This window comes from Musca domestica, unplaced genomic scaffold (genome assembly GCF_030504385.1).
Source record: "Musca domestica strain aabys unplaced genomic scaffold, Musca_domestica.polishedcontigs.V.1.1 83, whole genome shotgun sequence".
NCBI classification, from domain to species: Eukaryota; Metazoa; Arthropoda; class Insecta; order Diptera; family Muscidae; genus Musca; species Musca domestica.
The window spans coordinates 157,579-284,334 of record NW_026712415.1 but is presented as its reverse complement, the minus strand read 5'-3'; the positions used below and the strand labels follow the sequence as shown (position 1 = coordinate 284,334).

Below are 126,756 nucleotides of genomic sequence, written 5' to 3'. Positions count from 1 at the left end.
AATACACGTATCTTTAGTCCTCTAAAAAAATATATTTTTTAAAAACCCACATTTGTTGTAGTCCTTCTAAAAATATTTTAAATCTCTCCTTAGTCATATGGTCCTTGCAAATTTGTCTTTTACGAAATTTACAATTATTCTGCTGCTTGGTCTTTAAAAAAATTGTCTCCATTTTAAAACTTTGTCACCCTCATATCACACAGCCTTCCATCACTCACTTAGTGTTGTTTAACAAATGTTCCTCTAAATGTTACATATCTTATGCGGTGCATGGATCCATGTACATGTCATATGTATGTACATGTGCATGTAAGTGCATACTATTATTATTATTATTTGTGACGATTTGTTTATTTTGTCATCGCCATCGACATGGGTGTTCGGTATTTCACACTAAGCTTCAATACCTGATATCTTTGTAATATATTTTTGCTTTTAAGATATTTCCCATTGTCTGTGGACGCCATCCTGGGTGTTGCTGCAGCAGCAACTCAAGCATTGACGTTTTGGCATATGAAGAAGGATTTAGTTGTGGCTCTGTTTCTTTCTTTTCGCTCATTCAATTTGTGCAAGACTTACCATGTTTGTCAGTTCGAATGGAGCATTAATCACATTTGAATACATACCTGTAAAGAAAAAAATAGAGGGAAAAGAGAAACCATTATTGAATAGTGTTTTGAATAAATGGACAAAAAATTATTAGAGGTTTTTAAAGAGTATAAATTATTATAAATTTAGTAATTTTTGAGAAGAGATATATTTTTGAGGGTAGGAAAAAAAAATATAGGAGGATCTCCAACTTTTGAGTACCAAGGAAGAAGATTCTTCAGACAATGTTCCATACTTTCTAGTAATGAATATCTTTACCTTGAATTCTCATCTATACCCTTCTCCATCCAGCTGCCCCTCATTTGTTGTACCCTTTTGTCCTTCAAAGAAATTATTTCGCATCCTTCCTTTAAATTCCCTTAAATTAATATTTTTTTGTTAAGTATTTCCCCAAACTAATTATCAATCACTGTCCAGGGGTCAGCTGCTTTCTTGTAATTCTCCAACCGGTCATTCTTATCCTTGAACATTTACACAATATTCTTACATGAATTTCGGTTGCAGTCTGTTCTGGATGTGTGTAAGGATGTGTCCAGTTAATGACCATATGTGGCTGACAGTGTAGGTGTGGCCCCTCAGACGATAACAACATCTGCAGTGTCACAATTTATATTGTGAATATGGTAAAATAATAGATGTATTTATGGATAAGGATACAAACATTAAAATGGGAAGGTTGCCCGGGAGACACAAAACGGAATTTTTACAAAAATTATGTTTTTTTTTTGGAAATTTCCCAAGGATGTGGTATGATAACAAATTATTCACAAAAAATACTTTTAAAAAATCAAAAAAAAAAAAATATTTTTGAAAAATCCATGTTAGTCCTTGTAAAAATATTTTTTAAAAATCCACGTCTATGGTAGTCCTCTATGGTAATTCTTATAGAAAATATTTTTTTTAACAAAATCCATGTTAGTCCTTGTAAAAATATTTTTTAAAAATCCACGTCTATGGTAGTCCTCTATGGTAATTCTTATAGAAAATATTTTTTTAACAAAATCCATGTCTATGGTAATTCTAATAGAAAATATTTTTTAAAAATCCACGTCTATGGTAGTCCTCTATGGTAATTCTTATAGAAAATATTTTTTTTAAAAAAATTCATGTCTATGGTAATTCTAATAGAAAATATTTTTTAAAAAATCCACGTCTGTGGTAACCCTTATAGAAAATATTTTTAAAAATCCACGCCTGTGGTAGTCCTTACAAAAAATATTTTTAAAAAAAATCTGATCTGTGGTAACCCTTATAGAAAATATTTTTAAAAAATCCATGTCTTTAGTAGTCATTACAAAAAATATTTCTAAAAAAATCCACATCTATGGCAGTCCTTGTAAAAAACATTTTTAAAAAATCCACGTTAATGGTTGTCCTTGTAAAAAATATTTAAGAAAATCCATGGTAGTCCCTGAAATTTTTTTTTTTAGAAAATCCACGTTTTTGTAGCCGTTGTGAAAAATATAAAAAAATCCACATCTATGGTAGTCCTTATAAAAAAAATCCACGTCTATGATAGTCCTTAACAAATATTTTTAAAAAGTCCATGCCTATAGCGGTTCTTATAAAGAATATTTTTGAAAAAATTCAAATCTTACAAAAAATATCCAGGTTTTACAAAAATATTTTTAAAAAAATCCACGTCTTTAAAATATATTTTTTAAAAAAATTTCGTCTATAGTAGTCTTTAAAAAGAATATTTTAAAAAATCCAAAATTATAGTAGTACTTATAAAAATATTTTTAATTAAATCCACGTTTGCTATAGCCTTCTCGAAAAGTATTTTTAAAACCCATATTTATTGTATTCGTTATAAAAAATATTTTTTCAAAAATCTACGTTTTCATATTCTTCTAAAAAAATATTTATAAGAAAAATGTTTTCAACAAATATTTTAAAAAAAATCTAGATCTTCAAAAAATATTTAAAATATTTTAGTTTCTTTAAAAAATATTTAAATAATTTTAGTTTCTTAAAAAATATTTAAATAATTTTAGTTTCTTAAAAATATTTAAAATATTTTAGTTTCTTAAAAAATATTTAAAATATATTAGTTTCGTAAAAAATATTTTTAAAAAATCCACGTTTGTTACAGACTTCTCACAAAATATTTTTAAAAAATCCATATTTGGTATAGCCTTCTGTAAAAATATTTGTTAAAGGCTTCTCGAAAACATATATTTTAAAAAATCCACGTTTGTTATAGCCCTCTCAAAAAATATTTTTAGAAAATCCACGTTTGTTATAGCCTTCTCAAAAAATATTCTTATAGACTTTTCAAAAAATATTTTTAAAAAATCCACGTTTGTTATAGCCTTTTCAAAAAATATTTTTAAACAATCCGCGTTTGTTTTAGCCTTCTCAAAAAATATTTTTAAAAAATCCACGTTTGTTATAGCCTTCAAAAAAAATATTTTTAAAAAAATCCACGTTTGCTATAGCCTTCAAAAAAAATATTTTTAAAAAATCCACGTTTGTTATAGACTTCTCAAAAAATATTTTTAAATAATCCACATTTGTTTTAGACTTCTTAAAAAATATTTTTAAAAATCCTCGTTTGTTATAGACTTTTTAAAAAATATTTTTAAAAATCCACGTTTGTTATAACCTTCTCAAAAAATATCTTTAATATCTTTGTTTTAGCCTTCTCAAAAAATATTTTTAAAAAATCCACGTTTGTTATAGCCTTCTCAAAAAATATTTTTAAAAAATCCACGTTTGTTATAGCCTTCTCAAAAATATTTTTAAAAATCCACGTTTGTTATAGCCTTCTCAAAAAATATTTTTAAAAAATCCACGTTTGTTATAGCCTTCTCAAAAATATTTTTAAAAAATCCACGTTTGTTATAGCCTTCTCAAAAAATATTTTTAAAAATCCACCTTTGTTATAGCCTTCTCAAAAAATATTTTTAAAAATCCACGTTTGTTATAGCCTTCTCAAAAATATTTTTAAAAAATCCACGTTTGTTATAGCCTTCTCAAAAAATATTTTTAAAAAATCCACGTTTGTTATAGCCTTCTCAAAAAATATTTTTAAAAAATCCACGTTTGTTATAGCCTTCTCAAAAAATATTTTTAAAAAATCCACGTTTACTATATCCTTCTCAAAAAATATTTTTAAAAATTCCACGTTTGTTATAGCCTTCTCAAAAAATATTTTTCAAATATACACGTTTGTTATAGTCTTCTCAAAAAATATTTTTAAAAAATTCATGTTTGTTATAGCCTTCTCAAAAAATATTTTTAAAAAATGCACGTTTGTTATAGCCTTCTCAAAAAATATTTTTAAAAAATGCACGTTTGTTATAGCCTTCTCAAAAAATATTTTTAAAAAATTCATGTTTGTTATAGCCTTCTCAAAAAATATTTTTAAAAAATTCATGTTTGTTATAGCCTTCTCAAAAAATATTTTAAAAAATTCATGTTTGTTATAGCCTTCTCAAAAATATTTTTAAAAATGCACGTTTGTTATAGCCTTCTCAAAAAATATTTTTAAAAAATCCACGTTTGTTATAGCCTTCTCAAAAAATATTTTTAAAAATCCACGTTTGTTATAGCCTTCTCAAAAATATTTTTAAAAAATCCACGTTTACTATATCCTTCTCAAAAAATATTTTTAAAAATTCCACGTTTGTTATAGCCTTCTCAAAAAATATTTTTCAAATATCCACGTTTGTTATAGTCTTCTCAAAAAATATTTTTAAAAAATTCATGTTTGTTATAGCCTTCTCAAAAAATATTTTTAAAAAATCCACGTTTGTTATAACCTTCTCAAAAAATATCTTTAATATCTTTGTTTTAGCCTTCTCAAAAAATAGTTTTAAAAAATCCACGTTAGTTATAGCCTTCTCAAAAAATAGTTTTAAAAAATCCACGTTAGTTATAGCCTTCTCAAAAAATAGTTTTAAAAAATCCACGTTAGTTATAGCCTTCTCAAAAAATATTTTTGAAAAATCCACGTTTTTTTTAAAAATCCACGTTTGTTATAGCCTTTTCAAAAAATATTTTTCAAATATCCACGTTTGTTATGGTCTTCTCAAAAAATATTTTTAAAATCAACATTTGTTGTAGTCTCCTCAAAAAATGTATTTTTAAAAAAATCCACGTTTGTTGTAGACTTCTCAAAAAATAGTTTTAAAATCAACATTTGTTATAGTCTTCTCAAAAAATATTTAAAAAAAAAAAATCCACGTTTGTTTTATTCTTCTCAAAAATTACTTTTAAAATATTCGCCTTTGTTAAAGTCTTAAATTATTTTTAAATATTCGCCTTTGTTATAATCCTCTCAAAAAATATTTTTTAAAAAATCCATGTTTTTTTCTAGTCTTTTCAAAAAATATTTTAAATAAATCCACATTTGTTGTAGACTTTTCTAAAAATTATATTTAAAAATCCTCATTTGTTATTGACTTCTAAAAAAATATTTAAAAAAATATCTACGTTTGTTATAGCCTTCTCAAAAAATATTTTTAAAAAATCCACGTTTGTTATAGTCTTTTCAAAAAATATATTTTTTAATCCACGTTTGTTATAGACGTCTTAAAAAATATTTTTGAATAATCCACATTTGTTTTAGACTTCCAAAAAAAATATTTTTAAAGAAATCCACATTTGTTGTAGACTTCTCAAAAAATATTAAAAAAATACATTTTTATAGAATTCTCAAAAAATATTTTTAAAGAAATCCACGTTTATTATAGTCTTCTCAAAAATTATCTTTCAAAATCCGTTTTGTTAAACAAACACTATTATAAAAAAACTAAAGTTTTTAATAGTTTTCTCAAAAATTATTTAAAAACCAGTAAAGAAAATCTTAAAGTCGGGCGGGGCCGACTTTATGATACCCTACACCACTTTGCTAATTAAGTAGAGCTCCACATAACAATTAAAAGTTTTTATGGGAGAATTCAATCATACACGCTATGATTATAATTATAATTTAAAGTTCAAAGATGAAATATGCAGAAGCAAGCACAAATAATTTGAAATCGGGTAAAGATATATATGGGAGCTATATCCAAATCTGAACCGATCTCGATAAAATTTGGTAAAGATATTTCTGAGCTGTATTTGATATATTTCCCTGAATATCGTTGTTACGGAGTGCATATTACGGTTTTGGGTAACAAATACAACAAATAGGATGAATAATATATATGGAAGCTATAGCTATATCTGAACCGATCTTCACCAAATTTAACATACTAGCTTCTAGACTCAATTCGGTCGTAAGTGCCAAATTTCATCCAATTTGGACAAATATTAGACGTTTGGTGCACAATAAAAGGTAAATCGGATGAAGTTATATATGGGAGCTATATCCAAATCTGAACCGATCTCGATAAAATTTTGCAAATGTATTTCTGAGCTGTATTTGATATATTTCCCCAAATATTGTTGTTGTATAGTGCATATTACGGCGGCGGTGGACAAAAATAACAAATCGGATGAACAATATATATGGGAGCTATAGCTATATCTGAACCGATTTCGATAAAATTTGGCATACATATTTTCGGGCCTAATTTGGGAGTATATGCAAAATTCCATACAATTCGGGCTGATATTACACGTTTGGTGCCCAATAAAAGGCCAATCGGACGAAGATATATATGGGAGCTATATCTAAATTTTGACCGATTATCTCCAATTTCAATAGGGTTCGTCCTTGGGCCAAACAAATGATATGTGCAAAATTTCATCTGGATCGGGCAATAAATGCGACCTGTACTTTGTTTACAAAAATACATGGACAGACGGACGGACGGACAGACGGACAGACGGACGGACGGACGGACAGACGGACGGACGGACATGCATAAATCGACTCAGAATGTGATTCTATGCAGATCATCAAAAGGAACTATGGGTCTATCTCGTTTCCTTCTGCCTGTTACAAACAAATGCACAAAGACATAATACCCTGACCACCTTGTGGTGTAGGGTATAAAAAACACGATTATTATAGTCTTCTCAAAACAATTATTTAAAAAAATTTCTTATAGTATTTATAAAAAATATTTTTAAAAAAGTAAAATTCATAAAGGTCCTTCAAAAAATATTTCCTAAAAAAATCCTTTCAAATGGAAGGGCTACCCAAAAATATTTTATTTATTTTTTTTGAAATAGACGTGTTGGAGTTCCTTCCCTTCCCCGAAACTTCCATGGTTTTATGGTTTATTGCCAAGACTAACATTTAAGCCTTGATAAAATTAGCCACAAAATATAATACGTGTATATCCCTGGCAAGGATAACGCCCAATACTGTTATATTTCTCCTTCGAACCATACTCAAAATTATATGTTCATGAATATACACCCACATCTGTTGTGAATTCCTTTTCTCCATAATTTCATAGGTTTGGGGTTTTTGGATAGTTTTAATTTTCGAAATATTTTTTTTTTTTTGGATTATTTTATAAAATTTTCTTCTTTTTGTTTATCTTTTTGTTATGCTGGTAATGCTGTTGTGTTTGTTCTTCATGTGAGCTAGTGTGTGTGTGTGTGTTTGCTTTGCTGTATAATAGGGAAACGATGAAACGATATCCTTAACTATTGTTGTTGGAGTTTTTGTTGTTGTTGTTGTTGTCGTTGTTGGCATTTGCTGACCACAATCATAATTTTCTTTGCTGTATGAATGTGTTATGCGGTTGTGGCCACTTGTAAAGTCCTTCTCGAATGTTAAGCAATGCGTAAGGAATAACTTAATTGGGTTCAAATACACTTAACTAACGAGATGAGAGAGAATGATTTGTCGTTAGGTGTGGTGGAGTTGGTTGGTGGCGGGTTGGTTGATGAAAGAGGAGAAAAGGACGAGCAGCAATTTGCTCGGGGAAAAAATTAACTTTTTTTCTTCTTGTCTGCGTCTGTGTGTCTGCGTTTTATGTACGACGTGTAGTGTTAGTTTATTAAATGCTTCAATGAATTTAATTTATAAACGAGCCAAACCACAAAACATTGCCAACAACAAAAACAACAAAAATAAAAAAAAAATCTTTTCAAGAGCAAGAATATAAGAATCATGTGGAAAATTTGCCAGGGATTTTGTGAAAATTCTTATTTAAACATTGGAAAATTTCTAAAACATGTGACGCATCCTGGTGTTGCGGAAGAGAAGAGGTAGGGGTTTTGTTGGAAAACTAAGCATAATTCCTTAATGAGCTGGTTGTTTTCTAATTACATTAGGTAATGTGAGTGGTGATATTTTGTGTGATGTGTAATCAGGATATTTTTTTAGGGCGTGGAAAAAAAGTGAAATGATTTCAAAGATACTCTTAAATATCCACTTTTAAGGATTTTTGAAGAAAATTGAATGATTTTGAAGAAAATTATCTAAATATGCTTGATTGTAATAGGTCTTACAAAATAAATCAACTTTATTAAGGTCCTTACAATATATATTTGATGATTGTAGTAAGATTATTCACCGGAATTGTTTCAAATTTCGTATTTGAAGTTCCTGTAGTACCCATTCACAGCCTGTGACAGAAAACTGCCTATGCAGGTCCACGTCTTGGTATAGACCCACCATTTAGTAATTTTCAAACTATTATAGTACACATTTCAAAAACCACTTCGACATCTCAATTTTAGATTCCAACGGAGACTTCAATTTTATTTAAAGAGCACATTTTCAAACCCACCTCCATATTTCAATTCCAGATACCAACGAAGACCTCAATATCAAATTTTAGGATTCCACCTCTATCACTTCACCCAACACCCAATTTAGTACCACTTAGAACATTTCGAACAATTATAGTACACATTTTCGAAACCACTTCCATATGTCTAGGCTACACATGAACAGTGGCCCTGGCAAGCATTATTCGTTTACCTAATACCAAATTGTACTAAATTTAGTACCATTTAGTAAATTTCGACAACATTTCCATAACCAATTCTAATTCTCAAACCTACCACTAACAGGGATCCCATAACTTCAATATTCCAGCTTCCTCCGTTTACTATAAACCAAACTGTTCCACATGTTGGACCATTTCCAAAACCACCCTCATATACTAAACTCACATTCCTAGATTCTCAAATCAAATTTGAAAATTTTTTATCGGCTCACATAATACCAAATCGTACCATTTTTGAAGTTTAGTACCATTTTAGAACGTTTCGCACAATAAAAGTACACATTTCCGAAAATACCCCCATTTGTTCAGGTTACACATGAACAGCGACCCTAATACAAAATTTCAGATTTCAGACACTATCTGTTCAGCCAATACCAAATATACAGGGTGAGATAAAAAACTGCAACAAAGTCAAACGCCACAATTTTTACAAAATTGTCGGAACCGTCACACGCTGCCGGAATGTTGCTCTGCGGTATTTCGATCCATTTCCGGTGAAGCGCTTGCATGAGGTGATCGACACTTAGGTATTTTTTAGTGTCAACCTTGCCTTCCAAAATACTCCAGACACAATAGTCCAACGGATTGGTATCCGGAGATTTTGGTAGCCGGCCATTGTGCGCTGGAAATGAAGCGAGGAACCTCATTTTGTAATCATTCTTGGGTGGCGCGTGCTGAGTGCGGTGGTGCTGCGTCCTGTTGGAATATCAAAGATCTGCAGTCAAAGTGTTTGCGTGCCCAAGGCTTTAATACATCCTCCAGAATATTTTCGCGATAATATTCGGCATTTATTCTGATGCCAAGGTCGATTAATACGAGTGGAAAGCGACCATCGGCTGTTATGGCGGCCCACACCATCACCATGGCCGGCGCTTGAGTTCAGCTGACCTCTTTGGCGAGTAAACACGATCATTTTGTTTTTTTACAAACTGCTACTGCTGGACAACGAATGTTTTCTCATCGGAGACCACCAAACCAAATTCGTCAGTTCACCACTTTCGGCCAAGCGAAGCAACTCTTCAGCTCTTTTGAGTCTATTTTCTTTCTGTTGCGGTGTAAGTTCTTGCACTTTTTAGAATTTCAATAGCTTTACCCCGAGCTCATTTTTTTGCCGAATGGAATATTGCGATATATTTATCTCCAGAGACATTTTTCGGCCACTGCGACGCGGGTTTCGATCAAGTCGCTTCTTTACTATTCGAACTATTTCTGCTGATGTTGCTGTTTTCTTCCGTCCACTTCCTTAACGTCGATGGTACGAGACATAAAAGATTTATTCACATTTAAATGCTGGAGTGCTCTAACGATAGCCCCTTCTGGTTTTCCAGCCAAATATAAAGAAATCTCACTATCACGCTTGAATTTCATCACGAATAACTTTTTTTCTGGAAAATTCTCACCAAAATGCTTTTGTACGCTTGTAAAGAATAAAATGAGCAGTCACTGTAATAATTTTAACAGCTCTCGGAAGAGTGGCTTAGAAATGACAGCAGTCTGAGGTTGGTTGCAGTTTTTTCATCCCACCCTGTAGTACTATTTAGTACTTTTCGTGCACTTGAAGTACTCATTCAGAAAATCACCTCTTTATCACAAACCCACCACCGATCGGAACCCCAGTACAAAATGTCAATAGTCCAGCTTTTATTACAATTTTGTACAGTTATCACACTTAGTACACATATCCAACACCAACTTCATACATCAAATTCACTTTACCTTGACTTTTATAACAAATTTTTGGGTCTGTCCGTCCACATAATACCAAATCGTAAAATTTTAGAAGTTTAGTACCATTTAAGAATTTTCCTAACCTTAAAGTTAAAATTTCCAAAAACCCTTCAGTACATCTATCCTGCAGTCCATCCGTGACTCTCATTCCAAATTTCTGGCCCATTTCGTTTGTATAATGAAAAGTATTAAAATGTTATTATACCCTACACCACAAGGTGGTCAGGGTATTATGTCTTTGTGCAGTTGTTTGTAACAGGCAAAAGGAAATGAGATAGACCCATAGTTCCTTTTGATGATCTGCATAGAATCACTTTCTGAGTTGATTTATGTCATGTCAGTCCGTCTGTCCATGTATTCTTGCGAACAAAATGCAGGTCGCATTTATTATCCGATTGAGATGAAATTTTGGAAACAACATTTGTTTGGCCCAAGGACGGACCCTATTGAAATTGGAGATAATCGGTAATATATATTGTTCATCCGATTTGTTATTTTTGTCCTCCGCAGCCGTAATATGCACTCTGTAACAACAATATTTGGGGAAATATATCAAATGAAACTCGGAAATACCTTTGCTAAATTTTATCGAGATCGGTTCAGATTTGGATATAGCTCCCATATATAACTTCGTCCGATTTACCATGTATTGTGCACTAAACGTCTAATATTTGTCCAAATGGGATGGAATTTGGCACATACGACGGAATTTAGTCTAGAAGGTAGTATGCCAAATTTGGTGAAGATCGGTTCAGATATAGTTATAGCTCCCATGTATATTGTTCATTCGATTTGTTGTATTTGTTACCTACAGCCGTAATATGCACTCCGTAACAACGATGTAAAGGGAAATATATCACATACAGCTCAGAAATATCTTTGCCAAATTTTATCGAGATCGGTTCAGATTTGGATATAGTTCCCATATATATTTTTATCCGATTTTAAATTAATTTCGCACCAAATGGGCAATACAAGTCAGAATTTAAAAGATACAAATGCTTCGGCATATTTAGTCCTTTGAACTTAAAATTATAATCATAGCGTGTATGATTGAATTCTCCCATAAGAACTTTTAATTATTAAGTGGAGCTCAACTAAATTAGCAAAGTAGAGTAGGGTATCATAAAATCGGCCCCGCCCGACTTTAGGACTTTCTTTACTGGTTATATTTAAGTACTTTTCGTGTCCTTTTAGTGCCAAATTCAATAAACCCATCCGTATCACACGCCTACTCACCAAAACTGACTCTCGTGGAAAAAATTAAAATTCTAACTCCAGCCGTTTCTTCTTGTCGTTGATTCTCAGTCAGCCAGTTATTTTAATTCATTATTAATTATAGATTTGCTGTTTGATTGTCCTTCAAGTAATATTTCGAGTAATATTTTCGATCTGACTATCCTACGTTTTTTTAATTATATCTCTAATTTTTAAATTTGATTAAAATTTTAATTATTTTTCAAAATTTCTACCCTTTGTTGTTAATTACTTCCGATATGTAGGGGATGTTAAAGTCTTCAAAAAATAATTGAAATTATTGGCCAACATGGCATTCGATAATTGCAAAGCTGACATTTTTATGTAAAAAAGAGAAATGCTGGACAAATGTCCTGTGACACTTGGCCAAATGAAATGTCATTATTTTTATAATGAACCAATGATAGATGAATGAGCGGGCAAGTGCATAAATAAATGCATGAATGAATTAATGATTAAATGAATTGCTGCTCCAGCTAAAGCATCACCACCATGGCCATCGTCATCATCATCATCAACATCATCATCGTCAGCCATCAACTTCCATAATCATAAGGGATTAATTCACATAATGGCAAAGGACCTGTGCTTCTCATTGCGCGGCATAACTTGTAAATTGAGTAGCCCGGGTGACCATGGCTTTTTGACATAAATAAAAATTATAAATTGCAATAAATTTGGTGAATTGTGAACACACACAAACAAAAACAACAACAACAGCCCACAGCTCATAAAAGCGCTTGACTTTGTCAAATTAAAGGTGAAATGTCCTCTCAGGATTTATTGCATTTGCCATGGACTTTAATGAAGAAAAATCCATCCAACCATCAAAAAGTAATCATAACTGTGTAAGTCATTTAAGCCTTTGTGTGAGTCCTTGGGGTTTCGCACACACACACATACACACACAGGCACAAGCACAAGCGAATTTGTGTCCTATTTGAAATTAAATGCAAATTAAAGGTTTTGCAGGAAAGTGGAAAGTGGAGCAGTTGATTAATTGGAATTGTTTGACAATTGAAGGTAAAGCGTTAATTTGTCCACAGAACTATTTGGCGCAAATGATTATTTGTTAACTATATAATGAAGAAATGAAAAAAAAAAAAAAAAAATATATATATATGTTAACACGGTGAGATAAAAAAACTGCAACAAAGTCACAAGCCACAATTTTTACTTTTTTTCTTTTGAATGAAAGCAAAAAAATGTCGGAATACTCTAGATTTATTCGAATTGGTCACCTTTGGCACGAATTATGGCCTTCAAACGCCCAATGAAACCGTCACACGTTGCCCTAATGTTGCTCTGCGGTATTTTGGCCCATTTCCGGCGAAGCGCTTGCTTGAGGTGATCGACACTCTGGTATTTTTAGTGCCAACCTTGCTTTCCAAAATACTCCAGACACAATAGTCCGAAAATTTCGGTGCCATTGTGCGCTTGAAATCATCCTCATTTTGTAATCATTCTTGGGTGGCGCGTGCTGAGTGCGATGGTGCTACGTCCTGTTGGAATATCAAAGATCTGCAGCTAAATTGTTTGCGTGCCCAAGGCTTAAATACATCCTCCAGAATATTTTCGCGATAGTATTTGGCATTTATTCTGATGCCATTATCGATTAATACGAGCGGTGAGCAACCATCAGCTGTAATGGCGGCCAACACCATCACCATGGCCGGCGCTTGAATTCTGGTGGCCAACCGAAGGTGCCCATTTGACCTCTGACCTCTTTGGCGAGTAAACACGATCATTTTGTTTGTTTACAAACTACTGGACAACGAATGTTTTCTCATCGGAGAAAACCCAATTCGGCAGTTCACCACTTTCGGCCAAGCGAAGCAACTCTTGAGATCTTTTGAGCCTATTTCCTTTCTGTTGCGGTTCAAGTTCTTACACTTTTTGGAATTTCAATGGCTTTACCCCGAGCTCATTTTTCAATATTTGGCGAATGGAATATTGCGATATGTTCAGCTCACGAGCCATTTTTCAGCCACGGGTTTCAAACAAGTCGCTTCTTTATTTTTTGAACCATTTCTGCTAATGATACTGTTTTCTTCCGCCCACTTCCTTGACGTCTGGCTACGCTACCCGTCGGGTTAGGCTATCACGGTAACGAGCGATGGTACGAGATACAAACATTTATTCACATTTAAATGCTGGAGTACTCTAGCGATAGCCACTTGTGGTTTACCAACCAAATATAAAGAAATCGCACTATCACGCTTGAATTCTATCCGGAATAAAATTTTTCTCAAAAATTCTCTCCAAAATGCTTTTGTACGCTTGTAAACAGTATAATGAGCTGACACTGGAATAATTTTAACAGCTGTTGATCGAGTGGCTTAGAAATGACAGCAATCTGAATTTGGTGGCAGTTTTTTCATCTCATCCTTTTTTTTTTTTTTTTTTTTTTTTGAGAGGTCTGTAACAAACTTGAATTTTATTTAATATTATTTGGGAAGACTATACCTACTAGAATTTTTAAAAATATTTTTTAGAAGACTATAACCTACTAGGATTTGTAAAAATATTTTTTAGAAGACTACAATAAACGTGGATTTTTTTAAAAATATTTTTGTGAAAAGACTATAACAAACGTTTATGTCATTAAAATATTTTTTGAAAAGACCATAACAAGTGTGAATTTTTTAAAAATATTTTTTGAGAAGACTATAACAAACGTGGACTTGTTAAAAATATTTTTTGAGAAGACTATAACAAACGTGGATTTCTTAAAAATATTTTTTGAGAAGACTATAACAAACGTGGATTTTTTAAAAATATTTTTTGAGAGGGATAAAACACACATGGATTTTTTAAAATATTTTTTGAGAGGGATAAAACACACATGGATTTTTTAAAATATTTTTTGAGAGGGATAAAACACACATGGATTTTTTAAAATATTTTTTGAGAGGGATAAAACACACATGGATTTTTTAAAATATTTTTTGAGAAGACCATAACAAGCGTGGATTCTTTAAAAATATTTTTTAAAAAGGCCATAACAAGCGTGGATTCTTTTAAAATATTTTTTGAGAGGGATAAAACAAACGTGGATTTTTTTAAAAATATTTTTTGAAAAGACCATAACAAGCGTGGATTCTTTTAAAATATTTTTTGCGAGGGATAAAACAAACGTGGATTTTTTTAAAAATATTTTTTGAAAAGACTGTAACACACATGGATTTTTTTTTAATCTTTTTGAAAAGACTAACAAGCGTGGATTCTTTAAAAATATTTTTTCAGAAGACCATAACAAGCGTAGAGTTTTTAAAAATATTTTTTGAGAGGACTACAATAAACGTGGATTTTTTAAAAATATTTTTTGAGAAGACTCTTGCAAACGTTGATTTTTTAAAAATATTTTTTGAGAGGACCATAACAAATGTGAATTTTTTAAAAATATTTTTTGCAAAGACTAAAAAACGTGGAGATTTTAAACAAATTTTTTGAGAAGACTATAACAAACGTGGATGTTTTAAAAATATTTTTTGAGAAGACTATAACAAACGTGGATGTTTTAAAAATATTTTTTGAGAAGACTGTAATAAAGGTAGATTTTTTAAAAATATTTTTTGAGAAGACAATAACAAATGTGGATTTTTTAAAAATATTTTTTTAAAAGACTATAATTAACGTGGATTTTTTAAAAATATTTTTTTAAAAGACTATAATTAACGTGTATTTTTTAAAAATATATTTTTAAAAGACTATAATTAACGTGGATTTTTTAAAAATATATTTTGAGAAGACTATAGCAAGCGTTAATTTTTTAAAAATATTTTTTTTAAAAGACTATAAGAAACGTTAGTTTTTTAAAAATATTTTTTGAGAGGACTATAACAAACGTGGATTTTTTTTAAAATATTTTTTGAGAGGACTATAACAAATGTGGATTTTTGTAAAATATTTTTTGAGAGGACTCAAACAAACAATAATCAGGTCGATTTTGTTTTAGGACATTGCTTTAGGATACTTAGTCCGCAGATTAAAAAAATTCTTAAGGACACCCATTGTCTTTTTTTTTTTTTCAAAATTCATCCCAATGCTGCTATGTATGCAAAATCCGACAAAAAATCCAATTTTTCTCGAAATAAATATCCCACCATCCAAATCGAATTAAATATCCTTTAATCCTTTATCGTTTTTTTCTCCATATAGAAAAAAACCTACATAATTATTATCGCATCCCTTTTTAACTGTTCAATTATGTTGAGCTCAACTGTATCTCGGTAGCTTTTCTACGAATTACTTGCCATATCCTTTAAGATGCAACAGCTCAGATTCAATGAGAACTGGATTTATCAACATTTACCGCTGTAGCGATTAAAATATATTTAACCGCGAAAAGAAACTTCATGACATCTTTCTGTGGAAATTGTCGGCAAGCAAAAAAAAAAATAAAAAGAAAAAGGATTGCAAGTCCTGCAAGCTCTTCGCGAAATTCAAGTGAAACAGCAATGAGGAGAAATACATTTAAAATAAATGTTCAAACGTTCCTTTTAATCCTTTAAATGATTTCTGGTTAAATTTCATTTTGCTGTTAAGGGAGTTTTGAGAAGAATTTCCTCGAGTCGTAAGGTAGATATAGAAGAGGAAAAAAAGTAATATTGGGACAAGTTGAAAATTTAAAAATTCGAGGTCTTTTTGTAAATATATAAAAATATATGTATTAAAGAGTAGTGTCTGACTGAGAATCAACCTCCAGACAAAAGGGTTGCAGCTGGAATTTTGAAATTTTACACGAATGTCAGTCTTTTTTCGTACTAAAAGAGTATGAAAAGTACAAAATATTAAATATGTTTGTATTGGACCAATGGAATGAGCTAGAATTGTGAAAGTTGGAAATTCGGTCTTAAAGTTAAAAAAGTTCTAAAATTGTACTAAACTTCCGAAATGGTACCATTTGGTATGGATAGAGCTAAAATCTTAAATTTAGTATGAGAATCAAGATTGGATAGTAAGTGCGATGTATGGGTGAGATGAACAAACTGCAACTAACTTCAGACTGCTATCATTTCGAAGCCACTCGTCCGACAGCTGTTAAAATTATTCCAGTGACAGCTCATTATATTGTTTACAAGAGTACAAAAGCATTTTGCTGAGAATTTTCCAAGAAAAAAGTTATTCCTGATGGAATCCAAGCGTGATAGTGTGATTTCTTTGTATTTGGCTGGAAAACAACAAGTGGCTATCGTTAGAGAACTCCAGCATTTAAATGTGAATAAATCTTTGGGGTCTCGTACCATAGCTCGTAACCGTCATACTGGAAGCGTAGCCCGACGTCAAGGAAGTGGACGAAAAAAACAGCAATATCAGCAGGAATGGTTCGAAAAATAAAGAAGCGACTTTATCGAAACCCGCGTCGCAGTGGCCGAAAAATGCTCGTGAGCTGAGCATATCGCAATATTCCAATAGGCTAATGTTAAAAAATGAGATCGGAGTAAAGCCATTGAAATTCCAAAAAGTGGAAGAACTTACACCGCAACGGAAGGAAAATAGACTCAAAAGAGCTAAAGAGTTGCTTCGCTTGGCCGAAAATGGTGAACTGTCCGAAGTGGTGAGAGAAATGATCGTGTTTACTTGCCAAAGAGGTCAGCTGAAAATGTGCATCTTCGGTTAGCCACAGAACTCAAGCGCCGGCAATGGTGATGGTGTAGGCCAACATAACTGCCGATGGTCGCTCTCCGCTCATATTAATCGAACATGGCTTCAGAATAAATGCCGAACATTATCGCGAAAATATTCTGGAGGGTGTATTAAAGCCTTGGGCACGCTAACCTTTTTGGCCGCAGATCTGGACATTCCAACAGGACTCTGATCCATCGGCCAAGTATGGTTACAAAATGAGGTTCCTCGCTTTATTTCCAGAGCACAATGGCCAGCCTCCAAAATCTCCGGATACCAATCCGTTGGACTATTGTTTCTGGAGTATTTTGAAAAACAAGGTTGGCACTAAAAAATATCAATGTGTCGGTCACCTCAAGCAAGCGCCTCGCAGGGAATGGGACAAAATACGGCAGAGCAACATTCGGGCAGCATGTGACGGTTTTATTGGCCGTTTGATGGCCATAATTCGTGCCAAAGGTGACCAATTCGAACAAATCTAAACTTATACTAAAAGTTGATGTTATTTCCGATAAATTTGTATTGGTATTGAAATTTGTTATTAGGCTCGGTGTGTACGAAAAGTACTAAATTGTTACAAATATGGTACAAACTGGTTTTTGGTGAACAGATAGTGGTTGAAATCTGAAATTTGGTATTAGGTGTACAATAATTGTACGAAAAGTACTGATTTGTATTATATTTGGTTTTGGGTGAAGGGATAGGTATGGAATCCTCAAATTTAATATAAAGATCTCTGTTGGTATATGGAATTGATATATTAAGGTGTTTTGGGAAATGAATACCATAATTGTTCGAAAAGTACTGAATGGTACTAAATTTGGTATTAGATGAAGTGATAGGGCTGGAATCCTCAAATTTTATATTGAGGTCTCTTTTGTATCTGGAATTGAGTGCACGAAAAGCACTTAATAGTACCAAATTTGGTACAAATTGGTTTTTGGTGACCTGTAGTGCTTGTTATCTGAAATTTGGCATTAGGGTTGCTATTAGTATATAGCCTTGACAAATGGTTCCGAACAAAATGAAGTAAGTTAATAAAATTTTACTCAAATGTATATTACGTCTGCAGGACCACGTTTGGTATAGCCCCCATATAACAATACCTCCCGATATTCGGTATTTTGATGATTTTAGCGACATTATTCACCGGAAATGTTTCAAATTTGGTACTTGAAGTTCACAATGAATACTACAGCCTATGACAGAAAATTTTCTATGCAGGTCCACGCCTTCGTATAGCCCTCATATAACGGTACCTCCCGTTATTCGGTATTTTGATGATTTAAGCGACACTATTCACCGGAATTGTTTTAAATTTGGTACTTGATGTTCGTAATGGATACTACAGCCTAAGAAAGAAAATTGTCTCTGCAGGTTCACGTCTTCATATAGCCCCCTTATAACGGTACCTCCCGATATTCGGTATTTTGATGATTTTAGCAACTTTATTCACCGGAAATGTTTCAAATTTTGTATTTGAAGTTCGTAATTGATACTACAGTCTATGACAGAAAATTATTCGTGCAGGTCCACGTTCTCGTATAGCCCCCATATAAGGGTACCTCCCGATATTCGGTATTTTGATGATTGTAGTAACATTATTTACCGGAATTGTTTCAAATTTGGTATTTGAAGTGCGTAATGGATACTACAGCCTATGACAGAAAATTGTCTGTGCAGGTCCCCGTCTTCGTATAGCCCTCATACAACGGTATCTCCCTATTTTCGGTATTTTGGTGATTTAAGAGACGCTATTCACCAGAATTGTTTTTAAATTTGGTACTTGATGTTTGTAATGGATACTACAGCCTAAGAAAGAAAATTGTCTCTGCAGGTTCACGTCTTCATATAGCCCCCTTATAACGGTACCTCCCGATATTCGGTATTTTGATGATTTTAGCGAAATTATTCACCGATTATTTTTTTCTCGAGTTTCGCATTTGAATATTTTAATGGCTTATGACAAAAGTTTCCTATGCAGATCCCCGTATTTTTAAGATTTTAACAGAATTTGTAATGGATTTTATTTTCTTTGAAAATTGCCAAATTCTTTCCAAATGGTGGAGGGTATCCTAAGTTCGGAACGGCCGAACTTACAGCTTTCTTTACTTGTTTTTATGAAAATCAAGATGTGCATAATACACTTTTGATACCTCATAATTTGCTTCTATGCCAATAATAGAGATAATTTTCCTTTGGTCGTTATATTACCTACCTTATTTGCAATCTTTAATATCTCATCTCTCAAGCTGCCGTAGTAGAAAATATAAGTTCACAATAAATATTTATCTGTTTATTTATATTTTTTCGCTATTGTTTTTCAAGTTTCTTTATTTATTTATTTGGCAACTGTGGTGATATTTGCTAATTTACATTCTTAAAAAATACAAAATATTTTTAATCATATTTACAATTATGCAATGTTAATTATTAGAATAAATAAAGGAAGAGTTTTAAAACTCATGGTGTTTACACTCTTAACAAATAGGCTTAAACTCAAGTGAAATGCGCGGAAGTTGGATGAATGAATGATGTCGGTATTGCTAAGTATTTTTTCTTTTTTTTTTTTTAATTTATTTCGAACGTGTAACAGAGTACAGAAAAGAGGAAAAACGAAACAAATATACAAAATAAATAAATTATGGAATTATTATTATATAATATATGGCTTATCTTATTTTTTTAAATATATACATTTTTATCCTATGATTTGTACATACATATTTATAAATATACATAATTATATGGCATAAATAAAGCATCTTTGAAAGGTGTCAGATGTTAAGTGCAATTGTTTTAAATTCTAAATTAAAGTTTATAAAAAAATCTTATGATGCATTTTATTTTTTATTGATTTTAAAAAAATTTTGAAATAGTTTATAAAACGATTTAAAAGGGTATCTGGAGGCCAAGGGGAATTGTGTGGTGCCCGAATGTTCTTTTGTTATCGAAAAAAATGCCCTTGGATTTTTTAAAAGAAAAACTTCTCTCTGCTGCCTACATTTTTGTCTGAAGAAAAAAACTTGCCTCTGGGAGGCCCATGAATTTTTTTCTATATAAAAATATTGCCTCTGTGATGCCCATTATTTTTTTCTATAGAAAAACATTGCCTCTGGGATGCCTGTGAATTTTATTTTATAGAAAAGCATTGTCTTTGGGAGGCCTGTGAATTTTTTCTATAGAAAAACATTGCCTCTGGGAGGCCTGTGAATTTTTTCTATACAAAAACATTGCCTCTGGGGGGCCTGTGATTTTTTTCTATAGAAAAAAATTGCCTCAGGCACGCCCGTGAATTTTTTCCATAGAAAAAATTGTTCCTGTGGGAGGCTCGTGATTTTTTTTTCTAAAAAAAAACATTGCCTCTGTGGGAGGCTCGTGAATTTTTCTCTATAGAAAAAATTGCCTCCGGGACGCCTGTGAATTTTTTCTATAGAAAAAAATGACCTGTGGGAAGCCCTTAAATTTCTTTCTTTAAAAAAAATGCCCCTGTGGGAGGCCTGTGAATTTTTTCTGGCACCCTAGATTTTTGGACAATTTTTATATCCTCCCCCATTCCGTTTATAACTCCTCGAAATATTCATAATAGACCCTACAAAAATATATATTCTGGATCAGGGTAAAATTCTAAGACAATCTAGCGATGTTCGTCTCTCGTTTTGTTCGTCCGTCTATTGTAATCTTTCGAACAAATTGAGATAGAAGACTAAAATATTCCATACATGCATAGTTTACAAGTAGGCAGATTAAGTTCGTAAATGGGCCGCCATGTCGGTCTAGGTTTTGTATAGCCCCCATATAACAGTACCTCCCGATATTCGGTATTTTGATGATTTCAGCAACATTATTCACCGGAATCGTTCAAAATTTCGTATTGGGAGTTCTTAATGGTTACTACAACCTATGGAATAGAATTTCGCAAGCAGGTCCACGTCTTCGTATAGCCGCTATATAACGGTACCGGTATTCGGTATTTTCATGATGTTAGCTACACTATTCACCGGCATTGCTTCAAATTTAGTATTAGAAGTTCGCAATGGATACTACAACCTATGATAAAAAATTGTCCTTGCAGGTCCACGTCTTCGTATAGCCCCCATATAACGGTACGACCCGATATTCGGTATTTTGATGAGATTATTTACCGGAATTACTTAAAATTTTGTATTTGAAGTTCATAATGAATACTACAGTCTGTGGCAGAAAATGGTCTATGCAGGTCACCCCCATCGTATAGCCCCCATATAAATGCACCTCTCGATATTCGGTATTTTGATGATTTTAGCGACAGTATTCAACGGAATCGTTTCAAATTTGGTATTTTAAGTTCGTAATGGATATTACAGAAACCTGTCTGTGCAAGGCCATTTGGTATTTTCATGATATTCGGTATTTTCATGATTTTAGCTACATTATTCACCGGCATTGTTTCAAATTTGGTATTTGAAGTTCATAATGGGTGCTACAGCTATATGACAGAAAATTGTCTGTGCAGGTCCACGTCTTCGTATAGCCCCTATATATAGATACCCTCCGATATTCGATATTTTCATGATTTTAGCGAAATTATTTACCGGAATTGTATCAAATTTGGTATTTGAAGTTCGTCGTCGTATGGTCCCTAAGATAACGGTATTTTTAAGATTTTAATAGAATTGGTTAACGGATTTATTATTATTATTATTATTATTATTATTATTATTATTATTATTATTATTATTATTATTATTAGTATTATTATTATTATTATTATTATTAGTATTATTATTATTATTATTATTATTATTATTATTATTATTATTATTATTATTATTATTATTATTATTATTATTATTATTATTATTATTATTATTATTATTATTATTATTATATTATTATTATTATTTTATTATTATTATATTATTATTATTATTATTATTATTATTATTATTATTATTATATTATTATTATTATTAGTATTATTATTATTATTATTATTAGATTATTATTAGTAGTATTCTTATTATTTTAATTATTATTATTATGATTTTATTATTATTTATTATTATTATTATTATTAGTATTATTATTATTATTATTATTATTATTATTATTATTATTATTATTATTATTATTATTATTATATATATTATTAGTATTATGATTAATTAGTATTTATATTATGATTATTATTAGTATTATTGGATATTATTATTATTATTATTATATTATTAGTATTATTATTATTATTATTATTATTATTATTATTATTATTATTATTAGTATTATTATTATTATTATTATTATTATTATTATATATATTATATTATTAGTATATTATTATAATTTTTTTTTTAAGAATTATAAATGTTCTTATTTTCTCTTCCCAATTTTCATTTAAAATAGCTACCGAAACTTATCCAAAGGCCCTTCTTTTCTTTTTAAAATCCAACAAAAAATACTGTCATCGCCACAAGTCATGCAATTCCAGACCTCTTTTCCGGTGGGCCGTTTACTTTTTCCAACATCCGCCTGAAACAAAAATAAAAAAAAAAAAAAAAACAAAAAAGCAGCCACTTAAACTATTCTCCTTATCATCATTAGAAACTTTTCAGCTACCAGCCAACCGCACATATTCGATTTCCAATCTTCATTTTAATATTATCATCTTACATTGTTGTAATACAATGCCATTCATAAATTTTCATGGGAATAGCAAATTTATGCGGCGATTATTCTGCAAGAGGCCAGACGGGCAGGCAGGCAGATGATCCTCTAACTAACCAGTAAAAAAAAAAAAAACTACAAATAAAAACAAAAAAACTTGGAAGTCCAGACCAAAAAAAAGTACATTGTTTCGAATTTATAACTTCATAAATGCAGACAGTCGTCGTCGATGTCGGTGTCGGCAAAAAAACACATATCGACTTAACAGTCATGCAATGCCATGCCATGGAGTGGCGGCAATGCCTGGCAAAATCTATATGAAATTATCATAAAAAATAATATGCATCATAAATTGGCATATAGCTAAAAACTAGAGACAACAGCAACAATAATAACAAATAAATAAACTAAAATAAAAAAAAAAACTATTTTTACATTGACATATTTACAGTGGAACCTGTCATAGGGGGACTGCTTTAAAAATGGCGCCCAAGGAGAGGAAGACGTCTAAAAAGACACTAAGGAAATTTGGATTGGTTTTCTCTATAGAAAATATAGCAACCTACCATATAACCATCCATGAAAGGTTCCACTGTAAGGTAGCCATACACATAATCTCCAGACTCCGAATGCACGATGGGTTGCCACAAATAGACCCCTCTAAACGCATCCCAGCTCATTTAAAGCTAAATATACATACAATAAAATAGAACTCTTACTAACTAGGCTATAGCTGCAGACTACATCTAAAGGCACACAATCTTACATACATACATACTTATAACTAAATTTATTCGTACTTTAGAAGACAAAAAATAAACTCAATAGCAGCATTGCAGATCCAATCGTAAACGACGACTTAAAACCATAAAAAATATTGTAAAATAAAAAAATTATCACATTTCAATACAAATCATCAGCATCATCATCGACATTATCATTGTAACAACAATAATCATAATTTCTCAATTACTATAATTGTACAACAACAAGAACAACATAAGGCTACAGTAATAATAAAAAAACAAGAACAACAACAATAACAATCCAACATGGAGATATAAATAACAGCATCAACATTGGCATCAGCCTCAACAATAAAAAGGAACCCATTCATTGAGGTTGGGACAAGCAAAAAAAAATGGCAGATCGATTTTTGACAATGACAATTGGAGCACAGGGCTACAGGATGGGGTTCCGGTCCGTATGCGGCTCCGCAAATTATAAATTTCTAATTTATTTTTCGGAAGAAATTTTAATGTGGAAGGCCTCACCCATATCTAAAATAAGGGATTAAAAGGGTCTTCCTATCCGACAAAGGGTCCAATACAACGAAAACCCTTAAAAAGTTTCCCACTTCAAATAGAAGGCTTTAAAAAGATTTCCAATTCAAAGGATGGACTCGGTGGGGCCTTCATTTCAATAGCAGGGCTTTAAAGAGTCTCAAATCGATAGAAGCCTTCTTTTAAAATAAAGGACATTTAAGGGGTTTTTCTAGAATTGGAAGTCCTTTAAGGGTCTGAATTAGATTGGTTTTATATAGTTTTATGTTTAAGAAATATGGAAGGCTTCTAAAGGTTTTTCAAAAAGGGGAGCTTTCTATCCGAAATAAATAAAGGCTTCACCCATATCTAAAAAAAGGGATTTAAAGGGTCTTCCTGTCCGACAAAGGTTTCAATGCAACAGAAACCCTTTAAAAGGATCCCAATTCAAATAGAAGGCTTTAAAAAGACTTCAAATTCAAAGGATGGACTCGATGGGGCCTTCGTTTCAATAGCATGTCTTTAGAGTGCCTCATATCAATATAAGTCTTCTGCTAATATAAAGGACATTTAAAGGTTTTTTTCTCTTTCAGAATAAATTTTAAGAAATATGAAGGGCTTCTAAAGGGTTTCCAAATCTTAAATAAGGAATTTAAAGGGTCTTCTTCTCCGACAAAGGGTCCAATATAACAGAAACCCTTTAAAAGGGTCCTAATTCAAATAGAAGGTCATAAAAAGATATCCAATTCAGAGGATAGACTCGATAGAGCCTTCATTTCAATAGCAGGTCTTTAAAGTGTCTCATATCGATATAAGCCTTTTGTTAAAATAAAGGACATTTAAAGTTGTTTTTTTTTCTTGGAATTCGAAGTCCTTAAAGGGTCTGACTTTGAATTGGACTCGTAGAAGGACATAAACTTATATTGAAAGCAAAATGCCCTCCAAAGGTCTTCTATTAAAAATGGATTTTTTTCTATTCTTTCTAGAGGCCCTTCAAAGGACTGCAATTGAAAACAGAAGTCATTCAGAGGTCTTCACCTCTGGCATTCTTCCACCCGGACAAAGCATTCTAATGAAAAAAATGAAAACCTTAAACAGTCTTCTATTAAAAATCTAAGCACTTCGGAGGACCTCTACTTTTAATCGTAGGTCTTTTAAGGACTCTTTTAAGGTCTGCAATTGAAAACAGATGTCGTTCAGAGGTCTTTACCTCTGTCATTCTTCCACCCGCCATAGCATTCTAATCAAAAAATTAAAACGTTCAAGAGTCTTCTATTAAAAATGCAAACACTTCTGGATGGCCTCACCTTTTAATCGTAGGCCGTTTGAGGACTCTTTTAAGGTCTGCAATTGAAAATAGAGGTCTTCACCTCTGGCATTCTTCCACCCGGCCAAAGCATTCTAACGAAAAAAATGAAGTCCTTAAAGAGTATTCTATTTAAAACGGAAGTACTTCTGGAGGACCTCTACTTTCAATCGTAGGCCTTTTAAGGGCTCTTTTAAGGACTGCAATTGAAAACAGATGTCGTTCAGAGGTCTTCACCTCTGGCATTAAAAATGGAAGGATTTCTGGAGGACATTTACTTTTAATCGTAGACCATTAAAGGACTCTTTTAAGGCCTGCAATTGAAAACAGAAGTCGTTCAGTGATCTTAACCTCTGACATTCTTCCAACCGGCCAAATCATTCTAATGAAAAAAATGAAGACTTTAAAAAGTCTTCTATTAAAAATGGAAGGATTTCTGGAGGAGGACGTTTAAAGGTGTCTAAATTCGATATAATAGGTTTCATTTTTAAGAGAAGGTCATTGCAGGTCATATATTTTTAAAATAAAAACCATATACAAATCTTATTTGAAAAGGCCCTGTAGAGGTCTTCTATAGAACAGAGAGCTCAAATTACGACATTAATCGTAAACTTTAAAAGGATTTTCAATCCAATTGAAGGAAGTGATAGGTCTTTTATTTCAATAGCAGGTCTTTAAAGTGTCTCATATTGATATAAGGCCTAAAAGAGAGGTTTCAACGCTTAAATTCATTAGAAGTAATTAAGGACGCTCCATTCCAATTTAAGATCTAAAAATGGATTCAGTTCAATTACAATCCTTGCAAGAGCTTCCGTAGAAGAATTTATAGGAATTATAATTTAATTGAAGCATTCTAAGGCAGTTAAAAGGGTTCGAATTCAATACAACGCTTTCAAGAGGCTTCTACTACTTTAAAAGTAATTTAATGGGCTCCATTTTAATTGAAGGTCTAAAAATTGCTCCGTTTCGTAGAAAACCTTTAAAGGACTTCCATTTTAAGAGCTTTCTATCGAACCGAAAGCCCTTAAAGGACCTCGTATCAAATAAAATTATTTTAAAAGTTCCAATATAATAGAAGTTCTTTAGGGGACCTATAGTTCGATAGAAGGCGTTTAAAAAACTCCTTATTAATAGAAGGCTTTTAAAGGACTTCCGTGTCAAAAAATGATCCACATCAAAATAGGGACAAAGGACTCTACCCGTCAAAAAAAGGACTCTAAATCAAAATAAATATTTAGAAGGTACAATAGAAAGCTTTAAAGGGCTTTTTCTGTCAAAAAAAAGCCCTTCGGAGGACTTCAATTCAGATTAAGACCTTTAAGAAGCTCTGATTCGATTTAAAGCTTTTGAAACAGGTTTTAGGGGTTTCAAATGTAAAAGAAGGCATTTAAAGTGCTTGCTATTCATAACTATCCTTCAGAAAGCATGGCCCTTAAAGAAGACCTTTGAATGGATTCCAAATTATTATGAGTTCTTTATAGATCATTCCATTCAGAAGACCTTTGTTCAAGCACCATAGAGGCAGCCTCTAAAGTGACTTCGATTCATTTGGCCATTTAAAGGCTCTACATCAATAAAAAGGCTTTTAAGAGCCTATATCTTTAAAACAAGACTACTGAGATCGTACATTTTCAGAAAAAGGCCTTTGAGAGGACCATGTGTCTTGGAAGATTTTCCTGCCATGAAAATTAAACAAGAAGCTATTGAAATGGGAGCCATTGAAAAAGCCCCTCATAGCCCCCATTATAAATAGAACCACTTAAAGGGTCTTCTATTGAAATTGGATCAGTTCAAAGTTCTGCTATTGAAAATAACTTCTATAAAAGCAGAGGCCTCTCCCTAGAAATTAAATTGAAATAAATAGAAGGCCTCAAAGGCATTCAAAAGGATACGACTTCAATACAAGGCCTTCAAAGAGATTTTATTTCTATAAAACTAGTTTTTTTTTCAATAAAAGGCCTCAAAATGCTTCCATTTCAATTATAAGCCTTTACAGGGTTTTCGATTTCGTAAAAGTCCTTTAAAGGACTTCCAATTTATTATGAATTTTTTTATACTTTGATGAACTTCAACAGAAAGGATCTCCTATGAAAGCAATGTCTTAAAAAGGACTCCAACACAAAACAAAACCAGAAAAAACCTTCACTTTAATAGAAGGTCCTGAAGGGAAGAACTTTAGGACCATTTAAAAAATTATACTTTGGGGGCGTTCATATGAATAGAAGAGCTTTGAAGATCATCCATGGTTGAAGGTCTTTAAAGTGCCCCTTCATCAACAAAAGAACTTTAAAGGGCTTCCATTCAAGACCCTTCAAGTATTCTAAGGGTCTGCAAATCAAAATATGATCTTTAAAGGGTCTCCATATAAATTAATGGCCGTTAGAGGGTTCCAACATAAAAGATATCCAATTAAGGACATTCATTTCAACGGAAAGTCTTTAAAAGGCCTCTATATCAGAAAAAAGTATCTTAAAGGACTTCAATTCATTTTAAGGTCCCTAGGGGGCTGTGATACTATAGAGGCCCTTCAAAGGTATATCAAGGACCTGCAAGGGTTTTCAATTTAAGCGATTACTTTTATATGCCTCCATACAGTCCCTTGGACAGCTCTAGTTCCATCAAATAAAAGCCTTTCGAACTAGACCTGAGCTTAGAACATAAGAAACATCTGAGAGGTCTTCTAATGGACTTCTATTGAAAAGGTTTTCCATAAAAACAAAATATACTCCCATATATAGAGGGCCTTCAAGGCCTATTGAAAACAGACATCCTTTGGAGTCCTAGTTATGCCAGCTATTGAAAACATTTTTTTTCGATAAGGACCTGAATGTATTCTGTGTAAATAAATGGAGATCTCTTAAGGGTAATTTGTAAAAGCTTTTAAAAGCCCTCTATTGCAAATATAAGCCTCTTAAGGGGCCTCTTTTTTACATAAAAGCTCTTTCAAAACATTTTATTTCAAAATAGAGCACATCAAAAGTTCATTTATTAAATATGAGCTTTTTAAAAGCGATCTCTTGAAAATAGAAGCCCGTCAACGATGTCTGGTTTCTGAGGGAGACCTACTTCTAGTAAAAAGCTCTTCAGACTGCTATTGAAAATTAACGCTTTTTATGTGTACACAAATGGGAGACTATTAAGGTTAATTTGTAAAAGCATTTTAAAAGCTCTTTATTTAGAATAGAAGGCCGTCGAAGCCACCTGGTTCCTGAGATCCCCTCTTTAGGTATTTTTGAAAGGAAGGAGTTCTTTTTATGACTGCTATCGAAAATTAAAGCTTTTCTCCTTTTTTCTGTGCACACAAGATGAAGACTCTTAAGGGTAATTTGTAAAAGCATTTTAAAAGCCCTCTATTGAAAATAGAAGCCCATCGGAGCCGCCTGGTGCCTGAGATTCCCTCCTGTAGCCCTGTGTAGCTAACTGTATGAATTATACCGATCACTTCACCATGCTGGTATCTAGTGCTGATGTTGTTATGATGTACCCGATTTCCAGATGGATTCATTCGATGCTATTAAATGCTCTCTGGCTGATGTTAACGTCACCAGCTCTTCTTCGGTCACTGTGGTGGCTAATGATGCGACTGCATCCAGGGCAGCGGCGGTGGATGTGGTCGAGAGACCTGGCAGTGTTGAGGCTGCTGAAATTTGATCACTGTAAAGTTGTTGTTTAAGCTGCTGTTGTTGTTGTTGTGGTGGTTTTGGTTCATGACTCAGCGTATGCTGCTGCTGCTGCTGCGACGGTTGAAAGCTCACCGTACTCGAGCCAACATGTTGGTGGTGTTTCAGCGAGGCTTTCAGCTTGTTCGATGTTTGATGCAAACATGACTGTTTGTTGATGTGATGCTGCTGCTGTTGCTGCTGATGATGATGGTGATGAGGACTTATGGCCGAGGATGCCGACGAGGAGGTATAGTAGCTGAGAAATCTACCCACATAGATGGCCGTAAGTGTGGCATAGATAATACCCATTACCGCACCGGCCATCACATCCGACCAGTGGTGCCAGTAGTCGGCCACACGACTCAACGATATAAACCAGGCCAGCGATAGAAACAGAAACTGCAACAAATGACGCAAGACACGATTCACACCACGACCACCCCGCCAGATGGCGTGCAGATAAAAGGCCAAAAACAGCATGGCATAGAAGGACAGCGACGAATGGGCACTGGGGAATGACACATACAGTTCGCGCAATTGACGAGCGGATAAATTGCGATTCGAACAATAGTATTGTTCGACAAATAGATTGCGATTCTTGGGATCGTCACACGTGGAGCCATCGTTCAGCTGGGGCCGGCAGGCCATATAGAAGTGGGGCCGCAAACGTCGCACCACATTTTTGGCCAACTCTGTGCTCAGGTAGGTGGCAATAAAACCAAAGCTAAAACAACCCAAACTAAGGCTGGTGTTTCGCAGATATTGCCTTAAACGGAAGTTATGACAGAGGCGCATTATCTCCACCACGCCGAGGAACAGCATGGGCAACAGTAGCATGCACACGAGCAGCATGGGCACGGTAATGGTGCACTCATGGTAGGGATACCTAATGCTGAGGTCACCACAAAAGAAACCGCGCTGATATGTCAGCATAGTTATGGCCAAGTTAGATGGATAGATAGCCTTCGTTGTAGATCTGTGTTGTGGGCCAAAATGGAATACATTCACTCGGGTTACAATGGATATGTTTTGGCTAGAGATTGGTTGCACACACACACACACACACGTCGTGGCTCTCTGGTCGGGCCACACACACACACAATACTTTCAAATACTTTGTAAATATTTGAATTCTTGTTCGTGTTGTTGTTGTTGTTTTTTGTTGCTGCCAATTGTTTGTGATTTTTTGCAGAATTTTCTTGAGTATGCTTTGTAGTTGCTTCGACTGGACACTTGACTGTCATTCACCTTTATTTGTTTTCCATGGAAAATTGCAAAAATTTGTTTTAGTTTTTTTATTTTTTTCTTTCTCCTTTTTTTAAATAGTTCTTTCCTCAATGCGTTTTGGTCTCCTTAGGCAGATGCCTTCTGCCGCTTAACAAAGCTGTAAACAGAAATAGATATTGATGATGAAAGATGTACGTTTTTTAACCTTTAAGACCTGGACATATACAGTGGCAAGCAAAAGTGTGAGATGGAAGCATAGTGGAAAATTTTGAAATTTTCGACATTAACATAAAACGTCGGAAAATGTTCAGTAGACAAAAATTAGTAAAAAAATGTTAAAAGTTTTTCGAAAAAAAAATGTATTTTTTCCTTAGACCCTCAAAAGCTGTGATTTTTTTCTATAGAAAACATAGAGGTTCTAAAAAAAAATTTAAGGCTTGAAAACATTTGATAGCAGATATTGCTGCTGAGAGCTGAAAGATTTTTTCAATTTTATTTCTAACAGAAAAAGTTGTATGAAAAGTTGATTTTTGAGCTTTTCTCAATTGAAGCAACTGAATGCTAAGAGGTTTCTTATACAGAAAAAATTGAAGATGAAAGCTTTTTTTAGTAAAAATCTAAGCTCGGTCATTTTATAGAAAAATTAAAACCCAATTTCTCACAGAAATGTGAGTAGAGATTTTTTCAAAAAAAAAGCTTTTTCGGTAGTTCAGAAATGAAGCGATTTTTTATAAAACAAACAGGCTCAGCATCTTTCCATGGAGAGCTTGAGAGCTTTATCTACCGAAGATACTCGAAGCTGGCTAGCCGAGAATACTTTGGTATTCAAATCAAAAAATCTACGCTCTGTAGCCGAAAGCCTTTTACAGGGTGAGATGAAAAAACTGCAATCAATTTCAGACTGCTGTCATTTCAAAGCCACAGGTGTTCAAAGTCCGACAGCTGTTAAAATTATTCCAGTGACAGTTCATTATATTGTTTACAAGCGTTCAAAAGCATTTTGGTGAGAATTTTTCAGAAAAAAAGTTATTCCAGATGGAATTCAAGCGTGATAGTCTGATTTCTTTATATTTGGCTGGAGAACCACAAGTGGCTATCGTTAGAGCACTCCAGCATTTAAATGTGAACAAATCTTTTGTGTCCCGTACCATCGCTCGTTACCGTGATACTGGTAGCGTAGCCCGACTTCAAGGAAGTGGACGGAAGAAAAAAAGCAACATCAGCAGAAATGGTTCGAAAAGTGAAGAAGCGACTTGATCGAAACCCGCGTCGCATTGGCCGAAAAAATGGCTCGTGAGCTGAACATATCGCATTATTCCATTCGGCAAATATTGACAAATGAGCTCGGGGTAAAGCCACTGGGATTCCAAAAGTACAAGAACTTACACCGCTACAGAAAGAAACCAGTAAAGAAAGTCTTAAAGTCGGGCGGGGCCGACTTTATGATACCCTACACCACTTTGCTAATTTAGTAGTGCTCCACATAACAATTAAAAGTTTTTATGGGAGAATTCAATCATACACGCTATGATTATAGTTATAATTTAAAGTTCAAAGGACTAAACATGCCGAAGCATTTGTATCTTTTAAATTCGGACTTGTATTGACCATTTGGTGCACAATTAATTTGAAATCGGATAAATATATATATATGGGAGCTATATCCAAATCTGAACCGATCTCGATAAAATTTGGCAAAGATATTTCTGAGCTGTATCTGATATATTTCCCTGAATATCGTTGTTACGGAGTGCATATTACGGTTGTGGGTAACAAATATAACAAATCGAATGAATAATATATATGGAGGCTATAGCTATATCTCAACCGATCTTCACCAAATTTGACATACTAGCTTCTAGACTCAATTCGGTCGTATGTGCCAAATTCCATTCCATTTGCACAAATATTAGACGTTTGGTGCACAATAAAAGGGAAATCGGCCGAAGTTATATATGGGAACTATATCCAAATCTGAACCGATCTCGATAAAATTTTGCAAATGTATTTCTAAGCTGTATTTGATATATTTCCCTAAATATTGTTGTTGCATAGTGCATATTACGGCGGCGGTGGACAAAAATAACAAATCGGTTGAACAATATATATGGGAGCTATAGCTATATCTGAACCGATTTCGATCAAATTTGGCATACATATTTTCAGGCCTAATTTGGTTGTATGTGCAAAATTCCATACAATTCGGGCTGATATTACACGTTTGGTGCACAATAAAAGGCAAATCGGACGAAGATATATATGGGAGCTATATCTAAATTTTGACCGATTATCTCCAATTTCAATAGGGTTCGTCCTTGGGCCAAACAAATGATCTGTGCAAAATTTCATCTGTATCGGGCAATAAATGCGACTTGTACTTTGTTTACAAAAATACATGGACAGACGGACGGACGGACATGCATAAATCGACTCAGAATGTGATTCTATGCAGATCATCAAAAGGAACTATGGGTCTATCTCGTTTCCTTTTGCCTGTTACAAACAAATGCACAAAGACATAATACCCTGACCACCTTGTGGTGTAGGGTATAAATAGACTCAAAAGAGCTAAAGAGTAGCTTCGCTTGGCCGAAAGTGAACAAACAAAATGATCGTGTTTACTTGCCAAAGAGGTCAGCTGAAAATGTGCACCTTCGGTTGGCCACCAGAACTCAAGCGCCGGCCATGGTGATGGTGTGGGCCGCCACAACAGCCGATAGCCGCTCTTCGCTCGTATAAATCGACCATGGCATCAGAATAAATGCCGAATATTATCGCGAGAACATTCTGGAGGGTGTATTAAAGCCTTGGGCACGCAACATTTTGGCCACAGACCTTGGACATTCCAAGAGGACTCAGCACTATCGCACTCAGCACGCGCCACCCAAGAATGGTTACAACATGAGGTTCCTCCCTTCATTTCGCACAATGGCCACCAAAATCTCTGGATACCAATCCGTTGGACTATTGTGTCTGGAGTATTTTGGAAAGCAAGGTTGACACTAAAAAATACCAAAGTGTCGATCACCTCAAGCAAGCGCTTCGCCGGAATGGGCCAAAATACCGCAGAGCAACATTCGGGCAGCGTGTGACAGTTTCATTGGCCGTTTGAAGGCCATAATTCGTGGCAAAGGTGACCAATTCGAACAAATCTCTACTAAAATCTATCTCTTCTATAATCTGATGCTATTTCCGACATTTTTTGCTTTCATTCAATAAAACTGAAAAAAAAAATTAAAAATTGTGGCGTTTGACTTTTTTGTAGTTTTTTATCTCACCATGTATGTTTTATCCGATTTCGGTTTTTTGTGCACCAAATGGCAAATATCAGCCCAAATTTTGGCATTTTCGATGGAATTCAGCCCCAAAAGCATGTACTTCAAATTTACTTCAAATCACATGCGAAATATGCACTCCACAACAAAAACATTTGATACCGGACATCAGATACTGCTCGAAAATAATTCTGGCAAATTTTATCGAGATCGGTTAAGAAATTCGTATAGCTTCGATATGCATCTTCATCCGATTTTACTGTTATTTCTCATCATATATGTAATAGCAGCCCAAATTGAATAGATTGATAAAATTTCGCTCAAATGTATGTTATGTCTGCAGGATTTTTGGTATTGAAAATGGGCCATGTAGGTCCACGTTTTGGTATAGCCCCTATATAACGGTACCTCCCAATATTCGGTATTTTGATGATTTTAGCGACATTATTCACCTGATTTTTTTCAAATTCCGTATTTGAAGTTCGTAATAGATACTGCAGCCTAAGACAGAAAATTGTCTGTACAGGTCCACGTATTCGTATAGCCCCCATTTAACGGTACCTCCCTATATTCGGTGTTTTAATGATTTTAGCAACACTATTCACCGTAACTGCTTCAAATTTGATAATTGAAGTTCGTAGTGAATGCTACAGCCTATGAAAGAAAATTGTCTGTGCAGATACACGTCTTCGTATAGCCCCAAAATAGCGGGACCTCCCGATATTCGGTATTTTGATGATTTTAGCGACATTATTTATCGGTATTGTTTTAAATTCAGTATTTGAAGTTCGTAATGGATGCTACAGCCAGAGACAGAAAATTGTCCGTGCAGGTCCACGACTTCGTAAGGCCCCAATATAACGGCACCTCCCGATATTCGGTATTTTGATGATTTTAGCGACATTATTCATCGGAATTGTTTTAAATTCAGTATTTGAAGTTCGTAATAGACACTACAGCCTGAGACAGAGAATTGTCTGTGCAGGTCCACGTCTTCGCAGAGCCCCCATATAACAGTACCTCCCGATATCCGGTATTTTCATGATTTTAGCGACACTATTCACCGGAATTGTTTCAAATTTGGCATTTGAAGTTCGCAAAGGACACTACATCCTATGACAGAAAATTGTCTGTGCAGGTCCACGTCTTCGTATAGCCCCCATATAACGGTAGCTCCCGATATTCGGTATTTTGATGATTTTAGCTACATTATTCCCCGGATTTTTTTTCCAAATTTCGCCTTTGAATATTGTAATGGCTTATGACAAAAGTTGCCTATGCAGGTCCACGTCGTCGTATAGACGCTAATATAACGGCTACATTCGGTATTTTTAAGATTTTAAAGATTTTTTTTTTTTGTTTGAAAATTACCAAATTCGTTCCTAATAATGGAGGGTATTCAAAGTTCGCCCCGGTCGAACTTACAACTTTTTTACTTCATTTTTAATTTTTATCGAAGTCATATTATGCACTATATAGTAATGTCATAGCCTCCATCAAATTTATTGCAAATCTACTCAGTGTTGGAAATAGTTCCCAAATTGTGACTACTCTTAAATCAGCATTCGAATAAGGTTCATAGTTGGTATGATCTACTTCACATAAATTCCCCATATAATTTTTTTTGTTACGGGAACTCTTAAAAATACACATATGGGTGTAATCTATCATATAGCCGGCCCGCCTGACTTCTGACATTTCCTACCGGATTTTTGAATTTTTTTTTTATTTTTATTTTTTTTTAATATTTTTTTTTTTTTTTGGGCCGTTGTTATGTTTGCTAGTCAAAAATCTAGGCCGATATGACCCATACGCACCCTTAAGCCAAAAAAAGCGCACATTGCTGAGACTACTCGAAATGTTCTGAAGCGAATTTTTTTAAAGAGATAAGTGGTCGAAAGCCTCTATAAAAATACTTTTTGTATATTTCCGCAATAACCTTGAATTTTGAAATCGCAAGTACGGTCAGTTTTATCATCTATATCGAAGTCTAAGATAAGGAAAAACCTCATATCTAAATTTTCGTTTAGGTGGCGCCCAACCAGTAGGTCGCTTCTCGGCAGAGAAGAAAAATGGCGGAGGCAGACTATGTGGTGAAATAAAACTCAAAACGCCATGTGGACTAAATTTTTATACGACATTTTTCAAGGGGTGAAATTCCTGGATATTATCTCTGGCAATTTCATTAAACTTACCGGGAGATTTAAGAGTGGCCTTGTTCCCGCGATATTATAAGCGAGTTAGAACTAAACAATACGTATGTCTCCTAACCGTTGTTTGCAACTGGCGAACCTATGCCAGCCTTCTCACATCTATAAGCCATATTTTCATTCAAAGATTTTTTTTCGTCAATTGGCGGGCAAATTAAAGCCATAAATCACATATATTTCCGTTGATAAATGTTTTTTTTTTTTTTTTTGGCGATACCCGGTCAAAAAATATTATTAAAATATTTTCTATGAAAACACAAAAACCAAAAAACGTTAATGCAATAACAACGCTTACGCTACGAATACTATTTGCTAAGACTTTTTCTTTTGAATAATTTAAAGAAATTCTTTTGATATCTGATTGGAAGTTTGCGTTTCAAAGTCGTCACCAAACGATAAGATAAGAATTCATATTATTTTTGCCTCAAACGAAACAGGGTAGAGCTACAGCAATTGCGTTTGATTTTTGTCGGTTATTTACCTTAATATTTTTAGGTTCAATAAGAAATTTAGTAAAAAAACAACAACATCTGGAGTATTGCAATAACAGGTAGTTCCATTCATACTTTTGGGCTATAATCGTCATACAATGGCATTTTAATCGCATCGAGTGACTAACTGGCGAATAATTTCATCAGTTACTGCAAACTGTTGAGTGGGTCTAATTAAACTAAAGCAATTTCCTTAAAATCAATTAATCGCAACACCTGTAATCAAAAATTCAATTAATCAATGATTCACAGCTCGCTAACCTTTGATTTAGATTTTTTCACGATTTCGAAACGGGGAGTGTCGAGATACAAACAAAATTCAAAGGAAGTTCTTCATTATTGAACTTTGTACAAAGATATTAGGGAAAGTTCTGAAAATAGTTAACAAATCTAAAAACCATCCTAAGAACATAATTCTGGGCAGAGGTGAATAATTGTTTTCCCATAAAAAAAACCTCGATAAGGAATTTTCCCAAAAAAAAAAAAAAAACAAAAAAAACACATCCTCGGGTCAGCTGAGAATGGATTTTTAACTAGAGGAAAAGCATCCTCAGGTCAGCTAAGAATGGATTTTTTCCTAGAGAAAAAAACATCTCTGCTGAGAATTTTTCTTATAGCTCCGCTGAGAATATATTTTTCCTATAAAGAAAACATCTACAGCAGCTCAGAGGATATCTTAGGAGAAATATCCTACGATTTTTCCCATTCAAGCCCTGAGTCCTTCATTCAGGCTGGATAAAGTCTGATACATTCCCACAGGTTTGGTGAAGCTGAGGACTTAATACAGGCTAGATAAAGTCTAAGTCCTTCATAGACATGAAGAAGTGTAAGGAATTCTTGCCAGCTGGATAATCTTGACTCTAGGTAGATAAAATTTTCATACAGGATAGATGAAGTCTAAGGCCTTCACAGAGGCTCGATAAAGCCTAACGCCTTCATACAGGCAAAATGTAGTTCGAGGCATTCATATAAGCTAGATGAAGCCTGAGTCCTTTACACAGGCTAGATCAAGGCTGAGGTTTTCATGCAGCCCAGATGAAGCCTAAGACCTTCGCACAGGCTAGATGATGCCTAGGACCTTCACACAGGCTAGATGAAGCCAGAGCCTTCATACATGTTATATGAAGCCTTTCAGGCTTTCATACAGGCTAAATGAAACCTAAGGCTTTCATGCAGGATATATGTAGCCTAAGGCCTTCATATACGGTGAAAGAAGCCTGAGGCCTTCATACAGGATATATGTAGCCTAAGTCCTTCACAGAGGCTCGATAAAGCCTAAGGCCTTCATACAGGCAAAATGTAGTTCGAGGCCTTCATATAAGCTAAACGAAGCCTGAGGTCGTCATACAGACTTAACAAAGCCTAAGGCAAGATGAAGTCTTAAGCCTTCATACAGCCTAGATAAAGCCTAAGGTCTTCATAGCGGCTAGATGAGGTCTTCATACAGGCTAGGTGAAGCCTGAGGTCTTCATACAGGCTAGTAAAGCCTAAGGCCTTCATAGAGACTAGATAAAGCCTGAGGTCCTCATACAGGCTAGGACTTCATGCAGGCTATTTGAAGTCTAAAACCTTCATACAGGCTATATGAAGTCTAAGTCTTCTTGCAAGTTATATGAAGCCTAAGGCCTTCACAGAGGCTAGGTGAAGTCTAGATGAAGCCCGAGGCCTTCATACAGGCTAGATGAAGCCTAAGGCCTTCAAACAGGTTAAATGAATGCAAAAATCCTTCAAACAGGCCACGTGAGACCTCAGAACTTCATACAGGCTAGATGAAGTCTGAGGCCTTCATAGAGGCTATATGAAACCTAAGGCCTTCATACAGGCTAGATGAAGTCTGAGGCCTACATAGAAGCTATATGGAGCCTAAGTCCTTTATACAGGTTAAATGTAGTTCGAGACCTTCGAACAAAATGGATGAAAGCCTAGAATTCTTCATATAAGCTAAATGAAGCTCGACGACTTCACGTGGACAATATGAAGACATGAGCTTTCATACATGAAAGCTTAAGCCTTCATATAGGCCAGTTGAAACCTGAGCTGTCATTTAGGTCAGTTGAAGCCTATGTTTGTCAAATAAGTTGAAGGCTTAACCTTCACTTGGGAAAGATAAAGGTCTGAATGTTCACATCGGTAAGTTGTAGGCCGGAGACTTCTCATGGGATAGTTAAAGGCATGAGTCTTCTCATGGGCCATTTGAAGGCCTAAACCTTCTCATAGGTCAGTTAAAGGCATGATCCTATTCATTTCCCGGTTAGAGCTTTAGCCTTCACATGGTCTGAATGAAGACCTAAGTCTTCAGTTTAACAAGGTAAAGCCGGAGTCTTCACATGGCCCAGATGAAGACCTGAATCTTCTCATGAGCTAGGTAAAGGCATGAGTCTTCACATTAGTCAGCTGAAAGCTTGGGTTAGATAAAGGCCTGAGACTTAACATGGTCTGGATGAAGACCTGAGTGTCCACATTGACCAGTTTAAAGACTGAAATTTCTTATGGGCCAGTTGAAGACCTTAGCCTTCTCATAAGCCAATTAAAGGCCTGAGCCTTCTCATGGGACAGTTGAAGGTCTGAGACTTCTCATGGGTTATTTGAAGGTCTGAGCCTTCTCAGATGGATAAAAACTTGAGCGTTCACATCGGTCAGATGAAGGTCTGAATCTTGTCATAGACTAGATAAAGGCATTAGTCTTCTCACGAACCAGATAAAGGTTCGAATCTTCTCATTGACTACATGAAGACATGAGTCTTCTCATGGGCCAGATGAAGGCCTGAGCCTTCTCCTGGGCCAGTTGAAGGCCTGAGAATTCTCATGAGGTCATTTGAAGACCTGAACCTTCTCATGGGCCAGATGAAAGCCTTAGCCTTTACATGGTCTGGATAAAAACATGAGCCTTCACATCGGAAGGTCTGAATCTTCTCAAGGACTAGATAAAGGCACGAGCCTTCACATGAGCCAGATAAAAGTTAAATCTTCTCATGGGCTACATGAAGACATTCGTCTTCACAAGAGTTAGGTGAAGGCCTGAGCCTACGCATGGGAAGGATAAAGGCCTGAGGTCTCACTTGTGCCAGATAAATGTCTGAGCCTTCTCATGGGTCAGATGAAAGCCTTAGTGTTCATATGGCCTGGATGAAGACCTGGGTCTTCACATCGGCTAAATTAAAGCTTTAGCCTTCACATGGACTAGATGAAGACCTGAGCCTTCACATAAGTCTTCAGGTGAATCAGGTAAAGCCAGAGCCTTCACAGCGACCAGATGAAAATCTGAATCTTCTCATGGACTAGAAACATGCATGAGTCTTCAATTGAGTCAGGTGAAGGCCTGAGCCCATGCATGGACCAGATAAAGTCCTGAGCTTTTACGTGTGCCAGATAAGGGCATGAGCCTTCACATGTGCCAAATAAAGGGCTGGACCTTCACTTGTGGCAGATTACGGCCCGAGCCTTCATAGGCTCCGACCCTCACCAGTGAAGGCATGCATGGGTCTGAGGCTTCATATGGTCCTACCGAATGCCTAAGTCTTCATATGAGCCTAATTAAGCCCTTAAGGTGGAAATACATATAGAGCTCCTCTGTGAAGAAGACAGCCAATGACTTCAGCCAGTCACAAATGCGTTTTATGTATTCTCACCTTTAGTCTTCATAAAGTCCTTATGGAATCATCGGCTTTTACATTGACTAGTGAAAGTCCTGAAGACTTTATCTAACCTGTATTAGTACCTGAGGATCTTCGCATGCGGCATTAAAAGGGTATCGGGTTTAATCGAGAACTGATGGATTCCTTTGTTCAAAATCCTATAAGAGCTAATTAATAAATTTTTTGGGATCTTCTTTTTATCCATTTTTTTACCACAATGTACACTTTTGTTCGCCACTGTATATATCTAGAATTAAAGGGAATTGTTTTTTTTATTTTATTTTTTATTTATTTATTTTATTTTATTTATTTATTTTATTTTATTTTATTTATTTATTTATTTATTTATTTTTTTTTTTTTTGATTATTTGTCTCTTTTTATGTTGTCGAGTCTCTCTTCGAACAATTTTGTCTGCCACTGTACATTGTTTGCATATGCATCGTTCTCGTGTGCATCGCTTCTCGTATTCAATTTTATGAGAACAAACACTTGAAAAATTAACAATTTTCTGCAATTCCACAATTTTTTTTTATTTTATTTTGTTTTTTTTTTTTTTTTTTTTAATTTTTCTATGCTACAGATTGAATGGACCGCTCTTTTTGACCTGATTTTTATTTTTTGTTTTTTGTCACTGAAGAAGTTTTTCATTTGAGTTGTTTATTACAGCGTTAGTTTTTTGTCTTAAATTTTTTCACATGAGCTCCACTGCAAAACATTAGCATTTTTTTTTTTGTCCCGCTTAATGAAAACCGACCGACCACTTTGTATGAATTATTAAATTAGCAAAGTAGGCAGTTGATAATAATTATTTTTTAATGGTTATTAATTGTGGTTATTAATTTATTTTTCTTTTGTGGGTTGTTTATTTAATTTGGATTTTAGCTTTGTTTAATTGGCAAATGCTCGTTCACTTTGTGTTTGGCTTTATTAACGCAATCTTATCAATTGCAGGTTGAATTCATTTCAATTTTATTTCGTCGTTTTTTTTTTTTTTTTGTTTACTTTCTTCCGCCGTTTGTTCATTCATACCCAACGTCCAGTTCTTAATGATAATGGAAATATTGTCAAGAAATTTTGAATTAATTTTTGTTTTTTTTGATTTTGTTATCTCAAAATTTTTGTTTTGTCACGTTCTCTAACTGTGGAGCTTCTTTCACATTATTATTATTATTATTTTTTGGAGGGTGTTTTTTTTTGTCTTTTTTTTGTTTTGATTTCTTATTCGTCTCTAATTTCTTTTTCTTTTCGTTTCGCTTTTTTTTATTTATTTATTTAAATTTTGCAAAATATGTCTCTTATAAAATCGTAAATTAATTTGTTGTCTTAACATTAATTTATGGCTTTGAAAATGAAAAGTGCATTTTAATTTTGAAATTATTTTTATTTTGACTTCGAGGCATTGCAACAAAGTCATAAAATATCTGATTGATCACTTGAAAATGTAAATATGTCAGTGCTTTGTGTGTGTGCAAGTGCCTAGGTTTTCTTTGCATTCAAGTGGTTTGCCGGCAGTTTAATTTTACAAAATTTATAACTTAAAAGCAACATAGCAATGTTTAAGTGGAGTTACAATTACGGAGGCTAGGTAAATTTAAAATTAAATGGATATGGCAGGCTCTTCCGTCGGACAAATGAAGATAAACATTTGGGCAAAAGTATAGGCAAGATTAAGACCTGAGACCTCATATGAGCTAGATGAAGGCTTTTACCTTATATAGGTAAGATAAAGGCATAATATCTCATATAGGTTAGATGAAGGCCTGATACCTCATATAGGCCAGAAAAAGGCCGAATAACCCAAGATGCAGGTCTGAGACCTCATATAGGCGAGATGACACCTCATATAAGCAAGATTAATGCCTGAGACCTCATATAGACAAGATGAAAGCTTGAGTATCATATAGGACAGATGGAGGTCTGAGCCTTTATTTAGACCAGATGAAGGCCTGAGCCATTATTTAGACCAGATGAAGGCCTGAGCCATTATTTAGACCAGATGAAACCTGTCTGAAACCTAATATATGCAAAATTATGTCCTGAGACCTCAAATAGCCCAAAGTGAAGGCGTAAGACTTTATATAGGCCAGATGTAGGCCGAAGACTCTATATATCCCAGATAGAAGCCTGAGACATCCCATGTATGCAAGATTAAGACGTGACACCTCAAGTAGGCCAAATGAAGTCATGAGACCTTGTATACACCAGATGGAGGCGTGAGATCCAATATACCCCAGATAGAGGTCTGAAATATCAACTGAAGACCTAAGACATCATATACCTCAAATATAATCCCGGGTTATAATAGAGAGCTGATGAAGGACTGATATCCCATATAGACGAGTTTAAGACCTGATACCTCACATAGGGCAGATGAAGGCCCGATAGGTAAGACAGGCAAGATGAAGACCTGGCATCTCAAGTAGGCCAAATGAAGTCATGAGACCTAATATAGGCCAGATGGAGGCCTGAAGCCCCATATACCACAGATAAAGGTCTGAAACATTAAATGAAGGCCTAAGACCTTATATACCTCAAATAGAAGCACGGGATATAATAGAGACCGAATGAAGGACTGACATCCCATATAGGCGAGATTAAGAGCTGACACCTCAAATAGGGCAGATGAAGGCCCGATAGGCAAGACAGGCAAGATGAAGACCTGACACCTTAAGTAAGACAAATTAAGTCATGAAACCATATATATGCTAGATGGAGGCCTGAGACCCAATATACCCCAGATAGAGGCCTGGAATGTCATATGGGCCAGATGAACACCTGAACTGTCATATTGGTCAGATGTCGACTTGATATTTCAGATGAATGCCCGAAGTGTCATGTTGACCAGATGAAGAGAAAATTAAGGCATGAGCAGATACACCCCCAATGAATGCATGAGCCTTAATACGGCCCGATGAACGCATGAGCCTTTATATACGCCAGATGAAGGCCTGAGCTTCAGTATAGGCCAGATGAAGGCTTCAGGGAAGTTATGTGTATGTTTCAGCCCTCATCTGACCTATATAGAGTCTCTGGAGTCTATCAGATCGGCATGAAGTCCCTGGACTTCAATCGACATATATAAAGTCCCTACACTTCATTTGACTGGTATAAAGTTCCTGGCCTATAACAAGTCTCTGGACCCTATCAGACCGGAATGAAGTACCTGGACTACAATAGACCGGTATGAAGTACCTGGAGCTCAACAGACATATATACATTCCCTGAACTTCATGTGACCGGCCTGTTGTTCCTGAACTTAATCAGAAGTCCCTAGACTTCATCTGACTGGTATGACATCATGGACTTTACCTGACTGGTATGAAGTCGCTGAATTTCACTTGATCTTTCTGAAGTCCCTGGACTTCAGCTGGCCTATACGAAGTTCCTGGACTTCATGTGACCTATATGAAGTCTCTGGACTTTATGTAGCCTATATAAAGTCCCTGGACTTCCTGTGGCCTATATGAAGTCCCTGAACTTCGTGTGGCCTATATGAAGTCCCTGGACTTCATGTGGCATATATGAAGTCCCTGGACTTCATCTGGCCTATATGAAGTCCCTGGACTTCATCTGACCTATATGAAGTCCCTGGACTTCATCTGACCTATACGAAGTCGGTGGACTTCATGTGGCCTATATGAATTCCCTGAACTTCATCTGGAATATATGAAGACCCTGGACTTCATGTGACCGCTGTGAAGTCCGTGAATTGTATGTAGCCTATATGAAGTCCCTAGACTTAATCTGGCTTATATGAAGTCGGATGTTTTATTAAAACCCTGGACCTGGCTTTAGCTGTCGTATATGAAAAACTCTTTGCTTATAAGAATGATCTAGACTTCGTCTGACCTAATGCAACGTCCTTGGCCCATATAAAGTCTGTCCATCATTTAGCCTGCAAGAAGTCTGCGGCTTTTTCTTAGAAACTTCTTCTTAGACTGTCCAAAAAATCGGGCCTCTATCTGACTTGTATACTGACTCTGGACTTCGGCGTTTATACGATTTCTGACCTCTCTTTTCTGGTGCTTATGATAACTAGCAATTTTAAAATAATTGTTGTTCTATTTCAGTTCATAATTTAATATCGGAAAATGGGATTTTGTCCAAAGGGCAAAATTGTTTGTAGAAAGTTATCAGTGACGTAAATATATCTATAATTGAGGTGGTATTAATATAAGTGGTGCTGTATGCAAACTAAGAAGTCAGCAGTGCTACAGATACAGACAAGTTAATAGCCTCTATAATTTTTAATGCAAAAAATTATTAAATTATTGATTAAGTTTTCTTTATTGTATTTGTGGTCCGCGAGCTATTTATGGTGCACTTGATTTCAAGTCTTTATCTGAGTACCATATATGTCCAGCACTGATTTGTAACTTCGTTTGCAAATATCCGTTTCGTCACTAAGATTACTTTTTAATTTCAAAACTCCCGCCATCAATCACCGCCGTTTGTGTTCGTTGACATGAAGTTGCTTTTCTGTTCAATATTCAATGACTTCGATTGTTTCCAAATCTCTTTAATGTGGCCTGATTACGATTTCCATTATTGGTGGTAGCAAAGCACTTTTGCAAAACATTTATATATATTATTATTGTTGTTGTTATCATTTTTACCAAGAATATTGCAACATTTCCAAACAACAAAGCAACTGTTCTTGCATTCGAGTCATAGCCATTGAATGATGAATGACTAATATATGGATGTTTGACTTGAATGCAACTTTGTTGTGATTTACATAAGTGAGCGATTATTTTAAAAATAGTGGAAAAAAAATCCAAAACAATGAATTGTCCTTGAAAAAAGAGGAGGGTGGGGGGTTGAATACATAAATTGCCAAAAAAAAAGAAAAATTAAAGCCATGTCACCTAAGGTCTTTGTGGTAGATTATATAATATTGTAAAGCGGGGCTTTGTTGCACAATCCAACTTTGATTAATCACCCACAATTTAAATTGTCTTTGGGGCGAGCAATTTATGTCGAATGCAATTTTCAACTACAAATTGAAATAATTACGAAATTGTTGTGGACAATGAATGGTTAAGTTATATCACCGTACAGGTATACAATTGTGTTTTAAATAATTTTTCAGAGAGAGAATTGTATATAACGTTTGAAAATTATTTTTAAAATAATAGTCCATAGGAATTAAAAATAAGTTTTGTGGGGGAGGTAACAGCAGATGTGGACCGATATATTCCATCCTCACATCAGTTCTTGTATTAGTAGAAATATTGGGATGTGTCAAGTTTGAAAATAATCGAATGGTCATTCCGCGTTTTATAAGCTTCATAGTTATTAAAAATCTTTAACCCTTTGTGGGGGAGTTAACAGAAGGAGCTGACCGATATACCCCATCTTCACAGCTGATTATGTATTGATAGAAATATTGGGATGTGTGAAATTTGAAGAGAATCGCAAACTATCAGAGATATAATTATTCAAAATTTTGAATCTTTTCGATGGAGGTACCAGAAGGAGTTAACCAATATATTCCATCTTCACACCAGACCTTGGGTTAATAAAAATATTGTGATGTGTGTAATTAGAAGATAATCGGACTTTTACATCACATTTTATAAGAGTTATAACTATGCAAAATTTTGACCCTTTGAGAGTGAGGTACTTGATGGAGGAGACCGATATTGTCCATTTTAGCACCTGATCTAGCATAGCGACATATATTGTGATTTGCAAAGTGGGAATCGGATTTTTTTTTTTTTTTTTTTTTTTTTTTTTGAAAATGTTGACCTTTTGCCCATCTGCAAACTCAATCTAAGTGTGACAATAATATTGCCATGTACCAAGTTTGGATCAAATCGGATACTCCCTTTGAGAGTTATTGTGCTCTAGCCAGCCAGACAGACAGAAAGATACATGGACGTACGGACATCGCCAGATCGACTCCAAATGTCCTCAAACGTATTTGGCCCAAAAAGACATAGTATATGTGAAACGGTTATTTCGATGGGGCACGTTTTGGCCGTATCAATTGATATATATCCTTTCTAAACATATGGCTGAGGATAGAATGAGAAACTTAACACCCCTCAGATGAAGTTCAGGGACTTCATATCGGTCAGATGAAGACCAGGGACTACGTACCGGTCAGATAAAGTCCACGGCTTTCTTCTGAGGAGAAACCTTAGAAGATCTCCCAGATCAAGTTTGGTTGTCTCAACAACCTGCGTATTACTCCATGCTGATATTTTCTTGATTTGACTGGGTTGACTGTGTTGACCTCTGTGGTCGAGTATACTGGCCGTTAGAATATTTATGATAGTTGGTCCTGTCTTAGTACTAAACCAGTACAGAGTCTCTGCGATTGCTTGGATTTTCGCCCTGAGAACGATGATATGGTCTGTCGGTTCATCCCCGAGGTCCTCCATAATGAGGCCTAGCCATTCGGTTGCGGTTCATCTCATTGAAGACTGGGACGAGCTATTCGGCTGCTCATTGCAACTTAGGTAGGGTTTCAAACAGCTGATCGTTAGTTTTGATCTCACATTTATTGTCAGATTGAGATTCTAAAAAATTCTGATATTGCGCTGTTTATTCATTGCTGATGGACAGTCTACAAGGTGGATTTTCTCCGGGAGAACCGGTAGGTAGAGAGAATTTTGAATATCTAGGTCTTCTATAAAGAGATTGTGTCTCGTTCTGTCCTCTAAGTTTAAGCCGTCCGTGAAGCATCAGATTTCAGGTGGTATATTGGATAGGGTATCGTTGTTTCACGAGAAGCTAATTTTATTCTGAATTTCGTTGAAATATTGGATCCTATATTGAATTTGATCGTTTGATGCAATATTGTATGACCTTTATTGATCCTCTATTCTCCTACAACCGCTCTTAGCCTCATGGCAGCCTCATACCTAAGCTGTATCTCTATGAGGTGAATATAAAGAATAGTCTTTAAAGCCCTCCTGATATTGGACTTCCATTGCTATCCACTGGAATTGTATGAACTTCTGCACAATAAGTTATTTGTGAGTACTTTATAAGTTCTTTGTGAGTACCTTACCCCATGGAAGTGATTTGTCTATATAGGTCTGTGATATTTTATATCCCCCTTTTACGGCACCCCCGATATTTGATAATTTTAGGGACATTATTTCACCCGAATTGTTACAAATATCGTATTTGAAGTTCCTAATGGAAACTTCAGTCTGTGACGGAACATTGGCTGTGTAGGCCAAGTTTTCGTATATATCGGTTTAAAATTTTGTATTTAAAGTTCCTAATGGGTACTACAGCTTATGACGGAAAAGTGATTTTAATGATTTTAGCTACATTATTCAAATTATTTTTTTTAAAGTTGGTATTTGCGCCTACGACAGAACGTTGTCTGTGTAAGTCCAGGTCTTTGTATAGCCCCCATATAACCGTACCTCTCTATATTCGTTAATTTGATGATTTTAGCGACACTATTCACCTTTTTTTTTTAATTTCGCATTTGAAAATTTTAGTGACTTATGACAAAACTTTAAGATTTTAACGGATTTTTTTTTTTGAAAATTGTCGAATTCGTTCCAAATGTTGGAGGTATTCAATGATCGCACGGCCGAACTTACAGCTTTTTTACTTGTTTTTTTTTTTTTAATTTCCATTTTTTTTTTTTTTTGTAAAATTATGAGGAGAAAAATTTATCACCACTTTATAGGTTAAAATTCAATTTCTTTATTTATGTTTCTAATTATTTTCGAGTTTGTAAAGGTATCGCGGCAATTATTTAAATTTGGTATTTTAATAATTGTTTTCATAGTTTAACAATTTATTGTGCTCCACTTAGAATTTAGGATTAATTTTCACTATCGTTACCAGCAAATTTGCAAAGTATTTTAGGTTTTTAAATTTATTTTTTATAATTTTTTTATTTATCTTTTTTTATTATATATATTTTAGTTTTTCATTTTTAAATATTTAATTTGTTTTATTTATTTATTTTTTATTCATTTATTATTTTTTACTTTATATTTTTAATAATTGTAGTTCAATTTATTATTTTTTTATTTTAATTTTTTTAATAATTTCTGATTTAAAATTTTAATTTGTAGCTGATCTCAATTTTTTGGCTATCTCAATCCCTTCACATTTTTAATTTGACTGAAAATTGCTTGAAGAAATTTAAATTTTTTTCCGTAAAAAAACGTTTGTCATTTTATCCATTTTTATTTTTTTTTGGCTATCTTAATCCCTTCACATTTTTAATTCGACTGAAAATTGCTTAAAGAAATTTAACTTTTTTTCGTAAAAAACGCTTGTAATTTTATTCACTCCAAAACCATTTTAAATTTAATGTTCTTTTCTTTTTTATCAAAAATTCAAGAACAAAAAATTTTTATTTTATAAATTGATGTTTATTTCATTTTTTTTCTAATCTTGAGGAGAAATCTTTTATAAGGCTTCATATTACGAAATTGAAATAGAAATTTTATTTCCAAAAAAAAAAAAAAAAAAACACTGATTTTTTCTCCAAAAATTTTTAATAAATTTAAGTTTTTTTGTATTGAATGGTCACCCACTGCTTGTTTTATTTATTTTATTGATTTCAGAATCAAAAAGTAAGCATTTATTATTTTTTTAATAAATTCTAAATTTAAATATTATTTCAGAACTGAGCGGGGCACTTAATCCCTTCAAAATGTCTAATGGAAATGAAATTTCCCCAACGGAATTTTAGAGATTTTCCTTGTCGTAAAAAATAAAACACTTGAATGGATAAAATCCATTCCTTTCCACTTCAAAGCAATTTTAAATTTTATTTTATTTTTTTTTTTTTTTTCAAAACTTTTTTTTTATCAAAAATTCAATTAATTTCTTATTGTTTTTCCTTAAGAACAAAAAATCTGGATTTTATGAATTTATGTTTATTTCATGGGTTTTTTTAATCTTGAGGAAAAATTAAAAAAAAAAAAATAATAATTTCCAAAAAAAATATTTTTTTCTCAAAAATTTCAGCACAAATTTCAATTTATTTCTTTTTTATTTATTTATTTATTTATTTATTTATTTATTATTATTTTTTTTTTTTTTTTTTTTTTTTTGAGTGAGCTGGCCTCTTATTCACTGTTTCTTTTATGTATTTAATTGATTTTGAATCAAAAAGTAAGCATTTATTATTATTTTTTTAATAATTTCTAATTTTAAATATTATTTCAGAACTGAGCGGCGGTCTTAATCCCTTCAAAATGTCTATTGAACTGAAATTTCCCTAGCGGAATTTTAGAGATTTTTTTTGTCGTAAAAACTAAAACACTTGTCATTTTATCCATTTCTTTCTTTTATCCATCTGGGCTGGCCATTTATTCCCTGTTTCTTTTATGTATTTTTATACCCTACAACACTATGTGTTGGGGGTATTATAAGTTTGATTGGGCCAGAATTTATGTAACACCTCGAAATATTGGTTTCCCATATAGGAAAGTATATATGGATCTTCCTAGCTCGCCGAGCTGAGTCGATCTAGCTATGTATGTCCGTCCGTCCGTCTGTCCATGTTAATTTGTAATCACTCTACAGCAATTATGGCCCGATCTTCACGAAATTTAGAATGTAGGTGGGGTTAAGGTCAGAATAGAACCCTATTTCTTTTGGAGATGATCGCATAATATTTAGGGGTTGAAATGGACCAAATACTGAAAAAATGTCGGATTTTGCAGTAGCTATACAGGTCGCAATTATAGACCAATCGACGCGGAATTGCGCATGTAGCTAGAGTTTAGGGCGGGGAAGAAGCCTACCAATTTGGGTGGTAATCGGATAATATTTAGCAGGTAAAATAGATCATATCTTTTGTGTTGAAAAAATTCAAAATTTTTCATTAAACCGCGAATATTTTAAATCCCGCCGAAATCAAAAGCCATGACAAGGTTACTTCTGATCTTTACATTCATGTTAACATCCATCAAATCGGATATACAGCAAAATATGTGCGATATATATGTCTATCAAAGAAGATATGCTTGAAAGATCTCTTATATGTCGAGAACGGCTGAACTGATTTCGACAGTTCTCATTAATTCAGAATGGCCTCTTGGCAGGAAAAAGAAAGACGTCTAAAAATAGCATAAAAATATCTCTCTAAAGATGAAAATATTGATTTTGTAAAATTTTCTCATATTTTTTTCAATTTTGTCATATTTTTGGCATATTTTCATTTTGAATTAAACATTTGGTAATTTTTCTACAGCTAACAAAACTAAGTATTTGGGATATCAGGATATCATATACAGATCGCATTTATGGCCCGATCCTTACGAAATTTTGCATGGGGATAAGATGAGGGTCAGAATAGGAGCCTTCTCTTTTTGGAGATGATCGCCATATATTTAGGGGTTGAAATGGACCAAAAAAACTGCAAAATTGTCAGCAAGTCGTAATTATCGCCCGATCCTCACGCGCAATGGAATGGAGGTTACCGGACATTGCAAAAGCCAAATAGTTTTGGATGGCCATCCAAAAATATTCAATGTGTGAAATAGTTTGCCAAGTTTTGTAGACAAAATACGAAAATATCCATTCCTGTGGCTTTTTGGAGAATTCACAAATGCAGGAAAGATGCACTTCTGACTATTTCTTTGAAGAATATTGTCAAATGTCTGTATCTCATATAGATGCGTTTCAGTCAAAAACCAATAATAAATGTTAATCTTTTGCCACTTCTGAGAGATTATAGGTCTTTGGGAAATATTGGTTCCAGATCTAGGAAGACCATTTACGTGCAACATCTACCAATAAATTGGAAATAAGCAAATTCGTTTAAGTTGCAATTTTTCGAAAATTAGAGAACGAAACCTGACGAAACCTGGTTTTCTTTTATTATTTGTCACATCTTGTGGAATTCTTTCGAGTATCTCGCCTACATAAACTGTATGGTTTATTATAGTGTTGTAGGGTATTCAACGGTCGGCCCCGCACGACTGTAGCCTTTGCTTACTTGTTTTTTTTTTTTATTTTGAATCAAAAAAGTAAGCATTTATTATTATTTTTTTTTTAATAATTTTTAATTTTAAATATTATTTTAGAACTGAACGGCGGTCTTAGTTCCTTCAAAATGTCTAATTGAACTGAAATTTCCCCAGCGGAATTTTACGGATTTTCTTTGTTGTAAAAAATAAAACACTTGTAATTTTATCCATTCCTTTCCACTTTAAAGCCATTTTGAATTTTATGTTATTTTTTCAAAACTTTTTTTTTATCAAAAATTCATAAATCCAAAAAAAAAATAAATAAATAATAATAATTTCCAAAAAAATGATTTCTTTTTGTGTGGGCTTGCCACTTATTCACTGTTTCTGTTATGTATTTTATTGATTTTGAATCCAAAAGTAGGCATTTATTATTATTTTTTTTTAATTTTAAATATTATTTTAGAACTGAGCGGCGGTCTTAGTTCCTCCAAAAATTCTAAATAAACTTAAATATCCCCAGCGGAAGTTTAGAGATTTTCTTTGTCGTAAAAACTAAAAAACTTGTCATTTTATCCATTTCTTTCCACTTCAAAATCATTTTAAATTTTATGTTCTTTTTTCAAAACTTTTTTTTTAATCAAAAATTCAATTAACTTCTTATTGTTTTTCCTTAAGAACAAAATAATCTTGATTTTATACATTTATGTTCATTTCATGGTTTTTTTAATCTTGAGGAAAAATTAAAAAAAAAATTATTTTTTTCTCAAAAATTTAACCATAAATTTCAATTTATTTATTTATGTATTATTGTTATTATTATTATTATTATTATTTTTTTTTGAGTGAGCTGGCTGTTTCTTTTATGTGTTTTATTGATCTCAGAGTCAAAAAGTAAGCATTTATTTTTTTAATAATTTCTAATTTTAAATATTATTTTAGAACTGAGCGGCGGTCTAAATCCCTTCAAAATTTCTAATTGAACTGAAATTTCCCCAACGGAATTTTATGGATTTTCTTTGTCGTAAAAAAAATAAAACACTTGTCATTTTATCCATTCCTTTCCACTTCAAAGCCATTTTATATTTTATGTTTTTTTTTTCAAAACTTTTTTTATTAAAAATTCACTTAACTTCTTATTGTTTTTCCTCAAGAACAAAATAATTTTGATTTTATAAATTAATGTTTATTTTATGGTTGTTTCTAATCTTGAGGAAAATCCAAAAAAATGATTTTTTTCTCAAAATTTAACCTTAGATTTCAATTTATTTATTTATTTTATTTATTTATTTATTTTATTTTTTTTTTTTTTTTTTTTTTGAGTGGGCTGACCTCTTATTCACCCTTTCTTTTATGTATTTTATTAATTTTGAATCAAAAAGTAAGCATTTATTATTATTTTTTTTTTAATAATTTTAAATATTATTTTAAGACTGAGCAGCGGTTCCTTCAAAATTTCTAAATAAACTGACATTTCCCCAGCGCAATTTTACGGATTTTCTTTGTCGTAAAAAATAAAACACTTGTGATTTTATCCATTTCTTTCCACTTCAAAGCCATTTTAAATTTTATGTTCTTTTTTCAAAACTATTTTTTTATCAAAAATTCAATTAACCTCTTATTGTTTTTCCTCAAGAACAAAATAATTTTGATTTTATAAATTTATGTTTATTTCATGGGTTTTTTTCTAATCTTGAGGAAAAATCTTTTTAAAAGCTTGAAATTATAGCTTTATGGTAAATTTAATTTCCAAAAAAAAAAAAAAAATCACTGAATTTTATTTTTTTGAATTTTCCCATAAATTTCAAAATTTTTTATTGAGTGGGCTGGTCACTCATTCACTGTTTGTTTTATGTATTTTATTGATTTTGAATCAAAAAACCAGGCATTTTATTTACGATGCTTTTAAAAAACGCCCGTCGGCCAACCAGCGCAATACGAAGCCCATCGAGATGTTTGCCGACTGATAGGCTTAATTACATGCTTCATTTTCAAAAAGAGCGGTCATAAATTTCAATTTGTTTCTGTTTTGTGTTTCACAAATTTGTTTCAATTCCGTGTTTGAGTTTCACTTTCATTTATCAAATGTTTTGTTTTGATTGTGTTTTTCGTTTTTTTTTTTTTTTTTTTTTATTTATTTTTTTTTGGTAACATGGCTTCTTACATTTTTATTTGTTGTTGAGCGTCCGGACGTTAAAACGTCACACGTTATGGTTATTGAATTTTATTTCGAAAAATAAACGCGCTCGCTGATCTCGAGTTGTTATTTTGATTTTTATTTCCGAACCTAATGATGCTCATTACAAGCCTCACTTTGACAAAAAGTGGTCGCTTAGTTTTTATATTTCAGCTTTATAAAGCTTTGCGCGATTACAGACGACACTTTCGGCTTCACCGCGACTAAAAATGGCCATAAAAACCACAATGTATCGATCACCGTAAAAGCGATGATGGCCTATCATACGCTTTGAGATTACGGATCACTTGCGCCACTAGACGTTGACGATAATGATGAAGAAGAAGAAGAAGAGTTAATAAGCTCTAGCGATTTATTTGATAGCCGCGCTCGTTAGCTAGTAGTACACGCGTTTCCGATTGATGCTGGTCGCCAGCGTGACAAAATTGTTGAGCTGTGAGCTACTTGTTAGGTGTCAGTCAGGCTGCTTGTAACGCGATTGGGAGAAAAAACAATTTTTGCGCGTCACCCAGCTTTCGGCTTTGCAACATGAAACGTTTGCAATGATCTTTCAACGAATGAATGAAACCGCACGAAAACCTGACGACATGCGGCTGCTGACAGTCGGGGGCTAGTTGTTTGCTTGGCTGAGGTTTGACTATTTCTACGCTCTGCCTATTGCTATTGCGTTTGAGGAGCGCATTGTTGACAACGTTGACGTTCATACCAATCAAATGTTGTTCTGCTAACGTTGTTCTCCATCAAGTGATTGCAACAGAAGTTGGCCTGCCGATCGCCGCCGACTTTGAGGGTTTCCAACGAAGTTATGAAAACAAGAGTTACAGCGCCGCCACATTGAAGTCTCCTCCACACGTTTTCAATGACTGAGTGGTTTATGATTACAATTCGAATTGGTAATTGCGGTTAAGGCGGGAGCGTTCGTGTTCTGCCACGCGGCGACGTTGACGTCCACTGCCCTCAATTGTCGTTGGGATTTTGTTTTGCCACAAAAAACAACTCCGCCATCACCACCACTCGTATTTTGTTTCTGTTTGTTTTACTTTTCGAGTGTCTGTTTTTATACCCTCCACCATTCTATGGAGGGTATATTAGCTTTGTCATTCCGTTTGTAACTCCTCGAAATGTTCATAATAGACCCTAAAGAAGTATATTTATTCCAAGAAGATCTAGAGATGTCCGTCCGTCACTCTGGCTTCCGAACGAAATGAAGTAGGTTGATAAAATTTTACTCAAATGTATATTATGTATGCAGGACTTTTTGTATTGAAAATGGGCCATGTAGGTCCACGTCTTCGTATAGCCCCCATACAAAGGTACCACCCCGATATTCGGTATTTTCATGATTTTAGCGGCATTAATCACCAGAATTGATTGAAATTTGACATTTGAAGTTCGAAATGGATACTAAAGCCTAGGACAGACAATTGTTTGTGCAGGTCCAGGTCTTCGTATAGCACCCATATAACGGTACCTCCTGATATTCGGTATTTTCACGATTTTAGCGACATTATTTACCGGAATTGTTTCAAATTTGGTTTTTGAAGTTCGAAATGGATACTACAGCCTAGGACAGAAAATTGTCTGTGCAGGTCAACGTCGTCGTATAGCCCCCATATAACGGTACCTCCTGATATTCGGTATTTTCACGATTTTAGCGACATTACTTACCGGAATTGTTTCAAATTTGGTTTTTGAAGTTCGAAATGGATACTACAGCCTAGGACAGAAAATTGTTTGTGCAGGTCCAGGTCTTCGTATAGCCCCCATATAACGGTACCCCCCGATATTCGGTTTTTTGATGATTTTAGCGACATTGTTTACCGGAATCGTTTCAAATTTGGTTTTTGAAGTTCGAAATGGATACTACAGCCTAGGACAGACAATTGACTATGCAGGTCCAGGTCTTCACATAGCCCCCATATAACGGTACCCCCCGATATTCGGTATTTTGATGATTTTAGCGACATTGTTTACCGGAATTGTTTCAAATTTGGTATTGGAAGTTCGTAATGGATACTTCATCCAAAGTCAAAGGATGCGCCATGTAGGTCCACGTCTTTATATAGCCCCCATATAACGGTACCCCCCGATATTCGGTATTTTGATGATTTTAGCGACATTGTTTACCGGAATTGTTTCAAATTTCGTATGTGAAGTTCGTAATGGATACTTCAGCCCATGCCAGAAAATTGTCTGTGCAGGTCCACGTCTTCGTATAGCCCCCATATAACGCTTCCCCCCATATTCGGTATTTTGACGATTTTAGCTACATTATAAACAGATTTTTCTTCAAGTTTCGCATTTAAATATTGTAATAATTTATGACAAAAGTTGCCTATGCAGGCCCACGTCGTCGTATAAGCATTCGGTATTTTTAAGATTTTAACAGAATTTTTAACGGGTTTTATTTTTTGGAAATTGCCAAATTTGTACCAAATGGTGGAGGGTATTAAAAGTTCGGCCCGGCCGAACTTACAGCTTTTTTACTTGTTTTTTTTTTTTTTTTTGAAATATGCCAAATTCGTTGCAAATGGTGGAGGGTATTCGAAGATCGGCCCAGCCGAACGTACTGTTTTTTTACTTGTTTTCTATTTGTTTTACTTTTCGAGTGTCTGTTTTTTTTTCATTCAATCGATTTGAAATGTCTTCGATTCGTTGCTTTTTTCATATTTATGTTGTGTCCAAAAGAGTTACGATGTTGCACTTCGATTTATTTCGTACAGAAGAGCCGTTTCGTTGGTTCACATGTCCCGGCCATTACAGCACGCTTGACTTACAGTGGTCTGTGGTCTCTGTCCGCTCTACAACTATTGTGTCGTCCACTTTACCAATAGGGGGCATTTGTTTTGTCTGACTTCTTCGCTGTGACTAGAACTTTGAGTCTAGTTGCTACAACAATTCTCATTTAAATACTTCATGTTCACATATTTCGCTCCGTCACACTTAAGTGGAGAGTTGAGAGAGTTGCCAGCTGAATTCAGTTTGGATTCAAAACTTTCCGACCAATTTTTATACACGTTTTCCGAAGGCATGGTAGAAATACCAGATATCAACATAGGCGAAAATTACAACAAAGTTGGCCATTTAAATTTTACAAATTTTTGACCAGAATTTTTGAGAGCAGCATCAGCGACTCCCAAGAAGCTTGTATGCGTGAGAATCAAAGCTAAGGGTCTTTCAGATCAATCTCCATCGACGTGAGATGACAACAAATGCTTTGATGGACAAAATAATAAAAGGTAACAAACATATTGGATTAATTCAGGAACGTTGGACTGTACTCATTATAGCAGACCTGGAAACCGAAATCACTCTCCGCTTCCCGAACCGCATTACGGTTCTCCAGGCGGTAATCCAAACAATCACAGAGGCTCTGAACTAATTTGTTATTAACTCAAGACCAACTGCTATGATTATCCTAACGGACAGTTAATTCGCTAAAGGCCAACACGAGTATGAACAGACCAAAAAAATTCAGAGACTGGCAGTCCCAAAGTAGCACCGAGGAGAGAGCCGTAAAAAAGTTCAAAGTCTCCGAAAAAGCTCACATACTGCGGGACCAATTATCAAGGCCATCCAGATCAATATCCATCGGAGTGAGATGACCTTGAGTGGTTTAATGTGAACACCTACTTTGCGGTCATACAGTGGTCTGCGTATAACAATAACCCCATAAAAATGAGTATCTGTTCGACCGCACGTATATGGACGTGGTCATCTCCATTGTTAGGAGCGGAGCCTATTTAAATTCAGGTCAGGCACCCAGTTGAAAATGCAACTCCATATTCGAGCAACACACTCTCCCCATGATATTGGTATAAACCACAGCCACCGCTATACTACCTACAAGGTGACCAACGCCAAGTGTGAGGCTAGATCCAGGGATCTGGTCACCTGCATGGTTAGGAGCGGAGCCTATTTAAATTCAGGTCAGGCACCCAGTCGAAAATGCAACTCCATATTCGAGCAACACACTCTCCCCGTGATTTTGGTATAAACCACAATCACCGCTATACTACCTACAAGGTGGCCAACACCAAGTGTAAGGCTAGATCTAGGGGCACCCGTGGTACAAGTAGAAAACACCAATATTCGTCCCAAGATCCAAGTTTCAACCGGCTAAACATCTAAATTTCCCATTGTCTTCAAGAACCCTAATGAAAACCCACCCCACCGAAAGTCGTAAGTCTGTTAGTTTTCGAGATATTTGCGATCGTTTGAAGTTGAAAGGCGCTACTCAAATTTCAGGACAATTTTCCACTTCTTTGAATGATGGCTGTTGTCTTTTTGTTTAGTACGGCATTCCATCAGTATATGCACCAAGTTATCCCACACCACAAATTAGTCTGGGAAAGACCGCTCTTTTGCAAAAACGTATTGAGAGGGCCGCGCCTCGTCAATAAGAAACCAGTACTTTAGCCAAAGCGAAAATCTGACCGGTCCAGTACGAATGGTGCGTCGCGAATTAATTCGTACGTCACTGCCTGTCCACCTTGTCCGTCACCTATCAACAACGAATTCCCGAAGGAGTACCTTGTACAGCCTAATATCCCCATCTACCAGATCAGAAGGGCTGAGCCAGTTGCATACTGCAGTGGCATCAGTGAATACAGTCTTGCACACAGGCTAACGTGACGACACGTAGACATGACAGGAGATTTTTACGACCCAACGCAGATGCACCGGGTTTATATCACAGAGGTGCACAATAACTTACACAAGCATAAAAAGAGAGCCTGTTCAAGCCCCAATCAATCCACAAAGCACGCCTGGCCATTCCAACAACTCTTTTTAGCTTCCCCTGATCAATCATGATCGAAGTAAACCAGGGAATTAAGCATATCCCCTAAATGGTTACCTAAGAACATTGCGTGGAAATCGACTATTAGCAAGTCTGCCTTTCAGCGTCAGATTTTCAGCATCTTATTCTCGACCCCACTCTACGCTTGAACTATATGCATTACCTGCTCACCTAGGGTATTCACAGTTCCAGTCGAGTTTCCCTTCAACTGTAATGAGTTCGTAGGCCCAAACATTGAGTGGAGTGCATACTACGCATGTGAGGGACTTAAAAACCAAATTGGATGAAGCCTATATAGATGTACTATCTTCTAGACTGAATTCGGTGGGATGTGTCAAAATTCAGTAATTTGGACTTATATTGGCCATTTAGTGCACAATTAACCCAAATCTGGGCTGTGTCTGATACCAAACATCTTTCTTATGGGGTGCATATTACGAATGTGGGGGATATAAAAACCAAATCGGATGAAGCTTATATGGGAGCTATAGCTATATCTGAACCTATTTTCTCCAAAGAGGTATTTCTGGGCTGTATCTGATAGCTTGCACCAAATATCATTGTTATCGAATGCATATTACGCATGTGAGGGACTTAAAACCCCAAATCGGATGAAACATATATATGGGAGCTATAGCTATATCTGAACCGATTTTCTCCAAATTTGATGTACTTTCTTCTAGACTGAATTCGGTCGGATTTAAGAAAATTCAGGACTTTTGGACAGGTATTGGTCATTCGGGGAACAATTAACCTGAAATCAGTTGGAGATATATATGGGAGCCATATCCAAATCTGAACCGATCTTGATACAACTTAGTAACGGTATTTGTGGGCTGTATCTCATATCAAATATCTTAAAACCCCAATCGGATGCAACGGGAGCTATAGCTATATCTGAATCGATTTCCACCAAATTTGACGTACTTGCTTCTAGACTGAAGTTGAATTTGCCAAAATTCAAGGATTTCAAATAGATATTGGCCATTTGGTGAACAATTAACCCGAAATCGGTTGGAGATATATATGAGAGCTATATCTAAATCTGAACCGATTTTGATACAACATAGCAGAGGTATTTCTGGGCTGTATCTGATATCTGGTACCAAATATCATTATTATCGAATGCATATTACGAATGTCAGGAAGTTAAACCCCAAATCGGATGCAACATATATATAGGAGCTATAGCTATATCTGAACCGATTTTCACCAAATTTGACGTACTTGCTTCTAGACTAAATTCGATTGGATTTACAAAAATTCAGGACTTTTGGACAGACATTGGCCATTTGGTGAACAATTAGCCCGAAATCGGTTGAAGATATGTATGGGAGCTATATCTAAATTTGAGCCGACTCTCAGCAATTTCAATTGGGTTCATCCTTGGGCCAAACAAATATGCTTATCTCAATCGGATAATAAATGCGACCTGCATTTCGTTCATAAAAATACATATACAGACGGACTGACATGCATAAATCGGCTCAGAAAGTGATTCTATGAAGATCCGCAAAAATAATTATAGATATATTCCGCTTCCTTGTTCCTGTTATAAACAAATGCACAAAAACATAATACCACTATGTGGTGTAGGGTATAAAAACCTGACACTGTAAACTCCGACCATTTTGTCCCGTGGAAAATCCCCAAAACGGCAACTCTGCTCAAGTGGCTAATATTGGGTTTTCTTTAGAAAGAAAAACAAAACGTAATAACTCTCTGCCCAAGTGCTTCTCTCTCTTTAGGGTTTTTATTTATTTTTTTTTCGTTTAAGTTCTACAACAGCACTTTGTTTTTATTGATGGAATGCCCTCAGTTCCGTTCGCTCCCCCTTTTCAAACTTTTCGCATTGATACTGAAGTATTGTTGTTGTTGTTTGAACTGTTATCACTGGCGCTATGATGTCGCCGTCAGCAACGCATACGCCGCCGTTGGCCTCTGCTCTAGACACAACAGCAGCAGCAAACAAACGATCGAAACGCTGAGACAGTGGGCGCAAATAGCCGTTATTCTAGTGTTGACGGTGACTTAGTTATGATAACCAACGAGGCAGCCAATAGGCCTACCATCCGATCGACGATCGACTAACCGATCAATCGTCGTTCACACGGCACACAAACAATTTGTCTTGTCAAAGAAATGTTTGTAAACATTTGTGCGGAGGCACACACACGCGCCAAGCTACTTTGCGTAGCATTTCGTTGCGTTGTCGGCGGATTTATGTTGCGCCGACGACTACTGTCTTAACGTGATGTGGTTCGTTGTACCAAATATGGTGCTGTAAACGACAGTTGTATGACAGCCCGTGTGCCCTACAACTCACCTGTCTGTGGGGTTAGGCGCCAGAGAGACTTTGCAACACCTACGTACATGTCATGCCGTGCCACATATTCCGTGGGTAATAAGGAAATCCATTTAGGGAAACTGGTCAGAAGAAACTTTTTCGAGGGGAGGGGATCATGGCAGAGGCAGGGCAATTGTAAAACAATTCTAATGTTGGTTGTCAATCAATAAAACGTTTCAAAAAGTGCCGACGAAACAATCTTCGTATAGCCCCTATATGACCGTAACAATATTCGGTATTGTTATCTTTTTAGAGACATTATGGACCGGAATTGTTTCAAATTTCGTGAATGGTACTACCGTGAAACGTGGATTTTTTAAGGAATATTTTTTCAAGGACCAAGAAACGTGGATTTCTTAAAGAATATTTTTTCAAGGACCAAGAAACGTGGATTTTTTAAAAAATATTTTTCAAGGACCAAGAAACGTGGATTTTTTAAAGAATATTTTTTCAAGGACCAACAAACGTGGATTTTTTAAAGAATATTTTTTCAAGGACCAAGAAACGTGGATTTTTTTAAGAATATTTTTTCAAGGACCAAGAAACTTGGATTTTTTAAATAATATTTTTTCAAGGACCAAGAAACGTGGTTTTTTAAAAAAAAATATTTTTTCAAGGACCAAGAAACGTGGATTTTTTAAAAAATATTTTTTCAAGGACCAAGAAACGTGGATTTTTTAAAGAATATTTTTTCAAGGACCAAGAAACGTGGATTTTTTAAAGAATAATTTTTCTAGGACCAAGAAACGTGGATTTTTTTAAAGAATATTTTTTCAAGGACCAAGAAACCTGGGTTTTTTAAAGAATATTTTTTCAAGGACCAAGAAACGTGGATTTTTTAAAGAATATTTTTTCAAGGACCAAGAAACGTGGATTTTTTAAAGAATATTTTTTCAAGGACCAAGAAACGTGGATTTCTTAAAAAATATCTTTTCAAGGACCAAGAAATGTCGGTTATTTAAAGAATATTTTTTCAAGGACCAAGAAACTTGGATTTTTTAAATAATATTTTTTCAAGGACCAAGAAACGTGGTTTTTTAAAAAAAAAATATTTTTTCAAGGACCAAGAAACGTGGATTTTTTAAAAAACATTTTTTCAAGGACCAAGAAACGTGGATTTTTTAAAGAATATTTTTTCAAGGACCAAGAAACGTGGATTTTTTAAAGAATAATTTTTCTAGGACCAAGAAACGTGGATTTTTTTAAAGAATATTTTTTCAAGGACCAAGAAACCTGGGTTTTTTAAAGAATATTTTTTCAAGGACCAAGAAACGTGGATTTTTTAAAGAATATTTTTTCAAGGACCAAGAAACGTGGATTTTTTAAAGAATATTTTTTCAAGGACCAAGAAACGTGGATTTCTTAAAAAATATCTTTTCAAGGACCAAGAAATGTCGGTTATTTAAAGAATATTTTTTCAAGGACCAAGAAACTTGGATTTTTTAAATAATATTTTTTCAAGGACCAAGAAACGTGGTTTTTTAAAAAAAAATATTTTTTCAAGGACCAAGAAACGTGGATTTTTTAAAGAATATTTTTTCAAGGACCAAGAAACGTGGATTTTTTAAAGAATATTTTTTCAAGGACCAAGAAACGTGGATTTCTTAAAAAATATCTTTTCAAGGACCAAGAAATGTCGGTTATTTAAAGAATATTTTTTCAAGGACCAAGAAACTTGGATTTTTTAAATAATATTTTTTCAAGGACCAAGAAACGTGGTTTTTTAAAAAAAATATTTTTTCAAGGACCAAGAAACGTGGATTTTTTAAAGAATATTTTTTCAAGGACCAAGAAACGTGGATTTTTTAAAGAATATTTTTTCAAGGACCAAGAAACTTGGATTTTTTAAAGAATATTTTTCAAGGACCATCTGACCAAGAAGCTTGGATTTTTTAAAGAATATTTTTTCAAGGACCATCTGACCAAGAAACGTGGATTTTTTAAAGAATATTTTTTCAAGGAACAAGAAACGTGGATTTTTTAAAGAATATTTTTTCAAGGAACAAGAAACGTGGATTTTTTAAAGACCTTTAAATTTTTTTAGCGGCCTAGGATCATCGAGGCGACAGATGTTCCGACCAAAAATTGAGGACAATTAGATTAGCTAATCGAAAGGCTGTACCTGATAGGACAAGACTGATCCAAGGGGGAAAATCAGTGAAAGACATTGGTTGAGGGTCATTATAATTTCAGACCAAGCGATTCTATGACCCATAGAGTTACTACAAGCAATTTGAGGTTATCAAATACGAGAATAAAATGTAAGTAGCCAAACGAAGGTCAAACCTAGCGATGGCTAACTGAAAAGCCGTCCGCCTGTAGCGCAACCACCTTATCTGTCTTCAAAGTGTCAACGTCAACACGAAATTTGATATTTACCATAAAACTGTCATTCATTCATACTCCGCTTTGATGGTTTTCGGTGTCTTCACACTCCACAGATTTCCACAGACAGAAGCAAATTAAAACTATTTTATACTACAATAGAGCTGCCAAATCTCAAGTCATCATTATTCCATCAGCAAAAATAGAAGAAACGGTAGAGAAAACACCTGCATTTCCTATACGACGATATGTGTTGCCGTCAACACAATTTCACACAACAATCCAGACCCACAAAGATCCGATGCAACTGATGCAACTTAACGACCCATATTATACACACACACACACATCACCGATATGTGTTACAGAAGTCGGCCATAAAAACTCCTCTTCATTTTATGAAAAATCTCAAGACTGCAGACACATAGCTTTTTGTTCTATAAACAAGCTCTACAATAAAACGCTGAAACTATTTATTGTCTTCAATTGGTTTGGCGAAGAGTTAAATACTGATTAAATCAAATGCCATTAATCATAGCTCACGAATGTGGCATAAAAATATCTGTCAACATTGCAACATATATTTCTGGCAAAGTTATGAGGCAAAAGCAAAATTGATTGACTGGTTGGTTGGTTGGTTGGCTGGCAGACTGACTGACTGATTGCTCGTCTGTCGCTCGTTGGTCGAAAGAAAACAATCATTATTCATGACAGGTCTTGAGGAGTGGCAGCGGGGAGGGTGGGAGTTAGGTCACATATTGAAGACTCTAAATGAAGTGTGTGTGTGCAACGGAATTGCAATCACTTCACACCTTTACAACGTGTTGGACAAAACGCGGGATAATAAAATCAGAAGCATTGGAATGGACAGCAATGCAAACAGGGGGAGATAATGGCAAATGGGACAGGGTACATATTATCTGGAGATAAGGAAATAGAGAAAGACATTTTTTTTGGAAGGTATAAATTACTTTCGAAGGACCCTCAAACATGAATTCTTTTCAAACCAACAGACCAGGAAACACAGATTTTTCAAAAAAAAAAAAAAAAAAATCAAGGACCAACGGACCAAAAATTTTGATTAAAAAAGGACCAACGGATTAAAAGACCTGGCGGCAAAAAAAAAATAGGGAAAATAAATCTAAAATTTACTGGTTATTTGGATTTCGTGCTTTTTCATTAAAATATTTACTGGGACCTTCCCCAATGACATTTTTTAAAAATCATTTTAAAGGTTAAAAAATATATTTTTAAGAATTTTGTGAAAGACCACTGCATCTCGTGGATTTTTAAAGAATATTTTAAGGACTACTAGAGCTCATGATTTTTTTTTAAATTTTTTTAAGGACTGCCCGATGTCGTGAAGTTTTAAGAATATTTTTTTTAAGGACTTAAAGTCTTACGAATTATTATATTTTCTCAAAGGACCAAGAAACGTGGATTTTAAAAGATTATTTTTTGAACTCCTCAAGAGCTCATGAAATTTTGAAATAATATTTCTTAGAACCACCAAAACAGTTTAATTTTTAAGGATTATTTTTTCTTAAGCCAAAACGGATAGGAATTTTTAAAAGAATATTTTTTCTAGGACCAAATTTGAAGTGGATTTTTAGAGAATATTTCTTCCAGGATTAAAAGAATCCCAAATTTTTAACGAGTATTTTTTCTAGGAGCAAAATGATCGTGGACTTTTTAAAGAATATTTTTCTAGGACCAAAAAGCTTGTAGATTTAAAAGGATATTTTTTCCAGGACAAACAGGATTGTGAGTTTCGTATAATTTCTAAAAACCAAACGTATATTTTTAGAAAAATTTTGCTGAAGCCAAAGTGCTCATGGATTTTTAAAGAATAGTTTTTCAAGGACCAAAGGATCAAGAAACGAGGATTAGTTAAAGAATATCTTTTCAAGGACCAAGAAACGTGGATTTTTTAAAGAATATCTTTTCAAGGACCAAAGAATCAAGAAACGTGGAGTTTTTAAAGAATATTTTTTCAAGGACCAAAGGACTAAGAAACGTGGATTTTTTAAAGAATATTTTTTCAAGGACCAAAGGACTAAGAAACGTGGATTTTTTAAAGAATATGTATTCAAGGGCCAAAAGATTGAGAAACGTGGATTTTTTAAAGAATATTTTTTCAAGGACCAACAGGCCAAGAAACGTAGATTTTTAAAGAATTTTTTTTCAAGGACCAAAGGACTAAGAAACGTAGATTTTTTAAAGAATATTTTTTCAAGGACAAACAGGCTAAAGGACGACGATTTTTAAAGAATAACTTTTCAAGGACCAACGGATCAAGAAAAGTGGATTATTTAAAGAATATCTTTTCAAGGACCAAAGGATCAAAAAACGTGGAGTTTTTATAGAACATATTTTCAAGGACCAAAAAAAAAAAAAACAAGAAATATCTAAGAATATCTTTCAATGACCAAATGATGAAGAAATGTGAATTTTTTAAAAAATATTTTTTCAAGAATATTTTTTTGTTAGAATATCTTTTCAATGACCAAAGGATCAAGAAACGTGAATTTTTTAATGAATATTTTTTCAAGGACCAAGGACTAAAAAACCTGGATTTTTTAAGAATATTTTTTCAGGGACCAAAGGACTAAGAAACGTAGATTTTTTAAAGAATATTTTTTCAAGGACAAACAGGCCAAAGGACGACAATTTTTAAAGAATATCTTTTCAAGGACCACCTGACCAAGAAACGTGGATTTTTTAAGAATATTTTTTCAAGGACCAACACACGTGTATTTTTAAAGAATATTTTTCAAGGACCAACGGATCAAGAAACGTGGATTTTGTAAAGAATTTCTTTTCAAGGACCAAAGGATCAAGAAACGTGGACTTTTTAAAGAATTTATTTTGAAAGACCAAAGGTTCAAGAAACGTGGATTTTTTAAAGAATATTTTTTCAAAGACCATCTGACCAAGAAACGTAGATTTTTTAAAGAATATTTTTTTCAAGGACCACGAAACGTGGATTTTTTAAAGAATATCTTTTCAAGGATCAGGAAACATGGATTTTTTAAAGAATATTTTTTCAAGGACCAAAGAATAAAGAAACGTGGGTTTTTAAAGAATATATTTTCAAGGACCAAAGTATTAAGAGACGTGGATTTTTTAAAGAATATCTTTTCAAGGATCAAAGGATCAAGAAACGTAGATTTTTAAAAAATATCTTTTCAAGGATCAAAGGATCAAGAAACGTGGATTTTTTAATAAATATCTTTTCAAGGATCAAAGGATCAAGAAACATAGATTTTTAAAAAAATATCTTTTCAAGGACCAAAGGATCAAGAAACGTGGATTTTTTAAAGAATATCTTTTCAAGGATCAAAGGATCAAGAAACGTAGATTTTTAAAAAATATCTTTTCAAGGATCAAAGGATCAAGAAACGTGGATTTTTTAATAAATATCTTTTCAAGGATCAAAGGATCAAGAACCGTAGATTTTTAAAAAATATCTTTTCAAGGATCAAAGGATCAAGAAACGTGGATTTTTTAATAAATATCTTTTCAAGGATCAAAGGATCAAGAAACATAGATTTTTAAAAAAATATCTTTCAAGGACCAAAGGATCAGAAACGTGGATTTTTTAAGAATATTTCTTCAAGGAAAGCCCCCATATAATAATACCTCCTAATGTTCGGTATTTCGAAGGTTTTTGCCACAATTTCCAATTAAATCGGCTGAGACATGATATTTGGGGTTCTCGGTAGGTCTTTTCTCTCTTTGCAAAAAATGTTCGATTAAGGTTTATTAATTGGTATAGTCCCCATATAACGGTACCTTCCGATCTGCGTTATTTTCAAGTTTTCTGTCGCAATTTCCAACCTTGACATTCGAGGTTCTTGAAAGGTATCTTCTTTCCTTGCGAAAAATGTTTGATTAAGGTTCGCCATTGTATATCCCCCATAGATTCTGCCACAATTGCCAACCAAACTAGATAAAACTTGGCTTTGGGGGTTCTTGGTAGGTCTTTTCTTTACTTTCAAAAAATGTTCGATTGAGGTCCACTAATTGGTATAGCCCCTATATAAGGGTATCTCCCGATTTTCGGTGTTTTCAAGGTGTCTGCCACAATTTTCAACCAAAATAAACGATAATATGAGTTTCGGAATTTGGGTTTTTGCTTTCACTTGTCTAAATGTCACCTAAGACCAGAAGTGCCTTCGATGGGCGAAATGTATTTTTAAGTTTTTTTCTATTCTCAAGGCCATTCCATAGTCCAAAGCCCTTTTGGGGACATTCGTTTTCACTGCTATGCGAATATCTCTTTTGTTGGCCTTTTAAAAAACGCCTTTTGCAAGATCGCCATAACGAGATAACGAACCGAAAAAAAATAATTAACTTTAATGGCAAATATAATTTATCCACAAGAGTCCCACGAAAAAAAAAATAACGCTGTTCCACATACGAACACCCATGCAGATCATGATACGAAATTATTTAAACAATTATTATCTGGTCACATTTGTTTTTAATTTTTTTTCTTTTTTGCTGTTTGCCCATTCCCAAAGGCCGTGGCCCGGGTAAACGCCTAGCATTTTTCATTCAAGTCTCTATTTGAAAAAATTTTGTGTTGATTTCCAAACGAGGTTGGACCAAATTTCATAAAAACCAAACACTCACACACACACAAACACACATACATTAAGAATGGTTCTCCATTCACTTTTTTTGTCTGTGGTCGTTTCCATAATTTCTGCTTATTGTCGCTTAATTCGAAATTATAATTATTGCGATTTAAGCACCATGGAATAGAGATTCGGAAGAACCACAACAACAGCAGCAACAACAACGATAATTGAGATTTGAATTAAAAAGCCATTTTTTTGTTTTTTTACCCTTGAAGCGATTTCCATGTGGATGGCCGGATGGATGCTGTTTTCTTTTGGACGTACTCTCCAGCATTCAGTGGTGGGGCGAGGGGAGGTAGCCTACATCTCTGCAGTGAGAGCCTGCGGTTTTCTATTGATTTGATTTTTGGTTTCAGTTGCTGTTCTTCTTGTTGTTGTTGCTGATAATTCTATTCGCTTCTTTTGTAATTTAGATCATCTACTTATTTGTCATTAGGTTTCTTTGATAGCTGATACAACAAATGAAATCAAATATTTGTGGCTCGGTTTTGAAGTTTTTGGGGGAAAAGGGGTGGGGTGGTGTGGGGTTTTACAAAGGGGAAATACTCTATTGATTTTCATATACAAACCATTTTCGAGATAGGTATACTTCTATCCGACCGTCTGCCTTTGTGGCCTAGCTGCTGCCTTTGTCTTTACCCCATTGACGAATATCAATTCTAATTTGTTCTCAATTTCAAAATAATTTGAGTGTTCTGTTTGCCGTTGAACTGCAGCTAAGTACGTGATGGCTGTATGGATTTCATTTCAGCTCTTCGATCGATCGATCGAAATACACCAGAAACCTTAAAAGTAATTGAAAATAAATAGAATGTGTACGTTTTTTTGCTGATAATTAGGTATTGGATGGATTTCCAGTTTTTTTTTTTTTCAATAAGGAGGTGAGGTGAGGCAAAGGGAATGAAGAGATGCAAATGTTAAAATAAGCAGAAAGAATTCTAAGAAGGCTATAATAATAATAATAACAATAATAATAATAATAATAATAATAATAATAATAATATAATAATAATAATATAATAATAATAATAATAATAATAATAATAATAATAATAATAATAATAATAATAATATAATAATAATAATAATAATATAATAATAATAATAATAATAATAATAATAATAATAATAATAATGATTAATATAATAATAATAATAATAATAATAATAATAATAATAATAATAATAATAATAATAATAATAATAATAATAATAATAATAATAATAATAATAATAATAATATAATAATAATAATAATAGCAATAATAATAATAATAATAATAATAATAATAATAATAATAATAATAATAATAATAATAATAATAACAATAATAACGTTTTAGTATCCATTACGAACTTCAAATACCAAATTTGAAGCAATTCCGCTTAAATCAATAAAATTCCCAATATCGGAAGGTTCCGTTATATGGGTCTATCCGAAGACGTGGACCAGACAATTTTCCGTCATAAGCTGTAGTATCCATTACGAACTTCAAATACCAAATATTAAACAATTCCGGTGAATAATGTCGCTAAAATCATCAAAATACCGAATATCGCGAGGTAGTAGAGGCGTAGACCTGCACAGACAATTTTCTGTCATAGGCTGCAGTATCCATTACGATCTTCACAGATCAAATTTGAAACAATTCCGGTGAATAATGTCGCTAAACTCATCAAAAATTGAATATTGGGAGGTACACTAATATGGGGGCTACACGACGACGTGGACCTGCACTGAAAATTTTCTGCCTTAAGCTGTAGTATTCATTACGAACTTCAAACACCAAATTTGAAACAATTCCGGTGAATAATGTCACTAAAATCGACAAAATACCGAATACAGGGAGGTACCGTTATATGGGGGCTATACGAAGGCGTGGACCTACATGGCTCATTTTCAATACCAAAAGTCCTGCAGAAATAATAAAATTTGAGTATAATTTTATCAATCTACTTCATTTCGTTCAGAAGCTAGAGTGATTTCCACAGACGGACGGGTGGATAGACGAACTGGCATCGCTAAATCGACATGGAATTTGATGCTGATCAAAAATATATATACTTTGTGGGGTCTAAAATGTATATTTCGAGGTTTTACAAACGGAATGATAAATTTAATATACCCTCCATACTATGGTGGAGGGTATAACAAAAATATTTGTATGCATGAAATTTCAAGAGAACCGGATGCTTATATTGCTTTCTTTGAGCTTTTTGGTTTTCAATCAATATCTCAATATCTTGAACCCTATGTGAGAGAGGTACCAGAAGAAATGGTACGATCTCTACCATATTTTCAATAGATATTGCGTTGATGAAAATATTGAGATGTAGTAAGTCTGAATGACATCGGATGTTAATTTCGCGTTTTATGACCTTCTCGGATATTCAAAATTTTGAAAATTTAAAAACATTGACATTTGCCAAGTCTGAATGGAATCGGCTGTTAATTTCTTATTTTATGGGCTTCATGTATATTCAAAATTTTGACCCTTTGTGGGGGAGGTACCAGAAGAAATGGTCCGATCTCTACCATCTTTTCAACAGATTTGCGTAGATGAAAATATTGAGATATGCCAAATCTGAATGGAATCGGATATTAATTTAGCTTTTTATGAGCTTTATGGATAGTCAAAATGTTGACCCTTTTGTGGGGAAGTTACCAGAAGGGGTGGACCGATGTATACCGTCTTCACACCAGACCTTGGGTTAGTAAAACTATTGTGATGTGAGCAACTTGAAGAAAAACGGATGCTTATTTCAGATTTTAGGATCGTCTTGGTTATTAACAATTTTGACCCTCTGTGGGGGAGGTACCAGAAGGAGTGGACCGATATATTTCATCTTAACACCAGATCTTGAGTTTATAAAAATATGGGGATATGTGAAATGTTAAGACAATCGGATTTTTACATCAAATTTTATAAGAGTTGAAATTATTCAAAATTTAGATCCTTTGTGGGGGAGGTACTTTATGGAGTGGGCCGAGTGACCCAGCACTGTCACAAATATTATTATTTTTGAAAATTTCCACATTTTTGGGGTAGGTACCAGAAGCATATTGCCATATCCGAACTCGATCTAAGTTTGACAACAAAATTACGATGTACCAAGTTTGGACCGAATCCCTTCGAGAGTTATTGTGCCCACCGGCCAGCCAGACAGACGGACGAAAACCGCTATATCGACTCCAAATGTCTGAAATGGACATTTGGCTGAGTCCTAGTTATATGGCTGAGGGTATAACTAGGACTGACTGAGCTTGTGTATTATTAAAGGATATTATTTAAGGATCACATACCTCAGGGACTTTAAGAAGTCTTCTCTCTATAAAAGACTTCTAAACAGATATTTTAGCTCTATCTCTCTCTCTCTCTATAGTTCTTAAACATTTCCACACATCTATATAATGTATACACATATGCGTGTGTACGTGTGTGTGTATGAATTGTATTTCGATTTACATTTGTGGCTGCTGTCATACGTCGCTGCCATATTTATTGTCTCTAGCCAATTTAGATAAACAATTAATGTTTAACTATTTCGAAAACAAATAGACGTGGTAGGCAAACAGAATAAGCATAAATAAATTGCGATTTTCTGTTATTCTCATTTATTGTTGATTCTAGTAGCTTTTTAAGTGTGTCCCCGCACAGAGATAAAGAGGAATACTTAAGCTTATGTTGTGTGTGAGATATACTTAGGTCCGTCGACGCAGGTCGATGCACAGTGGTTGCAACATTTTATATATATCTGAACCGATTTTAACTAAAATTTTAAGTACTTGCTCCTAGGCTGAATTCCGTCGGAAGTGCCGAATGTTACTCTGCGGTATTTTGTCCCATTCCCGGCGAAGCGCTTGCTTGAGGTGACCGACACTTCGGTATTTTTTAGTACCAACTTTGCTTTCAAAATACTCCTGACACAATAGTCCAACGGATTGGCATCCGGAGATTTTGGTGGTCATATTTCAGAAGATTTTGAGACGTGGGTTTTTTTTTTAAACATTTCAGAAAATTTACGGACGTGGATTTTTTTTTAATATTTCAGAAAATTTATAGACGTGTTTTTTTTTTAAATGTTTCAGAAAATTTAGAGACGTGAATTTTTTTAAAAATATTTCAAAAAATTTAGAGACGTAGATTTTTTAAAAATATTTCAGAAAATTTAGAGACGTGGGTTTTTTTACAAAGATTTCAGAAAATTTAGAGAAGTGGATTTTTTTAAAATTTTGCAGAAAATTTAGAGACGTGGATTTTTTAAAAATATTACAGAAAATTTAGGAACGTTGATTTTTTTTTCAAATATTTCAGAAAATTTAGAGACGTGGATTTTTTAAAAATATTTCAGAAAATTTAGAGACGTGCATTTTTTAAAAATATTTCAGAAAATTTAGAGACGTGGATTTTATTGAAAATATTTCAGAAAATTTAGAGACATGGATTTTTTAAAAATATTTCACAAAATTTAGAGACGTGGATTTTTTAAAAATATTTCAGAAAAATTTGAGACGTGGATTTTTTTTAAAAATATTTCAGAAAATTTAGAGACTTGGATTTTTTAAAAAAATATTTCAGAAAATTTAGAGAGGTGGATTTTTTTAAAAATATTTCAGAAAATTAAGAGGGGTGGATTTTTTAAAAATACTTCAGAAAATTTAAAGACGTGGATTTTTTAAAAATATTTCAGAAAATATTCTGGAAAATTCAGAGACATGGATTTTTTAAAAATGTTTCAGAAAATTTAGATACGAGGATTTTTTAGAAATATTTCAGAAAATTCAAAGACATGGAGTTTTTAAAAATATATCAGAAAATTTAATGACGTGGATTTTTTAAAAATGTTTCAGAAAATTTAGAGACGTGGATTTTTTAACAATATTTTGGAAAATATTTCAGAAAATTCAGAGATATGGATTTGTTTAAAAATATTTCGGAAAATATTTCAAAAAATTTAGAGACGTGGATTTTTTAAAAATATTTCATAAAATTTAGAGACGTGGATGTTTTACAAATATTTCACAAAATTTAGAGACGTGGATTTTTTAAAAATATTTCAGAAAATTTCGAGACGTGGATTTTTTAAAAATATTTCAGAAAATTAAGAGACGTGGATTTTTTTAAAATATTTCAGAAAATTTAGAGACGTGGATTTTTTAAAAATATTCAAGAAAATTCAGAGACATGGATTTTTTAAAAATATTTCAGAAAATTTCGAGACGTGGATTTTTTAAAAATATTTCAGAAAATTTAGAGACATGGATTTTTTAAAAATATTTCAGAAAATTCAGAGACATGGATTTTTTTAAAAATATTTCAGAAAATTTAGAGACGTGGATTTTTTAAAAATATTTCAGAAAATTTAGAGACGTGGATTTTTAAAAATATTTCAGAAAATTTAGAGACGTGGATTTTTTAAAAATATTTCAGAAAATTTAGAGACGTGGATTTTTAAAAATATTTCAGAATATTTAGAGACATGGAATTTTAAAAATGCTTCTGAAAATTTAGAGACGTGGAATTTTTAAAAATGCTTCTGAAAATTTAGAGACGTGGAATTTTTAAAAATGCTTCTGAAAATTTAGAGACGTGGATTTTTAAAAGAAAAGATTTCAGAAAATTTAGAGACGTGGATTTTTAAAAATATTTCAGAAAATTCAGAGACGTGGATTTTTTTAAAAAAGATTTCAGAAAATTTAGAGACGTGGATTTTTTAAAAATATTTCAGAAAATTTAAAGACGTGGATTTTTTTTAAAATATTTCAGAAACTTTAGAGACGTGGACTTTTTAAAAATATTTCAGAAAATTCAGAGACATGGATTTTTTTAAAAAATATTTCAGAAAATTCAGAGACATGGATTTTTTAAAAATATTTCAGAAAATTTAGAGACGTGGATTTTATTGAAAATACTTCAGAAAATTTAGAGACTTGGATTTTTTAAAAATATTTCAGATAATTTAGAGACTTGGATTTTTTAAAAATATTTCAGAAAATTCAGAGACATGGATTTTTTTAAAAATATTTCAGAAAATTTAATGACGTGGATTTTTTAAAAATATTTAAGAAAATTTAAAGGCGTAGATTTTTTAAAAATATTTAAGAAAATTTAAAGGCGTGGATTTTTTAAAAGTATTTCAGAAAATTTAGAGACGTGGATTTTAAAAAAATATTTCAGAAAATTTAGAGACGTGGATTTTTAAAAATATTTCAGAATATTTAGAGACATGGAATTTTTAAAAATGCTTCTGAAAATTTAGAGACGTGGAATTTTTAAAAATGCTTCTGAAAATTTAGAGACGTGGAATTTTTAAAAATGCTTCTGAAAATTTAGAGACGTGGATTTTTAAAAGAAAAGATTTCAGAAAATTTAGAGACGTGGATTTTTTAAAAATATTTCAGAAAATTCAGAGACGTGGATTTTTTAAAAAAAGATTTCAGAAAATTTAGAGACGTGGATTTTTTAAAAATATTTCAGAAAATTTAAAGACGTGGATTTTTAAAAGAAAAGATTTCAGAAACTTTAGAGACGTGGACTTTTTAAAAATATTTCAGAAAATTCAGAGACATGGATTTTTTTAAAAAATATTTCAGAAAATTCAGAGACATGGATTTTTTAAAAATATTTCAGAAAATTTAGAGACGTGGATTTTATTGAAAATACTTCAGAAAATTTAGAGACTTGGATTTTTTAAAAATATTTCAGATAATTTAGAGACTTGGATTTTTTAAAAATATTTCAGAAAATTCAGAGACATGGATTTTTTTAAAAATATTTCAGAAAATTTAATGACGTGGATTTTTTAAAAATATTTAAGAAAATTTAAAGGCGTAGATTTTTTAAAAATATTTAAGAAAATTTAAAGGCGTGGATTTTTTAAAAGTATTTCAGAAAATTTAGAGACGTGGATTTTAAAAAAATATTTCAGAAACTTTAGAGACGTGGACTTTTTAAAAATATTTCAGAAAATTCAGAGACATGGATTTTTTAAAAATATTTCAGAAAATTTAGAGACGTGGATTTTATTGAAAATACTTCAGAAAATTTAGAGACGTGGATTTTTTAGAAATATTTCAGAAAATTTAGAGACGTGGATTTTTTAAAAATATTTCAGAACATTTAGAGACGTGGATTTTTTATAAATATTTCAGAACATTTAGAGACGTAGATTTTTTAAAAATATTTCAGTAAATTTAGAGACGTGGATTTTTTAAAAATATTTCAGAGCATTTAGAGACGTGGATTTTTATAAATATTTTAGAACATTTAGAGACGTAGATTTTTTAAAAATATTTCAGAAAATTTAGAGACGTGGATTTTTTATAAATATTTCAGAACATTTAGAGACGTAGATTTTTTAAAAATATTTCAGTAAATTTAGAGACGTGGATTTTTTAAAAATATTTCAGAGCATTTAGAGACGTGGATTTTTAAAAATATTTCAGAAAATTTAGAAACGTGGATTTTTTAAAAATATTTCAGAAAATTTAGAAACGTGGATTTTTTAAAAATATTTCAGAAAATTTAGAGACGTGGATTTTTCTTAAAATATTTCAAAAAATTTAGAGACCTAGTTGTTGTTGTTTTTATAAAAACAACAATAAGTGGGATTTTGCCTGACGATTTTGCAACAACGACCTGGATTTTTTAAAAATATTTCAGAAAATTTAGAGACGTGGGTTTTTTTTTAATTATTTCAGAAAATTTAGAGACGTGGATTTTTTAAAAATATTTCAGAAAATTTAGAGACGTGGATTTTTTTGAAAATATTTCAGAAAATTTGGAGACGTGGATTTTTTAAAATTATTTCGGAAAATTTAGTAACGTGGATTTTTTTTTTTGAAAATATTTCAGAAAATTTAGAAACACGTTTTTTTTGAAAATATTTCAGAAAATTCAGAGACGTGGATTTTTTAAAGATATTTCAGAAAATTTAGAGATGTGGATTTTTTAAAAATATTTCTGAAAATTTAAAGGCGTGGATTTTGTAAAAATATTACAGAAAATTTAGAGACGTGGATTTTTTAAAAAATATTTCAGAAAATTTAGAGCCGAGGTTTTTTTTAAGGTTTTTCAGAAAATTTAGGGACGTGGATTCTTTAAAAAATATTTCAGAAAATTTCGAGAGGTGGATTTTTTAAAAATATTTCAGAAAATTTAGAGACGTGGATTTTTTAAAAATATTTCAGAAAATTTAGAGACGTGGATTTTTTAAAAATATTTTAGGAAATTTAGAGACGTGGATTTTTTAAAAATATTTCTGAAAATTTAGAGACGTGGATTTTTTTTAAATATTTCTGAAAATTTAGAGATGCGGATTTCTTAAAAATATTTCAGAAAATTTAGAGACGTGGATTTTTTAAAAATATTTCAGAAAATTTAGGGACATAGATTTTTTAAAAATATTTCAGAAAATTTGGATACATTAGAGGTTATTCTAGGTTTTGCAGGAGTGGATTTTCCAAAAATATTTCAGAAAATTTAGGGACATAGATTTTTTAAAAATATTTCAGAAAATTTGGAGACATTAGAGGTTATTCTAGGTTTTACAGGAGTGGATTTTCCAAAAATATTCCAGAAGCTTTATAGGAATAAAAATGTAAAAATATATCAGAGGCCATGGAGTCCTTTCCAGGAGTGGATTGTTTTTAAAAAGTATTTCAGAGCCTTTTTAGGCGTGCATATTTTCCTTCAATGCCCCCACTGTGCAGAGCCTGATACTTGTTTTGTCTGGGAAATACCTTAGGCAGATAAGTGAAAAAAAGATACGACCAAAATATTACCTCTGCCGCTGCCAAGGTGTCCGCTGCGCTGGAATGTGGGTTGTGTTGACATTGTATATTTTTACGTCTTTGTTTTTGGGCAAAGCTTGCGATAAACATTGCCAAATGTTAAAGAGAAATTAATTGAATTGTAAAACACAGAAAATCAATGTCTTATCAAATCAACCGGGGTAGAGAGGGAAATTACCAAAACTAAGTGGTATGTAAAGGTATTTCCAAAACTGATTACAAATTGTTATGGGTTTGGCTGATATTACCCAAAAAAAAAAAAAAAACAGAAAGAATGCTTATCACCAAGCCAAAGATATAAAACTCAACTGGCGACCCTGAACTTGTGGTGCGAGCGAACAAAGTCATTGACGGGGCCAAAAAAAAAAAAAAAAACATGGTTTCGACGTGCCGCGGAAGTCTACTGGATGTTAAGTCACTTGCAGGGGAATAATTTATATTTACAGCCAAACGTTGTCGTTTACATGGATCGAATGTAAGTTGTTCCGTTCCGTTCCGTTTGAGTAAAACTGTCAATCAGCAGGTGATGACAATGTCAGCTGAGATGCAATCTGCACAATGAATGACAGCCAACTATGTGGGAGATTTATGCAAAAGGTAACAGCAGGAAGCTTTGTAATGTCTTAAAATAGCAGTTACTTTACATCGATGAATATGAATTTTTATACCCTACACCACAAGGTTGTAAGGGTATTATGTATTTGTGCATTTCTTTGTAACATGAAGATGGAAGAGAGATTTATGCATGTCAGTCCGGCCGTCTGTCCTAGTATTTTTGTGAACAAAATGCAGTTCGCATTTACTATCCGATTGAGATGAAATTTTCCAAACAATTTTTGTTTGGCCCAAGGTAGATCCCTACTGAAATTCGTGAGAATCGGTTCAATTTTTGATCTGGCTCCCATATATATCTTCAACCGATTTCGGGTTATTTCAGCCTAGAATCAAGGACATCAAAATTGATAAAAATCAGTTTAGATACTGGCATAGCTCTCATATATAAGTTTCATTCGATTCGATGTTTAAATCCCTCACTTTCGTAATATGCACTCAACAACAATGGTATTCGGTACCAGATATCTAACAGAGCTCAGAAACATTTTTGTCAAATTATATCGAGATTCAGATTTGGATATAGATATTCAGGGTGAGATGGAAAAAACTGCAACTACAACTTCAGACTGCTGTCATTTCCAAGCCCCATGTCCGACAGCTGTTAAAATTTTTCCAGTGACAGCTCATTATATTGTTTACAAGCGGACAAAAGCATTTTGGTGAGAATTTTCCGTAAAAAGTTATTCGTGCTAGAATTCAAGCGTGATAGTGCGATTTCTTTATATTTGGCCGGAGAACCACAATTGGCTATCGTTAGAGCACTCCAGCATTTAAATGTGAATAAATCTTTTGTGTATCGTACCATCGCTCGTTACCGTGATGCTGGTAGCTTAGCCCGACGTCAAGGAAGTGGACGGAAGAAAACAGCAACATCAGCAGAAATGGTTCGAAAAGTAAAGACAGCGACTTGATCGAAACCCGCGTCGCAGAGGCCGAAAAATGGCTCGTGTGCTGAACATATAGCAAAATTCCATTCGGCAAATATTGAAAAATGAGCTCGGGGTAAAGTCTTTGAAATTCCAAAAATTGCAAGAACTTACACCGCAACAGAAAGAAAATAGACTCAAAAGAGTTGCTTCGCTTGGCCGAATGTGGTGAACTGCGAATTTGGGTTTCTCCGATCTCCGATGAGAACACATTCGTTGTCCAGCAGTTTGTAAACAAATAAAGTGATCGTGTTTACTTGCCAAAGAGGTCAGCTGAAAATGTGCACCTTCGGTTGGCCACCTAATCTCAAGCGCCGGCCATGGTGATGGTGTGGGCTGCCATAACAGCCTATGGTCGCTCTCCGTTCGTATTAATCATCCGTGGCATCAGAATAAATGCCGAATATTATCGCAAAAATATTCTGGAGGGTGTATTAAAGCCTTGGGCCCGCAAATATTTTGGTCGCAGACCTTGGATATTCCAACAGGACTCAGCACCATCGCACGCACTCAGCACGCGCCATTCAAGAATGTTTACAACATGAAGTTCCTCATTTTCAGCGCACAATGGTCACCAAAATCTCCGGATACGATTCCGATGGACTATTGTGTCTGGAGTATTTTGGAAAGCAAGGTTGGCACTAAAAAATACCAAAGTGTCGATCACCTCAAGCAAGCGCTTCGACGGGCCTGGAATGGACCAAAATACCGCTGAGCATCATTCGGGCAGCGTGTTACGGTTTCATTGGCCGTTTGAAGGGCATAATTCGTGCCAAAGGTTACCAATTCGAACAGATATAAACTTATTCTAAAATTTGATGCTCTTTCCGAAATTTTTTGTTTTCATTCAAAAAAAAAAAAAAAAAAAAAAAACAAGTAAAAATACTGCAAGTTCGGCAGGGCCCAACTTTGTATACCCTCCACCATTTGGCACAAATTTGGCAATTTCTAAAAAAATAAAATCTTGTTAAAATATTAAAAATACCGAATGTAGCCCTATATACGACGACGTGGACCTGCATAGGCAACTTTTGTCATAAGCTATTACAATATTCAAATGCGAAACTTGAAAAAAAAACCTGTATATAATGTAGCTAAAATCGTGAAAATACCAAATATAGGGAGGTACCATAGGGGTAATAAAACGTGGACCTGCACAGACAATTTTCTGTCATAGTCTGTAGTATTTATTACGAACTTCAAATTTGAAATAGTTCCGGTAAATAATGTCTCTAAAATCATCAAAATACCCAAAATCGGCAGAAACCGTTATATGGGTGCTATACGAACGCGTGGACCTACAGGGCTCATTTTCTGTCTTAGGCTGTAGTATCTATTGCGAACTTCAAAAAACCAACTTTGAAACAATTCCGGTAAGTAATGTCGCTAAAATAATCAAAATACCGTTTATCGGGAGGTACCGTTATATGGGGGCTATAGAAAGACGTGGACCTACCATTTTCAATACCAAAAGTCCTGCAGAAATAGTACACATTTGTGTAAATTTTCAACTTACTTCATTTCGTTCGGAAGCTAGAGTGATTTCCAAAGACGGACAGACAGATAGACGGACGGACATCGCTAAATCGACATAGAATTTTATGCTGATCAAGAATATAAGCACTTTGTGGGGTCTAAAAGGTATATTTCGATGTGTTACAAACGGAATGACAAACTTAATATACCCTCCATACTATGGTGGAGGGTATAAAAATAAAATGTAAAAACTATTGGCGTTTGACTTTGTTGTTGTTTTTCTATCTCACCCTGTATCTCCAAAATATATCTTCGACCGATTTCAGGTTTATTGTTCGCCAAATGGCCAATATCAGTTCAAATGACCTGAAATTTGTCACATCCGACCGAATTTAGTCTAGAAGCAAGTACATCAAATTTAGAGAAAATGGCTTCAGATATAGCTATAGCTCCCATATTTATGTTTCATCCTATTTTGTTGTTAAAGTCCCGTAATATGCACTCCACAACAATGATATGGAAAATACCTCTGTCGAATTTTATCGAGATCGGTTCAGATTTCTATATAGCTTCGATATACATCTTCAAATTCAAATTTGTGTTTGTGTTGATCCCATAAAAAACCAGTAAAGAAAGTCTTAAAGTCGGGCGGGGCCGACTTTTTTGATATCCTACACCACTTTGCTAATTTAGTAGAGCTCCGCATAACAATTAAAAGTTATTATGGGAGAATTCAATCATACACGCTGTGATTATAATTATAATTTAAAATTCAAAGGACTAAATATGCCGAAGCATTTGTATCTTTTAAATTCGGATTTGTATTGCCCATTTGGTGCAAAATTAATTTGAAATCATATAAACATATATATGGGAGCTATATCCAAATCGGAACCGAACTCGATAAAATTTGGCAAATATATTTCTGAGCTGTTGATCCAATATTTCCCTGAATGTCGTTGTTACGGAGTGCATATTACGGCTGTGGGTAACAAATATAACAAATCGGATGAACAATATATTTAGGAGCTATAGCTATATCTGAACCGATCTTCACCAAATTTGACATACTAGCTTCTAGACTCAATTCGGTCGTAAGTGCCAAATTTCATCCAATTTGGACAAATATTAGACGTTTGGTGCACAATCTAAGGTAAATCGGACGAAGTTATATATGGGAGCTATATCCAAATCTGAACCGATCTCGATAGAATTTAGCAAATGTATTTCTGAGCTGTATTTCATATATTTCCCCAAATATTGTTGTCACAGAGTGCATATTACGGCTTCGGAGGACAAAAATAATAAATCGGATGAACAATATATATGGGAGCTATAGCTACGTCTGAACCGATTTCGATCAAATTTGGCATACTTATTTTCAGGTCCAATCTGATCATGCGTGCAAAATTCCATACTATTCGGACTGATATTACACCTTTGGTGCACAATCAAAGGCAAATCGGACGAAGATATATATGGGAGCTATATCTAAATTTTGACCGATTATCTCCAATTTCAATAGGGTTCGTCCTTGGGCCAAACAAGTGATTTGTGCAAAATTTCATCTGGATAGGGCAATAAATGCGAACTGTACTATGTTTACAAAAATACATGGATAGACGGACGGACGGACGGACATGCATAAATCGACTCAGAATGTGATTCTATGCAGATCGTCAAAAGGAACTATGGGTCTATATCGTTTCCTTTTGCCTGTTACAAACAAATGCACAAGAACATAACACCCTGACCACCTTGGGGTGTAGGGTATAAAAAACTCCATAAAAACTTCGAATTGAATTCCAAAATCTCCTCACTTTAAAGTTCGATTGATATGGCAACTACCATGGCCATAATGCAACAACTTGACAAGTCAATAAACTTTCCCGTTATTTCTTTGACATTTCAATTGCTAACCAAATACAATAAGCCAGGCAATTTGTTGTGCCTCATAAAAAGGCAGCTATGCAGCAACGAAAAAAATCACAACAATGGCCTCTGGCAGGTGTTGAAATAACATCAATAAAGGTGTCTGTGTGTTTGTGTTCCATCGATTTTCCCTGGCAAAAGAAAGTTAACATTTTAACAGAAAAACCACACAAATAGACATAATGAGGAACAATGAAAAGTTACTTTGTTGTTGAGGAAAATTTTGGACAGCCAGGCTTTAAACATTGCAAAACTTCACTAATAGCTCCACTGGTAAATCGCCATAATCGATGTCGTGCATACAAATGCTTAATTTTCCACTTATCGAAATTTACTTTATTTCCACTCTCGTTGATGTTGTTGTTGTTGTTGCATTGCCAAAATAATGTTAATTAAAATACTTTCATGTGAATAGTTGCGGCTAACAAATCAATTTGCCGCACTAATCTCCATTTGTGTCGGCATGGCCCCAGAAATTGTAATTTCAAAAAGGCAACAGGCTATGAAAAATTACATTGTTCCGCTTATCGTTTCAAAGAAATATTTTCCCAGGCGGAAAAGAAATTTTCAACCCAGAAAGGAAGATGCGGAAGAGGGGGAAAGTATTTGCATGACTTCATCGAATTCAGTCCAAAAAGAAAATAAATTTTGAGTTTGGGTCTTAAAAAAAACTAATTTCAATTTCTGAAATCGATGTAAAAATATTTTTGGAAAAATTAATAAAAATACCGAATATAGGGAGGTACTATTATATGGTGGCTATACCAAAACAATGACCTGCACAGACAATTTTCTGTCTTAGGCTGTAGTATGCATTACGAACTTCAAATACCATTTTTGAAACAATTTCGGGGAATAATGTCGCCAAAATCATCAAAATACCGAATATAGGGAGGTACTATTATATTGGGGCTATACGAAGACGTAGACTTGTACAAACATTTTTCTGTCTTAGGATGTAGTATCCACTACGAACTTCAAATACCAAATTTTAAACAAATCCGGTAACTAATGTAGCCTAAGTCATAAAAATACCGAATATCGGAAGGTACCTTCATTAAGGGGCTATACGAAAACGTGGATCTCCGTGGGCAATTTTCTGTCGTAGGCTGTAATATCCATTGCGAACTTCAACTACCAAATTTAAAGAATTTCCGCTAAATAATGTCGCTATAATCATCAAAATACCGAATATCGGGAGGTGCCGTTATATAAGGGCTATACGAAGACCTGGACTTGCACAGACAATTTTCTCTCATAGGCTCTCATAAGAACTTAAAGTACCAAATTTGAAACATTTCCGGTGAATAATGTCGCTAAAATCATCAAAATACCGAATATCAATAGGTACCATTATATGGGGTCTATACGAAGGTCTGGACCAGCACACATAATTTTCTGTTAAATGCTGTACTATCCATTACGAACTTTAAATACCAAATTTTAAACAATTCTGGTGAATAATGTCGTTAAAATCATCAAAATACCGAATATCGGAGGTACCATTATATGGGGGCTATATGAAGATGTAGACCTGCACAAACAATTTTTTGTCATAAGCTGAAGTATCCAGTACGAACTACAAGTATCAAATTTGAAACAATTCCGGTGAATAATGTTGCTTAAATCACCAAATTACCGAATATCAGGAGGTACCCTTATATGAGGTCTATACGAAGACGTGGACCTGCACAGACAATTTTCTGTCATGAACAGTAGCATCCACTATGAACATAAAATACCAAATTTGAAACCATTCCGGTGAAAAATGTCGCCAAAATCATCAAAATACCGAATATCGGAAGGTACCGCTATATGAGTGCTATATGAAGACGTAGACCTGCACAGACAATTTTCTGTCATAGGCTGTAGCATCCATTGCGAACTTTAAATACCAAATTTGAAACAATTCCGTTGAATAATGTTGCTTAAATCACCAAAATACCGAATATTGGGAGGTAGCGTTATATGGGGGCTATACGAAGAAGTGGACCTGCACAGACAATTTTCTGTCACAGGCTGTAATATCCATTAGGAACTTCAACTACCAAATTTGAAACAATCGGGAGGTGCCGTTATATGGGGGCTACATGAAGACGTAGACCTGCACAAACAATTTTCTGTCATAGGCTGCAAAATCCATTGCGAACCTCAAATACCAACTTTTAAACAATTTCGGTGAATAATGTCGCTAAAAATCATCAAAATACCGAATATCGGAAGGTACCTTTATTAGGGGAGCTGTACAAAGGCGTGGGCCTGCGCAAATAATTTTCTGTTATAGGCTGTAGTATCCATTACGAACTACAAGTATCAAATTTGAAACAATTCTGGTGAATAATGTCGCTAACATTATCAAAATACCGAATATCGGGAGGTGCCATTATGTGGGGGTATATGAAGACGTGGACCTGCACAGACAATTTTTTGTCTTAGGCTGTAGTATCCATTACGAACTGCAAATACTAATTTTGAAACAATTTCGGTGAATAATGTTGCTAAAATCATTAAAATACCGAATATCGGGAGGCACCGTTATATGAGGGCTATACGAAGACGTGGACCTGCACAGGCAATTGTCTGTCAAAGGCTGTAGTAAGCATTACAAACTTTAAATACCAAACTTGAAACAATTCCGGTGAATAATGTCACTAAAATCATAAAAATACCGAAAATCGGGAGGTGCCGTTATATGGGGGCTATACGAAGACGTTTACCTGCAGAGACAATTTTCTGTCATAGTCTGAAGTATCCATTTCGAACTTCAAATACCAAATTTGAAACAATTCCGGTGAATAATGTCGCTTAAATCACCAAGATACCATAAAATGGGAGATACCTTTATATGGGGGCTATACGAAGATGTGGACGTATATGGCCCATTTTCAATGCCAAAAGTCCTGCAGACATAATATTCTTTTGGGTTAAATTGTATCAACCTACTGCGTTTCGTTCGGAAGCTAAAGTGGTTTCCAAAGACGGCCGGACATCGCTAAATCGACATAGAATTTCATGCTGATCAAAAATATATATACTTTGTGGGGTCTATATTATATTCCCTCGATACTATTGGATACTTTGGGAAAAAAATTAACGCTTTTTCCTAACTGTTTGGTAATCCATGCTAGTCCTGCAAGAAATAATTTTAAAAATTGATCCCTTAAAAATATTATTATTTTTATTTATTTTTTATTATTTATTAATTAATTAATTATTTAATTTATTATTATCTATTTATTTTATTTATTTATTTTTTATTTTATTTTTTCGTTTTTTTTTTTTTTTTTTGAAAAAATCTGCCCAAGAAGTTCTATTGTTTTTGCACCCTTTAAATCTCCCTCCTACTCTATGGTCTCACTTAAGGTTTAATCTAACAAACCTGCAATAAAAGCTCACATTGAATCATGTCAAACCAATTCAATCAGACACGAACCTTTTATTGATTCCAACATCGATGATCATACCAAAATTCCCCTCCAACATTCGACACACACACACCTGTACACCTGATGATTGTCATTATTATTCTTGTTACTGAACACCTCTCTCGTGTGAAATACTGGGTGGGGTGGAGGTTTGGTGGTCAGAAACGTAACAAACACACATCCACACATGGCTGACTGTCAAGATACTTAAACCGGTAGATATGCTGTATGACAGTTGGCGCGGGTTGATATGTAAGACAGTCGTTGGTTCTGTCAAAGCTTTTGGTTGTTCCCTCCCAACACCAGCCATTCAATGGTGTCGTGCATGCATTTAAGTTAAGCTTAACTTTTCGTTTTCAGGGCGCTGCATGAATTCACACTTGGCTGGATGGCTGGATGGCTGGCTGGCTGACTGGCTGGCTTAGCGTTTTCTGTGCCACCCAGAAACTTAGCACGAAAACGAAACCCCCTCGCCCAAAAAAAATTAGGCAAAAGTGGCCTTCCGTTTGACTGACACACGAACGAACGAAGGAACTGCATGCTACTCAAATTTTACAACAACAACAACAACTTCTACTGCAACACGAACGAAAATCATTGAACCATAATTCGAAATTTCAATTTTCCCATAAACAGCAACACGATCCGATCAATCGTGATGGGCCTCAAAGAAAGTGCCGGGAAGTGTTTTGGGCCCAGTACTTATTCTGATTTTGATGTCGATTTTGGCTTTATTGTTGTTGTTGCTGCCTCATTAAAACTTGAAAGCAAGTGTAATCGTAGTTAATAGCCGTAGAGAAGAGATTTGTTGGCAACAACGTCAGCAGCAGCTTTTGTGGTTTGACGTAGCTTCCCATGATGTGAAATGACGGAAAAACGCTTTATTTGGGGTAACTCAGTCAATTAAAGACGCTGACTCATAATTGCTGAGAATCTCGGCGATTGAAGTCATTGACTTGGGTGTGGGGGGGAAAACACAATCGATTTCTGTAGATAATTAATGTGATTAATATTTTCAATTGCTATGACTATAGAAAAATTTCAGATGAATTAAATTTTAATATAGAAAAGAGTTTCCTGAATCGATTTTCTATAGGGAAAAGGTTAATTAATTAAATTTCGGTACAACGAGACGTTGATGATTTTTCTGAGTTTCTATCAGGACAAGTAAAGATATGTCAGTTGGTTTTGGTTTACCCTCAGCCAATGTTCGATTATTTAAATATATGTTGACTTCTGTTATGATTATTCATACGACTGACCATCTATGGAATAGGTTCCGAAGGAATGGACTAATATTGTCCATTACGTATCGGACCTAAATAAATATGATGTAAATATTACGACATGCCAGCTTTGGACTATATTGGTTACTTCCTTCACTTTATATCAGATATGTGATTATTTTTATACCCTTCACCATAGTATGGAGGGCATATTAAGTTTGTCATACCGTTTGTAACACCTCGAAATATACATTTTGGACCCCTCAAAGCTTATATATGTTCTTAATCAGCACAAAATTCTATGTCGATTTAGCGATGTCCGTCCGTCTGTGGAAATCACTCTAGCTTCCGAACGAATTGAAGTAGTTTAATAAAACTTTATGCAAATGTGTATTTGGTACGCAGCACATTTGGTATTGGGTCCTTTAGGGCCCTATAGGTCCACGTTTAGGTATAGCCCCCATATAACGGTACTTCCCAATATTCGGTATTTTGATGATTTTAGCGACATTATTTACAGGAATTGTTTCAAATTTCGTATTTAAAGTAGGTCCACTTCTTCATTTAGCCCATATATAACAGCACCTCCCTTAATTCGGTATGTTGATGATATGACCGCAATTTTTTGACGGTTTTTTTTTTACCAAATTTCGATTTTTTTTTTCAAAATTTGGTATTTTCGCCGGATTATTATTATTATTTTTTTTTTTGAAATTTTCAATTTCCTTCAAAATGGTAGAGTGAACTAAAAGTTCGGCTCTACTGAACTTAGCTGCTTTCATAGTTCTTGTTATTTCCAGTGTCTTGGCAATATTTATACCCTACACCACATATCGGCAAGGGTATTATGTCTTTGTGCACTTATTTGTAACATGGAGAAGGAAGCTAGATAGACCCATAGTTACTTTTGAGGATCTTCAAAGAATCACTTTTTGAGTCGATTTATGCATGTCAGTCCGTCCGTTCGCCCAATATCCGTCAAAATGGACTGGAATTCGGCACTTCAGACCGAATTCATCTTACAAACAAATACTTCAAATTTTGTGTAAATCGGTTCAGATATAGCTATAGCTCTCATATATATGTTTTATACGATTTGGTATTTAAAGTCCCTCACACGCGTAATGTGCATTCGACAACAATGATATTTGGTACCAAATATCAGAGGCAGCTCAGAAATAAGTGCCTAAAATGTGGTCAAGATCGGTTCAGATTTGGATATAGCTCCCATATATAAATATATTTATCCGATTTCAGGTTTACTGTGCACCAAATGGCTGATATCAGCCCAAATGGCTAATATCATCCCAAATAGGCTGAATTTTGGCACATCCGACCAAATTCCAGAAACGTGAAATTTCGGAATAGCTCCCACACCTATCCTTATCCAATTTCAGGTTTATTGTGCACCAAATGGCTAATTTGGCAATTACGACTGAACTCAGCCCAGAAGCAAGTACTTCAAATTTTGATAAAAATCGGTTCTGATATAGCTATAGCTCCCATATATATGCCTCATCTGATTTGGGGTTTAAATTCCCTCACAAACGTAATATGCATTCCACAACAATGATCTTTTGTACCAGATATCAGTTACTGCTCTGAAATGGGCGTATCAAATTTTGTCAAGGTCGGTCCAGATTTGGATATAGCTTCCATATCTATTTTCAACCGATTTCGTATTAATCGTGCACCAAATAGCCAATATCAGGCCGAATGACCTAAATTTTTGCATATCCGACCGAATTCATCTAAGAAACCAGTACTTCAAATTTGGTGTTTTAAGTCTCTCAAATTCGTAATATCCATTCGACAATAATGATATTTGGTACCAGATAAAGCTCGGAAATACGTTTTTCAACTTTTATCGAGAACTCCTAAGATTTGGATATAGCTCCCATATATATCTTCAATACGATTTCAGGTTTATTGTGCAAATAATGACTAATATCAGGCCAAATGGAGTCAATTTCGGGACGTACGTTTCCATTTTGTGCAACTCGGTTCCGATTTATATTTTTTTTAATATAATCCTTCTCCAAGTAATATCATGCACTCCATAGCAAACTATATCTGCTCTAAAGCCAAATGTTGATAGGTTGTATGATCTACTTAAAATAAATTCTTTTGTTACGGAAGCTCTACTAAATATGCATTGTGGTGTAGGGTATCATATAGTCGGCCCCGCCCGACTTTTGACTTTTCCTTACTGGTTTTCAATTGAAAATTTTTTTCGGTCTATTTAAGCCCATTCGTGCATTAACTCGAAGAAGACTTAAGAAAACTCCTTTTCTTATTCTGCATAAAATCTCTGAAAAAACCATTTGGTGGCTAGATAGAGGGTTAATTCTCGTACTGCCATCAGTAATATTGCCAAAGACACTATGCATCTAAAATACAGGGACTCCAATGAATCTAAATCCGAAAATTTTCAATTGTATGGTAGAGAGGAGAATTTGTCCCTCTATTTTAGTAACTTCTCCATGTCAACGTTTAAAATGCCAATACACATGACTTCTATTATTTGCGCCTCTTTCGTGATCTACTCGGAATTATCTACTGGAAAAATGAAATTTTGTCGCACAGGGTAATTTAATTTTGCTGATTTGGTAAAAGTGTTCTCTGAGGCCTACCTATCGCCTAGCATCGACATTAGTATGGCTGTCAGCAACCAGTTATCATCAATAGTTTCTCCCTACCTTAAACAGCCTCATCATCATTGCTGCTCTCAGCACCCAACCAAGAAGTAAAGACACACTTAAGACAACATTGTTGTACCAATCAACCAGCCCGACCAAACATCCCAACCAGTCAAACAACAAACAATATCCACACCCATGTAAAAATCTCTGTTTAAATTGTAATTATTACGCCCGGGGTGCATTGAAGGGCTGGTCGTTTTACTGTCCTCCTTTTTTGTTGTTTTTTTTTTTCTATTTGCATGTCAGGTGTTCTTTGTTTAGGTCTTCGCCTTCGAACGTTGTTGTCGTTCAGTACGTTAATGAACAAATAGCCGTTGAAGGTAAAATAATTGCCGAAATATTGTGTGTGCGCGTCTGTGCATCTGTGTGGGTGTGAAAACCTAATGGTTATTTGAGAAAAGATTTTGAATTTTTGTGTGAAAACAAAGAACGGTTAAAGATTTCCATGCATCATGGGTGGAATGCAGTTGCTACTGCACGGTTGTTTCAATTGATTATTGTTATTTTGAGGTGGAAGAAAAATTGAAATTTTTCGGTTACTTAAAATTGAAAGAGATTTTTTTTTCCGTAAAAGATCATGCCCCCAAGGTTTGGTGAGGTAAATATGAGGCGTTGTCTTTTTGGTAAAAATAATAAATAAAATTGATTCTTTATGGATGAAAATTTGTTCCACTTAAGTGAGAGACAAGGCTGCAGAATTGGAGAATGCTTAAATTCAGAAACCTTTTGAATAAACCAATAAGGAAAAATCAAAAGTCAAGCGGGGCCGACTTTATGATAACCTACACCACTATGTATATTTAGTAGATCTCCCGCAGAGAATTTATTTAAAGTTGATCATACTACCTATCAATATTTGACTTTAGAGCAGTTATAGTTTAATTTCAGAGAGATCAAATATATGAGAGGCATATCCAATTCTGAACCGATTTTCACGGAGACATTTTAATCTTTCATACCAAATAACATAGAGTGCATGAGAAGAATTATATGGAAAAATATATATGGGAGCCGAGTTCAATAAAATGGAAACGTACGTCCCGAAATTCACTCCATTTGGGCTGATGATATTAGCCATTATTTGCACAATAAACCTGAAATCGAATTAAGGATATATATGAGAGCTATATCCAAACCGCAGGCGTTCTCTATAAAATTTGGCAAAGCTATTTTTAAATATCATTGTTGTCGAATGGATATTACGAATTTGAGGACCTTAAACACCAAATCGTATGAAACATATATATTAGAGCTAGAGCTAAAGCTATATCTGAACAGATATATTCCAAATTTGATGTACCTGCTTGTAGACTGAATTCGGTTGGATGTACCAAAATTTAGGACTTTTTGGCAGATATTGGTCAATTGGTGCACAATTAACCCGAAATCGATTGAAGATATTGTATGGGAGATAGATCCAAATCTGGACCGATCACGAAAAAAAATTGGTAGAGATATTTCCGAGCTCAATAAGATATCTGGTACCATATATCAGTGTTGTCGAATGGATACTACGAATTTTAGGGGCTTAAGCACCATATCGGATGAAACATATATATGGGAGGACTATATCTAAACCGCTTTTCACCAAATTTGCTTTAGTTGCTTCTAGACCGAATCCGGAGAGATGTGCCAAAATAAATTAATATACCGAAATAAATCAATATGCCGAAATAGGTTGAAGATATATATGGGAGCTATATCCAAATCTGAACCGATCTCGATAAATGTTGTGGAGTGCATATTACGCATGTGAGGTACTTTATTATACCCTACACCACTATGCATATTTAATAGAGCTCCCGTAACAATCAAATTTATTTCAAGTATATCATACCACCTACCAAAATTTGGCTTTAGCACAGTTATAGTTCGCTATAGAGTGCATGATATCATTTGAAGAAGGATTTTATTAAAAAAAATATGTATCGGAGCCGAGTTGCACACAATGGAAACGTATGTCCCGAAATTAACTCTACTTGGGTTGATATTAGCCATTATTTGCACAATAAACCTGAAATCGGATAAAGAATATATGGGGGAGCTATATCCAAGTCTTAGCCGTTCTCGATAAAATTTGACAAAGGTATTTCCGAGCTTTATAAGATATCTGGTATCAAAGATCATTGTTGTCGAATGCATAGTACGAATTAGAGGGAATTAAAAGCCCAAATCAAATGAATAATACATAAAGGGGAGTTATAGCTATATCTGAACCGATTTTCACCAAATTTGAAGTACTTGCTTCTGGGCTGAATTCAGTCGTAATTGCCAAATTAGCCATTTGGTGCACAATAAACCTGAAATTGGATAAGGATAGGTATGGGAGCTATTCCGAAATTTCACCAAATTTGATGTTCATGTTTCTGGAATTTGGTCGGATGTGCCAAAATTCAGCCCATTTGGGATGATATTAGCTATTTGGGCTGATATCAGCCATTTGGTGCACAGTAAACCTGAAATCGGATAAATATATTTATATATGGGAGCTATAACCAAATCTGAACCGATCTTGACCACATTTTATCGTATAATCGTATAAAACATATATATGGGAGCTACAGCTATATCTGAACCGATTTACACAAAATTTTAAGTATTTGTTTGTAAGATGAATTCGGTCGGAAGTGCCGAATTCCAGTCCATTTTGACGGATATTGGGCGGACGGACGGACTGACATGTATAAATCGACTCAAAAAGTGATTCTTTGAAGATCCTCAAAAGTAACTATGGGTCTATCTAGCTTCCTTCTCCATGTTACAAACAAGTGCACAAAGACATTATACCCTTGCCGATATGTGGTGTAGGGTATAAATATGGTCAAGACACTGGATATAATAAGAAGTAAAAAAGCAGCTTAGTTCAGCAGAGTCGAACTTTTAATTTGCCTCCAGCATTTTGAAGAAACTTGACAATTTCAAAAAAAAAATAATAATAATAATAATCCGGCGAAAATACCAAATTTTGAAAAAAAAAATCGAAATTTGGTAAAACAAAATCCGTCAAAAAATTGCGGTCATATCATCAACATACCGAATTAAGGGAGGTGCCGTTATATATGGGCTAAATAAAGAAGTGGACCTACTTTAAATACGAAATTTGAAACAATTCCGGTAAATAATGTTGCTAAAATCATCAAAACACCGAATATAGGGAAGTACCGTTATATGGGGGCTATACCTAAACGTGGACCTATAGGTCCCTAAAGGACCCAATACCAAATGTGCTGCGTACCAAATACACATTTGCATGAAGTTTTATTAATCTACTTCAATTCGTTCGGAAGCTAGAGTGATTTCCACAGACGGACGGACATCGCTAAATCCACATAGAATTTTATGCTGATCAAGAATATATATAATTTGTGGGATCTAAAATATATGTTTCGAGGTGTTACAAAGGGAACGACAAACTTAATATACCCTCCATACTTTGGTGGAGGGTATGACAAGTCTTATTCTAGGGAAATGTCACGTTTTTGTTATTGTAATTATAAATTCGTGTTTTATTTTATTTTTTCAAAAATTACATTTTCCATTCTTCGAGGCATACCTGTTGATAGTCACGTATGTTAAATAACCTTCCACTTATGGACATTTCGAAATTTCACAAAAATGCAAATAACGTCAAACAATAGACGTAAGAAAATCCCAAAACAAGACAACGACAAAGAATACAGCACACCAAGAATAGCAAACGAACATCGATCGCATCAATGAGAAATCACATCTTCTGATTCACCAGCCATGTGCGAAGAACCGTTTTCAGAAATAGACGCCAGAGAAACAGAACCACAGAAAAAATGGAAAAACAAAACGCAACGAAATGCATACAACAACAGCAAAACAGCTGATGACCAAGTGAGGCTCTTGAACAAAAAAAAAAAAAGAAGAAAAATTAAATATTGGTATAAACAAAACAAATTCTGATGTTCAATACCCCTCGACTACTGTTGCTAATGTTTATAGCAAAAAAACAACAATCGAACAACCAAACAAAAGTCATAAGTCACAATGCTCCAACATACCACTTGCGAGCGCAGTAACCAAAGTAACGTGCCTCAACTCTGAGCGGTATCATGTGTGTGCGCCTCAACACGAGCAGAAACATTTATAGGTGTTTTGCTAACCACTGAGCGATTATTATTGCACAGTGGGATTTTTTGGCATTGAAAGCCAAGATTTTACTAGGCATATTTTCGTGGGAAAGGATTTTTAAGGGATATTTTAAAAGGACATAAAACAGTGAAAAAAGGGAATATTCTGTATTTCTTAATATTATGAAAAAAATGGGTGATACGAGGGTCCATTTTCGTATGGCAAAGTTATTATAACCTCCACCATAGTCTGTCCGTCTTTGGAAATCTCTCTAGCTTCCGAACGAAATGAAGTAGATTGATAAAATTTTACTCATATGTATATTATGTCTGCAGGACTTTTGGTATTGAAAATGGGCCATGTAGGTCTACGTTTTGGTATAGACCCCATATAATGGTGCCTCCCGATATTCGGTATTTTGATGATTTTAGCGACATTATTCACCGGAATTATTTCAAATTTGATATTTGAAGTTCGCAATAGATATTACAGCCTATGGCAGAAAATTGTCTGCGCAGGTCCACGTCTTCGTATAGACCCCATATAACGATACCTCCCATCATTCGGTATTTTGTTGATTATAGCAGCATTATTCACCGGAATTATTTCAAATTTGGTATTTGAAGTTCGCAATAGATACTACAGCCTATGACAGAAAATTGTCTATGCAGGTCCCCGTCTTCGTATAGCCCCCATATAACGGTATCTCCCGATATTCGGTATTTTATGATTTCAGCGACACTATTCACCGGAATTGTTTCAACTTTGGTATTTGAAGTTCGTAATGGATACTACAGCGTAAGGCAGAAAATTGTCTGTGCAGGTGCAGGTCTTCATATAGCCTCCATATAACAGTACCTCCCCATATTCCGTATTTTGTTGATTATAGCAACATTATTCAGCGGAATTGTTTCAGATTTGATATTTGAAGTTCGCAATGAATATTACAGCCTAACACAGAAAATTGTCTGTACAGGTTGACGCCTTCGTAGAGCACCCATATAACTGAAACTCCCTTTATTCGGTATTTTGATGATTTTAGCGACAGTATTCACCGGAATTCTTTCAAATTTGATATTTGAAGTTCGCAATGGATACTACAGCCTAAGACAGAAAATTATCTGTGCAGGTCCAGGTCTTCGTATAGGCCCATGTAACGGTACCTCCCGATATTTGGTATTTTGATTATTTTAGCGACAATATTCTCCGAAATTGTTTCAGATTTGGTATTTGAAGTTCACAATGGATACTACAGCCTATCATAAAAAATGGTCTGTGCAGGTCCAGGTCTTCGTATAGCCCCAATATAACTGCACCTCCCGATATTCGGTCTTTTGATGATTTTAGCGACATTATTCACCGGAATTGTTTCAAATTTGGTATTTGAAGTTCACAATGGATACTACAGCCTAAGACAGAAAATTGTCTGTGCAGGTAAACGTTTTGGTATAGCCCCCATATAACGGTACCTCCCGATATTCGGTATTTTTATGATTTTAGCGACCGGAATTGTTTCAAATTTGGTATATGAAGTGCATAATGGATAGTACAGCCTATGACAGAAAGTTGTCTGTGCAGGTCCACGTCTTCGTACAGCCCCCCATATAATGATACCTCTCTATTTTCGGAATTTTAATGATTTTAGCAACATTATTTACTGGAATTGTTTCAAATTTGGTAATTAAAGTTCGCAATGGATACTACAGCCTAACACAGAAAATTGTCTGTACAGGTCCAGGTCTTCATATAACCCCCATATAATGGTACCTCCCGATATGCGGTATTTTAATGATTTTAACGATATCCTTCACCCGAATTGTTTTAAATTTCGTATTTGAAGTTCCTCATGGGTACTACAGCCTATGACAGAAAATTGTCTGTGCAGGTCCAGGTCTTCGTATAGCCCCCATATAAATGTACCTGCCTATATTCGGTATTTTAATGATTTTAGCGACATTATTCGCCGGAATTGTTTTAAATTTGGTATTTAAAGTTCGTAATGGATTCTACAGCCTATGAAAGAAAATTGTCGGTGCTGGTTCACGTCTTCGCATAGCCGCATTTTATTATAGTACCTCCATATATTCGGTATTTTGTTGATTTTATCGACATTATTCACCGGAATTGTTTCAAATTTGGTATTTGAAGTTCGCAATTGATACTACAGCCTATGAAAGAAAATTGTCCGTGCAGGTCCAGTTCTTCATATAGCCCCCATATTACGGTACCTCCCGATATTCGGTATTTTGATGATTTTAGCTACATTATTCACTGGAATTGTTTCAAATTTGGTATTTGAAATTCGTAATGGATACTACAGTCTATGACGGAAAATTGTCTGTGCAGGTCCACGCCTTCGTATATCCCCCATATAACGTTATTTCCCGATATTCGGTATTTTGATAATTTTAGCGACATTATTCACCGGAATCGTTTGATATTTGGTATTTGAAGTTCCTCGTGGGTACTACAGTCTATGACAGAAAATTGTCTGTGCAGGTCCAGGTCTTCGTATAGCCCCACTATGACGTACCTCCCGATATTCGGTATTTTGATTATTTTAGCGACATTAAACACCGGAATTATTTCAAATTTGATATTTGAAGTTCGTAATGAAAACTACAGCCTAGACAGAAAATTGTCTGTACAGGTCAACGTCTTCGTATAGCCCCCATATAACGGTACCTCCCGATATTCGGTATTTTGATGATTTTAGCGACACTATTTACGGGAATTGTTTCAAATTTGATATTTGAAGTTCGCAATGGATACTACAGCCTAAGTCAGAAAATTATCTGTGCAGGTCCAGGTCTTCGTATAGGCCCATGTAACGGTACCTCCCGATATTTGGTATTTTGATTATTTTAGCGACAATATTCTCCGAAATTGTTTCAGATTTGGTATTTGAAGTTCACAATGGATACTACAGCCTATCATAAAAAATGGTCTGTGCAGGTCCAGGTCTTCGTATAGCCCCAATATAACTGCACCTCCCGATATTCGGTCTTTTGATGATTTTAGCGACATTATTCACCGGAATGGTTTTAAATTTGGTATTTGAAGTTCGTAATGGATATTACAGCCTATGACAGAAAATTGTTCGTGCAGGTTCACGCCTTCGTAGAGCACCCATATAACGGTACCTCCCGATATTCGGTATTTTGACGATTTTAGCAACATTATTTACCGGAATTGTTTCAAATTTGGTATTTGAAGTTTGTAATGGATATTACAGCCTAAGACAGAAAATTGTCTGTGCAGGTCCAGGTCTTCGTATAGGCCCCATATAACGGTACATCCCGATATTCGGTATTTTAATGATTTTAGCAACATTATTTACTGGAATTGTTTAGAATTTGGTACTTGAAGTTCGTAATGGATACTATAGCCCATGACAGAAAATTGTCTGTACAGGTCCAGGTCTTCGTTTAGCCCCCATATGTTCGGTATTTTGATAATTTTAGCTACATTATTCACCGAAATTTTTCTGTGCAAAAATTGCCTGTGCAGGTCCAGGTCGTTGTATAGACCCTAATATAACGGCTTCATTCTGAATTTTTAATTTTTTAACAGAATTTTTAACGGATTTTATTTTTTGACAATTGTCAAATTAGTTTCAAATTGTGGAGGGTATTAAAAGTTCGTCCCGGCTGAATTTACATCTTTTTTTTTGTGTCTACCCTCTTTATATTCCAACCTCATTTTACAAACCAATCAAACAGGAATGTCTAAACGAAAATCCTTTCCTCGATCCCTGAAATTCCCATTCACATTGAATCATACGATTATTACAGGACTTACAAAAATCCCATTCAATTTAAAATGAAGATCTCCCTTAAGCCAGTTGTAAGTCTGATCGAACCCATTGTGCAGAATTCCATTCGCATAGTTGAGATTGATTGAGAAAATGAGTGTGGGTCTTTCCCAGAGGTGGTTTGGTGTATTATTTTACAAAATAAACAAGTTGTAGTGTGAGAGGGCGAGAGAGAGGGAGTGAGATAGAGAGGTAGTAAACGTTTTTGCATAGAAGAGCGGTAAACAAAAATAACTACAACCACATGAAAAAAATATAAACATAATTTTGGGTAGCAAAAAAAAAAAAACAACACCAAACGCCCAAACATTTTGTGAGCGTTGTTTGGTAGGTGAGAGTGGTTGTCAATGGAAGAGTAACCTGGTCTTAAAATAAAAATGAGCAGTAAACAAACAAAAAAAGAGTGAATGTCTGAGCACCAGCAGCAGCTGGAGACAGGTTGTTTGGCTGAATGACTGGCTGGTATCTTCGAAGCGTAAAAACCAGCCAGCTAGCCTGCAAGCCACCTTCATCTGAGCCAATGTTGTGAGCTGACGGTTTAGTCATTACGAAAACCTAAACGAAGAAGGTCGGGTGTTGCGCCTACATTGAAATGGAAAAATAACTGAAACAAAAAAAAAAACTTGAAAGAAAAACGAGAAAAATAACGAAAACCTACTACGACTGCGCAAAAGCCTTTAACGAAAGAAAAAAAATATAAAAAACGGAAATTGTGTTGAAAAAAAAAAACAAAATTTGGGAAAATTTAAAAACTAATTTTCTCTCAAGTGATTCATAGTCATATTTCGGTTCGAATTTCGGTTTCTAAGAATCGCTCGCGACCATGAAACGTCTGAAAAGCATTGCCCGCATTGCCTTCGACCTGGTGATCTTTGTCGGCGTCTGCCTGTGCGAACTGGGATTACGCAAATGGCTAAAACCCCACAAACGTGGCTTCTTCTGCAACGATGAGTCACTGCAGTATCCCTATCGTGAAAGCACCATAACGGTGCCCATGATGGTGGGCATTGTCTTGGCGGTGCCCTGCTCCGTGATTATGGTAATAGAATTATTTAAGCAACTTTCTCCGCTGCCGGCGGCGAGCAGCTGTGAAAAACGCAAATCACCACAATCGAATGCCAGCAAACAGAGCGGTTGTCGTGTGGCCGAACGTTTGATGCACTGCTATGCCCAAATAGGTTATTACCTTTTCGGGTTGGCTTTGACACTGGTGGCCACCCATATAACCAAGAAGACAGTGGGTCGTTTGAGGCCCCACTTTTTTGCCGTCTGCCAGCCACAAATGCCGGATGGTTCGACCTGCAAGGATTCATTTAATTATGGCCGTTACATTGAGGACTATCAATGTTTGGGCCAAAATCACACCGAATCCACGCTGGGCCAGGTGGGCCAATCATTTCCCAGTGCCCATTCGAGTGTTTTCTTCTATTCCATGTTGTATTTGGCCTTTTATCTGCAGGCTGCCCTCAGTACCAGAGCCTCGAAACTCATGAAACACCTGCTGCAATTCACCTTCATCATGTTTGCCTGGTATGTGGCCTTGTCGCGTATCTCCGACTATTGGCATCATTGGTCTGATGTTTTGGGTGGCCTGATCTTCGGCTGTGTCATTGCCTATATTATAAGTCACTATGTGGCCCACATTTTTGTCAGAAGACCCATGCGCTTGAATTCGAATGTGGCGCCCAAGCCGCCAGCCAAACCTTCGGCGTCACCGGCCAATTCCTCGGGAAAGGCCAATTCCTCACCGCCCGTCTTGCCAGCCTATACATTTGGTACACTGCCTTACTTGCCACATCCCCATGCCACAGCAGCAGCGGTGGCTGCCGCCGCGGCCCAACAACAGGCACAATATGCTCAAACTTATCACAATTATGGTTATGTGCCATAAAGGAGTGAAAGTAGTCAATCGTCTCAACGTCATCAGCATCATCATCGTCTCGAACCCCAAGAGGAATAATAAGCATCATCATCCTCATCATCATCAACCAGCCAGGCCGACTCAAGCTGCATGTCCCGACTGCATGCCTCAACGATAACAAAGCTGCAGTTTCGCCAAAATCTGGATTTTCATTTTTGGTTGAAAAAATGAAAACACCCAACCAACCAACTCTCATGCCGAACGCAAAGGAAAATCATTGGCGAACCAATGAAATTGCGCGTAAAAACAACAACAAATTGTTTTTCTTCATTTTCGTTAATGATATTTTGCCTAGTTGTAAGCGTTTATTTAGCTATTTTTTTTTTCTTCTCTAATTTTTTCAATTTCAATTTGGCCTGTAAATTCTTGTCTTAACCATATTTGGTTAGCCACCAGCCGCTGTCCAAAAGAAAAACGAAGCAGACAAGCTAAGCTTGCCAATGCAGAAGTGAGTTGATCACGTTGTGTGCAATGTGTTGCAATGGGGTTGTGTGTTCGATGCCAGCTGGGTATTGGGTGTAGGGAAAAGTTAATGCAGAGCTTAAATATGGGAGTTCTAGACACGATACTGCATTTGAGAAGAGTTTTGAGAAAGGCATAGTAATTCAGCAAGCGTTTTATAGAGGAAAAGTCACTTCATCGAATTTTTTACTCAAAAAAGCAAATTTAGTTTAATTTTTAATTTTTTTTTCTGGATTGGAAATAATTTTCTTGTAGTGGAAAAACAGAAAAATTTAGGGAAAATATTTGAAGGATTTAAAAAGAAAAGGACAATTTAGTTAAAAAAAAAAAAACAAATATGGACTAAATTTTTAAGGAGAACCTAAGCAGTCCTTACTAAGAAATTAATCACGTAAATTTTTTTATAAAACAAAAATAGAAAGAAAATCAGAATTCAGCAGAATTTTTTTTAAAGAGATTCTAGGGTTTCTTTTGAAAAAAAAATTAATCTATAAAAAGGGTTGTTTGTAGACAAAAAAAAAATCAATTCAATTTGTTCGATTAGAAATTAATCACTTACATTTTTTTATAAAACAAAAATGGAAAAAGTCGGAATTCAGCTGAATTTTATTAATGAGAATCTAGAGTTATTTTTCCAAAAAAAAAAAGAAAAAATTGAAGCTCTAAAAAGGTTGTCTGTAGACAAAAAAAAATCAATTCGATTTGTTCGATTCGAAATTAATCACTTAAATTTTTTTTATAAAACAAAAATGAACGGAAAATTCAGCTGTATTTCTTTCAGTGAGAATCTAGGGTTTCTTACGAAAAAAATTGAAGCTATAAAAAGGGTTGTCTGTAGACAAAAAAATCAATTCGATTTTTTCGATTCGAAATAAATCACTTAAATTTTTTTATAAAGCAAAAATGGAAAGAAAATCAGAATTCAGCTGAGTGAGAATCTAGGGTTTCTTACGAAAAAAATTGAAGCTATAAAAAGGGTTGTCTGTGGACAAAAAAATCAATTCGATTTTTTCGATTCGAAATAAATCACTTAAATTTTTTATAAAGCAAAAATGGAAAGAAAATCAGAATTCAGCTGAATTTTTTTAGTGAGAATCTAGGGTTTCTTACGAAAAAAATTGAAGCTATAAAAAGGGTTGTCTGTAGACAAAAAAAAAAAAAATAATAATTTAGGTTTTTTTCGATTCGAAATTAATCACTTAAATTTTTTTATAAAGCAAAAATGGAAAGAAAATCGGAATTCAGCTGAATTTTTTTTGTGAGAATTTAGTGTGTCTTGCGAAAAAAAAAATTGGAGCTAAAAAAGGGTTGTCTATAGACAAAAAAAATCAATTCGATTCGAAATTAATCACTTAAATTTTTTTATAAAACAAACATGGAAAGAAAATCGGAATTCAGCAGATTTTTTTTCAAAGAGAATCTAGGGTTTCTTACGAAAAAAAATTGAAGCTATCTGTAGACAAAAAAATCAATTCGATTTGTTCGATTCGAAATTAATCACTTAAATTTTTTCATAAAGCTAAAATTGAAAGAAAATCGGAATTCAGCGGAATTTTTTTTTTTTTTTGAGTGAGACTCTAAGGTTTCTTATGAAAAAAAATTGAAACTGCAAAAGGGTTGTCTATAGACAAAAAAAAAAAAAAAATTAATTCGATTCGAAATTAATCACTTAAATTTTTTATAAAACAAAAATGGGAAGAAAATCGGAATTCGGCTGATTTTTTTTTGTTTTTCTAGGGTTTTTTAAGGAAAAAATTTGAAGGTATAAAAAGGGTTGCCTGTAGACAAAAAAAATCCATTCGATTTTTTTTTTGTGGCAAAAGTCAATTCAGCTCATTTTTTAAATAGAGAAATCCAATTTATTTAGAAATTTTTAAAAAAATCCTCAATTCAGCAAAGTTTTAGGCTAGGTTTTAGTAGAATAAAGAAGAAGAAAAAATATAATTTTGCTAAATTTTCATAAGGTACCCCCCAATTCCGCTAGGTGTTTACACTAATTCAGCAAGGTTTTTTTTAAAGCAACAATTCAGCGAAAATTTTAAAATGAAACCCTCGATTAAGCTTAGCCTTGAAGAACTCGATTCAGCTAGGCTTTTACCAAGAACTATTTAATTCAGCTAGGTTTTAAAGCAAAAAATTTAATTCAGCTAGGTTTTTCAAAATACTCTATTCAACTAAAAAAAGAAAATCAGATAGGTTTTTATAGGAAGTCTGGAAAAATCCAATTCAGTGAAGTGTCCATAAGTAGTCTATTCATTTAGTTTTTTTTTAAAGGAAACTCTAGTCAAAAATTCATTTATAGAAAATAGCGTAGCTCTCAATATTTCCTATAAATGAATCAGACAATTTGACAAATATTTCCGATACAATGTAACAAAATTTTTTATTTATAAAAAAAGAAAAAAGTTTTCTATTCAAAAATCCAATTTTTTTCTCTAGAAAAATCTTAATTTCGTGAAAGTTTTCTATAGAAAAATCTAATTTCGTGAACTTTTTCTGTAGAAAAATCCGATTTCGTGAAATTTTTCTATAGAAAAAGAATTTTTTATGGAAAAATCCAAATTCGTCAAATGTTTCTATAGAAACATCCAATTTCGCGAAAATTTTCTATAGAAAAATCGAATTTCGTGAAAGTTTTCTATGGAAAAATCTACTTCAGCAAAATTTTTCTATAGAAAAATGTACTTCAGCAAAATGTTTCTATAGAAAAATACACTTCAGGAAAACTTTTCTATAGAAAAAACCACTTTAGGATTTTTTTCTATAGAAAAATCTACTTCAGCAAAATTTTTCTGTAGAAAAATACACTTCAGCATAATTTTTCCATAGAAAAATCCATTTCAGAAAAATTTTTTTATAGCAAAATATACTTCAGCAAAATTTTCTATAGAAAAATCCAATTCAAATAAATTTTTCCATGGAAGAATCCAATCAAACAAAATTTTTCTATAAAAGAATTCGATTTTTCTGCGATTATTTTTTTATTGAGAAAATATTTTTAGCAAAAATCTATTTAATTCAATTTTTCCATTGGATGTTTAAATTCCGCATAATTTTCCTACAGAAAAATTCGATTCCGAAAAATTTTTCATTAGGAAAAAATCAATATCAAAATCAAAATCAAATATGTTCAATAGATACATAAATTTAAAGAATATTTGTTTTATAGAAAAATTTAATTTTGGAATTTTTCTTACAGAAATAGATTTTTCTATAGAAAAATTGAATTCAATTCAGAATACTTTTTTCCAAAGGAGAAGTTATTTCATGCCACTTTTCCATAGAAACATGTAATTCCCCGAGGGTTACTATAGCATAAATCACTGTAGTGGTTTTCTTTCTATGGAAGAGGCTAAATGCTATTCTTTCCATAAAAAATGAAAATTTTCAAAATTTGGCTGATTGCAATTTTCTCTATAGAAAAATATGGATGAATAAAATTTTTTCTATAGAAAAAAAATATGGATGAATAAAATTTTTTTTATAGAAAAATGTATCGGAAAACAATTTTTTTATAGAAAAATGTATCGGAATACATTTTTCTATAGAAAAATGTAACGGATTGCAATTTTTCTATAGAAAAATGTAACGGATTGCAATTTTTCTATAGAAAAATGTAACGGATTGCAATTTTTCTATAGAAAAATGTAACGGATTGCAATTTTTCTATAGAAAAATGTAACGGATTGCAATTTTTCTATAGAAAAATGTAACGGATTGCAATTTTTCTATAGAAAAATGTAACGGATTGCAATTTTTCTATAGAAAAATGTAACGGATTGCAATTTTTATATAGAAAAATTTAACGGATTGCAATTTTTCTATAAAAAAAGTCTTCCAAGTTGACCTTTTCTCTAAAACAAAATTTACTGAACTTCTTTTTCAAATAGTCTTGTCTAACCATAATTGTGTCTTTTTCCATAGAAAAAAAAAACAAAAAAAAAAAAAATAAATTGAATTTTCATCAAAAAAATTAATTGATTTTCTATAAAAATTTGAAATTTTCTATAAAAATTTGAAATTTTTTCTATAAAAATTTGAAATTTTCTATAAAAATTTGAAATCTTCTATAAAAATTTGAAATTTTTTCTATAAAAATTTGAAATTTTCTATAAAAATTTGAAATTTTTTCTATAAAAATTTGAAATTTTGAAATTTTCTATGAAAATTTTCAAATTTTCTATGAAAATTTTGAAATTTTCTATGAAAATTTTCAAATTTTCTATGAAAATTTTGAAATTTTCTATGAAAATTTTGAAATTTTCTGTGAAAATTTTGAAATTTTCTATAAAAATTTAATTTTTTTCTATAAAAATTTGAAATTTGCTATAAAAAATTTGAAATTTGCTATAAAAAATTTGAAATTTGCTATAAAAAATTTGAAATTTGCTATAAAAAATTTGAAATTTGCTATAAAAAATTTGAAATTTTCTATAAAAAATTTGAAATTTTCTATAAAAATTTGAAATTTTCTATAAAAAATTTGAAATTTTCTATAAAAATGTGAATTTTTTTATAAAAATTTGAAATTTTCTACGAAAATTTTGAAATTTTCTATAAAAATTTGAAATTTTCTATAAAAATTTGAAATTTTCTATGAAAATTTTGAAATTTTCTATAAAAATTTGAAATTCTATAAAATTAGACAACTCGTCTATTTTCTATAGAAAAGAAATTTTCAATTCGTGTTTTTTATATAAAAAATTGGCTGAATTCTATATTCCATAGAGACATTTTAATAAATCGATGTGAAGAATATTGACGAATTGAACTTTTTCATACCCCCAATAATGCCATGTCATCGTCGCTCATATACATAAGAACAACCTGTATGTATGTTTTCTTTGATTGTTTGTATGTGTTTTTTTTTTGGACAGCATATTTGTGGTCTCGTCCACCTTCAGTGGAGTCTGGCTGCATTTGTAAAATGCAGCAAGACTTTTGCCGGAGGCGAGCGTAGCGGAGGGGACAACAACTTGATTATTTTTTCTTCGATTTAGGTTTTCATTTAAGTTAAGCAATATTTGTTTCATAGTGTAACTAGAATTATGTGTATATGTATGTATGTGTAGCCAGCCGTCTGTATGTATGTAAGTGACTTGTTTTGTTGCAAACGTCATTTTTTATCTGAAATTGTAATTTTTTTGTCTTAAAATGTAAATTACGTACTTTTTTAATTTATTAAAGAATGTTTTTTTTTTATTATTTTTATTATAATAGTCTTAAGCCATAATTATACTCAACGAATGAATGATTGGCCACCAGTTCTGTGAAACGCCAAGTGTTTGGATTTTTGTTTTGAAAATCTCCACAAGAAGTGGTGGCAGAAAATCAGAATTGCATTGAAATCTTTTCAAAGCAAGTGAGTGAAAAAGAATGAATGAATAAAGAATGTAGGTACTTAATATTATTTGTATATATATATGTGTGTGTGTGGAAACCACAACACCAACAACAATAAAAAAATAAATAACAAGAATTATTAAAAGACTGGATCTATGTTGAATGTGTGTTTTATTTATTTTTTCTTCATTTGAAATTTATTCAAAATAGCGAGGTTGCTGGTGATCTGGGACCTGCTGCCAAGCTCTAGCAAACCTGTCTTTGGTCGACAAAGGTAAGGTAAGGTAATCCACGCCATGGCTAAGTCTGGCTTACTGTCTTGCAGATTTGGCTGATGAAACTCATTGCTACACATAAGTCCTCAGTGACTTGCATTGGTATGCAAGTCTCGGTATGCTAGCTCTTTCGGGTTCGCTGCAAAACTGCATTCAGCCATTAAGTTGGCTTTTAAGCGTAATCGCCATAAATGATCAATGGTATGAGTGTCTGGAGGTAGGGTATCGTTATTTTTTGAGAGCTCAATGGAACAGGATTAGTGCATGGTTCGTTTTGTTTTGGATTCTTTTGAAAAAAATTAATGTTTTGACGCCAACATGGGCGTAGCTAAAAAATCAGTATCGCAAAATTTTCAATAGAAAATTGAATTCAAGGAAATTTGTTCTATAGAGAAAGGTTAAAGGTTCAGCGGAATTTTTTTCTATAGAAAAAAAGTCAATTCAGCGGAATTTTTTTCTATAGAAAAAAAGTCAATTCAGCGGATTTTTTTCTATAAAAAAATTTAATTCAGCGGATTTTTTTCTATAGAAAAATTTAATTCAGCGGAATTTTTTTCTATAGAAAAAAAGTCAATTCAGCGGATTTTTTTCTACAGAAGAAAAAAAATCAATTTAGCGGACTTTTTTTCTACGGAAAAAAGAATCAATTTAGCGGACTTTTTTCTATAGCGGACTTTTTTTCAGCGGATTTTTTTCTATAGAAAAAAGTCAATTCGGCGGATTTTTTTCAAATTTAGCGGAATTTTTTCTAGAGATAAAAGCAAATTTAGCGGAATTTTTTCTAGTGAAAAAAGCAAATTCAGCGGACGTTTTTTCTATAGAAAAACAGCCAATTCAGCGGACTTTTTTTTCGATAGAAAAAAAGTCAATTCAGCGGACTTTTTTTCTATAGAAAAAAGCAAATTTAGCGGATTTTTTTCTATAGAAAAAAAGTCAATTTAGCGGATTTTTTTTCTATAGAAAAAAAGTCAATTCAGCGGAATTTTTTCTACAGAAAAAAACCAAATTCAGCGGAATTTTTTTCTATAGAAAAAACAGTAAATTCAGCGGAATTTTTTCTATAGAAAAAACAGTAAATTCAGCGGAATTTTTTTCTATAGAAAAAAGCAAATTTAGCGGAATTTTTTCTATAGAAAAAAAGCAAATTTAGCGGAATTTTTTTCTATAGAAAAAAAACAAATTTAGCGGAATTTTTTTCTATAGAAAAAAAGCAAATTTAGCGGAATTTTTTCTATAGAAAAAAAGCAAATTTAGCGGAATTTTTTCTATAGAAAAAAAGTCAATTTAGCGGATATTTTTTCTATAGAAAAAAAGTCAATTTAGCGGATTTTTTTTTTCTATAGAAAAAAAGTCAATTTAGCGGATTTTTTTTTTCTATAGAAAAAAGGCAATTCAGCGCAGTTTTTTTTTTTCGATAGAGTTTTTTTTCTATAGAAAAAAAAATCAATTCAGCGGAATTTTTTTCTATAGAAAAAAAAATCAATTCAGCGGAATTTTTTCTACACAAAAAAAAAAAAAAAAAAAAAAAAAAAAAAGTAAAAATATCTGTCGGTTTTGCCGACAGAAGTATATCCTCTGTTCTGATTATTCAATATTGTCCATTTCATTCCGGAAATATAAATGTATTGAGGGTAAGTACAAAGTTTAGTAAAAACTCTTCAATTTTTTCGAAGTGGTAGGTAAAACCCTGATTTCGGGAAACTATTTTTTTCTCAGGAGACGGACCCGGGACCCTTGATTTTTGACCCGAAATTCCGGTTGCAAGACTAGACTAGATCGTTGAAATACATATCCAACAAGTGGTCGCAGTGGGGTAAGTGGTCATGGTTCGGAAGTTATAGTCAAATTATCGATTTTTTGGAATTGAATTTGATTTTTTTTAAAACCACAAAAAAGTCGAAAAAGGGCCCAAACCTTGACCCTTTGTGCGGCAGGTACCAGTCGGAATGGTCCGATCTTTACCATCTTTTTAACAGATCTTGTGTTTATCGAAATATTGAGTTGTTCCAAGTCCGTATGTAATCGGATGTTAACCCTCTAGCCATATGGCTTAGGGTATAAAAAGTTGTTTTCAGGCAAGTTTTATGCCTTCACCCAAAAAAAAAAATAATTTCAGCTGTTAATGCAGATCCCCCAAATACCATTCTTCCCCGCTCCTGAATGCGACAAAATTTGTTTCATTTGTTGCTTTTAAAGTTCATTATGAGCCTTGTAAGTATGTAAGGCGTCATTATTGAGGTCAATTTTGTTTATGTTTCTTTTGCACATATTTTTGTTGTTGTTGTTGTTTTTGTTTGTTGTTCTCGAAAACTTTGCATGACTTTGGTAACATATTTTGTTCGAAATTCTTGGAATTTTTTTTAAGAATTTTCGTCGGTCGGTATGGCATGACACCAAAGAGAAGTTATGTTATGAGTTAAACGAAATGTAAGACTTGTAAAAACAACAACATTCGCAGGTAATTATGGAATGTATTTATTTATGTATGTATGTGTATAACTATAGCCTTTCTAAAGGCTCAAATATAATCGCAGATGAAAGTAACGGACTTCATAAGGGAACATATGAAGGCAAAGGTAGATACATTGGACCATATCGTGATTATATTATCGAACGATTAACAGGCGTATAAATTTGTTTTTTTTTTTCGAATTATTTTATAAGGTCCAAGGTGAACAGTTCTGTTGCAAAAGGACCTAATTGTTGGATTTTTATGAATAATTTTTTTAGGGTATTTTTATAAATTTCAGACTTTTTAATTTTTGAAAAAACAAAAAAATATTTTAAATATTTTTTTTAAATAATTTTCAATTCAAATAAAAAATTTTTTGAAGGATCATCTAAAACTCAAATTAGAAAAGCAAAACCCATAGTTTTTGTTTTTTTATGGCTCAAATTTGGATTGTCCTTTAAATCGAAAGGACCATATATTCTGCAAAAACGGATTTCTGAAGGAACTTCAGTAAATGATCGAAACATTTTTAAAAATATTTTTTTCATAAACGTGACTTTTTTCAAAATTTCTTTTTCATAGGGCTTCAAAATTTCTGAAGAACAATGCATTGGTCCTTTCGAAATTTTGAATTTGGACATTTGAGAAAAATGTCGATTTTTCGAATTTTTAAAATTGTCTTCAGAAGCACCAAAGGTGGATTTAAAAAAAATATATATTTTCTAAGGGGCGAAACTAAGCGGGGCGTGACTTCTCTCAAAGGACTTTAAAATTTCAGATGAACCACTGAATTAAAAAATTACCCTTTTTGAGAAAAATTTTCATTAAATTTTTCGATTTTTTAATATATTTTCTGAAGGACCAAACATGAATTTTAAAAATGTATTCTATTGGTCCTTTAGAAAATCTCCTTAAAATAAAAGGTCCTTGTAAAAATCTAAGTTTGGCCCCAAAACGATTTTAAAGTTTTTGAAAAAAAATATGAAATTTTTTTGTCAAAAAGTCCATTGTTTTACCCTTCACCATACATAGTATGGAGGGTATATTAAGTTCGCCATTCCGTTTGTAACTCATAGAAATAATAATTTTGGACCCAACAAAGTATACAGGGTGAGATAAAAAATTGCAACCAACTTCAAACTGCTGTCATTCATAAGCCACTCGTCCGACAGCTGTTAAAATTATTCCAGTGACATCTCATTTTATTATTTATAGGCATACAAAAGCATTTTGGTGAGAATTTTCCAGAAAAAAGTTATTCGTGATGGAATTCAAGCGTGATAGTGTGATTTCTTTATATTTAGCTGGAAAACCACAAGTGGCTATCGTTAGAACTCTCCAGCATTTGAATGTGAATAAATCATTTGTGTCTCGTTCCATCGCTCGTTACCGTGATACTGGTAGCGTAGCCCGACGTCAAGGAAATGGACGGAACATCAGCAGAAATGGTTCGAAAAGTAAAGAAGCAACTTTATTGAAACCCGCGTCACATTGACCGAAAAATGGCTCGTGAGCTGAACATATCACAATTTTCCATTCGGCAAATATTGAAAAATGAGCTCGAGGTAAATCCATTCCAAAAAGTGCAAGAACTTACACCGCAACGGAAAGAAAATAGACTCAAAAGGCTAAAGAGTTGCTTCGCATGGCCGAAAGTGGTGAACTGCCGAATTTGGTTTGGTGGTCTCCGATGAAAAAACATTCGATGTCCAGCAGTTTGTAAATAAACAAAATTATCGCGTTTACTTGCAAAAGAGGTCAGCTGAAAATGTGAACCTTCTGTTGACCACCAAAACTCAAGCGCCGGCCATGGTGATGGTGAGGGCCGCCGCCATAACAGCCGATGGTCGCTTTCCGCTCATATTAATCGACCGTGGCATCAGAATAAACGAATTAAGATGGTGAGCTAAAATTTTGCACAGATCAGGTTTTTGTCTGCAGACAGGTCAAGTTCGAATATGAACTATATCGGACCACGATGTAGCCCACATATAAGGGTACCAAATGATATTCGGTGTTTTTATGACTTTTTTTTGAATTGTCTGAAACTTCACACAAGGAGTACCTGAAGGTGTTCCTGAATACTACAGTCCCTAAAAAAAATATTGCCTAAATAGGTCCACGATATTTTATAGCCTCCATTCAACGGTACCTCCCTATATTCGGTATTTTGAAAATTTAAGCTATATTTTTCAATGAAATTGTCTGAAAATCCACATAAGGAGTTCCTTCTGAATACTTTACCCCCTGGAAGGATATTGTCTATATAGATCCACGATATCGCATACCAACCATATAACAGTACCACCCAGTATTTTGATGATTAAGCTACATTTTTCTTAAATGAAATTGCCTAAAAACTCATACTAGTAGTTCTTTCAAAGCACTTTACCCCCTGGAAGAGAAATGTTAATATAGGTCCATGATATCGTAAAGCCCCCATACAACAATACCTACGATATTCGGTATTTTAATGACTTTTGGGACATTAATAACCGAAATTGTTTGAAATTTCGCATTTAAAATTCCTAATAGGTACTACAGCCTGTGACAGAAAATTGTCTATACAGGTCCAGGTCGTCGTATAGACCCCATATATCGGAACCTCCCTATATTCGATGATTTTAGCGATATAATTCGCCGGAATTGTTTTTAATTTCGTACTTGAAGTTCGTAACGGATACTACAGCCTACGTCAAAAAAATTTTCTATACAGGTCCAGGAGTTCGTATAGGCCGCATATACCAGTACCTCCCTATATTCGGTATTTTGACGATTTTATGCATAATCTTCACCGATTTTTTTTTTTTTTTTGAAATTTCACATTTTAGGTAATGCCTATCTACAGCCTGTAACAGACCTATGCAGGTCCAGGTCATCGTATAGAACCCATATATCGGATCCTCCCGATATTCGGTATTTTGATGATTTTAGGTACAATATTCACCGAAATTGCTTTAGATACCGTATTTAAAGTTCCTAATAGGTACTACAGCCTGTGACAGAAATTTGTCTATGCAAGTACAGGTCTTCGTATAGCACCCATATAACGGCGCCTCCCTATATGCGGTATTTTCTTAATTTTAGCGACATTATTCGCCGGATTTCGTATTCGGACGCTCGTATTTGAAAATTGTAATGGCCTATGACAAAAGTTGTCTATTCAGGTCCACGTCTTCGTATAAACCCCAATGTTACGGCTATATTCGGTATTTTTAAGATTTTATCATAATTTTTAACGGCTTTTATTTATTTTTTTTTTTTTAAAATTTCCAAATGGTGGAAGGTATTCAAGGTTCGTCCCGGCCGAACTTATTGCCATTTTACTTATTTTAATCCAGTGGTTCATCCGAAATTTTAAAGTCCTTAAAATATGTTGTTGAAAAAGTCACGTCCTACACAGCCTTTCAAAAGGAAAAAAAATATGTAAAAAATCCGAAACCTAGGTATTCCCTTCCTGTCAAACAACAACAAACGACAATGGGATTAAGACTACCTATTTGCAACAACAAAAAATTAAAAAAAAAAATCTCAATCATTGTAGTCCTTTAGAAAATATTTAAAAAATATCTCGTAAATTGTAGTCCTTGGAAACAAAAAATAATTTGAAATGTCCATGTTTCTAAAGGATCACTACACCTGTAAATATTTTTCACAAACACCAACGGAGGAAAAAATTTTAGTTTTTATAAAGAAAATATACACATTTTGTTTAAATCTGCTTGTCCTTTAATATTTATCCATATTTCCATTTGGGCGCCACAAGATATTTGTTTTGTACAAATTCTATATTTTTTCAGCCACCTAACTCACGTTGTGCTAGGGCATGAACCTACATAAATTTGATCATTATTTGTTTGTTTTTCTTCTTTTTTGGGGTTTATTCGTTAACATAACCGAGGAAGTAATGAAACCATTAAAATATTTTGGTTGTGAATAAGATTAATGATTCCCCCAAACAACATCAGAAAAATTCACAATAATTAGTCAAAATAATTAACACAAACTTACTTTTATGGTAGAATATTAAAAGCTCTTCTGGGTATAAGAGTAAAGTTATTGGTAAAGAACATACATACATACCTGCAAAGGGAAGAAAAAAAGAAATATTATATTTAGATTATTTTGATTATTTTTCCAAAAAAAAAAAAAAAAAAAAAGAAAAAAAGATATTAAAAAGTCATAAAAACACAAATAATTATTTTAAGGTTCGGATTGATGGGGGTATAGCCGAGCATCTTGTTCATTGTAAAATAAAGTTGGTATTCAACTTAAATTACATTCTCCCGATGAGAATGTAGTAAACATGTTTTATGGATAATTACTTCAAGTGTTACATATGATGTAATCATTCTTTTTGGCCTGAAGGGTTAGGTTTAGAAGTAAGAATTGAAATAAATAAAAAAAATAAATTATAAACAAGTAAGCAAATATTTTAGACGTGCGGGATCTATACGAACACATGGACCCGCGTAGGCAACTTATTTCATAAGCCAAATCAAATACGAAACTTGAAAAAAAAATCAGGTGAATATAGTAGCTTAAATCATCAAAATATCGAAAATAAGGAGGTACTCTTATATCGGGGCTATGCGAAGACCTGGTCCTGCATAGACAATTTTCATTTACAGGCTGTAGTATCTATTAGGAACTTCAAATACGAAATTTCTTAAAATGTTGGAGAATATTGTACCCAAAATCATCAAAATACCAAATATAGGGAGGTACAGGTATAAGGAGCCCATACGATCTATATAGACAATTTTTTGTCATAGGCTGTAGTATCCATTACGAACTACAAATACAAAAATTTAAACAATTCCGGTGACTAAAGTCGCTAAAATCATCAGTGACATACGAAGACGTAAACCTGCACAGAACGAATTTCAAATACCAAAATTTAAACAATACCGGCGAATAATGTCGCCTTAATCACCGAAAATAGGGATATATTATGGGGGGCTATACCAAAACCAGGACCTACATTACCCATTTCGAATACCAAAAATCCTGCAGACATACTGTAATTTTTAGTAAAATTTTATCAGGTGTTACAAACGGAATGACTAATGACCATACTATGGCGGAGGATATAAAAATCTATCCAATTTGGGTGATATTATATATGGTAATATTATATATGGCGAACAATAACCGTAAAATCGGATAAAGAAGGTCGAATGAAGAAAATCGGTACCGAAGGTCATTGATGTGGAGTACATATTACGCATGTGAGGGACTTAAAACCGCAAATCGGATAAAACATATATATGGGAGCTATAGCTATAACTGAACCGATTTTCACCAAATTTAATGTACATGCTTCTAGACGTAATTCGGTCGGATGTGCCAAAAATTCAGGCCATTTTGTCTTTTGGTGCACAATAAACCTGAAATCGGATATAGGTATACGTGGGAGCTATATCCTAATCTGAACCGATGTTAACAAAATTTAGGAGAAATATTTCTGGGCTGTATATGAAACCAAAAAAAAAAAAACAACAAAGTCAAACTCCATAGTTTTTAAATTTGTTTTCTTAATTTTGGTTGAATGAGAGCACACAATGTCGGAAATAACATCAAATTTTAAAATAAGGTTAGATTTGTTCGAATTGGTCACCTTTGGCACGAATAATGGCCTTCAAACGGCTAATGAAACCGTCACACACTGCCCGAATGTTGCCCTATGGTATTTTGGGCCATTCCCGGCCCGGCGAAGCGCTTGCTTGGGGTGATCGACACTGTGGTATTTTTTAGTGCCAACCTCACTTTCCAAAATACTCCAGACACAATAGTCCAACAGATTGGTATCCATAGATTTTGCTGGCCTTTGTGCGCTAGAAATTAAGCAAGAAACCTCATTTTGTAACCATTCTTTGGTGGCGCGGGCTGAGTGCAATGATGCTGAGTCCTTTTGGAATGTCCAAGGTCTGCGGCCAAAATGTTTGCGTGCCCAAGGCTTTAGTACACCCTCCAGAATATTTTCGCAATAATATTAGGCATTTATTCTGATGCCACGATCGATTAATACGAGTTGAGAGCGAACACCGGCTGTTATGGCGGCCCACACCATTACCATGGCCGGCGCTTCAGTTCTGGCCAACCGAAGGTGCACATTTTCAGCTGACCTCTCTGCCAAGTAAACACGATCATTTTGTTTGTATACAAACTGCTGGACAACGAATGTGTTCTCATCGGAGATCGGAGATCGGAGAAACCCAAATTCGGCAGTTCACCACATTCGGCCAAGCGAAGCAACTCTTTATCTCTATTGAGTCTATTTCCTTTCTGTTGCGGTGTAAGTTCTTGCACTTTTTGGAATTTCAATGGCTTTATCCCGAGCTCATTTTTCAATATTTGCCGAATGGAATATTGCGATATGTTCAGCTCACGAGCCATTTTTCGGCCAATGCGACGCGGGTTTCGATCAAGTCGTTTCTTTACTTTTCGAACCAATTCTGCTGATGTTGCTGTTTTCTTCTTCGGTCCACTTAGTTGATGTCGGGCTACGCTACCAGTATCACGGTAACGAGCGATGGTACAATACACAAAAGATTTATTTACAATTAAATGCTGGAGTGCTCTAACGATAGCCACTTGCGGTTTTCCAACCAAATGTAAAGAAATCACACTATCACGCAGGTCCACGTCTTCGTATAGCCCCATACAATGGTACCTCCCTTTATTCGGTATTTGATGATTTTAGCTACATAATTCTCCGGAATTGTTTCAAATTTCGTGTTTAAAGTTCGTAATGGCCTATGGCAGAAAATTGTCTGTGCAGGTTCACACTTTCGTATAGCCCCTCTATAACGGTACCTACCGATATTCGGTATTTTGATGATTTCAGCGACATTATTCAGCGGAATTGTTTCAAATTTGGTATTTGAAGTTCGTAATGGATACTACAGCCTATGATAGAAAGTTGTCTGTGCAGGTCCATGTCTTCGCATAGCCCCTATATAACGGCACCTCCCGATATTCGGTATTTTGATGATTTTAGCGACATTATTCGCCGGAATTGTTTCAAGTTTGGAATTTTAAGTTCGCAATGGATACTACAGCCTATGACAGAAAATTTCCTATGCATGTCCACGTCTTCGAATAGTCCTCATATAACGGTACCTACCGATTTTCGGCATTTTGATGATTTTAGCGACATTTTTTACTGGAATTGTTTCAAAGTTGGTATTTGAAGTTTGTAATGGATACTACAGCCTATGAAAGAAAATTGTTCGTGCAGATCCAGGTCTTCATATAGCCCCCATATAACGGTACCTGCCGATTTTCGGTATGTTGATTATTTTAGGGACATTATTTATCGGAATTGTTTCAAAATTGGTATTTGAAGTTCACAATGGATACTACAGCCTAAGAATGAAAATTGTCTGTGCAGGCCCACGTCTTCGTATGGCCCCCATATAACGATAGCTCCCGATATTCGGTATTTGGATTATTTTAGGGACATTATTTATCGGAATTGTTTCAAATTTGGTATTTGAAGTTCGTAATGGATGCTACAGCCAAGGACAGAAAATTGTCTGTGCAGGTCCATATCTCCGTATAGCCCCCATATAACCTGCACCTGCCGATATTCAGTATTTTAATGATTTTAGCTGTATTATTCACTGGAATTGTTTCAAATTTGGTATTCGAAGTTCGTAATAGATATTACAGCTTATGACAGAAAATTGTCAGTGCACGTCCACGTCTTCGTTTAGCCCCCATATAACGGCACCTCCCGATATTTTGATGAGTCGTAATTTTTTTAAAAAGTTCCAAATTCTTTGAAAAATTTCAAAGTTCGGCCGAATTTAGCCGATTTTTTACTTGTTTTTTTTTTTGTTTTTTTTATTTTAACCACCTCTAACTACATTTCGTTGAAAAATTCCATAGAAATCCCTTCCTTAAGAATTGGTTTTAATTTTTTTCCACAATCTCTAATCTCCAATAAGAAATGATTTTATTTTTTTTAATTCATTGCCATTGCAGAAAATAATTACAATGGTTAATGTATGCAATGTCAAGCTGGCCAACAAGCAACTGGTATTTGTAAATGGCCCGTTGCCATTTAGCCAATGTTAACATGGATATGTAAAATGCACCTCTCTACCTCCCACCAATACTCCTCTCTCACTCTCCCTCTTCAAAGAACGACTTTCTGTAATAATAACTGCCTAGAACAAAACTTGCTTATTTAGCGTTATGGCCCTAAATCATGTCTAGCATTCTTTGCGTCTTTGCGTCGCGGACCCAATAGGTATTGCCAAGAATTTCTTTTGTTTTGCCATTTGCCATTATTTTGTTCTTTCGATGGCAGCGGTGAAAAATGTTGTTATTTATGAGGTAAATGAAAAACAAACAGCTAACTAATGAATAACAACAGGGCAGCGTTGAGTGGAGCGGAAAGGTGAGGTGGGAGGAGGGGGAAGGAGGGTTGAAAAGTAACAGTTTTTAAAACGTGACAGGTCGCCACATAGTAAAATAGTAATATGTCTGAACGAAAATCACCGTTATTAGCCACTTTTCGATGGAATATCATTTGTCAAAGAGTGCTGTTGACTGCTGAGTTCTAATAACCCACGGCCAGCGGCGGCAGCAGCAGCAGCTGTTCTTGACAACATCATAACACTAATTTTTTTCGTTACAAAAAATTAAATGTTAAATGAATTTTTTGTTGCAAATGTGGGGTAAACATGGAAATGGATGGAGTGAATACCCTACAGAAAGTAAAGTGGACATGAGGGACTGGGTAGGATTTTGTGGGTATAATAGGCAAAGGACCCACGGTATTTTTAAAAAAAATTTCGAATAATTTTTAGGAATATTTTCCGGATTTTAATCTTGAATACTTAAAGAAGAGACCAAAATAATATAATAGAAAAAAACATTTTCCAAAGGAGGAGGATTTTTAAAATTATTTCTCCAGGGACAAACATAGAAGGATCAAAGAGGGATTTTAAGAAGGACCAAAGGTGAATTTTTATAAGTATTCTCCAAAGGACCAAAGGATTATGAAAAGTTTCTTAAGGTTTTCCAAAGGACCAAACGTCATTTTTTAAAAGTATAAAAGGACCTAGTATGGTTTCTTAAACTTATTTTCCAAAGGACGAAACGTGGATTTTTTAAAAATATTTGCCCAAGGACCAAACGTGGATTTTTTAAAAATATTTTCCCAAGGACCAAACGTGGATTTTTTAAAAATATTTTCCCAAGGGCCAAACGTGGATTTTTTAAAAATATTTTCCCAAGGACCAAACGTGGATTTTTTAAAAATATTTTCCCAAGAACCAAACGTGGATTTTTTAAAAATATTTTCTCAAGGACCAAAACGTGGATTTTTTAAAAATATTTTCTCAAGGACCAAAACGTGGATTTTTTAAAAGAAATTTTCCAAAGGACCGAACGTGGATTTTTTAAAAATATTTTCCCAGGGACCAAACGTGGATTTTTTGAAAATATTTTCCCAGGGACCAAACGTGGATTTTTTAAAAAATATTTTCCAAAGGACCAAATGTGGATTTTTAAAACTAATTTTCCAAAGGACCAATCGTGGATTTTTAAAAGTAATTTTCCAAAGGACCAAACGTGAATTTTTTAAAAATATTTTCGCAAGGACCAAACGTGGATTTTTTTTAAATATTTTCCCAAGGACAAAACGTGGAGTTTCAAAAATATTTTCCCAAGGACCAAACGTGGATTTTTTAAAAATATTTTTCCAAGAACCAACCTTGGATTTTTAAAAATATTTTTCCCAAGGACCAAACGTGGATTTTTTAAAAATATTTTCCCAAGGACCAAACGTGAATTGTTACAAAATATTTTCCCAAGGACCAAACGTGGATTTTTTAAAAATATTTTTCCAAGAACCAACCTTGGATTTTTAAAATATTTTTCCCAAGGACCAAACGTGGATTTTTTAAAAATATTTTCCCAAGGACCAAACGTGAATTGTTACAAAATATTTTCCCAAGGACCAAACGTGGATTTTTTAAAAATATTTTCCCAAGGACCAAACGTGGATTTTTTAAAAATATTTCCCCAAGGACCAAACGTATATTTTCTTAAAATATTTCCCCAAGGACCAAACGTGGATTTTTTAAAAATATTTCCCCAAGGACCAAACGTGGATTTTTTAAAAATATTTCCCCAAGGACCAAACGTGAATTTTTAAAAATATTTTCCAAAGGACCTAACGTGGATTTTCAAAAATAGTTTCCAAAGGAGCAAATGTGGATTTTTAAAAGTATTCTTCCAAAGGACCAAACGTGGATTTTTTAAAAGTAATTTTCCAAAGGACCAAACGTGGATTTTTTTAAAAGTAATTTTCCAAAGGACCAAACGTGGATTTTTTAAAAATATTTTCCCAAGGACCAAACGTGGATTTTTTAAAAATATTTTCCCAAGGACCAAACGTGGATTTTTTAAAAACATTTTCCCAAGGACCAAACATGGATTTTTTAAAAATATTTTCCCAAGGACCAAACGTGAGTCCTCATAGGCGAGCTGGAGGGCCAGAGAGTCCTTATAGGCGAGCTGGAGGGCCAGTGAGTCCTCATAGGCGAGCTGGTGGCCAGTGAGTCCTCATAGGCGAGCTGAGTGAGCGGTGAGTCTACATAGACGTGCTGGATGGGCCACTGAGTCTATATAGACGAGCTGGATGGGCCACTGAGTCTACATAGACGAGCTAGAGGGGCCTGTCAGTCTATATAGACGAGCTGTAGGGGCCTGTGAGTCTACATAGACGAGCTGGAGGGGCCTGTGAGTCTACATAGACGAGCTGGAGGGGCAAGTGAGTCTATAAGACGAGCTGGAGAGGCCTGTGAGTCTACATAGGAGAGCTGAAGGGGCCTGTGAGTCTACATAGACGAGCTGGAGGGGCCTGTGAGTCTACATAGACGAGCTGAAGGGGCCTGTGAGTCTACATAGGAGAGCTGGTGGGGCCAGTGAGTCCTCATAGACGAGCTGGAGGGGCCAGTGACTCTACATTGACGAGCTGGAGGGGCCTGTGAGTCTACATAGACGAACTGCAGGGGCTAGTGAGTCTACATAGGAGAGCTGGTGGGTCCAGTGAGTCCTCATAGACGAGGTGGTGGGCCAGTGAGTCTCTATAGACGAGCTGGTGGGCCAGTGAGTCTCTATAGACGAGCTGGTGGTCTACATAGACGAGCTGGAGGGGCCAGTGAGTCTACATAGACGAGCTGGAGGGGCCTGTGAGTCTACATAGGCGAGCTGAAGGGGCCTGTGAGTCTACATGGACGAGCTGGACGGGCCAGTGAGTCTACATAAGTGAGCTGGGGAGTTAAAAAATAGAGCGAGTCCACATATATGCTCACAAAAACCTCTTTGAAACGCCAGAGAAGTGTCATCCAGATTCGCACAATGCCACACCTTTCTGAGCTGTCTCTTCTTTTTTGTCTGGCTCTGCCTAGCAAAAAAGAGGCTAAATACCAGCCAACAGGTTGTTAGGGTTTTTAAACAAATTAATTTTTGTTGTTGCACTTGTTGTTGTTGTTTTTCTGTTAGTAAATCAATGAACTAAGCCCACAACAAAATATTTTAAAATTCAAAAAGCTTAACGTTTCATTTGTTTCAAAACATCATCGAAACATCATCCGGTCAAGAGACGGAGCAAAAAAAAAAAAGAAGAACGAATAAATTAACATATTAACAAAAAATTCGAAAAAAAAACAAATGAAAACGAAATAAAAACCGTCTGTCAAAATTGCACCGAAGAGGGGGGACACCTCTCCGCACAAAACTGTGCTGTTGGTTATTTTGAATGGAGACAACAGTTTTGAAGTCAAAATTTTTGTAGGGGAATTCGAAAATAGACCATCGCAAATCGAAACTAGTTTCAATCGAGAGCTTCATAACGAAAGATAACACGAACGGTCGGTGGAGATAAGATATCGAATTAAAACGGAATATTAACTTCTGGATTTAGAATCGTAACAGGAATTGAATATTTTGAAAAATTGGGAGAGAGAGAAAAAATGAACATTTGCAACAATCCCAATACCCGCCTCCTGATGAGGCTAATCGTCGATGTGCTGCTGCTGTCCAGTGTCTTCACCGTGGCCTTGGTCATTTTGCCGCAAATGTTGCGCACGCGTCATCGAGGTTTCTTCTGCGACGACGAAAGCATTTCCTATCCCTTTAAGCAGGACACCATCTTGAGACGCATTCATGTCACGATTTTGGCCATTGCCGTACCTGCTGCCACCATCCTCATCATTGAAATGCTGCGTGTAACTTTTCCTGCACCTAAATCCGCCACCTCCACAGCTAAATACGGACACGTGCCAAAACCACCGCAGCGTTATGTATTTGTCGGCTTACGCATACCCACCTTCGTGAGCGAATGCTACAATCTCATGGGCGTTTACCTGTTTGGCCTGGCCTTGGTGTTAATCGCCTGCAGCTGCACCAAACATTTTACCGGCCGCCTGGCACCCTACTTTATGGACGTTTGTCAACCGCTGTTGGCGAACAACGTGACCGCCTGTACTGACCCCTCGCATTTTGGGCGTTTTATTGAATTCTACACCTGCTCGTCGCTAACAGCAACACCAAAGCTACTGGACAGCATGCGACACTCGTTTCCCAGTGTCCACTCGGCCGCCACAGCCTATGCCATGATCTTTTTGGCCATATACATGCAAGCTCGTCTCAAAACCGGCTGGATAAAACTCTGGCGTTGTCTGCTGCAATTTGGCGGTGTGGTGGTTGCACTGCTGGTGGCTCTCGAGCGTGTGGGTTCGTATCGTCATCATTGGAGCGATGTGGCTATGGGTGCTGGCATTGGTTGCCTATTGGCCTTCTTCATGACCATCTATGTGTCGCCACTGTTCCGTCAGGTACCCATAAAGGTACGACGCATTCGCGATGATAGTTCAAATATTTATGGATACTATACCGTGATGCCGAAACCGACATATTTTGTTTAAGTGATATATTTTTTTATTTAGGAACATTAAGGCAATAAGAACAACAACGACATATATAAATATATAAAACGAATTAAAAGTATTATTCTTAAAACAAAATGGAAATTTAATTATTTGTTGAGCGGGTGATAAATGGTCAACAGCTAAATAGATCAGAGAGTTAAAAGGGGAAAATAGAGATAAAAAGGGAAAATAGAGGGTATATGGGAGCTAAAGCTCGCCTATGTAGACTCACTGGCCCCTTCAGCTCGTCTATGTAGACTCACTGGCCTTTCCAGCTCATCTGTGAAGGTTCGCTGACGCCCCAGCCCGTCTATGTAAACTCACTGACCCTCCAGCCCGTCTATGTAGACTCAGTGACCCCTCCAGCTCGTCTATGTAGACTCAGTGGCCCCTCCAGCTCGTCTATGTAGACTCACTGGCCCCTCCAGCTAGTCTATGTAGACTCACTGGCCCCTCCAGCTCGTCTATATCGATTCACTGACCCCTCCAGCTCGTCTATGTAGACTAACTGGCCCCTCCAGCTCGTCTATGTAGACTCAGTGACCCCTCCAGCTCGTCTATGTAGACTCAGTGGCCCCTCCAGCTCGTCTATGTAGACTCACTGGCCCCTCCAGCTCGTCTATGTAGACTCACTGGCCCCTCCAGCTCGTCTATGTAGACTCACTGGCCCCTCCAGCTCGTCTATGTAGACTCACTGGCCCCTCCAGCTCGTCTATGTAGACTCACTGGCCCCTCCAGCTCGTCTATGTAGACTCACTGGCCCCTCCAGCTAGTCTATGTAGACTCACTGGCCCCTCCAGCTAGTCTATGTAGACTCAGTGACCCCTCCAGCTCGTCTATGTAGACTCAGTGGCCCCTCCAGCTCGTCTATGTAGACTCACTGGCCCCTCCAGCTCGTCTATGTAGACTCACTGGCCCCTCCACCAAGTTTATGTAGATTCACTGGACCCTCCAGCTCATCTAAGTAAATTCACTGGCCCCTCCAGCTCGTCTATGTAGACTCACTGGCCCCTCCAGCTCGTCTATGTAGACTCACTGGCCCCTCCAGCTCGTCTATGTAGACTCACTGGCCCCTCCAGCTCGTCTATGTAGACTCACTGGCCCCTCCAGCTCGTCTATGTAGACTCACTGGCCCCTCCAGCTAGTCTATGTAGACTCACTGGCCCCTCCAGCTAGTCTATGTAGACTCACTGGCCCCTCCAGCTCGTCTATATCGATTCACTGACCCCTCCAGCTCGTCTATGTAGGCTCACTGGCCCCTCCAGCTCGTCTATGTAGACTAACTGGCCCCCCAGCTCGTCTATGTAGACTCTCTGGCCCTCCAGCTCGTCTATATAGACTCACCGGCCCCTCCAGCTAGTCTATGTAGACTCACTGGCCCCTCCAGCTAGTCTATGTAGACTCACTGGCCCCTCCAGCTAGTCTATGTAGACTCACTGGCCCCTCCAGCTCGTCTATGTCGATTCACTGACCCCTCCAACTCGTATATGTAGGCTCACTGGCCCCTCCAGCTCGTCTATGTAGACTCACTGGCCCCTCCAGCTCGTCTATGTAGACTCACTGGCCCCTCCAGCTCGTCTATGTAGACTAACTGGCCCCTCCAGCTCGTCTATGTAGACTCACTGGCCCCTTCAGCTCATCTATGTAGACTCACTGGCCCCTCCAGCTCGTCTATGTCGATTCACTGACCCCTCCAGCTCGTCTATGTAGGCTCACTGGCCCCTCCAGCTCGTCTATGTAGGCTCACTGGCCCCTCCAGCTCGTCTATGTAGACTAACTGGCCCCTCCAGCTCGTCTATGTAGACTAACTGGCCCCTCCAGCTCGTCTATGTAGACTCACTGGCCCTCCAGCTCGTCTATATAGACTCACTGGCCCTCCAGCTCGTCTATATAGACTCACTGGCCCTCCAGATCGTCTATGTAGACTCACCGGCCCGTCCAGCTAGTCTATGTAGACTCACTGGCCCCTCCAGCTAGTCTATGTAGACTCACTGGCCCCTCCAGCTAGTCTATGTAGACTCACTGGCCCCTCCAGCTCGTCTGTGTAGATTCACTGGCCCCTCCATCTCGTCTATGTAGACTCACTGGCCCCTCCAGCTCGTCTATGTAGACTCACTGGCCCCTCCAGCTCGTCTATGTAGACTCACTGGCCCCTCCAGCTCATCTATGTAGACTCACTGGCCCCTCCAGCTCGTCTATGTAGACTCACTGGCCCTTTCCAGCTCATCTATGTAGACTCACTGGCCCCTCCAGCTCGTCTATGTAGACTCACTGGCCCTTTCCAGCTCATCTATGTAGACTCACTGGCCCCTCCAGCTCGTCTATGTAGACTCACTGGCCCTTTCCAGCTCGTCTATGTAGACTCTCTGGCCCCTCCAGCTCGTCTATGTAGACTCACTGGCCCCTACAGCTAGTCTATGTAGACTCTCTGGCCCCTCCAGCTCGTCTATGTTGGCTCACTGGCCCCTCCAGCTCGTCTATGTAGACTCACTGGCCCCTCCAGCTCGTCTATGTAGACGCACTGGCCCCTCCAGCTCGTCTATGTAGACTCACTGGCCCCTTCAGCTCGTCTATGTAGACTCACTGGCCCCTCCAGCTCATCTATGTAGACTCACTGGCCCCTCCAGCTCGTCTATGTAGACTCACTGGCCCCTCCAGCTCATCTATGTAGACTCACTGGCCCCTCCAGCTCGTCTATGTAGACTCACTGGCCCTTTCCAGCTCATCTATGTAGACTCACTGGCCCCTCCAGCTCGTCTATGTAGACTCACTGGCCCTTTCCAGCTCATCTATGTAGACTCACTGGCCCCTCCAGCTCGTCTATGTAGACTCACTGGCCCTTTCCAGCTCGTCTATGTAGACTCTCTGGCCCCTCCAGCTCGTCTATGTAGACTCACTGGCCCCTACAGCTAGTCTATGTAGACTCTCTGGCCCCTCCAGCTCGTCTATGTTGGCTCACTGGCCCCTCCAGCTCGTCTATGTAGACTCACTGGCCCCTCCAGCTCGTCTATGTAGACTCACTGGCCCCTCCAGCTCGTCTATGTAGACTCACTGGCCCCTTCAGCTCGTCTATGTAGACTCACTGGCCCCTCCAGCTCATCTATGTAGACTCACTGGCCCCTCCAGCTCGTCTATGTAGACTCACTGGCCCCTCCAGCTCGTCTATGTAGACTCACTGGCCCCTCCAGCTCGTCTATGTAGACTCACTGGCCCCTCCAGCTCGTCTATGTAGACTCACTGGCCCCTCCAGCTCGTCTATGTAGACTCACTGGCCCCTCCAGCTCGTCTATGTAGACTCACTGGCCCCTCCAGCTCGTCTATGTAGACTCACTGGCCCCTCCAGCTCGTCTATGCAGACTCACTGGCCCTCCAGCTCGTCTATGTAGACTCACTGGCCCCTCCAGCTCGTCTATGTAGATTCGCTGGCCCCTCCAGCTCGTCTATGTAGATTCGCTGGCCCCTCCAGCTCGTCTATGTAGATTCGCTGGCCCCTCCAGCTCGTCTATGTAGATTCGCTGGCCCCTCCAGCTCGTCTATGTAGATTCGCTGGCCCCTCCAGCTCGTCTATGTAGACTCACTGGCCCCTTCAGCTCGTATATGTAGACTCACTGGTCCCTCCAGCTCGTCTATGTAGACTCACTGGCCCTCCAGCTCGTCTATGTAGACTCACTGGCCCTCCAGATCGTCTATGTAGACTCACCGGCCCCTCCACCTAGTCTATGTAGACTCACTGGCCCCTCCAGCTAGTCTATGTAGACTCACTGGCCCTCCAGCTAGTCTATGTAGACTCACTGGCCCCTCCAGCTCGTCTATGTCGATTCACTGACCCCTCCAGCTCGTCTATGTAGGCTCACTGGCCCCTCCAGCTCGTCTATGTAGACTAACTGGCCCCTCCAGCTCGTCTATGTAGACTCACTGGCCCCTCCAGCTCGTCTATGTAGACTCACTGGCCCCTCCAGCTCGTCTATGTAGACTCACTGGCCCCTCCAGCTCGTCTATGTAGACTCACTGGCCCCTCCAGCTCGTCTATGTAGACTCACTGGCCCCTCCAGCTCGTCTATGTAGACTCACTGGCCCCTCCAGCTCGTCTATGTAGACTCACTGGCCCCTCCAGCTCGTCTATGTAGACTCACTGGCCCCTCCAGCTCGTCTATGTAGACTCACTGGCCCCTCCAGCTCGTCTATGTAGACTCACTGGCCCCTCCAGCTCGTCTATGTAGACTCACTGGCCCTCCAGCTAGTCTATGTAGACTCACTGACCCCTCCAGCTAGTCTATGTAGACTCACTGGCCCCTCCAGCTAGTCTATGTAGACTCACTGGCCCCTCCAGCTCGTCTATGTCGATTCACTGACCCCTCCAGCTCGTCTATGTAGCTCACTGGCCCCTCCAGCTCGTCTATGTAGACTCACTGGCCCCTCCAGCTCGTCTATGTAGACTCACTGGCCCCTCCAGCTCGTCTATGTAGACTCACTGGCCCCTCCAGCTCGTCTATGTAGACTCACTGGCCCCTCCAGCTCGTCTATGTAGACTCACTGGCCCCTCCAGCTCGTCTATGTAGACTCACTGGCCCCTCCAGCTCGTCTATGTAGACTCACTGGCCCCTCCAGCTCGTCTATGTAGACTCACTGGCCCCTCCAGCTCGTCTATGTAGACTCACTGGCCCCTCCAGCTCGTCTATGTAGACTCACTGGCCCCTCCAGCTCGTCTATGTAGACTCACTGGCCCCTCCAGCTCGTCTATGTAGACTCACTGGCCCCTCCAGCTCGTCTATGTAGACTCACTGGCCCCTCCAGCTCGTCTATGTAGACTCACTGGCCCCTCCAGCTCGTCTATGTAGACTCACTGGCCCCTCCAGCTCGTCTATGTAGACTCACTGGCCCCTCCAGCTTGTCTATGTAGATATACTGGCCTCTTCAGCTCGTCTATGTAGACTCCCTGGCCCCTCCATCTCGTCTGTGTAGACTCACTGGCCCCTTCAGCTCGTCTATGTAGACTCACTGGCCCCTTCAGCTCGTCTATGTAGACTCACTGGCCCCTTCAACTCGTCTATGTAGACTCACTGGCCCCTCCAGCTCATCTATGTAGACTCACTGGCCCACCAGCTCGTCTATGTAGGCTAAATGTACCTTCATTGGCCGCTATTAAATTTAAACTCTATTGGTTCTTGGAAAAATTTCAGAAGCCTATATTTGTAAGCCTTGTGATCCTTCATAATATAAACTGTGCAAAAATATTTTCCTAATAAACTAAAATTTTAGGTCCGTCAGACATTAAAAAAAAATACACGTTTGTAGTTCTGGGAAAGTTTTGTAAAAAGAAATTCTTAGAACTTCCGATTGCTAGGTCCGTTGATCCTTAAAAATGCCACTTCTCTACAACAAGTAGTCTTTCGATAGAAATTCCTAAAAAAATCTTTTCTGTATAGAGGAGGGTAAGACGCATGGGTTTGAAGACCTTCAATGGATCGAGCCTGAATTGAACAAATTCAAGGAGTCTTTTTGCAGACCTAAAATAACCTTCTGGCAACTTAAAACTGGTAAAAGTGTCCTCTGTGAATAGAAGATCTTCAAACGGGTTTTTTTGGGAAGAAAAACAGGGTGAGATGAAAAAACTGCAACCAACTTCAAACTCCTGTCATTTCTAAGCCATTCGTTCGACAGCTGTTAAAATTATTTCAGTGATAGCTCATTATATTCGTCACAGCTCATTCGTTGCCCAGCAGTTTGTAAACAAACAAAATGATCGTGTTTACTTGCCAAAGGGGTCAGTTGAAAGTGTGCACCTTCGGTTGGCCACCAGAACTCAAGCGCCGGCCATGGTGATGATGTGGGCCGCCATAACAACCGATGGTCGACCTCCGCTCGTATTAATCGACCGCATCAGAATAAATGCCGAATATTATCGCGAAAATATTCTGGAGGGTGTATTAAAGCCTTGGGCACGTAAACATTTTGGCCGCAGACCTTAGACATTCCAACAGGACTCAGCATCATCACACCAAAAATGGTTACAAAATGAAGTTCCTCGCTTCATTTCCAGCGAAATCTCCGGATATCAATCCGTTGGACTATTGTGTCTGAAATATTTTGGAGAGAAAGGTTGGCACTTAAAAATACCAAAGTGTCGATCACCTCAAGCAAGCGCTTCGCCGGGCCGGGAATGGGCTAAAATACCGCAGAGCAACATTCGGGCAGCGTGTGATGGTTTCATTGGTCGTTTGAAGGCCAGAATTCGTGTCAAATCTAAACATATTCTAAAATTTGATGCTATTTCCGACATATTTTGCTTTCATTCATCTGAATTAAGAAAACTTAAGGAGTCTTCTGGAGGACCTTAAATTACCTTCTGTGAGACTTAAAATAGGTCTTCCTTTTAACTCGGGGAATAGAATAATTTAAAATGGTTTTTTTGAGAAGTCCTTCAAAAATATAAAAAAATTGACGTTGATCTTTTAAAAAAAAGTATTCCGGGTTTTGGGATCTTAAAAAAATATTTAAAAATTGATTTGGATATGTACCTCAGAAAATATTTCAAGAAATTAATGTCCGTATTGACTTAAAGACCTAAAAACTAGTTTTAAAATATAAAAACTAATTTTTAATTAAAAATCCACCTTAAAATATTTAAAAAAAATCCACGTTATTATTGGTGGCTGAAAAATATTTTCAAACAAATCCGCGTTAATATTAGTGGCTTAAAAATATTTCTAAAAAATTCAGATTAATATTAGTGGCTTAAAAAATATTTTTAAAAAATTACACAAGTAAAATTGCGGGCCGAACTTTGAATATCCTCCACCAGTTGGTATAAATTTTGCAATTTTGAAAAAAAAAAAAACCGTGGACCTGCATAGGCTAGTTTTGCCACAAGCTATTAAAATATTCAAATGCGAAACTTGAAAAAAATCTGTTTATAATGCAGCTTAAATCATAAAAATACCGAATATAGGGAGGTACCATGAACCTGTACAGACAAATTTCTGTCATAGGCTGTAGTATCCATTACGAACTTAAAATGCGAAATTTGAAACAATTCCGGTAAATAATGTCGCTGAAATCATCTAAATACCGAATATCGGGAGGTGCCGTTATATGGGGCTATACGAAGACGTGGATCTGCACAGACAATTTTCTATCATAGGCTTTAGTATTCATTAAGAACTTCAAATACTAAATTTGAGATAGTTCCGGTAAATAATGTCGCTAAAATGATCAAAATACCGAATATCGGGAGTTACCGTTATATGGGAGCTATACGAAGACGTGGACCTACATGGTCCATTTTCAATACCAAAAATCCTGCAGACATAATATACA

General features: G+C 35.1%; 3 protein-coding genes across 3 annotated transcripts; 2 read left to right on the top strand and 1 right to left on the bottom strand.

Moving 5' to 3' along the window:
- Positions 1 to 26,543: 26,543 nt before the first annotated feature.
- On the bottom strand, positions 26,544 to 53,812 carry LOC101893716 (putative phosphatidate phosphatase). Its single transcript, XM_059131226.1, has 2 exons — positions 52,874 to 53,812; positions 26,544 to 30,347 (listed from the first exon to the last, which is right to left on the bottom strand). Exon 2 carries the CDS (start codon positions 29,894 to 29,896, stop codon positions 28,775 to 28,777), a length of 1,122 nt encoding a protein of 373 aa, XP_058987209.1. The 5' UTR covers positions 29,897 to 30,347; positions 52,874 to 53,812; the 3' UTR covers positions 26,544 to 28,774.
- Positions 53,813 to 96,561: 42,749 nt separating this feature from the next.
- Positions 96,562 to 98,739, top strand: LOC101888532 (putative phosphatidate phosphatase). The gene has a single exon (XM_005184983.4). The coding sequence runs from the start codon at positions 96,857 to 96,859 to the stop codon at positions 97,922 to 97,924; it is 1,068 nt and encodes a 355-aa protein (XP_005185040.2). The 5' UTR covers positions 96,562 to 96,856; the 3' UTR covers positions 97,925 to 98,739.
- Positions 98,740 to 118,354: 19,615 nt separating this feature from the next.
- Positions 118,355 to 119,510, top strand: LOC101894404 (putative phosphatidate phosphatase). The gene has a single exon (XM_005191308.4). It carries the CDS (start codon positions 118,483 to 118,485, stop codon positions 119,434 to 119,436), a length of 954 nt encoding a protein of 317 aa, XP_005191365.2. The 5' UTR covers positions 118,355 to 118,482; the 3' UTR covers positions 119,437 to 119,510.
- The last annotated feature ends 7,246 nt before the right edge of the window (positions 119,511 to 126,756 follow it).

Coding starts and splice junctions, on each gene's coding strand:
- LOC101893716 (XM_059131226.1), bottom strand. CDS start 29,896: ATGCTGACATATCAGCGCGGTTTCTTTTGTGGTGACCTCAGCATTAGG.
- LOC101888532 (XM_005184983.4), top strand. CDS start 96,857: ATGAAACGTCTGAAAAGCATTGCCCGCATTGCCTTCGACCTGGTGATC.
- LOC101894404 (XM_005191308.4), top strand. CDS start 118,483: ATGAACATTTGCAACAATCCCAATACCCGCCTCCTGATGAGGCTAATC.